Source organism: Protomyctophum parallelum, assembly GCF_964188405.1.
Source record: "Protomyctophum parallelum genome assembly, chromosome: 7".
NCBI lineage: Eukaryota > Metazoa > Chordata > Actinopteri > Myctophiformes > Myctophidae > Protomyctophum > Protomyctophum parallelum.
Window position 1 is genome coordinate 34,801,788 of NC_139705.1, and position 144,179 is coordinate 34,945,966.

At 40.4% G+C, this 144,179-nt stretch overlaps 4 protein-coding genes across 13 annotated transcripts; all 4 read left to right on the top strand.

Annotated features, from left to right (window-relative positions):
* The first annotated feature begins 13,880 nt into the window (after window positions 1-13,880).
* On the top strand, window positions 13,881-30,108 carry bcas2 (BCAS2 pre-mRNA processing factor). The gene is made up of 7 exons (XM_083769052.1): window positions 13,881-14,063; window positions 20,187-20,279; window positions 20,402-20,472; window positions 21,913-22,074; window positions 24,836-24,886; window positions 25,130-25,210; window positions 29,497-30,108. Exons 1-7 carry the CDS (start codon window positions 13,971-13,973, stop codon window positions 29,621-29,623), a joined length of 678 nt encoding a protein of 225 aa, XP_083625178.1. The 5' UTR covers window positions 13,881-13,970; the 3' UTR covers window positions 29,624-30,108.
* Window positions 30,109-38,502: 8,394 nt separating this feature from the next.
* Window positions 38,503-77,664, top strand: trim33 (tripartite motif containing 33; the record flags this gene model as incomplete). 9 transcript variants are annotated; one of them, XM_083769391.1, is made up of 21 exons in its annotated part: window positions 38,503-39,250; window positions 44,165-44,283; window positions 44,459-44,606; window positions 46,899-47,031; window positions 48,076-48,192; window positions 48,982-49,096; window positions 51,875-52,021; window positions 53,949-54,066; window positions 54,720-55,132; window positions 64,030-64,230; window positions 65,055-65,111; window positions 65,263-65,463; window positions 66,691-66,832; window positions 67,754-67,817; window positions 69,515-69,677; window positions 69,984-70,555; window positions 70,729-70,843; window positions 70,940-71,014; window positions 71,662-71,814; window positions 76,025-76,075; window positions 76,524-77,664. In XM_083769391.1, 21 exons carry the CDS (start codon window positions 38,509-38,511, stop codon window positions 76,746-76,748), a joined length of 4,071 nt encoding a protein of 1,356 aa, XP_083625517.1. In that variant the 3' UTR covers window positions 76,749-77,664. The 9 variants fall into 9 exon arrangements, with proteins under 9 accessions (XP_083625517.1, XP_083625516.1, XP_083625511.1 ...); XM_083769390.1 differs by having other exon boundaries at window positions 53,949-54,065; window positions 54,716-55,132; XM_083769385.1 differs by having other exon boundaries at window positions 38,509-39,250; window positions 46,902-47,031.
* Window positions 77,665-80,414: 2,750 nt separating this feature from the next.
* Window positions 80,415-90,306, top strand: slc66a1 (solute carrier family 66 member 1). The gene is made up of 8 exons (XM_083768479.1): window positions 80,415-80,516; window positions 81,544-81,740; window positions 81,837-81,966; window positions 84,370-84,457; window positions 86,489-86,652; window positions 86,760-86,852; window positions 87,479-87,664; window positions 89,105-90,306. Exons 1-8 carry the CDS (start codon window positions 80,490-80,492, stop codon window positions 89,186-89,188), a joined length of 969 nt encoding a protein of 322 aa, XP_083624605.1. The 5' UTR covers window positions 80,415-80,489; the 3' UTR covers window positions 89,189-90,306.
* Window positions 90,307-95,783: 5,477 nt separating this feature from the next.
* On the top strand, window positions 95,784-110,191 carry nr1h5 (nuclear receptor subfamily 1, group H, member 5). Of its 2 annotated transcripts, none has more exons than XM_083770092.1 (10): window positions 95,784-95,994; window positions 100,668-101,078; window positions 101,593-101,733; window positions 102,958-103,094; window positions 103,417-103,512; window positions 104,282-104,381; window positions 104,522-104,638; window positions 105,244-105,333; window positions 105,616-105,729; window positions 109,154-110,191. In XM_083770092.1, the coding sequence occupies exons 1-10, from the start codon at window positions 95,898-95,900 to the stop codon at window positions 109,339-109,341; spliced, it is 1,491 nt and encodes a 496-aa protein (XP_083626218.1). In that variant the 5' UTR covers window positions 95,784-95,897; the 3' UTR covers window positions 109,342-110,191. The 2 variants fall into 2 exon arrangements, with proteins under 2 accessions (XP_083626218.1, XP_083626219.1); XM_083770093.1 differs by having other exon boundaries at window positions 105,247-105,333.
* The last annotated feature ends 33,988 nt before the right edge of the window (window positions 110,192-144,179 follow it).

Genomic DNA, 144,179 nt, shown 5'->3' on the forward strand with positions numbered 1-144,179 from the left:
TGCATGTGTTCAGCATCCCCACAAGCCAGGTCTTTGCGTTGGGTCCCAGGTGCTGTAACATTTCTGCCAGTAGGTCATCAATCCCTGCTGCTTTTCCGGGTTTCAACTTTCCCATTGCAGTTTCAAGTTCTTCTAGGTCGAAGGGTTTGGTTTGAGGGCTGGCTGATTGTGGTTGGTCTGATACCACTGTGCGATGGTATTCTCCTGTGGGTCGGTGGCGGTCTTGGTCACAACTGGTGGCCAACAGTTGTAACCAACACCGCCACCGACCCACATAGAATACCATCGCACAGTGGTATCAGACCAACCACAATCAGCCAGCCCTCAAACCAAACCCTTCGACTTAGAAGAACGTGAAACTGCAATGGGAAAGTTGAAACCCGGAAAAGCAGCAGGGATTGATGGCATACTGGCAGAAATGATACAGCACCTGGGACCTATCGCAAGGACCTGGCTTGTGGGGATGCTGAACACATGCATAGCACAGAAAACCATCCCTTCTGTTTGGAAAAAGGCTGGAGTAGTTGCAATCCCTAAACCTGGCAAAGACCCATTATCCCCGAAGAGCTACCGACCCATTTCCCTCCTCTGCATCACCTACAAGCTCTATGAGAGGCACTACAATTTCTGAACAGACTATATTTACATCAATATGTCTGGGTCCCCACCTACTCACTCAGGGTTGACGTGTCACACCTGCAGTGATGGGAGGGGCACCAAAATGTGGTATTTTGATTGTTTAATGGGGGCACTCCCTTAGTATAAAAGTGTATGTTTTGTGTACACATGACCTGATGAAGATCAAATGGATCGAAACGCTGTCAGTATTTCAACAAAGAACGTCTTTCTTATACCTGTGGTGTGCGGGCTCCATCCAATACCTACACCAGTTGTGATGCAACAGAGTTTGCTGTGACCGTTGTGAATTATGGGTGGTGTGGTTTTTGCCAAGACGGTGGATTGTGGCCCATGCCTTCCTGCTGTTATTTGACATGTTGGTGTTCTCTATATCTTTTCGTCCTGGGCATGACGTTAAACTGTTCCGTTCGAGAGGACCAGCGACCCTCGAATGTAAACGGCCACGAAAGGAAATTATGTGTGTGTGAGGTGTTCTCTATAGGTTGGGTTTCAGGTGGTTGTATTGTAGTAGCTTGACATTTCTTGGAGGGCACTTTCAAGGACAGACTCAATCTTCTGGAAGTCTGCTTGTTGGGTCGTAATGCAGAGGTTGTCGGCGTAGATGAAACGCTGGCATTAGGCATTGGGTAGTGGCTGGTCGTTTGTGTAAATATTGAAAAGGAGGGGGGCGAGCACGCTACCTTGTTGGAGGCCGTTCTTTTGGGCTTTCCATTTACTCCTCTGGTCATTTAACTGGACATAGAAGCGCCTGTTGTTGAGGAGGCTTTTCCTGACCATTGTGCGGTGTTGGACAGTGTCGTAGGCAGCAGAGAGATCTCTGAATGCTGCTCCAGTTATTTGTTTCCCCTCAAACCCATCCTCAATGTGTTGGGTGAGGTTGAGCTCTGTCCAGCACAGGAGCGGCTGGGACGGAAACCAGCTTGGTCTTTAGTCAGCTTGGTATCTATGAGTGGCAACAAGGCGTTGGAGTAGCAGCTTCTCATATAGCCTTGTAGGTGATGCAGAGGGAAATGGGTCGGTAGCTCTTTGTGGATAATGGGTCTATGCCAGGTTTAGGGATTGCAACCACGTTGGCCTTTTCCCAGACAGAAGGGATGGTTTTCTGTGCTATGCATGTGTTCAGCATCCCCACAAGCCAGGTCTTTGCGTTGGGTCCCAGGTGCTGTAACATTTCTGCCAGTAGGTCATCAATCCCTGCTGCTTTTCCGGGTTTCAACTTTCCCATTGCAGTTTCAAGTTCTTCTAGGTCGAAGGGTTTGGTTTGAGGGCTGGCTGATTGTGGTTGGTCTGATACCACTGTGCGATGGTATTCTCCTGTGGGTCGGTGGCGGTCTTGGTCACAACTGGTGGCCAACAGTTGTAACCAACACCGCCACCGACCCACATAGAATACCATCGCACAGTGGTATCAGACCAACCACAATCAGCCAGCCCTCAAACCAAACCCTTCGACTTAGAAGAACGTGAAACTGCAATGGGAAAGTTGAAACCCGGAAAAGCAGCAGGGATTGATGGCATACTGGCAGAAATGATACAGCACCTGGGACCTATCGCAAGGACCTGGCTTGTGGGGATGCTGAACACATGCATAGCACAGAAAACCATCCCTTCTGTTTGGAAAAAGGCTGGAGTAGTTGCAATCCCTAAACCTGGCAAAGACCCATTATCCCCGAAGAGCTACCGACCCATTTCCCTCCTCTGCATCACCTACAAGCTCTATGAGAGGCACTACAATTTCTGAACAGACTATATTTACATCAATATGTCTGGGTCCCCACCTACTCACTCAGGGTTGACGTGTCACACCTGCAGTGATGGGAGGGGCACCAAAATGTGGTATTTTGATTGTTTAATGGGGGCACTCCCTTAGTATAAAAGTGTATGTTTTGTGTACACATGACCTGATGAAGATCAAATGGATCGAAACGCTGTCAGTATTTCAACAAAGAACGTCTTTCTTATACCTGTGGTGTGCGGGCTCCATCCAATACCTACACCAGTTGTGATGCAACAGAGTTTGCTGTGACCGTTGTGAATTATGGGTGGTGTGGTTTTTGCCAAGACGGTGGATTGTGGCCCATGCCTTCCTGCTGTTATTTGACATGTTGGTGTTCTCTATATCTTTTCGTCCTGGGCATGACGTTAAACTGTTCCGTTCGAGAGGACCAGCGACCCTCGAATGTAAACGGCCACGAAAGGAAATTATGTGTGTGTGAGGTGTTCTCTATAGGTTGGGTTTCAGGTGGTTGTATTGTAGTAGCTTGACATTTCTTGGAGGGCACTTTCAAGGACAGACTCAATCTTCTGGAAGTCTGCTTGTTGGGTCGTAATGCAGAGGTTGTCGGCGTAGATGAAACGCTGGCATTAGGCATTGGGTAGTGGCTGGTCGTTTGTGTAAATATTGAAAAGGAGGGGGGCGAGCACGCTACCTTGTTGGAGGCCGTTCTTTTGGGCTTTCCATTTACTCCTCTGGTCATTTAACTGGACATAGAAGCGCCTGTTGTTGAGGAGGCTTTTCCTGACCATTGTGCGGTGTTGGACAGTGTCGTAGGCAGCAGAGAGATCTCTGAATGCTGCTCCAGTTATTTGTTTCCCCTCAAACCCATCCTCAATGTGTTGGGTGAGGTTGAGCTCTGTCCAGCACAGGAGCGGCTGGGACGGAAACCAGCTTGGTCTTTAGTCAGCTTGGTATCTATGAGTGGCAACAAGGCGTTGGAGTAGCAGCTTCTCATATAGCCTTGTAGGTGATGCAGAGGGAAATGGGTCGGTAGCTCTTTGTGGATAATGGGTCTATGCCAGGTTTAGGGATTGCAACCACGTTGGCCTTTTCCCAGACAGAAGGGATGGTTTTCTGTGCTATGCATGTGTTCAGCATCCCCACAAGCCAGGTCTTTGCGTTGGGTCCCAGGTGCTGTAACATTTCTGCCAGTAGGTCATCAATCCCTGCTGCTTTTCCGGGTTTCAACTTTCCCATTGCAGTTTCAAGTTCTTCTAGGTCGAAGGGTTTGGTTTGAGGGCTGGCTGATTGTGGTTGGTCTGATACCACTGTGCGATGGTATTCTCCTGTGGGTCGGTGGCGGTCTTGGTCACAACTGGTGGCCAACAGTTGTAACCAACACCGCCACCGACCCACATAGAATACCATCGCACAGTGGTATCAGACCAACCACAATCAGCCAGCCCTCAAACCAAACCCTTCGACTTAGAAGAACGTGAAACTGCAATGGGAAAGTTGAAACCCGGAAAAGCAGCAGGGATTGATGGCATACTGGCAGAAATGATACAGCACCTGGGACCTATCGCAAGGACCTGGCTTGTGGGGATGCTGAACACATGCATAGCACAGAAAACCATCCCTTCTGTTTGGAAAAAGGCTGGAGTAGTTGCAATCCCTAAACCTGGCAAAGACCCATTATCCCCGAAGAGCTACCGACCCATTTCCCTCCTCTGCATCACCTACAAGCTCTATGAGAGGCACTACAATTTCTGAACAGACTATATTTACATCAATATGTCTGGGTCCCCACCTACTCACTCAGGGTTGACGTGTCACACCTGCAGTGATGGGAGGGGCACCAAAATGTGGTATTTTGATTGTTTAATGGGGGCACTCCCTTAGTATAAAAGTGTATGTTTTGTGTACACATGACCTGATGAAGATCAAATGGATCGAAACGCTGTCAGTATTTCAACAAAGAACGTCTTTCTTATACCTGTGGTGTGCGGGCTCCATCCAATACCTACACCAGTTGTGATGCAACAGAGTTTGCTGTGACCGTTGTGAATTATGGGTGGTGTGGTTTTTGCCAAGACGGTGGATTGTGGCCCATGCCTTCCTGCTGTTATTTGACATGTTGGTGTTCTCTATATCTTTTCGTCCTGGGCATGACGTTAAACTGTTCCGTTCGAGAGGACCAGCGACCCTCGAATGTAAACGGCCACGAAAGGAAATTATGTGTGTGTGAGGTGTTCTCTATAGGTTGGGTTTCAGGTGGTTGTATTGTAGTAGCTTGACATTTCTTGGAGGGCACTTTCAAGGACAGACTCAATCTTCTGGAAGTCTGCTTGTTGGGTCGTAATGCAGAGGTTGTCGGCGTAGATGAAACGCTGGCATTAGGCATTGGGTAGTGGCTGGTCGTTTGTGTAGATATTGAAAAGGAGGGGGGCGAGCACGCTACCTTGTTGGAGGCCGTTCTTTTGGGCTTTCCATTTACTCCTCTGGTCATTTAACTGGACATAGAAGCGCCTGTTGTTGAGGCTTTTCCTGACCATTGTGCTGTGTTGGACAGTGTCGTAGGCAGCAGAGAGATCTCTGAATGCTGCTCCAGTTATTTGTTTCCCCTCAAACCCATCCTCAATGTGTTGGGTGAGGTTGAGCTCTGTCCAGCACAAGAGCGGCTGGGACGGAAACCAGCTTGGTCTTTAGTCAGCTTGGTATCTATGAGTGGCAACAAGGCGTTGGAGTAGCAGCTTCTCATATAGCCTTGTAGGTGATGCAGAGGGAAATGGGTCGGTAGCTCTTTGTGGATAATGGGTCTTTGCCAGGTTTAGGGATTGCAACCACTTTGGCCTTTTCCCAGACAGAAGGGATGGTTTTCTGTGCTATGCATGTGTTCAGCATCCCCACAAGCCAGGTCTTTGCGTTGGGTCCCAGGTGCTGTAACATTTCTGCCAGTAGGTCATCAATCCCTGCTGCTTTTCCGGGTTTCAACTTTCCCATTGCAGTTTCACGTTCTTCTAAGTCGAAGGGTTTGGTTTGAGGGCTGGCTGATTGTGGTTGGTCTGATACCACTGTGCGATGGTATTCTCCTGTGGGTCGGTGGCGGTCTTGGTCACAACTGGTGGCCAACAGTTGTAACCAACACCGCCACCGACCCACATAGAATACCATCGCACAGTGGTATCAGACCAACCACAATCAGCCAGCCCTCAAACCAAACCCTTCGACTTAGAAGAACGTGAAACTGCAATGGGAAAGTTGAAACCCGGAAAAGCAGCAGGGATTGATGGCATACTGGCAGAAATGATACAGCACCTGGGACCTATCCCAAGGACCTGGCTTGTGGGGATGCTGAACACATGCATAGCACAGAAAACCATCCCTTCTGTTTGGAAAAAGGCTGGAGTAGTTGCAATCCCTAAACCTGGCAAAGACCCATTATCCCCGAAGAGCTACCGACCCATTTCCCTCCTCTGCATCACGTCTTTCTTATACCTGTGGTGTGCGGGCTCCATCCAATACCTACACCAGTTGTGATGCAATAGAGTTTGCTGTGACCGTTGTGAATTATGGGTGGTGTGGTCTTTGCCAAGACGGTGGATTGTGGCCCATGCCTTCCTGCTGTTATTTGTCATTATGGTGTTCTCTATATCTTTTCGTCCTGGGGATGACGTTAAACTGTTCCGTTCGAGAGGACCGGCGACCCTCGAATGTAAACGGCCACGAAAGGAAACTGTGTGTGTGAGGTGTTCTCTATCATTTCATTCCAGACTTCACTGTCTATCTCCTGTGTTTTCCATTCATCTTGAGCGTTACACAGTCGTCTGATGTGCGGGGGGAGGTGCCGGCTAGCGCATAAAGGCACGGACGGGACAGGTGTTGTCTTGACCCATCCCGTGATGATGCGACAGGTGTCATTTAGGGCTGTGTCGACCAATTTGGTGTGACGTGATCGGCTCCAGCTTGATCAGGCATACTCTGCTGTAGAGAAAGACAGGGCCATGGCAGTTGCACGGATTGTTTGTGGGTCTGCGCCCCACTTGGGAGTTCACTAGTTTTCACAGGATGTTATTGTGGGTGTTGACCGTGGCTTTTGTGTTCTCCAGGTGTTTTTTTGAAGAAGAGTGTCCTGTCCAGTGTAACTCCAAGATACATGGGGTGGGTATGGTTGGAGAGTTTGTGACCATCCCAAGTGACGCTCAGTTCTTTTCTCGCGTCTCGGTTCCTCAGGTGGAAGCTGCATAGTTGGGTTTGTGTGTCTTTCTTTTTCTGTCTTTCTTTCTTAGGACGGAGATCAAGGTAGACGCCATAGGAAGGCTCAACACTAGCCGATGCCCCTAGAGATCCATCCCAAAGCTTCCCTCAGGGAGCACAGCAAGCCAGCTAGCCAGCAAGCCTGCCCAGTCAGCCAACGCAGCCAGTCAGCTCCGCCAGTCAGCCAGTGTAGAAAGTCAGGCTGCCAAGCCAGAGCATATCAGCCCTTGCAGTCAGCCATTGCAGCCATACCAGCCTTGCTCAGTCAACTCAGCCAGGCCTCTCTTGAGGCCTGGCTCTCTGTCTGCCTGGCCCGGTCTGCCCTGCCCTGCCTTGCAGCAACAGAACCAGCCTTTCTGGAAAGCCAGCCAGCTCAGAATGCGAGCTGAGCAAGCCAGTGCAGCAGCAAGCCCAGACTAGGTTACCGCAGCCTTACTGTGCAGCCACAGCCACTCAGTCTAGACCAGCAGGAGCTGGCCAGGCTCCAACCCTTGCAGCGCAGCCGTAGGCCGGATAGTCCCCCTGCCTGCACTTTGTTGCCTTCCTGGCCTGTCTGCCTGCCTAGGCGCCTCGGTCTTCCTGTCTGTCTGCCTTGGCCTGCCAGTCTGAAACTGGTTTAGACTAACTGCGTGCTTGCCAGCTGCGCTGGCTTGCTGAGCTCGTATTCTGAGCTGGCTGGCTTGCCAGCAAGGCTGGTTCTGTTGCTGCAAGGCAGGGCGGGGCAGACCGGGCCAGGCAGACAGAGAGCCAGGCCTCGAGAGAGGCCTGGCTGAGCTGACTGAGCAAGGCTGGTATGGCTACAATGGTTGACTGCAAGGGCTGATGTGCGCTGGCTTGGCAGCCTGACTTTCTACACTGGCTGACTGGCGGAGCTGGCTGGCTGCGTTGGCTGACTGGGCGGGCTTGCTGGCTAGCTGGCTTGCTGGACTCCCTGAGGGAAGCTTTGGGATGGATCTCTAGGGGCATCGGCTTGTGTTGAGCCTTCCAACGGCGTCTACCTTGATCTTCGTCCTAAGAAAGAAAGACAGAAAAAGAAACACACACACAAACTCAACTATGCAGCTTCCACATGAGGAAGGCAGGCAGGCACGCAGGCAGGCACAAGCTGCCTGCGTGCTTGCTTCGCCCTCCAGTTGCTGCTCCAGTTATTTGTTTTCCCTCAAACCCATCCTCAATGTGTTGGGTGAGGTTGAGCTCTGTCCAGCACAGGACGGGACGGAAACCAGCTTGGTCTTTAGTCAGCTTGGTGTCTATGAGTGGTATGAGGCGTTGGAGTAGCAGCCTCTCTTGTAGGTGATGCAGAGGAGGGAAATGGGTCGGTAGCTCTTTGAGGATGATGGGTCTTTGCCAGGTTTGGGGATTGCAACCACTTTGGCTTTTCTCCAGACAGAAGGGATGGTTTTCTGTGCCATGCATGTGTTCAGCATCCCCACGAGCCAGGTCTTTGCGTTAGGTTCCAGGTGCTGTATAATTTCTGCCAGTATGTCATCAATCCCTGCTGCTTTTCCGGGTTTCAACTTTCCCATTGCAGTTTTGAGTTCTTCTAGGTCGAAGGGTTTGGTTTGAGGGCTGGCTGATTGTGGTTGGTCTGATACCACTGTGCGATGGTATTCTCCTGTGGGTCGTGGCGGTGTTGGTTACGACTGTTGGCCACCAGTTGTGATGCAACAGAGTTCGCTGTGACCGTTGTGAATTATGGGTGGCTCCCTGAGGTCCTTGATCGCCATTGGGTCCAACAGTGGTCATTGAAGCGTGCACACACATGCACACATGCACCTACACACACAGGGGCACATGCGTATGCACACCTGGACCTTTAAATGAACAACAACACAAAAACTACGGCACTGGTGTCGGACTTCTGGTTTACCGGAACGGGGTTCAACTCCCTGCAGTGCCCTGCTCAATGTGTTGTATTTCATTCATTGGTCCATGGTCTCAGGTCATTGAGCGGCGCGCTATTGTATGCGATTCTTCATCATTGTTGAGGATTTAAAAAAAAGGTGAAAATCAAGGAAAAGCAAAAGGCTATAATCCATGGTCACAGACTGCATACTGGTCAAGGTCATTTATACTGGTGAAGATCATTTACTAGTCTTATGAAGGTTATTTATACTGGTCAAGGTCATTTACTAGTCTCATGAAGGTAATTTATACTGGTCAGTCATATACTGGTCACGGTCATTCATACTGGTCAAGGTCATTTGTACTTGTCAAGGTCATTTATACTGGTCAAGGTCATTTACTAGTCTTATTGAAGGTCATTTATACTGCTCAAGGTCATTGATCAATATCAATGACCTTGATGACCCCAAGGTCATTAAGTGGCATGCTATAGTGCGCGATTCTTCATCATTGTTTCATTTTAGGTAAAATTGCGGAAAAGCGAAAGGCTATAGTCCATGGTCACGGAGGGCATACTATAGTATGTTGTCTTTCAAGATTTCGGAGGATTTGAAAAAAAGGTGAAAATCACGGAAAAGCTAAAGGCTATAGTCCATAGTCTCGGAAAGCATACAAAAATGTGTGGTGCTATACAGGCCGTTCTGGAAAATTTGGGACAGAGGTTCATCGTTGGCATCCAGGGAGTGTGTGTGCAAAATTTGGCATCGACCGGGTTAATGGTGCTGGAGATTAGCTGTTAACAAACTGACGGACACACACACACACACACACACACACACACACACACACTCACTCAGAGTGCAAAACATACTCTATCCCCATGGCTTTGGCCTGGTGCCATACCGTTATTAATTATTGCCTACAATGTCAATTGTGAAATTACTTTACCGTTGCAATGCAAAATTTACATTTCAACGAATGGACCTCGTAAAACAAAACAAAAACCAAGGCACTGGTTGTGGTACTTCTGGTTTACCGGAATGGGGTTCAACTCCCTGCAGTGCTCTGCTCAATTTGTTGTATTTACATGGTTCATTTTTATTTTCTGCTCATTGTGTTGCCTTTTCATAGATGATAACCCCCAGGTTCTTTAATGTGTTTGCACTCCCTACAGTTAGGTTACCAAGTCTATTTATTTATTATTTCTGTTCACTAGAACTAGAACCAATTACCAAAGTAGGCTTTCTAATGACACAACTCGCCTTTGTTTTTATGTGTAGCAAAAACGTTCTTTTTATTTACGCCAAAGAGTAGAGGCTGGTCTGCATTCATGCGAGCGGGGAAGTTTAGAGTAACATAGCTCTAAATGAAACGCATTAGAGCTATGGACCAGAGCTAGTAGTCATAGCACTTCATGGTATATGCATAGTTTATATAGTTTCATTATAGATATATTAAACAGAGAGGACTGGAGTCAATTGGGTTATATTATGTTTAACACTAATTTGAAGCTGTCAAAATCTGACAGACTTCTGGCGGCCATGGCCACGCCCACCTTTTGGTAACGCCCACTTTCGGCCAAGCCCACAAAAAGGACCCCCATGTCGTTTGCCAGGCAGGCTCCACTCTCAGACAGATATTTGGCTCCGTCTTATGAGCTAATTTAGAATTTCCTGTCTGAGAGCTAGCTAATTTAAGACATCCGGTTGCCTTCAGAATAAAATAAGGTTATTTAATTCGTTAATTAAATAATTGTCAATGCCCCAAGGCACAGCACTTTTTTGAGCGTTGACCTCAGTAGAAGGTCTGCTGCCATGAATTTTACACCTCTCCCACTTAGCGGAGAGTGGGGTGTGGTACAGGACATCTCCCCGAACGCGTGGGTATACTGCATCTACAAGTAGTACAAGATAAATTGAAACCATTGACACCTACTTCGATGGTTCAGTTGTCATCTATGCCGGGGAATTTAGCAGCTCTCATTCAAGCGTTTTTTCAAAATCCAGGTCACACATTTGATTGCAAAACAATCTGTGGTGTCACTCAACAACTAGTGAATAGCATCTTACTTGGCCTTAGGAATGCACAATGACCCATTAGATTTTATACACAAACTAGTAGTTTGGTTGAGTATGTGTGGTGTCCACACAGTTGTTCAAGCAAAACATACAGACATCTGTACATTCTGTGCCTGGACAGTTGAAAGCAATTAACAGAACAATAACGGAGGACAATTTGGAAGAAGATGATGATGATGTGGTTTTATGCAATGAAAGTCTAAATGACAATATGTGTGAAGCTATACCATTACCAATTCTAACATTTCTACAACAGACATCTGCTATCAAAAAATGTCACACACGGCTTGAAGAAGCAGCAGCGCAGGACTCAACATTTAGACGGAAACTTGATAAATTCAATCTAGCCAACACATCAGTGTCATTAGTGTCTCAGAAATGTTCTAGGACAGAAGAATGCACCATATTAAACAGCTTTGTAGAATACACACTTCGGTCTCCTTTCCTTGGAGATGACCTGCTTTGCCTGAAAGGTCTTAGTCTGTATAGTTGTACTCAATGTGGTGACAAGGCCTTACCATCTACAAAGAACATGTCACAATTCATAGTGCAGCCACTTGACGTGTCACAAAAAGGCATCTTAGACACTATTGCACAAATATTACCTGCTCAATCTGAACAATGTGAAACATGTCAGCAGGAAAAGAGCTTATCAACATATGAAGTAATTAACAGCCCACAGACCTTACTTCTCCTGTTAAGAGCTGGCACAAAAATTCCAAAAACGTTCAATTTATCCTGTCTGTACCACCAAAATGAGTATGCTTTGACCAGTATGTGTGTATTTTTCGACAGGCCACCATATGCGTCATTGTACATCCTTAAAGATCATAAATGGCATATCTGGACAAATGAATCGAATGACACAGCAGGCTATACCTTTGATGCAAAGAACATCCGCTCGACAGCACACAAAGACAGTAGTCACAAGTAGTTTCTATGTCGTGTCATACGAGAAAATAAACAGTCGAGAAATAATCAAGTTTCGTCAGGACAAACAAATGCATAAATGCACAGACAGATGCAATCAACGCACACAAGTGACACCCATTCCAAAGCTAGAGGTAACTCCTTGACCTGACTTAGCTTGCGTAGAGAAAGTGATTTCATGTCAATGCCCCAAGGCACAGCACTTTTTTGAGCGTTGACCCCAGTAGAAGGTCTGCTGCTGTGAATTTTACACCTCTCCCGCTTAGCGGAGAGTGTGGTGTGGTAGAGGACATCTCCCCGAACGCGTGGGTATGTCCAGATAGTTGCCTCGCGGAGGCCTCTTTGTCCAGTGTCCATTCTGGGTCCGGAAACGGTACTTTTTTCAGCGTTGACCACAGTAGAAGGTCTGCTGCTGTGAATTTTACACCTCTCCCGCTTAGCGGAGAGTGGGGTGTGGTACAGGACATCTCCCCGAACGCGTGGGTATGTCCAGATAGTTGCCTCGCGGAGCCGTCTTTTGTCCAGTGTCCATTCTGGGTCCGGAAACGGTACTTTTTGTCAGCCTTGACCCCAGTAGAAGGTCTGCTGCTGTGAATTTTACACCTCTCCCGCTTAGCGGAGAGTGTGGTGTGGTAGAGGACATCTCCCCGAACGTGTGGGTATGTCCAGATAGTTGCCTCGCGGAGGCCTCTTTGTCCAGTGTCCATTCTGGGTCCGGAAACGGTACTTTTTGTCAGCATTGACCCCAGTAGAAGGTCTGCTGCTGTGAATTTTACACCTCTCCCGCTTAGCGGAGAGTGTGGTGTGGTAGAGGACATCTCCCCGAACGTGTGGGTATGTCCAGATAGTTGCCTCGCGGAGGCCTCTTTGTCCAGTGTCCATTCTGGGTCCGGAAACGGTACTTTTTTCAGCGTTGACCACAGTAGAAGGTCTGCTGCTGTGAATTTTACACCTCTCCCGCTTAGCGGAGAGTGGGGTGTGGTACAGGACATCTCCCCGAACGCGTGGGTATGTCCAGATAGTTGCCTCGCGGAGCCGTCTTTTGTCCAGTGTCCATTCTGGGTCCGGAAACGGTACTTTTTGTCAGCCTTGACCCCAGTAGAAGGTCTGCTGCTGTGAATTTTACACCTCTCCCGCTTAGCGGAGAGTGTGGTGTGGTAGAGGACATCTCCCCGAACGTGTGGGTATGTCCAGATAGTTGCCTCGCGGAGGCCTCTTTGTCCAGTGTCCATTCTGGGTCCGGAAACGGTACTTTTTGTCAGCATTGACCCCAGTAGAAGGTCTGCTGCTGTGAATTTTACACCTCTCCCGCTTAGCGGAGAGTGGGGTGTGGTACAGGACATCTCCCCGAACGCGTGGGTATGTCCAGATAGTTGCCTCGCGGAGCCGTCTTTTGTCCAGTGTCCATTCTGGGTCCGGAAACGGTACTTTTTGTCAGCCTTGACCCCAGTAGAAGGTCTGCTGCTGTGAATTTTACACCTCTCCCGCTTAGCGGAGAGTGTGGTGTGGTAGAGGACATCTCCCCGAACGTGTGGGTATGTCCAGATAGTTGCCTCGCGGAGGCCTCTTTGTCCAGTGTCCATTCTGGGTCCGGAAACGGTACTTTTTGTCAGCATTGACCCCAGTAGAAGGTCTGCTGCTGTGAATTCTACACCTCTCCCGCTTAGCGGAGAGTGTGGTGTGGTAGAGGACATCTCCCCGAACGTGTGGGTATGTCCAGATAGTTGCCTCGCGGAGGCCTCTTTGTCCAGTGTCCATTCTGGGTCCGGAAACGGTACTTTTTTCAGCGTTGACCACAGTAGAAGGTCTGCTGCTGTGAATTTTACACCTCTCCCGCTTAGCGGAGAGTGGGGTGTGGTACAGGACATCTCCCCGAACGCGTGGGTATGTCCAGATAGTTGCCTCGCGGAGCCGTCTTTTGTCCAGTGTCCATTCTGGGTCCGGAAACGGTACTTTTTGTCAGCCTTGACCCCAGTAGAAGGTCTGCTGCTGTGAATTTTACACCTCTCCCGCTTAGCGGAGAGTGGGGTGTGGTATAGGACATCTCCCCGAACGCGTGGGTATGTCCAGATAGTTGCCTTGCGGAGCCGTCTTTTGTCCAGTGTCCACTTTATAAAGTCCATGCACTCCAGTGAATAGCATTTATCCATTTAGATAACTTTATTATTATTATTATAAGGATTTAATTACTTATTCTTACACAGAAACATAATGTGTGTCTTATAGCATCATATAGCATCATTTAAATGCTTAATTTGTAGTTTTAATGTGCAAATTAAACTTTTTTTCAATACTCTAGACTAGGGTACTCTTATTTTGAAGAGATCGTCCACCGGAAGTCTTAAATTAGCTCACTAGATTAGCTCACTAGACGCTGCCCTAGATGAGCTCACTAGACGCTGCCCCTTCTTGTTTGATATAAGGCTAGGCCTAGGCTAGCTTGTTGTTGTTGTTGTGCAAAAGTATTAATTTCCCAAACAACGAAACATATTGATTGATTAGAAATGGCCGGAACGGCGTCAGTAGCCGGTGAAGTGTTCGTGGACGCGCTGCCATACTTTGACCAGGGTTACGACGCAGCGGGCGTCAGAGAAGCGGTAAGGAAGTCACTTCATGTGGATGGAGGAGCACTAGCATCATGCTAACGTTAGCTAGTTGCACCATGCCGAGCAGGAGAAGTGTGTGTGATTCATTCATTGACATTTTTATTTCACAGTATGCCGAATGGATACATTTATTTTCAAACGAAAGCACAAGTCAATACAAAAACTGTTACTTTTTTTGGACGATCCATAATTAAGCATTACACTTGTTTACAACAGGGTAACCACCATTTTCAAGAGAATTCACAATGGCCTCAGTAACATGCACAAAATGTATTCAGAATTAATTAATTCATTCCGAACAGAGATTCATGTTTACATGGAACCTGAATACAAGTATTCCTATTCCTCAATTGTTTACATGACCATTGATTCGAGATATAACTTTGTACTACATAGATATATTTATATTATATATTATTTATGTGTCATGCACCCAAGGTGCCCAGCCCACCTTGCAGTGTACAAAAAAAACAGCTATTATCTGATAAAATAAAATAAAAATATATTTTGATGCCAGAACCCAGAACAAAAAAACACAGAATCCAGATACACTGCAATGGCATGGCACTGTAATTCGCCGATGGTTTTGTAAATGGCGCATTTTATTATGGGGGGAAAAAACGGTATATTTGTATTTTTCTAATGGGTAAAATAGCGCATTTCTGCACATAAAATGTCTCCAAATGGCCATCCCTGCTTGGGCATAAAGCACTATAGTCTACTAAGGGCAGACATGTGTAAAATAATGCATGTATTCCAAACTCCCAGTAGCATTCGGAATAAAGTGTTTATATGGTGATCTATACCAATTCAAACGTTATATACCACCCCCCCAGAACGGAATGAAAATTCATTCGGAATGGGATATTCTATTCCAAGTGTTTACATGAGCATTTTTATTCTGATGACTGGAATGAATCCATTCATTCCGAATTAATTTATGCATGTAAATGGGGCCAATGAAAAGCACATCCTGGAGGCCAATCTTTCCGGTGATAAAATGGCCACCAACGTAATCAAAAAAGTCAATCAAAGAACAAGATTCCTTTACAGGATCTCCTCACACACCTTGAAGACCTTAACAGGAGCCCTCGTACAAGGTTTCTTTGACTATGCATGGCATGCACCTCTTGGTACCACAGCACCTCAAAGGCCCTTAAAACAAGGCTCCAGACCTCTCAAAACAAACTGGTCAGGCTCCTACTTGGCCTCACCCCCCGAACCCACCTCACCCCTGCCCACTTTGACAGGCTGGGATGGCTTAGGGTCGACGACAGAGTACAGCATCTTGCAATGGGTCTGGTCCACAAGATTCGATACACCACCAAGTTTAGCAAGTTACCCATGTACCTGTCTAAATACTTCCTTAATGTAAACGAAGTCCACACCCACAACACCAGAGGGAGTGCAACAAACCATGTACAACCCAGATTCGGCACAAACAAGGGACTAAATTATTTTCGCTCCTATGCCACCAAAATGTGGAACGCCCTGTGAATCCCTTGACTCCTTAAAAACCGCTCTCAAAGGGCACCTACGGACGGCTGCAATTCGAAACTGGCCCCCCTAAAATCTGAATCCCCCCCCCCCTTTTTCCCCTCACTGTATATGTTTCTTTTCCCTTTTTGCTTCCTTTATGATGAATTCCTGTTCTGTTCTTTAACTATATAGAAGTGCCTATTTGTACGTCTCTAAATGTTTTGATGAATTGAACATGGTGGACCCTGTTGTAAACAAGTGTAATGCTTAATTGGGTCGTCCACTCACAGTTAACAGTCTTTGTATTTAGTTTGTGTCAATCAATCAACAATGCTGAATTAAAATGACTCCGAAAAATAATAGCCTGCCTGGACACAGACAACAACGCGTCTCGTCGAGCTTGTAAGATCGGCTGTCGCAATATTAACTTTAGTTCAACTTTAGTTCACATACTATGTTGCTGGAGCACTTTCGTTATGATGTGCTGAGCTGAAGAAAAAAAAAACTACACATCATTGTGACCCACATATGTCATACTTTGAATGTGTTGTCTCGTAACCATGAGCCAACTATGCCTTATTGCCTTGTACTATTTAGAATGAGCTCCTCTGTGGAATTTGTGTAAACCTAGTTAGTTATTACACTAAGTTGCATCATCAAGGGTGCTGGTGAAAGAGAGAGAGAGAGAGGGGGGGTGTTTAGCGTGACCCAGACCCAGAACCACACTGCACTCCGATGCATGTCTATCTTTAATATACAACCAAGCCTACCAAGGGTACAATTATTAAAAGCTACAATCACGGACTATCGTTTGAATGAAAGGGTCAGTGGTTCCCGAACTTTTTCATGTCAGGGACCCCCAAATTGACACTAATTAGCCCGTGGACCCCCATTTGAAGATTATACCAGGAATCCCCATAAGAGGCTCTGGTGCCGGGAAGATATGGCTACTTTTACTCTGTAAGCCCCCCCCCCCCCCCCCCCCCCCCCCCTTGCTTGGAATGGATTCAGAATCATGAAAACCCCCGGTCCCCTAGTTTGTCACATGCTACTTAAAGTATGATGAAATGTTGCCTTATATTGGTTGTCTTTGGTGGGGTATACAAAAATATCCATAACTTTTTTATTCACGATATTTCCGGCAGAGCAGACCTCTCATTCTGTGGACCTTAATTTAAGTGAATAGAAAAAACACACATTAAAAGTATGTCATGACATCACAGGTCCTCTCAGATCTTTGGTGCTGGCCCCCCGGCTATTAAATGTTCATATGAAGGACAGGTTTTTTCTTTTCTTTTTTTAGCATCCGGCTGATAAGGGCACAAGCGCTTATGATGATCTTCTATTAATCAATAATGGAGAGTTAGACCATCATTCGGCCCAGGACTAATTGAGGATGAATGAATCATACTGTGTAAAACCTACAAGTGGATGGAGATGTACAAATTGGAAGATGGACAAAAACACTTATATATAACTAATAAGCAAACCACTCGAAACTCAGAAATAGCGACAACTTTGATTGAAACCTTTATTTCAGGGGAATCCATTGAATCTCTTTCGCCCAGTGTACAAAAAGGAACATTCACAAGATGGACAACAAGGTACAAACTTGAAAAGCAACATTATTCTGAAAGCAGAGAGAAGTAGACAGCATTTCTGTCTGTTTTGTTTGTTTGGCGCAGATGGCTGACGTAGACAGCTAATTATATATTTTCTGAGAATATTGACAATAACACAACAGAGTAGAGGATTACTGCTTTATATTCATATGTCAATTAGAAGTCAACGAAGTTGCATTGGTGACAGAGTTTCAAGAGAAAACTTTTGTGGATATAAAACGTAACAACAAAGAGATTGTTGTTGATTGTGGCTTTAGTTATACAGTAGGTCACTGTCTGACAGTGGTACAGACTCTGAGACAAACAATGAAAACCTTTTGGTTTTAATGGAAGTGTCATTACATCTATGAAACATTAACATTTAACGACTAACAAGCTTCGATTATTGGTTATGGTCATTCAAAAAGGACATTCTGTACAACCAAGCATCCAATAATAATTTTGTACATTTATTTTTACATTGGAATATGACATGTGATCCAGGGGCCACAAGAAAGCTTAACCCTTTTACTGCTGCCATTTATTGAGAAATTAGGACCTAATTCATGCCAGCATTCTTTTAATTTGAGCTCTTATTTTGAAAAGCCACATTTTGCCTCAACCGGAAGTGAGCTTATCCCTGCCAGCTTTACGTTGCCAAGACAACCTTTGTTTACATGATCGAATCATGCCGGTACATTTTAGCACTCCACAACGTCGGCTCGTGCCGTCAAAGAAACGCTGTTTTGACCAAAAATGCCATCTGGGACAAGGAATAGGAGATACAGGCGATTGAAAGAAACGGATAGAATGGATTCTTATGGCGACGGTGAATTAATATGAACGATCCACTGCAGTGCTAACAACACTGCTAGCTAACCGGCTAACGTGAGTAGCATTATGGCTTGATCAATCATAAGCACTATAAAAGAGCAATTGCCGAAGGGCTTCGGCAATGGCAGCAAGCGTTAATATCAAATTAATGCTTCAATTGCCGAAGGGCTTCGGCAATGGCAGGAAGACGGTTAACTGGATCCGGAGTTGGCTGCCAGTTTAATATCACTGCCATAAACCCAATTGTATTATTTCCTGACATGCATTGCATTATTTATGTAATTGGTCTTGCACCGCTGGTAAAGTTTATATATTTTAATATTTTATTCAATTAATATATCTGGCTGTCTGTGGCCCCTTTTCCACCAATTCATTTTCAGTGGAAACACTATGAACTGGTTCAATATTGGGCAGGAAAAAGAACAGAACCGGTGCAAAAGGGGCCTGTATGTCTGGCTCTGGCTGTTCTTCGTATATCTCCAGAACTGTTAATCTGATCGACTAAAGTTCTATTGGAGTCAATTGGATTTTTCCAGAAATGGTACGGCTCGTGTTATGAACGGTGGCCATGCCCTGAATGGGCAATGCAATAGTTTTAGGCCTGGGCTATACGACTCTGGGTGTTTTTTCAAACGCACATTTCTATGTGCGTTTGGGCCTTTCAGCCAGACGCAAACGGCGTTTTCGGCCACTCAAACGGAGGTTTTTGGCAACGGATAAATAAGTGGAGATTTTCGAAAAGATCCGGATGGTGGAGCTGTGTAGTCATGCGAAACTGAGTTTTTGAGGAAGGATGACGTCACCTCCCTAGTCGCGCATGTTCGTTGTTGCTTTTAACACTGAGCATGCGCATAAGTTCATGTATTGAAAAACAAACAACTTCCGGGGTGAACGTGAGGTTACCATAGAAACGACAACAAACACGATGGCAGCTAGCGCCACCCGCACGGGCGGATCCTCACCATCTAATATAATCACAAACCCTATTCCTCCAGCAGCCTTGCTAGCCTAGTGGACTACTACGCAGACTAAGAAAATATATCCTTTGCTTCACTTCGCTGGTTCGCGCCCCACTGCCGCAGCATTTTTTTACAACCGCAGACTTTTTAATAGTTTTTGGATTAAGGTTGGTGAAGGATGCGTTGCTCCCCTGCTTGCGGTTATGTATGCAAGCAGGGAAGCAACACATCCTTCACCAACCTTAATCCAGTCTTTTTAATGCAACCTTAATCCAAAAACTATTAAAAAGTCTGCGGTTGTAAAAGCAGTGGCAGCAGTGGGGCGCGAACCAGCGAAGCGAAGCAAAGCATAGATTACAAGTGTGCGTAGTAGTCCACTAGGCTAGCGAGTCAGCTGGGAAAATGGGGTTTGTGTTTATATTAGAAGGTGAGTTCCAAAGTTGCTCACTAGACGGAGTCCTGTCTGCATGCCTTGTTTGTTTTGTTTTTAGTACTACCGGGTTACGTGGGGGGATTTATTGGGAAACCAGCTCACCGCGCATGCTCAGAATTTTTTTCTATTGCGTTACATATTTCTTATCGCCACCTACTGGCCTGGCATGCTTGTTGGAGTCAAAAATGATCGTTTTGGGTTGTATGTGTGGACACAGATATCTTTGTCGTATGGGCCCCTGCCCATACGACAACGGAGTACGAAAATAACCGTTTTATAAAAACCTAGAGACGTATAGCCCAGGCCTTAATTCCACATCAGGCATGTCTCTTCATCCCCTTTCGTTGTACCTTGATGGTGTTGTCTTGGGCAGCTGTGGTTCAGGAAGTAGAGCAGGTCATCCAATGATCTGTGGGTCGATGGTTTGAATTGCAGCCGCCACATGTCGAAGTGTCCTTGGGCAAGCCAAGGACAACTAGGGGACCTTCTAAATCTCTGTTATTACATTAAAACACCTGCGGCTTATAGTCCAGTGCGGCTTGTATATGTACACATTTGTGTTTTTTCCCCTAAATGTAGCTGGTGCCGCGGTGCGGCTTATATTCAGGTGCGCTTTATAGTCCGGAAATTACGGTAATTCTTTAAGGTGGTATATGTTATATGATCACATTTGTCATTCACTATTAAAATCCTTTCATGTTTTCATTGATTAAACTGAACCGCTTGCTGGTGGTGTCGTGGTGACTGCCCTCAAGTATTTTGCTTGTTCCGAATTATCATGTTTCCGCTCGTGGGTTTTTCTTTTCAGGCGGCAGCACTGGTAGAAGAGGAGACCCGTCGATACAGGCCCACCAAGAACTACCTCAGTTACCTGTCCACACCTGACTTCACTACATTTGAGGTGACAAAGACATCAAGTCGTGGAAACCTTGTCCTGTAGATGTTTTCCCAGAGTAACCGATTGCAGAAAGGACCTTTCCCATTTGATGTACCGTATGTTTCTTTTTTACTGTCTATTTTCAGACAGAAATCATGAGGAATGAGTTTGAGAGGCTAGCGGCTCGGCAACCCTTAGAACTTCTCAGCATGAAGAGGTAAATTACATCATATGGCACAACTGTCTTGTTTTGAAATTTACAAGACAAATGACACATATTGAGATATTTGTGTGAACAAAATATTCTGTGGGTTCATCGAGGAATAAACGCATCAAGGAACACAATCTTTCGACGTATTTACATTGTGGTCCTTGGTCTGAGTTTAGACAGATTAGTGTGGAGTTTGCATGTTCTCCCGTGTCCCCTAGGGTAGGTAACCTCACACAAACCATGCAGTAATCCTGGTCTCTAAAACTGCCTCCCCTGGCGCCTGATGGAGGGGAAAGGAACTGGTTGGAATAACGTGTTCCTTCTATGTGCTACTTCCAGCCGGGGGTAACGTTGTCTGCTGTTAACTGTAGTGGGAGGTCATAGGAATAAGGTTAGGTTCAGGCATAGTTTTACTGAGGTTACGTTTAGGAATAAGGTAACGTTAGTTGCTGTTAAAATATGAATGCCACTCCACCAGTATGGTTTCTCAGCATGTTGGCTCCATTACCTTTGTCGTATGACCGTGTTAACTCCTCAAATTACTGTGGTTAAAACAGTGTCTCAAATAACTGCTCAAATTACCACGACTAAGCATTCATCTATGCATAAACATGGTATCAAATTTCAAAGTCTATAGTTGTTCCAATTATTGACAGGACATTATCACTTTTTCTTTTTGTCCGTTCGCCATTTGTAAGCAGATGCAAATAAATTACCACACTTTACTGGTCCAAGCAGGGAGGCCCGATACCGACAGAGGACAGGTTAAGGGGAAAACTGACTGGCTTAACTGACTCTATGTTGGACATATATTTATTTTGAACTAGTGCAATACCCTTTTTTTTTTTTTTTTTAAGATATTTTTTTGCGGCTTACGCCTTTATTGATTTTTTAAGGGATAGAAAGTAGGCTGACAGGAAACGGGAGAGAGATGGGGGGATGACATGCGGTAAAGGCCGTGTCGGGTCCGGGAGTCGAACCCGCGGCACACCGCGACTGGATCACCAGTCCGGTGCCCAGACCGTTACGCTACGGCCTGGGCCTCAATACCCTTTCTTAGAGAGACTAGACCTGTGCCTGTCGGGCATCAGTCTACTGGTGCAAGTTGGGAATGATGCAAATAGAGAATGCCTGCCCTATCCTGGCATGGCCAGACTAATATCACTGCGTAGATATTAGTCTGGAATCTCTGTGTGGAACCTGCATTTACAAGGGACAGATTACAAAAATGCCTCTGGTGACAAACCTGCCCCATATACTGCCCCTGATTGGTCCCTCACTACTAAGGAGGGAGTAAAATCCATTTGTAACCCTCTGTCTGACTCTTTTATGCCCATAATATGGCATAAAAGAGTCACACGTATGGAACCAGACCCTGGAATTTATAGATGGATTGTCCCATTTCTTTCTTCCATACCCCTGTTTTTCTGTCTTTGAACTCTGCAGATATGAGCTCCCAGCACCGTCCTCTGGACAGAAGAACGACATCACAGCGTGGCAGGAGTGTGTGAACAACTCCATGGCCCAACTTGAGCACCAGGCAGTTCGTATTGAAAATCTAGAGCTCATGTCGCAATACGGTACCAACGCATGGAAAGTCTATAATGAGTGAGTCACTCTGACACTTGTCCCAAACGGTCCAATGTTATTTGTCACTAAGATTTGCATTATTTTTTTATTATTTTATGAGTCAAATATAAGAGGGCCAATTGCATACAAGAACAAATCAAGTTTACTTTTTTTATTTACCCAGGGTAGTAGCTGAGCACAAGTGCTCATTTTCAGCAACGCCCTGCACATAGAAACACACACACACATTAAAACCTGGGAGCTGTACTACCACAGTCTTATGCTGTTGGCCACTAAGCATCACCAGGGGGAGCAGTTGGGGGTTCAGTGCCTTGCTCAAGGGCACTTCAGCGGTGATGACAATCACTTCCCCACCCAGATTTTTCCTGCCCGTCCGGGGAATCGAACCGGCAACCTTTCGGCAACAAGGGCGCCCCTCTTACACTTAGGCCACTGCTGCCCCCATGGAGACTTGAATTCATGTTTTTTTGTCGCATTCCTAAGCCAATCATTTGATTACCTGTTGTGTTTCTGGTAGGAGTTGTGTGTTCCTACCGGAACCGCTACTGGCAGTCTAATGCTGCATTCACACGGGGCAGATGCAGAGATACAGTCTACCATGCATTTTCAATGGAAGCCAGCGACATAAAGATACATCCGACAAAGCTACAACAGCTGCCTACAAAGATACAAAATAGGTTGAGCTGGTTTCAACTTTAGCTACAAAGTCAAAGATACAAAGCTACAAATACACTGTTTAGCTTTGTATCTTTTGCATCTGCCAGTGTGAACGCAGCATAAGAGTTAGACCCATTTCTACCCCTGATGTGCCCCCTGTCCAGACCTTGAGATAGAGTGCTGTAATTAGTGCAGCTCAGTGGCCTTGTACATTAGTGCAGCAAGTACCCTTCATCAGAGTACTCGCAGGCCAGTCGGCGATATGAAGTTACTATTATACACAGTGGTGGAAAAAGTACTCAAAGTATCAACACTGCAATCTTGAGTCTGTAATTCAAAATATATTTGAGTACAATTATTCGCCTCAAAATGTACTTAAAGTACCAAAAGTAGTCATTATGCAGAATGTCCCGTTTCAAGTTTTCAAAAGTTTTCTTTTGAAAATATCAGATCTACAATCTCACAATGCGTCGTAATGCATAGAGGGCTTAAGTGGTTAATGTATGTTTTTTAATAATCAAAATCTACAAAGTAATTAGTAACTCAAGTAAAAAAGAGTAAAAGTACAATACTGAGATGTAGTGGAGTAGAAGTACAATTATTGGAAATGAGAAATATTCAAGTAAAGTACAAATACCTAAACATTGTACAGTACTTAAGTAAATGTACTTAGTTACTTTACATCGCTGATTTATACAGGTAGCTCTGACCAAGCAATGCGATTGTTTGAAATAGTCTCTCCACAATTGCACATCCTAACCTTTAAAGTTGAGTTCATGGTAGACTTATTTTCAATGCAGGAGGACAATACCTGGAAAGTGTTAAGAAATGTCCTTTCTATATACTTGCTTGTGTAATCTATTGCCCTCTTTCTTAACTCAGACATCCAAAAAAGAAATAGACCTGCATTTATCATCATAACCCAAAGTAAATTTAACAGGCTCTCTCTGTCACATTTCATTCATTTCTGGCACAACATTTTTGAAGGGCGACAGCCCCTCCTATGTCCAGTTTTGAGTGTTTGTGTTATTTATGGAACCTCTTAGATTTGTTTTTGGGCCTGTGATGTCCCCTTGTTTTACCAGTTAGATTCTTGTATATAATTGGTTGCACCTGTGTTTGTCCCTTGTGATTCCACCTGTTGCCCCAGGTATAGCTTTATGATTGGTTGCATCTGTGTGTTTTTCCCACGGTGCCGACTGGCAGCCGTGGGCGCATAGTTACCAATACCTATCCACTCTGTGGGCCTTGTGGGCGCATAGTTATATATAAACTAGAGGGTGGACTGCACTGCTCCCAGCTATTTATTTCAATGAAAGTTGCTCACTGGTGGTGGAAGCACCAGGAAGAACGCTCTTCTTCCGTAATTTTCTTGATTTGGTGCTCAAATTGTAGTAGAGCTAACTCGCCTGAATGCGTCCGAATCGATTCATGAACGAGCACTCTGTGTTAAACCTCAGTGCACTCTTTTGAGTGCATGTATTTTGTCCACCTGCAGTTGCAGCTTTGGCTAGGTAGGGCAGCTTCACAGTTTCCCAGCCGCTCTCATGGGTCTGCGTGGGCATACAATGCCAAATTTAGGACACTCAATGGACAAACTCAACAGCGTAGCACCTGTACAGTGCAAATTCTCGTAAATGTTAGTGGTTAGCCATGGATGAAGCAAGTGGCTGAATGGTCACACTACTGCACTCTGATTTTGTCACTTTTGACTTTACATACAAGGCATGTATGTCATTGTTGGCAGTGAGCAGCTGAATGGTCACATTACTGCACTGTTGTTTTTTTGGGTTTTTTTTAAGATATTTTTTTACGGCTTACGCCTTTATTGATTTTTTAAGGGATAGAAAGTAGGCTGACAGGAAACGGGAGAGAGATGGGGGGATGACATGCGGTAAAGGCCGTGTCGGGTCCGGGAGTCGAACCCGCGGCACACCGCGACTGGATCACCAGTCCGGTGCCCAGACCGTTACGCTACGGCCTGGGCCTTAAACTTTGTTTATTGTGCCATTATACATAGGACCAGTCACCAGATACACTTGCTTATGGTATTGAGTGTGGTTCTAGCCTCACAGAGATCAAACTGAGTTGCTGACCTGTTAACTTGTCTTTCTCTCTACAGCAATTTGGCTTTTATGATCGAAATGGCTCAAAAGGAACTTCAAAAGTTCAGGTAAGCTCTATCTTCTAAGGATTTGTTAAAACAACATATAGAGTGTGGCAAACTGAGTTTAATGTCGTTTTTATGCAATCAGACTTTTCTGTTTGGATGTGTGGGCTATCAATTGTCATTTTTTGCCACTCAGTAGGAGTTTCCACAAAACGTCCGTGTATGATGATGATGTCACGTGCATACTATACTCTCTTATTACCAGGCAGTAATCCCGATTTAAACTTGATATTTTATTTTTTCCAGGAAGCAAATTCAAGATTTGAATTGGCAGCGCAAGAATGATCAGTTGGCAGGAGGAGGCAAACTCAGAGAGCTGGAGTCAAAGTATGTTTTTGTGTGAATGTCAGATATTTATAGCATTGTGTATAATTTAGCTTTGAGGTTCCAAAATGGTATTGAAAGTCACTAGTGCGCATGGCTGGGTTTTTAAAATGCATGATTTCAGTTTTCTTTTAATTTATCAAAAGGTCTCCATTTTTTACACCAGTTGCTTGCACATGTCAGTAGGGCTGGGTGCAATAACCGCAATACCGCCATACCGCCGGTATGTAACGCATACCGCGGTATCGGGTTCATTACCGCGGTTAAAAACTTTTTTTTTTTTTTTATGAAATTATTATTTTTTTTTTTTTATGAAATGACAAGTGTATCATAATAAACAGTGACACTCAGTCAGTCTAATCATGCCAGCAACACAACACCAGAGGGAGTTAAAAAAACCATGTGCAACCCAGATTCGTCACAAACAAGGATTGATTGATTGATTGATTGATTAAAATATTTATTAACAGTTTGCAGAATTACACTACATTTCAAGCACAACTCAATACAAAGACTGTTAACTGTGAGTGGACACTTGTTTACAAGAGGGTCCACCTAAATTCATTTCACTCCTATGCCACAAAAATGTGGAACGCCCTACCAACTGTCATTAAGATGTAAATCCCACCCACCCCTTTCCCCCCTCACTGTATACGTTTTCCCCCTTTTTACCTCCTTTATGATGATTTCCTGTTTTTGGCTTTATAGAAGTGCATAGTGTACAAAATGATATGATGAATTGAAAATGGTGGACCCTCTTGTAAACAAGTGTAATGCTTTATGGCAGGGGTATTCAATTAGATTAGGCCTCCTATGTGACACAGACCGAGTAGAAAGAAACGTGCCATTTTATCATGACTATTAGTGAGGACCTATTATATGAAGATAGGTTCAAAAGTGGTCCTTTAATGATTACCGTCATTATGGTAATCTCACAATTAATATCGCACACACCATACCTGTAACTTTTATTAGCCCTCTTATTATTATTATTATTTTGGGGGGGGGGGGGGTAATAACCGCCATACCGGCGGTATGGGGGGCGGCAATAACCGCGGTAATAAAAATCCCATACCGCCCCAGCCCTACATGTCAGCATTCTTTGTTCTATGAGTTGGGCTTGGGTTCTAACCGTTCTCCCCCACTTCGGTCTGAGTTTGAACTGTTGCCCTCAGTTCGTCGACTGAGGGTACCCACTACAAAGACTAACCGGTTCAAACTATCCATTGTCCCGGCTGCTATTCAGCTGCTGAACAGTAGATAGCACTTTATTCTTGCCTCTTTGCACATTTTGCCCACTAATGTACTTTTGCTGACTCTGCTACTATTGAATGTCATGATTTCTCTGTCTAGTGCCCTGTTCTTAGGTTTTAGTCTTCTATAATTAGTGTTTTGAATGTTGTTATCTGGCCGCAAACCAATTTCCAGTAAGGGACAATATAGCTAACCTTGACATAATGTGACTTCGGACTATAACAAAGTCTTAGGGCGCTTTCACACCCAAAGTTCGCTTAGAAGGTTTGTAAAGCGTACCAAATATGTAAACAAATGACACGTGGACATGTTAAGCGAACCAAATAGTGAGGGGGAAAAGAACATGAGGGGAAATCACTGTCTACAAATTTTGGGGCAACCTTCAGTCACACAGAGAGAAGAGAACAGCAACATGACAGGCAGCAACAACTTGCTATTGCATTCATTCATATTAATTATTTTATTAGCCAAATAAGAGCAACAGATGAACAGAGGAGTAGGTGTTTGAACAATAATGTGCTTGCTGCGGATGTATACAATTCACGGAGATGTATAGCCTACAACAAGGTATCCCCGATAAAAAGGACTTTTCTTCCATGTACCTTAACCCGATTAGATATATATTTCTGCGCATCAAATCGGCGGGCATTTCCATGTCATCTTATGGTTTAAACTTGAAGGTGGTCAGTTAGTATTGAGCTTCAAGTCAGAACAGCTCTGCTGCAGCTAATTGAGTAATTGAGTTGACCTAGTTTTACGTCTTTTGCTATAGTGATCGTGATGTAATCAATGAATCATTTGGGACCACCTGTGTATAGCCTATTTAACATTAAATATTTCTCTGTCTCTCCCCCTCATGTACACACACACACACATGAAGACTCACATGCTTTGTCATAACTTGCGTGGCGGCGGCACATGCTTAAAATAAAACAGCCTGTCGGAGTGGACCAATAGCAGCCAGCTGCAGCCTGCAGCCTCGCCAAAAGCCAAAAACAACGAAGCCTGTTAGCAGAAAACACCTCCCGAGGCAACAGAACAGAGAAGACAAAAAAATATATATAGTTTGATTCACACCGTCAGCTTGTTCTTTTGTTGTTCTCACTGTCTTTGTCATTGCATCGCTTTGATTACGTTAATGGACTTCTGGTATCGTCGCATTATTATTAGTAGTCTATTTGAGAAAGCCCATTAAGTCAAGGGTTGCCTTTAGTCTTAAAGAAAGAGAATAATGACTGTGCTGGCATTATATAGCCTACTGTATAGCCTAGGCTATACAAGTCAAGCATTATAGCCTAGGCAATACTATTTTGATCAACTCACATCAATAATACCGGGTGAAAGAAATATGTCACATATTGTACAATAGCCTATGAAGTTAATATAGGCTATATTTAATGGTTTGCACTGCAATGACATGACAATGATGATGATCTGAAAAATGAATGAATCTATTGTGCCGTGCCGTCGCCCCGGATCGCACACAAATAAAATAAATTTCCAAGACCACTAACATTTTATTTAGGCATATCTCGCTCATTTCTTATGCGATTTTTAAAATTTAAATATCACCATAATCCTTGGGAACTCTACTTTCAATTGGTGTTGTCAGCCAAGACTGTATTGTCTTCCAATCTAACGATATAGTCACATTACGCACAGGTGCGCACAGGGGCTGCATGCGTCTTCCTGTGCTGTCATTACGAGAGAGAGAGAGAGAGAGAGAGAGCGAGCGCATAGTCTGATATAGGCTATATTAAAGGCCTGTAGATATAATTGCTTGCATGCGCTGAGAGAGAGAGAGAGATGCGCTCCAAATTTACCATACCGTACATACCATTCCGTGTACATCTGTACAACTTGTACATCTGTTATTTTTGCGCATGTGAACCACGCTGCCATTACATTTGCGCTGCGCAGTGCGCCTCGACATATATGCGTCTACTATTAAAATCAGACTGTCAGCTCAATAGTGATCCCCGTAAAAAAGACATGCTTTTATAACTAATTATTAATGCAGCCTCACAACTGCCGACGGCTATTTTGGCTATCGTACTGTATTTGGTCCTCTATAAAGTCCGAATGCGTTCACACCAGTAACGAACCGCACCGTGGTTCGTTTGGAAGCGAACCGAGTCCGGCCTTTTTTAGCGGACCATGGTTCGTTTCTTTGATCCGCACCAGAGTTCGGATGCACGTTCACACCAACCGAACCAAAGGGGTAAGCGGACCATGGTTCGTTTTAAACGAACCAAACATGTCCGGTGTGAAAGCGCCCTAGTCACATACATATGCATCTCATTTAAACGATTTTATGTAACTATCATCATCAATATAAATATCAATGGTCTTTTGTTAGGTGTGCTGTGAACAAAACACAAAAATAACTCGGCCTTATTTCACATTACCAAATGTAGCCGGTTAAACAAATAAAATGGCTTTTTTTTACCCCTTCAGAATGAGACAACAAGGAACCCTGACCAATTGTACTCTGGGAAAAGCCCAGGTTAAAAAGAAACATGTATGTAAATAATTTGGAGTAATACAATTCCGGTATGAAGTCAAGGGTGGTACGAAATCTGTCCCGGGCCGCACTTTGGACACCCCTGGTTTATGGCTAGTTCCTTCACTCTTAAAATATGTAAACAGTCTTGTACCTGTAATCAATTGGTTTATTATTATGGTCACCATTCATCTTGTAGTTGGTTGGCCTGGCTGGAACCAGACAAAAAGTAAAATTTAATGAATTGGAAATTCACTGACTGAATGGGAAATTAGGCAGTTAAAAAAGTAGGACAATGCGCACTCACTGTTGAGCTCTGTAACACTGGAAAATAGCCAACTTGTTTTATTTTTCATTTCCTAAAAGAAATGCTGTTTGATGCCAAGGAAAGGTAGTAGTTGGTGAGATTCTGGGTGTAGTAGACTCTGTCGCCTACTTGGCTCAAAGGTACATTTCATACCGAGCATGACCGTGTGAATGTTTGAATATAATCAGGATATGATATGATAAGCTTTTCTTTGTCTTTCAACAGTTGGGTATCTCTGGTAAGCAAAAACTATGAGATAGAACGTGCCATTGTTCAGCTGGAGAACGAGGTGGCCCAGCTCAGACAGCAACAGGGAGATGAGAACAAGGAGAACATCAGACAAGACTTCTAAAGCCTGAACTCTCGTTCCTACTGCAGCACACATTTGCTACTGGACTACAAAATGATTGACTGCTTCTCGGGTGTGACTATAAATAAAGAGATCCAAGCTGAGGATATGCTCACCAGTTACCTCACCACCCTGAAGAAGTTCCCTCAACACCTTGATGACACAGGATCTCACCGGAGATGGCTACATCACTGACACTGAACCACCAAAACAAAAGAAAAAAAGCTCGGCTCTTTCTTCTTAGAACTGTTAAAACATTTTTAGTTCTTATATTCTGCAAAACAGACAATTCTGGGACACGATGGCGCAGTCCTTGAGTGAAGTCCTCTGTCTTTTCCATACCGACTGACGGTGTACAAACCAGAATTTATTGCAGTTGGAGGAATGCTGTGCTTTTCTATTTGTAAAAAAAAAAGTCCAGCTCCTAAGCATATAAACATGGAATTGTTTTTTTTTTATACCATTGTAATAAAATCTTGGAATCATTATATTTTGTCTTTCATTTGCTTCTTTCTTTGGAATCTTTTACACACCGTTTTCCAAACCAGCTGGTGATACCAAAGTATGGTATAAGTATGCCATTACTACTACTACTTGAGTAGTAGTAGTATAATAGCATAATATTCCTACAGACACGGAAGACCCTGAGCCTATGAATAAAGTGAAGGTGTTGATGGAACGCTTTTCCTATTAAAGTGGAGCCCTAAGTATTTGTAGGAGGTGACCTGCTTGATGATGTGGCCATGTATGGGATGGGAACCGCCACGATATGCTTAGTTTTATGTACATTCATTTGCAGGTGATGCTCATCACACATGGCTTTCCAATTCAGTTGTATGGCTATTGATGTTGGAGTTGCTTGTTGTTAGAAAAAAGTCAAATTCATTTTGAACTTTTTTTCCCCTCCAAAATAACAGTTCACAATACTGTTCATAGTTAGCAGTTAACTAAGTGGGAACACTACAAATTAACCGTGATACATTAACACCATATACTGCATCAATATTAAAGGGGTTGCAACTTGCAAGTGATATTTAGATTTTAAAAGTGTTAAATAGCTGTATATTCTCATAGCAATCATTACTAAAGTGTTCGTTCAGTAACAGGATTTACATTTCCAGGATTTGATCCTGTAACAATTTCATCCAAACAGGAGACGGTCACCTCATACAAGATAAAGCCGGGGAGCCCTTAAGGTTATACATAGATTACGCAGGGAGTCTCCAACTTCTGAGCCTTTTAAATTTTTATAAAGTATTCTGACATAAAGCTGGATGGTAGGCCTATGTTTATTGCGGTCTTGCATCGAATTGTCAAATCTGTTGAATGTTTTTCTCAAACCGTTTCTGCCAGATTCAGTATGTGAATGTTGTGTCTCTGGTTTTCCGGAGTGCTTTGAAAAGTCCAAAGCCATTAGAGGGTAATTGAGAGAGGAAAGATGGTAGAAAGCAGTGGTTCCACAAGTCAATTTCATATCACGATTATCACGCTATCCAGAAATATAAGTTGATCACATGAAAAAGGCACGATTTGGCATTGTAAATGCACCTCAGTCATATGCCATCAGTCTCAGCTTCCCTATATTCTTCAAAACAAATTGTAATTTAAATATTAATAAATAAATAATCAGTATACTATCAACAATTATTTCATAACATGGCAGTCCACCTTCAATGACGACCCCCTACCTAGAGGGTCGCAGACCCCCTGTTGAATAGGCCTACCCATGGGGCCCGATAAAGGAACAAAACAAAGAGGTAGGAGCGCACACCAGTGGGGAGGTGCTGACCGCAGGAGGTAAAACTTGAAAAAAGGGAAAGAGGCCACACAACTCGTAGTCACGATGCAAGATTTTTGAGTGGTGCAACCACTCCAAGGAACAGCAATGTCCGTCCTGACTCCTAAGTCCTAACCTATGTGACTATGAGTACCAGTAGTGGCGCAGTAGTAGCGCTGTTGTGCCAGAAACAGAGAGAGAGATAGTGTTGCACGGTTGCCTGCTAATTACAGAGAGAGAGAGAGAGAGAGAGAGAGAGGCAGGGGGAGAGGGGAGTTGCACCATTCAGTTCACACGGGTGTGATTTTTTTAATTGAACGTCAGTTTCGGCAAACAGGATGCCTTCTTAGGGTATCGTGATTCGTGACTACGAGTTGTGCGGCCTCTTTCCCTTTTTTCAAGCCCGATAAAGGATAAACAAGTGGAATTCGAAGTGACGGTTGCTTCTGTCTGTGTTATTTGAATTTAACACAAAAGACTTTGGATAAAGATGCTATAAAAATGCAGACCATTTGCCAATTAATCTTAATGTCACACAGACCATATGGGTCCTTTATAATAACTAAATAATTCATGATTACATCAACATTAGCTCTTCAAAACAGTCTCATTTATGCAGAACAGTAACTAATCATCCACCAATATCTTAGCAGCTTTTAGACTATCAGTCACTACTGACAAAATAGGCTGTCGTCAATAATTAATGAATCTTAATATGAGAGACTGTAGCTTCCGGAGACCTATAATAACTAACTATGGGCACTTTATAAGTACTAATTAATTATTGATTACAGTACATCATGAACCTAGCCTACAGCCTAGGACGGTCTAGGAGTTTATAACACTATACTGCTCTATTAATGTGTACCTTCATAAAATGTGACATATACCAGAAATGTCCCACATTGATTGATTGATTGCTTGATTGATTGACAATTTTATTCATAGTTTGTAGAATGGGTACACATGGGTTCAAACGAAAACAGTAAAGCACAAGTCAATACAAGAACTGCTACGAGGATAAAACCATAAAAAGCACTAAGACTTGTTTACATCAGGGTCCTCATTTCAATTCATCATGGGTATTGGGTGGAAACTTTGTATGTCCAAAATGTGTGCTTTTCAGAAAATGGAAAACAGAAACTATATGTTCTAATCTGGATCCTGTTGTTACAATAGCTTCCTATAATATAATATAATATAATATAATATAATATAATATAATATAATATAATATAATATAATATAATATAATATAATATAATATAATATAATATAATATAATATAATATAATATAATGTAATAGGAGGGCAAGCCATATAAACAAACCTGATATGCTCATATGTATAGCAGAGCCATTGATGGAACTGGCAGGGCCACGGATGAGACTCAAACATAACATTTTTTATCTCGACCCTGTTAATAAAGTAAGGGCCTAAATTGTCTGAGCTGCTCCAGTGCGTCCTTCTCTCATAACCATAAACAAATCTGATACGCCCATATATGTCACTGACTCAGACATAACCATAAACAGTTAAGTAGGCAACTAGGCATAGCCTATGGAGATCTGGTCGTCTTGAGTCACAGATCTGACCGCTATGTCCATAATAATGGTCACATGCTGCACAAAGTGGCTTCATACTGTACACAGAGGGAAGTAAAGTAAATTGCTAAATAGATGCATGAGATTTGGCTGAAACCATGGCCAAAATGAAGTCTTATATCATATTTCATAGATTACTGGCCATATGAAGTCTGAGACCCTCTCTTGTTTGGCCAAAACATGCTCACCCCCATTTAGTATTACTTCAGGGGTTCCAGGGGTCCCCAGCAATGCCACCCATTGTGAGCTTGTAGATTTGCTATTTTAAAAAACAAATTAAAAAACATTTTCAATGTTTTTTGAAAATAATTTAAACACACAAATCGTGTGTGCGGTCCCTGGCACAAATACATTTCAGATGAGGGTTTGCAGTGAAACACTTAATTTGTCATAAAAAAGTTTGAGAACTCTGGTTCTACATGCACCATTTGGCAACGGTATACCAGCAAAAGATCTCCCCTATATGATTACGAGCCAAAGAGAGTTTTGCATACTATTTAACACCATTTATATAGGCTAGGCCAGGGCACCTCTAATGATTCTATAGCACCATTTGACAAAGGTGCAACAATAACACCATTATGCTATAGAGTATAGACCATTTGACAAAGGTGCTATATGACACCTTCAAAGAGGTGCTACAGCAACAAAATAGTTTCCTCTGCCTATACAAGCAAAAAAGTGCTTTTCAGTGTTGAAATAGCCTCAGTGTGTGTGTGTGTTTATGTGAGGTGGATGAAAGTTTGACAGAAATTAAATGGTACATTGCAATTGGTCACAGCTGTAATCATGTTTTCGTTGTTTTTCTTTTGAAGAGTTTTGTGTGTAAGTCGATATCTATGTAGCCTATCTTTACTGTTGTATTGATCATAAATAGGCCTAGTCAAATGTGTAAACAATGAGAAATATCAAGGCTACATTTACATTTGTGTTTGTTTAGTCCTAGAACTCCATCCTCCATTTCATGCCAGATGTCCTGGTGGCTTCTCTGCCAAGTCAATGAAATTACACCAGCTGAGGTCTGAGGTATAGCCTACTGACATTGTTCAAGGTTCAAGGTTGTAACTTGTACGTTATTGTTTCATCTTGTGTACAGGTATAGTAAAACTTAATTTTGTTTGGCTTCCTTCAGACAATGCAGCAGCATAGATAACATAACATTCAAACAACAAACACAGCAAACAAAGAGATAGAACTAGAAAAAGTGCCCTTCCGGGCACAGGTCTCCACCAGGTTATCCACAGATCCGTGCAGTTAGAGGTAAAAACACTTTTCGGCCAGTTATAGCGCCACCTTGAGGCTGAGTTGAAATTGTTCATGTGGCATTTCGTCCTCGGCCTAGTGGGAATGTGGGTGCACAATTTCACGGAAATCACGCGATGTGTTCATGATTTGCAGCATTTTGTTTGAAACTGAGCACTCCTGTGAACTTTGGAAGCCAATCTTAACCAATCAGGATGGAGTGTGATAAATCTGAAAGACCCGTTTCGTTGAATGGCTCTAGAGAGACTGTGTACCAATTTGCGTGATGTTTGGACAAAATCTGTAGGTGTGCTGTGCAAAAACTTGTTTTGCACAAAGCGGCCTCTTGGTGGCGCTATAACAGGCCGTTGTGGAAAGTTTGGGGCAGAGGTTCATCGTTGGCATCCAGGGAGTGTGTGTGCAAAATTTGGCATCGACCGGGTTAACGGTGAAGTTTTTGCACAAAGCGGCCTCTTGGTGGCGCTATAACAGGCCGTTCTGGAAAGTTTGGGGCAGAGGTTCATCGTTGGCATCCAGGGAGTGTGTGTGCAAAATTTGGCATCGACCGGGTTAACGGTGGCCGAGATTAGCCTGTCACGGACACACGGACGGACGGACACACAAACACACAAACGGACGGACGGAGTGCAAAACATACTCTCCCCACATGCCTTCGGCCTGGTGGAGACAATAAAGAGTGCAAGAAAGAAAAAACGAAGAGTAACAATTTACAATTTACAATTTAGGCATTTAGCAGACGCTCTTAATCCAGAGCGACTTACATTTAAGCAAGAACAAAAGCATGGGAATACATCACATAAAAGTATTTATCATGAAACATGCGTAAGCTAAGAAAGTAACAGTGGAATATCTATATAATGAAACTATACATACACTATACATATAAACTATACATATTTACTACTATGCTATACATATGTACTATGGTGTGCTATGACTATATACAATACAATTATAGTGCTGTCTACATAACATGCTATAAGTCTGTATCAAATGCTATCTAAGCCAACATAAATGCTATCTAAGGGGTTAGGGTAAGTGCTATGGGCCATGATGGAGTCTGAAAAGGTGGGTTTTCAGGCTACAGCGGAAGATTGGGAGTGATGCTGCAGTTCTGACTGCAATGGGTAGTGCATTCCACAGTTTTGGAGCCAGAAGGGAGAAGAGTTTGGGACGTGTGGAGCGTTGTCCCGGCGTTTTTAGTGAGGGTACTTCCAGCTTCCCTGCGTTGGCTGATCTGAGTGCGCGGGAGGGTTTGTAGGGTTCAATCATACTTGTAAGATATGGGGGAGCCATACCTTTGGTTGCTTTGAATGCCAGCATCAGAGTTTTGTATTCTGTGCGGGCAGCGACCGGGAGCCAGTGGAGGGAGCGGAGCAGGGGGGAGACATATGAGAATTTTGGCTGGTTGAAGACCAAGCGAGCAGCTGCATTTTGGATCAGCTGGAGAGGCTTAAGTGCACATGCTGGTAGGCCAGTAAGGAGGGAGTTACAATAGTCGAGTTTTGACAAGACTGTTGTCTGGATTAGGAGCTGGGCTGATTCCTGGGTGAGGAACAGTCTAATTCGTCGTATGTTATAGAGTGTGAACCTACAGGATCGAGTGACAGCTGTGATGTGAGCTTTGAACGAGAGCTGACTGTCCAGGACAACACCAAGATTCCTGGCTGTTGGGACAGACGTTACCAGGGCGTTGTCTACGGAAATAGTTAGCTCCCGCATAGGGCAGGACTTAGCTGGGAAGAAGAGAAGTTCAGTCTTGTCTGGGTTCAGCTTGAGATGGTTGGAGGACATCCACTGTGAGATGTCAGCCAGGCATGCAGTGATGCGCTCTTCCACCTGAGTGGTAGAGGGGGGGAAGGATAGGAACAGTTGTGTGTCATCTGTGTAGCAGTGATAGGATATATTGTGAGCAGAGATGATAGTGCCAAGGGATTTAGTGTACAGTGAGAAAAGGAGGGGACCAAGTACAGATCCCTGTGGGACCCCAGTTTGGAGGGTTCGGGGGGATGATAACAGACCTTTCCAGGAAACCTGGTAGGTCCGGTCGGTGAGGTAGGAGGAGAACCACTTTAGTGCGTTCCACCGATGCCTAGCTCCGCTAGGGTGTCTAGGAGCAGCTGGTGGTTCACTGTGTCAAATGCTGCTGATAGGTCTAGGAGAATCAGTACTGCAGAGTGGGAAGCAGCTTGGGCAGCATGTAGTGCTTCTGTGACTGCCAGCAGGGCAGAGGAGTAACATGTACAATATATACAATTATGCAAACTATTATGTTAAGACATACATAAAGTCAACAAAGAGTTAGAGTGTAAGCACCAAGAGGAGACCATTTGGCCAGAGGCTGAGGTGTGGGCAGCAGTAGCAGCAGTGGTAACAAACCAGTAGTAGTCCGGCAGCCGACAGGCTTCTTTTGTTTAAAGTGGGAAATTTGGTACAGTCTTTTTTATTGGCCTAAAATATTATCTAGTATATTCATGAATCCACTTGCTGACCGGCTGTCAGTATTGAGCAATTTCTTTTATAGGGGTTTCTTCATTAACATCTTATGTAAATAAAAAAATTCAAACTTTCCTTATGCTTTAAGTAGCATGTGACACATGTCAAACATATAGCAAATTCCCCACCCGTCCACCTCGGCTGCCGGACTATAGTATATTAGTGGCATCATTTACAGGTTGAGGTTCCACCAGCACATTGTCAGCACCACGCTGATGCCAGATATCTTTCTGGTCTCAGAGACCAAGAACATCATCATAGATGGAGCTGACCGCTTGGGGGAGGCCCTTGAACACTTATACGAACACTTCATCGTCATCGACTGTTGTACACAGGGCCATGGAAGGCAAGAAGTATGCCCATCGAAGTTGGCAGCAGAGGATTTGTGGGGCACTCACTCCACAAAGCCCTAAGTGCCCTGGGCATCACAGGAACACCAAGGAGCAGAGCCATCAAGAACATTCGAGATGGCTCTGGATCCGGAGAGGAAAACCATGGGGACAAGTGAATGCCACCTGTACAAGCCGTGGCTGGGTCGCCTGGGCGAGGGTGTCTATTGAAAGACATGAAACACCTTACGACCCCAGGTTACATTACTGGTCAGTGGTGATGTGTACAGATGCATCAGAAGATTCTGATGAACAGTAGGCCTACTTACAGTTACATGTATAGTAATAATAGGCTAATAGTAGCAACAGCATACAGTATAGCAGTTATATATCAAGACACTTACAAGTCTCTCATAGTCATCACACTAAAATGTTCAATGGAAGCTAGCCTATAGTTATATATTTTAAGTGTCATCATTTTACATACAAATTTTAAATGCACCAATCACTGACTGGTGTGGGTTGCATTATTAAGAAAAGGCTTATGGCACTCCAGTGTAGTAGAGTCTACTATACATGAAATGCCAAATAAAACCTATACATCAGCTTAGCTCCAGTCAACAGCCTCATCCCTCCAGCCTTCATCCCTCCCTCTCTCCCATTCCTCCCTTCATTATTTGTATTCATTCATCTTTCAATCCTCCTCTCATTCGTCCCTCTATCACTCCACCCCCCCTCGTTTTATCTATAGACCTAGTCAAATCCATAGTCAAGTCAAATCCTGAAATTCATAGTCAAAATATCAAACGGTTTGTATCGTTTGATTGATTGAACATGTTATTAACAGTTTGTAGAATAAGCACAGTTTAAGAGGATTGAAATACGATCACCCATAAAAGTACTATGGCTTGGGGTCCTCCATTTTCAATTCATCAGAACATTATGACATACAGTACGGGGAAAAAATAATATAAAGGAAAAATATGTACAATCGGGGGGGACTTCTTTTGTTTTACTTTTTTGAAGGCGAGTGGGGATTCAAAATGCACATTCCTTTACGACTGTTGGTAGGGCATTCCACATTTTTGGGGATAGCGCTCCTCCTATGGGGTGCGTTCGGAATGGAGGGTGCGCATATCCAAAACGCACCGTGCAATGCAACCAATTCTCTTTTCATGTACCAGATCCGGTCTAGAACGGACACGGAACCGGTCTCTGTGAGTGCATGTATGTGGGCGCGCACATGAGCGGATACAGTAGGCGGGCTATGGGCCTGATTTGAGCACTGATCAGTAAAAGGAAAGCAGGCTCCCGCCTGGTGGTGACGCGGTTAACTTCATAAAACGTTTGCCGATAGCGTCACGACGCTCTTCTCGACACAGTCACGCACGACGTGAATCGGTTCAAAGAGGAAGGAAGATGGCGGACAACAAAGGCGAGGAGGCTATGGATACCTCCAGTAATTCGGATACTACAGTCCCGTCGGCTCAAGAAAACGCGGACCCAGACGCGTCGAAAGACGACAACGCGGTAATAATCATCGAGGCGAACCCGACCAAGGCCGGTGACGAGGAGACCGAGTCCCCGGAGAATGTTGTTCCTCCCCAGGCACAGGCACCTCCGACACCCTCCGCCGCCACCACCACCAGCGGAGGAGGAGAAGGAGGAGGAGACGCTAACGGCGCCGAAGCTAACGGCAACAACAGCGCGAACAGCAGCAGCGATAGCAGCACTGCTAGTCCGCCGACGACGGCGGAGAACAGCACCGCGGAGCCCGCCTCGGTGACCACCCCGTCCCCGGTTCCTTCTGCCGCTGCTGCGGGGGACGTTGCTATTATTGCTTCTGGAAGCAGCGGACTCACCACGGAAATGTCTCCCCCTCCACCCGTGGCGGCTGCTGCTGCTCCAGGGGGGGGCACCACCACGCCAGCAGCAGCCGCCTCCACCACCACCACTACTACCACCCCGCCAGTCCCAGTCCCAGTCCCAGTCAATTTATTGGATACGTGCGCCGTGTGTAAACAAAACCTCCAGAGCCGTGATTGCGAGCCCAAACTGTTGCCTTGCCTGCACTCGTTCTGCCTGAAATGTATTCCCCAGCCCGACCGACAGATCAGCGTCCAGGTGCCTGGGCAACACGGCCAGACAGACACACACATAGGTGAGTCGGTCCTGTATCATGTATTTCAGATTCATCGATTACTTTGAACTCAAGGGGGTGGACACGTTGTCCAATTTGTTTGGCTCTCTCACTCAGAGTTACAAATGGATGCAGCCCAGTGAGCACTGGCATTTCGTAGATTTTATGATCTCTATTCTCCAATATTTACACCCCCTGTGGTCCGTTGTTCTAGTTCTACTGAGCACGAATGCATCCCTCAATCCCTGCAAGGCTACTCGTCCTGCAACCACACCTTCACAAACTGTTGCTGTGTAAAAAAATGAGACCTATACTTATCCGTTTTAGCTTTGTTATAAAGTGTAGGTTACCATTACGAGTAGTTTACTTCAGCCTCCCAACTCCTAAGCCTGACTACATTTTTTTTTAAATATTTGCCAGTGTACATTTTTGATGACTACAGCATGCAATCATTTGCATAATAAAGTTTATATTTATGTAATTTCCATTATAGATGTCTAACAAGATCATGTGTATATGATTGGCATCTAGCTCTTTGTTGAGTTGTGATCATCACTTAACTAAGTTTAGACTATTATTAACCACTAAATATTGACTTCAACTTCATGAATGCTTCACAGATGTGAGCTATAATCTTAAAGTTGACAATGACATACTAATGCTGTTAATGGCTTATTACTAAAATGACAAGTTGAGGACTTATGTTACATAACACTTTAGACATCACACTCAGATTATGTCTTTGATATGTGCAGTGTGCACTCACTAATGCACTACTATAGAGATTATACTGTACACTATTTCTAATCACTGTACTTAGGTCCTGGACTAGCGGTTAATACCTAACTTTATGTCTTTGACTTCAAGTACTAATGACTATGTAGGAACTCAATGTATTGTATACCATAGGTGCGATCGATGTATAGACCTACTGATTGTGCTTCATAGTTCATTATCATCATAACCTGTGTTTTATGGACCTTTTTGTATCCACTACGTGTACATATCTTGGCCACTATTAAATGTTATAGTTGTCAACAAGAGAGTCAACATTTAAGCCTAGATATGAACATGACATTTTTTAGACATCAATATAACATTTATGTATCAGTATATCATAACAGCGGTTCTCAAAGTGAGTTCCTGGGGTCCTTGAGGGGCTTCCAGCCAGGGGGTCCTTCCCTCTAAACTTTAACCCTATATACCAGTACATGGGATATTTGGAAACGGCTGTAGATTGGCTATTTTCTAAAAGCTGTGGATCATTTCATTTGACACATTTTTTTAATATTGCTGAAACATTTTAACAACACAAAGCTTGTATGGGGGGTACCGGGCACAAGTTATTTTCAGATGGCACTCCGCGGCCAAATGCATATTAATTTGGGGGTCCTTGATATAAAAAGGTTTGTGATTGAACCAATGTTATATAAGATATACTGTGTAGATTGACCTTTGGTTGATTTATTGAATACTTTATTAGACATACCGTACACTTGGTCTGACTCTAAAAGGATAACCCCAAAAAGTAATGCAATGACAAGTGCAGTACCCGTTGTCGGAGTACTTGATGTCTAGTCTAAGTCTATGACGTGACATCACGTCAGTAGTACTATATGACAGCACAAGAGACATACAGTAACAGATTCATAGAATTACAGATGGATAAGATAAACCTTTGATTGGGGTAAATTCAGGTGTCAACAAAAGTAACAGAAGTGAAAATGAAATAAGTGCAACTATTCATTTGGATATTAAAGATGTCTTGCCAGCAGTTTTGTCCATCACTGTCTATCATCTTTTCATTACCCATTAATCCTAATATGTAGTGTATTGCGTCCAATGATACAATACACTACTACCATCAACACAAGGTCATGAATACTGTTGTTTTGTTACTATTAGCTCTACAACCGAGTATCTAACTAACATGGTGTTATTATTTGGTTGTCAGATGTCAAGTTTGGCTTTGAACCCTGCAGTTCAAATATACACAGTGTTGTTGTGGACCTGCCACTGTAATTGGAACACATGACCATGTAAGCTAATTGTCTCAGTATGAGCTGCGGGGCCCACTACCTTAATTATTGTTTAGTGCCACAGCAACTTCTATATTAAACCGTAGGCCCAATTGTGGACTCGGTGTTTGTCACCATATATCTTAAGCTGTGATTAACCAGAAAATTATACAAAAGTCCTATAATGAAGTGACAAGTCCTATTTCTTACTAGAGGTTCTCTGTACAATCACAGAATCTTGTTTTTCATAACAATGTGAAACACATATTCACGTTGAAAAGAATACTTGTTTTAAAAACGCCATTAACAATGACGGGAACATTTATGTCATCTTGTCCCTAACAAACATTAAATGCCATTAACAATAAGGATAATTTATTTGTTTTGGCACCGTTTGTTTAATGTTTTACATCACCTAATCAACATGAGTTAGACTTTAATATATTAGCGCCCCTCACTTCACACGGGTGTGATTTTTCAACCTTATCTCCATGTCTTAAGTGGTAGGAAACATGGTGCCAAGACTGTCAACTCTCTCATATGACTGAGTCAGCCAATCAAAGCAACCCAGATGGTCTGTGTGCTGTCGTAGTCATGCAGACTACTCCCCACTGGGGGCAATGGCTCCTAGCGAGACCTGCTCCAGAAACGAGCCTTAACAGTAAGATGGCAAAGCTCCATGTTCAGAATTCGATGTAGAAATGACACTTTCTCACCTGCTATTTCCATTGAATCAAAATTTAGGGGTTGCTCGCTGAACACAGTCAAGCTCACAAATTAACTAAACATCCACAAAATTGGCTGTGGAGAACTCCTCTTAATTCCACCCAAGACAATGGAAGTACAGTGTTTATCCTACGACTGAGTTGTCGGAGCGGACCACCCTGCTTGCACCATCAAATAGCCTAAATTAATAGGCCTCTGTTTCATTGCAGACTAACATGATCTTAATCCGCTCTGTCTTGCACAAAATCTCCTTGGTATTGGCTTTAATTGAATTTAATGCCTTGGAATTTATGGTCTACTCTAAATTCTATTTTAGTGTCCAGTAAAAAAAAGGAAGAATAAAAATAAGGAAATAATATGGTGTGTAGAGTTTTAAATTAAAATAGCGGTTGATTAAAGGCTCCTAGTATCATCATCATTGTAAATTATTTTCAGATTCAGACTATGGTCTGTTGCATCCATACTCAGTGCAGAGTGGCACATTAACCAAAGCAGGATATTTCTTACTGACTCCTTTACTATTGAATACTGCAAAATCGTTTTGTTCATTGACTAGATAGATTATTGCCAGACACAAGGGTTAAAACGGTTACCTTGGCTACTCATTGATATCTTTAAAAGAGGTCTCTGTGATCAGTCAAGTTAGATGTAAGGTGGTTGTCCATAATAAATAACCACAAAAAAACCTGTGGTAAGAATGGTCAAGTGTCAAGCTTCACTTAGATACTTTTTTATCCCCAGAGGAAAACTGAATTAAATGAGGAAATGGAAAAGGAAGCACTGTCCCGAGACTTAAGTCTTATGACACGGAGCAGCTTAACTGTCATCACTTTCTCTGCAGCAAGTAGCCCATGAAGCTAGTTTTAATAAAGGCTGACATTTGAATGACCCCCATCCCATACACAACCTCTGTAATAATGTCCTTTTATATCCAGAAGGTCAGTTGACACTATTGATAGTACTCCAGACACTGGTCCATGTGATGCCTCAGTGAGGCCACTGTTAACCTGCACATTACTACTAGATGCTCCATGAGAGACAACAGCCACTTTTCACACAGGGAGGGAAACACAGCATGACTGGAATCACTGGATAGGTGGATGATGGATAGGCTACACAGATCAAAAGTATTTTGGATTCCCATAATGTTGTAATTCTTTGTTCCTCATTGCAAAAAAAGAGAAGAAAATCCCGCCACTATACATACACAAGGGGTGTCTGTGTGTGTGCGTGAGTGTGCACTTGCATGCATGCACGATTGCATGCACGTGAGGGCTTGCATTTTAACAGACTCTCCTAGCCCTACATGTTTATATTCAGATATGTCCGTCCAGTTCACTGACATCTGTGTGTGTGTGTGTGTGTGTGTGTGTGTGTGGGGGGGGGGGGGGGGGCTCTACACAATCCGGCTCCAGCTGCTTTCACAACTGATCACTCACAGCTTTGTGCAGCTGGAGCTTACACAAACCGGCTGTGTGCTGCTCAAGCCAGTTTAGACCGGCTCAAACCGGATTACACCGGTTTCCACTGCAGCCAGCTGGTGAGGGGGAGTTAAGTTTGTGGGTGCAGGGGGGAAAAAAAGCCTTAAGGCATATAGGACCCCTACTTATGCCTTAAGGCTTTTCAATGTAAAACATTTATGAGAAGTTTTATATTGCGCATAACATTATACCTAATAGTCACAAAGCATTTCAATGCCTTAAGCTAATTAGTCTTTGGGGGAGTAAGATTGAAACTCAATTTTGCCAGCTAATTTAATGAACTATGCAAAATTATCAGATTTAGAGAAATGGTTCTTATTGTTTTGTAATTTGATTTAATATTTTAATAAAAATGTCTAGGATGATGTGATTGAATTTCCTTCAACGCACACTAAATTAATTAGCCCCGTGCCATGAATAGGCATTGGGGTGCCCTAGTTCCAGGAATGTTCAATAATGTCAGGAATGATCCTAAATTATGGAAATTAATTTAAAGTTTTCTGAAAACCTTTTACTAATGCATCTCTACTTTATTACCCATTATTACTTAGAATTCATAATAATGTTATGAATCTCAATGAATTGAACAGGCAGGTAAAGATAATGACAGGCCTCTGAATCACATTTTCAAATATTTCAGTGTTTATACTGTGCATCTTTAATGGGCAAGCTGTCCGCCTGCTGACCTGTATTCTGTCTCCTCTTCCCAGTGAATGTGATGCGCTGCTCAGTATGTCACCAGGATTACAAACAGAGTGACATAATCGACAACTACTTTGTCAAAGACAACTCGGAGGCTACCAGCTCGTCGGGTGAAAAGGCAGCACAGGTACTTGTGGCAACAATGTATGAAATGTGTAAAAATCCAACCTAGCCCTGATGCTCTGCCATGCTGGCAAGCTTCAGTGGACACTGGGCATTGACACTGGGTTTACTTTGAGAGGTTCAGGAGGCTACTGGTACGGAGAGATTGTTTACGTGCTCACTGCTCTCGTCTTCCCAAGGTATGTACCAGCTGCGAAGACAACGACATAGGCATAGGCTTCTGCGTGGAGTGCGGCGAGTGGCTGTGTAAGACGTGCGTGGAGGCTCACCAGAGGGTAAAAATAACCAAGGACCACAAGATCCGCACAATGGGGGATGGCGATTCTGGTAAGCTGCCCCCATCATCGTAACACACGGGGTCACGTCTACACTGTGAATGAATGACGGGAGATCTGACGAGGCAGGTTGTGCATGAAGCACAGTTAAAACTATCCCCTCACTATGTACACTACAGTGAGAGTGCAGTCCTGCTGGAGATGCACTGCCGATAGGCGGTTGCTATGGTGATAGTGCTGCAGAGTCTGATTGCGTTAGATTATACATTTCACCGGCCTAGTCATAGGTAACAGTAATAGTCTAGGTAACGAGACCTTTCCAGGGGCTCTTTATTTAACAACCCCCCTTTCCTGTCTTGTATTTCAACCACAATAAACATCATATTCATAGTGATCTGTTGAAAAAGAATCACACTTGTGTGAAGTGAGGGGCGCTCTTATCGTCATCCATCATCACATTCCCGCCATTCACAATTGGTGTCTTCACTTTTCTCTGCCCTCACTTTTTATCCTCATTATGTATGTACTTTGCTCAGCCAATCAAATCATCACTACGGGGTGACCAGCCAATCAAATCATCGCTATGATTCACACAAACACACAAAGCTGGTCATAGGAGGGGCCCTCAAAAAAGCAATTGAATTGTGTATTGTGAAATTTGCATACCAGAACAACAGTTTTTGAACAACAAAACACTAATGTTTAGTTAACTACTAATTATATATTATTCATGTGTATATTATTAACACCCTGAGCGCACAGGACGGAGTTCTCCGCCCTATCAATTAGTAACGCCCAGCGCTCAAGACGGAGATTGATCAAAAGGACGGAGATTGTTGATATAAAAACCGATTGCATCGCTCCACACAGCTCCACGTCCCACTGTTGTGCAACATCGAACGTTGTGCAACAGTGGGACGTCATCGAAAATGTTCCCCCCCTGTTTAGCCGACGAGATGGAGAATCTTAAAACGTGAATAACTTAATGTTTTATTTGTGGCTTTCGCCTTTTATATTTTATATTACAAGACATTCAGTAGGCTCACAGGAAATGGGGGAGAGAGATGGGGGAGTGACATGCAGTAAATCGGGAGTCGAACCCGCAGCACACTGCCAGACTCGGACTACCGTCCAAGGTGCCTGGACCGCTGAGCCACGGCCCAGGCCCATTCCGTCCAATTCTAAGAAAAGATTATGTGTTAGACGGCCCACCACGGTCCTGTCGCTAGTTGCGATAGAATTAATCATACCTCAAGAGTGTTTTGGCTAGCTACTTCAGCCACATCTGGGATAACATCCGGTCCGTCGGTTTATGATTTAATGGATTAAATAACCCCGGGTTTAACAATTGTTGGCTGAGATTATTATTATTATTATTATTTTTGCATGAAAACAAACTAAACCGCTGTGTTTGAGAGTACAATAAAGAGAACAATAAAACACAGCGGCACACAGTGAGCACTGCAGCAGGTTTTAGTTTTCTTTGAAATTCTTTCATTTTCTCTGTTGGAAACAATTGCATTGTTGTCCCAGATCTGCATGAGGCATATTGGGGCTGGATGATGTAATATTCATATAATAATTCATATTGATTGTCACCCGGATATTCTGCGTTGCCTGAGGTTATGCAAACGAGGGCTGGCATATCATTCTGAGCTGTAGTGAGGACTGTAGCAGCCAGGCCTGAAGTTGGTTACCAGCGGGTAGGGTGAATGCCCAGGTGATTATCACACAAGCCTTGGGAACCCACAGTTCCCGAGCCATATGGCACATAGGTCAGGAGCCTGTCTCCTATTTCCTTAGAGTGAGGCAGCTTGACATACAAGTATACCCCTGTGGACATGATGCTAGTATATCACAGGGACCCAATCCAACCCTTGATGTTGAATGCCAAGCAGGGAGGCAATGGGTACCATTTGTATTGTCTTTGGTGTGTGACACAGCCATTGATTGAAGCCCGACCTCCCAGTCTCGGCCTGGGCGGACACTCTTAACCACAAGTTTATTATCACATACCTACAGGCTTATTTAGTCACAAAGACGACAAGAAGTTAGCATTTGATAAACGCAGCAACCGTGGAGTCCATGTTTCACATGTTGAGTTACATGTTGAGTTAGGCGACCAACAGTGTTCTTGAGCTTGGTTTGGCAGCCGTTGCCATATCGGATATACAGTAGCACCCTCTCTTTGACATATGACCCCTCTGTGCTCTTATCACTATCTTCACCCATGCTATCATAAATAAAGGCTGGGTATATGATAATACCAGATGGTATATCGCCAATCCACACAGTCACAATCCTTATTGGGCACCTATGTGACTCAGCTTGTGGTTTGTCTCAGCAGAAGCAGTGAGTCCGGGGCAGAGGCCTGTCTTCTGTCCTGTCCACAAACAGGAACCCCTGAAACTCTACTGTGAGACCTGTGACACGCTAACCTGCAGGGACTGCCAGCTGCTCGAACACAAAGAACATAGGTAACGGTAACCGTGAATTAAGTTGATTTTGTTTAGCTGTGCTATGCAGTACTGAGAATGTATTATACGACTAGTCGTGCAATCAATACCTGTTGTCTGCGTGTACGACGTCAGTGCAGCCCTGTACTCGCGTGCATAATTTGCATGTCATTCACAGACGATTTCTGTAATTCTTCTTTACATTGACTTTGCATGTAACTGGCGCATGGCAGCTGACCGACTTCACACTCAACACTGAACTCCCTTGGCGTCTACTCGCGCTAAATGAGGAAGTGATTGTTTGGGTGTTTTTTGAGATATGCGTCCTACACATACACACACACACACACACACACACACACACACACACACACACACACACACACACACACACACACAGATTTGTGGGATTTATAGATGAACAACATACAAATTCAACATACAATTGACCAATGAGTAAGAGTAGCAACTTTGGGCGGTTTATAATGTGACACACAAATCTCAGAAACTTTCAGAAGAAGACACATTCTCTTGCCTGCCCACTTGTCTCCTACTTTGTGTTGCCAATCATGACCTTCAGTATGCTTGTTCAAGCATGCAGGCTCAGTGTGTCCCTAGTTATCATGGCCGTACTATAGTTTGGAAACAAACCTTTTTTTGTCCACCAGCCACAGTAGCTGCTGGATTATTTATCCAGCTATGTCATTGTGCCATTCAATAGTTGGGTTATCTGACATCATGCCCGGTGAGAACTATTGTTGTCTTGTCATTCAACAGTATAGGGAAAAAAAGAGCCACCATAGCTCTTTATCTGTCCATTTCCTTCTAGTTCATTTCCTATTTTTATCAAAAATGTTAAACATCTGTCAAACTTCTCAAAATGTCTTTTAAAATAGACCTACACGCGCACAACCCGTTGTATAGCCAAACTATAAGGGCTTTTTTTGAAGGTTTTGTTTTATCGAATATACTTGGCAATATGTATAATATACAGATGTTTTGTCCAGTATAGATCACACAAGCTAATTAAATGTAGTCCTCACAACTTTCCTCACTGCACTTCAGGTACCAGTTCTTAGAGGAGGCCTTTCAGAACCAGAAGGGCATCATTGAGACCCACATGACCAAGCTACAGGAGAAGAAGAACTATGTGCACTACTCTGTCTCTCAGGTGCAAAGCAGGTAAGAAACGAAAATTCCATACAGAACTGGGTCAAGTCTTTCCTTGCTGGAGATCATATGGAAAAAGTATGAAATCGGAAGCTGTTCAAGTGCAACAAAATACGTATTTTGTATACACACAGTTAAAACTGTACTCGTACAGTACAGAAATCATACAGGATAAACAATTGAAATTGGAAGTGATGAAACGATAAATGAGGAGACAAAAGTGGAACTGGAAAACAACATTGAAGCTGATAAATGGTTTTCTATCTCCTGATGAAATTGTTGCAATTCAGGGTTCAGTGTCTTGCTCAAGGACACTTTGACACTAGCCTCGATACCCAGGCTTTCATTTCGTCTGCGCGAAAGATGAAAGCCTGGAAAAAGCCGTGGGCTGAACCAGTCTAAAAGTGGGAGTCAACCCTTCTGCGTAGGAATCGCTCTAAATGATGTGACGTAGCGCTGCACTAGGGGGGAGAGGAGGGGCCGGGGGTGACGGACAGATCGATGAGATCCATTCAGGGTGCGCGTTTTTCTGAGCCGCGGCCCTCCCATCTAGGCCAGAAATGTCTCTGCTTAGGTCGGGCTACTTTGACACTAACTGTGGGGGAGCCTGGGATCAAACTGGGAAGTCGTCGTACATACAAATTGTACATATTGAGTAGCATCTAGAATCTCCAAATATAATCACTTCTTTAGTTTGCTTTTTTATTCAGGGATTCTTTTGTTATTTTAATGTGAAGCACTTTGGGCTGCATTTTATGCATGAAAGGTGCTATACAAACAAAGTTATGTTCTTCTGTCCAGGATAAAGGAGCTCAACGAGACGCACAGGAAGGTGGAACACGAGATCAAGATTGCCGTATTCACACTCATCAATGAGATCAACAAGAAGGGCAAGGCCTTGCTGCAGCAGTTGGAGGTAAGTGAACTGCAACCAGTGGTACAAAGTAACTCGGTACATTTCCTCAAGTACTCTATTTAACTAAACACGGGTATATTTTACGGTACCCAATGTAAAATATTTCATGAAAAATAATTAGAATGAATGGGGTTGTCCGGGGAGAGATAATTAGAAGTATAGTAGCCATGGCTCCATGAACTATCGCTGCGCAATTTATTTTTTGATTAATTCAAAACATGCATTAAATGGTAAATGGTGCATTTTTTAATTTAGAAAATATTACATTTTTTTAATTTGTTACTATATTTTGATGCCATTTGATTGAATTTGAATTATACAACGCATAGGTCAAATCACATAATCTGATTGCTTTATGGCTGTGGTATAATGACCATAATGGCACGGCTATAAAAGTATTTAGACGGGTACATGGGTATCATGGTGGTGTAGCGAATCTTGTGGACCAGACGCATTGCAAGATGCTGTACTCTGTCGTCAAGACGTCAACCCTAAGCCATTCCAGCCTGTCAAAGTGGGCAGGGCTGAGGTGGGTTCAGGGAGTGAGGCCAAGTCGTAGCCTGACCAGTTCTCCTTGGCGATTTGCTCCTTAAAACTCATTCCCTGCCAAGTATGTGTTTTGACACGTTTTTTCCAAATCCCAAATTGCCATGAAATTCAGTGGTGATAGTAGTACCACCGTTATGAACACAGGACAGATACAGAAAAAAAGATACAGCTAGAATAAGTATTTAAAAAATAATATTGACTACTATACATGTAGTTAATTAACTGTGGTATAACAGGTATAACTAGAAAGGTTGTCTGTCATGGGGTGAAGCTGACAGGACACAAGACAGCTGCGGGGAAAATAGTTTTCATGACAGAGGGTGCACGGTGCAAATGTTTGTTTGTGCCTTTGTGGCAGTCCCTTTGGGCAGAAGTGATTGTCAGATATACCTTGATCACACGGCCACAGAGATGATGTGTACCAACTACCAATCTTAGAGAGGTTTCAACAAGATCTGTAGGAGTAGTAGCAGATGCCAGCATGAGGTTAAAATGTTTTAGGTGGAGCCTAAAACTTTCTCCTACTGGAAGTGTGCATGCAAATTTCACACGATTGGTCTAGTGGTGCCCGGGATTAGCTGTTCACAGACGGACTGACGGACGGACAGACTTGCAGGAGTGAAAACTTGCAGTAATGATAATCCCTTTGGCCATCTCGGCCTGGCGGGCATAGTCAGTGGGTACATAGATAAATGGATATCCAGAAGTGTGTGAACATATGAACAGTAAATCAACAACAGTGATATATACTATACAATCTATACCTGATAAGGTATTGGTCAACTTCCTGGTAGGAAGTTTGTAGAAACGTCCTGGTAGGAAGTTGCCCAACGTTGGGCAAGACAAACCTCAAATGTATTTAAGTGGTGCAACCACTTCCTTAAGTGACTATGTGTGTGTGGGTGGGTGGGTGTGTCTGAGCACGAAAACATCATGGTTGTTTTTCACCACCTTGTGCAACCTAACACAAACACGCACATATTAACTGTATATATGGTGATTTCGGGTGTTCCAGTACAGTACAGTGACAGTACAGTACAGTAGAGGGACCCCCACACGGTAACTCTGTCATTTCTCAACCGTTTCAGACACAGAGTTGCACCACTTACTCATATGGGTGTGATTTTTTTTTGTAAACGTCAATTAACTTTTGTTCTTGGTTACTTACAACTGCTGTTTATTTCATTCCTAATTCCAGTTTGATTTTGATTGATACTTTATAGCTGAACCAACTTAACCAACCAGCAATAACCGACTTCAACTTGCTCATTTAGGTCAATTAAATATTTGAGAAGCACTTTTTTTTTTAAATCTTTTTAAATTGGTGGCCTACAAAAATTAGTAGTTAGTAGTTTTTACAGAGAATTAACTAATGTTATTAATAGTACTAGTCTGCTGGGGATCCGCTGCAGCTGCTAGCTGTTGTGTTGCTGGCAAAGTCAATTTGACTTGGTGTACCAGGAGATGTTTAATCATATTAGGTGTGCTACTACCTTTGCATGTTATCATGCTGTTGCATGTCATGCACTTGGCACAGCCTTTGCCCTGCTTACTGAAGTACAACCACACTTATTTTGTCTGTTAGCCATGCTCTCTTCTCTTGACACTTTTTCTGTGAGATCCATGTGCGTTTTCGCATACTGCTTCACTCTAGACACCCAATGCAGGTGACCTCAGTCACTTGCTCACAGAATGCAAAAATCTTTTAAGAGTGACAAAAAGGCTTTGCAAAACATGCAAATGCGCGTTTGCACATTTCCACACTGTGAAAACACGCAAATGCGCATTTCCGCACTGTGAAAACATGCAAATGCACGTTTGCGCATTTCCGCACTGTGAAAACATGCAAATGCTAATTTGCATGTTTTGCAAGGCAAATTGGGAATCGTTAGGGCGAATCGTTATGTGTTTCAGTCGGTTCTTTATCCTCAATGCAACTGGTTCCCAACCATAACTATGACAAGCGGCAGGTACTTGTTCTGCATGTACCCCCAGTACCATGGCACCTCAAACCTTCCACGGTCAGTCTTTCACGACAAATTTGGCGTTCACAGATTTCCGGGGGGTGACTGCTCAGTAAGTTGTGCAACATAACAGATGGCTCTCATTTATATTTCCATGCGACTAAATGGGAACATGTTTGCATAATAGGCAAGCTAGTTTGTCCTTAGGTCATCTGTCCAGTTAGCCTAAATCCAAACTTTACCTCTGTGTGTTTTTCTTTTACAGAGTGTGACCAAAGAGCGCAGCATGAGACTTGTGACCCAACACAAGGACACTGCCCATTTGGCCCACCAGATCAACCACGTCCTCAACTTCTGCCACTGGGCCATCACCAGCGGTAGTAGCACGGCACTGCTCTACAGCAAGAGGCTGGTAGGCATCAACTTTTTTTTTTTTTTTTAACATACGTCATACAAACAAAAGCGACAAGAAAAACAAAGAAATTAAATAGAACAAATGAATGAATAGAGCACCGAAGTCCTGACGTCACTCGCTCGTCCCCTCGATTCCCCTGGTTCACGGAAGTAATATCTCTATGGAGAATAACATGGGCTCATCTTAAAATCGTTTCATATATATCTGCGTTATTGTCAGGGAGGTGTCTGTGTATCGTTTGCGACAGTCCGTCACTCATATATGATAGTCTGTTTCTAGCGAAAACTTTACTAATTCAGTAGCAGTAACAATAGTTTTCTCTCAGTCAGTTGATTCTTCATATCCATATGAAGCGGCCTGGATGATTTGTTAGATTTTTCAAACAGTTATTATATGAGGCGATCTAAAATCCTCCTATGGGGTTTACAATGCAAATAAAAAGTACATGAACCCGTGGATTTGCGCCCTCTACCGATATTGATGTCAGACTTCGGTGCTCTATGGGGGGGAAAAAACACTGTAGGTCAATTACAAGTCACAATCCATCAGCACCATCTATAGTTTGTTCCATGTGATGTAGAAGTCGTATAGAACATAGCCAAACATACGAGCCATGACACGCTAATACGGTACAAAGAGGACAGAACACCTGCAGACAAGAACACTTGGATACCTTAAGACGGTATAGACGAATCCACGAGGGGATGCCACGGGTGTGGCCATAGCTGCAGTGTACCATCAGTTTTACACCGATTAGTTACACCTGGCCTACAGGTCACCGCTCCATGGATTCGTCTATACATAGAGAGCACTCCAATAATGCTACAGAATGCGAAACCACAGTCACCATTCCCACAGCCACACTCTGAGTCAGTCTACACAGAGGAAGGTTTCCAATTAAAAGGGCATTGACCTTTCAGAAGGAGCCAGGAGAGTTTAATGGGGAGGTGGTCTAAGGCTGAGCCTTACACCGGGGCTCCACCGGGCGTGTCAGCGTCGCGTCTCCGTCACCGTCACAGAATGTTCCCTTTGTAATCAAGGAAGGGTGGTTCCACTGCCCGCGTTGCGTCGCGTCTCCGTCACCATTAAAATTGCCCCGGTTCGTTTTTTGACGCACGCGACGGAGACGCAACGCGCCCGGTGGAGCCCTGGCGTTAGGCATTCAACTGTTTGAGATATTAATGCCGGATTTGTACTTGCGACACGCTGTGAGCTTGTAGATGGGCTATTTCCGGTGCACGACATGGCGCACAACCAAGTATAAATCGCCTCTGATCTGTCTCTTGCGTTATCCCAGGTGCTCCCCGTGTACATGCAAAGCATGTGGGTCTTCACACTTAAGCTCAAACAAGGGACCCATCTTGATTCTGGATTGAACTGTTGATTAGAACCAGCAGTTGAGCTTCCATAATCATTCCCAGATGAAAGTGCCGGACACTCAACTGTTCTATAAGTGCCAAGATGGAGGAAATGTGCTTGGCCACGATGAACAGTGTGATTTACATGCTGTTCACAAATGGCTCCTTTGGAGACGTTACTTATATTACTTTACTATATTACGTTACTATATTATTGTTGTTGTTCTCAGTCAGAAACCTTTAAATTATCTACCCATTTCATCTCAAGTTAATGCCTTATGTTGTCGTATGACAGTATTGCGCAAATATTGTCGATATACAAGCTCACAACGTGTTGCTGCTATGCAATCACAACATGATGTGACAAGTTGTGAGCTCATAGATCAGCTATTTTTTGGAAAAGTAATGCCCAACTGTGGTGATATATTGCCAGGTTTTATATGTGAGTTTATTGGTGTGTTGGTCACCAGAGGCCATTGTTCATGCATGCTTGTGACTGATGCGTTGCTGCCATGTCATTGGGCTTTGTAGCAATTAAACTGTGTGTGTGTGTTTTGTGTGTGTAGATCCTGTTCCAGCTCCGTCATGTTTTGAAGGCCAGGATGGAGCCAGCACCTCAGGCCAACGGAGCTGTGCGCTTTTTTTGCGATCCCACCTTTTGGGCCAAGAACGTGGTAAATTTAGGTGAGAGGTGCTCATTATTAACACAAATATTTCCATATGTTTTATTAATCGCACACAAACTAATCAGAGTTCCAGGCTCTAATTTGAATATAATTTGAATAATAATGATGTAACATATTTTCTATTCTATGAGACTAATCCCACTCATTTAAATCATACATTTGCATAGCAAATCATTGTTAATATTTAAATTTGTTGCAGCAGCCAACAATAATTCACCTGGAGACAAATCAGAAGCACAAACATAACACAGGAATGAATTAAGTTATATTTATTTGTTAAAATAAGTGTTTGTTCAGTAACAGGGGGGTTTCCATCTCTCCACCTCATAACAATTCATCTAAACGGGAGAGAAGAACCAGATGCAAGGTTAACAAGTGAAATTGGAAGTAATGAAGCAACAAAAATAAGCAGATAAAATTGGAACTGGAACTATACATTTTTAGCTGATACATTTGTCCTGATTGGATAAAGGTGGTATCCCGACCTGAAAATGTATTTATCTGTTGGGTTCGAATGAATCGCACGGAAACGATGCCCCCGGCCTGCGAGGACCTTTAGCGTTCTAAAGATGAGAGGAGAAGAATATGGCAGCCAGCCTCGGAGGAGCTGATATTTACCAACCCACTTCCCCCATCTTCTCCCAACTGTAGGCAACCTGGTGATCGAGAAACCCCCTCAGCCGCCCTCGGCGCATCCTCCCAACATGATGGCGGGCCCCCCCATCTCGCCGGGCCAGGTGCACCCGGGCAAACATCCTCCGCAGATCAACCTGGCCCAGCTGCGGCTGCAGCACATGCAGCAGGCTGCCTACGCCCAGCAGAAACAGCAGCAGCATCATCAACAGCAGCACCAACAGCAGCAGCAGCACCAACAGCAGCAGCAGCAGCACCAACAGCAGCAGCTCCAACAGCAACAGCAGCAACAACAACAACAGCACCAACAGCAGCAACAGCACCAACAGCAGCAGCAGCACCAACAGCAGATCCAGCAACAGATGCGCATCGCCTCCCAGTTGTCTCAGCAGCACCCCCGACAAGCCGCTCCGCAGATGGTACAGCAGCAGGTGAGCAGGGCGGCAGGCGGTCTAGCCCTTTTATCAGGGGAATTCAAAAACTAGTACTCTAGAGAGTCTAAGCTGGCAGTCCTACCAGTTTTATCTGTGGAATTCAAAAACTTTACTAGTGCACTAAGCTGGCTGTGAGTGACGATGACAAGTAAAAGTTCTGAAATGTCACCCCATGTCTTCCACACTGATGAAGGCTGGATAGCCGAAACGTCTGTCATTCCATCATGAAAAACTAAAAACGCAGTCTTGGTGTCTTGAGGCCCATTACCTTTTATTTGTGATTTCAATGGGTATCGCGCCATAGGTTAGAGCACAGGTGGTCACAAGAAAAGTTACCCTGTGTCTTTCAACACAAACTTCAAAATTTTCTTCAGATAAATATTTACCTCTTCAGGGTTAGGGTTATTTTTTGCATTGACCGAATGAACCCTGTAGCATCGTGTTTCAGTAATAATAAACATTCCTTTCCATTGCAATGGTTTGATATTGTACTGTCACATGCATGTTGTTGACCAGATGCAGGGTGTGTTCTGCCACATACATGTTGTTGACCAGATGCAGGGTGTGTTCTGACACATGCATGTTGTTGACCAGATGCAGGGTGTGTTCTGCTACATGCATGTTGTTGACCAGATGCAGGGTGTGTTCTGCCACATGCATGTTGTGGACCAGATGCAGGGTGTGTTCTGACACATACATGTTGTTGACCAGATGCAGGGTGTGTTCTGCTACATACATGTTGTTGACCAGATGCAGGGTGTGTTCTGACACATGCATGATGTTGACCAGATGCAGGGTGTGTTCTGACACATACATGTTGTTGACCAGATGCAGGGTGTGTTCTGACACATGCATGTTGTTGACCAGATGCAGGGTGTGTTCTGACACATACATGTTGTTGACCAGATGCAGGGTGTGTTCTGCTACATGCATGTTGTTGACCAGATGCAGGGTGTGTTCTGCTACATACATGTTGTTGACCAGATGCAGGGTGTGTTCTGACACATACATGTTGTTGACCAGATGCAGGGTGTGTTCTGACACATGCATGTTGTTGACCAGATGCAGGGTGTGTTCTGCTACATGCATGTTGTTGACCAGATGCAGGGTGTGTTCTGCTACATACATGTTGTTGACCAGATGCAGGGTGTGTTCTGACAGACTGACACATACATGTTGTTGACCAGATGCAGGGTGTGTTCTGACACATGCATGTTGTTGACCAGATGCAGGGTGTGTTCTGACACATACATGTTGTTGACCAGATGCAGGGTGTGTTCTGCCACATGCATGTTGTTGACCAGATGCAGGGTGTGTTCCGACACATGCATGTTGTTGACCAGATGCAGGGTGTGTTCTGACACATACATGTTGTTGACCAGATGCAGGGTGTGTTCTGCCACATACATGTTGTTGACCAGATGCAGGGTGTGTTCCGACACATGCATGTTGTTGACCAGATGCAGGGTGTGTTCTGCTACATGCATGTTGTTGACCAGATGCAGGGTGTGTTCTGACACATGCATGTTGTTGACCAGATGCAGGGTGTGTTCTGACACATACATGTTGTTGACCAGATGCAGGGTGTGTTCTGACACATGCATGTTGTTGACCAGATGCAGGGTGTGTTCTGCCACATGCATGTTGTTGACCAGATGCAGGGTGTGTTCTGCTACATACATGTTGTTGACCAGATGCAGGGTGTGTTCTGCCACATGCATGTTGTTGACCAGATGCAGGGTGTGTTCTAACACATGCATGTTGTTGACCAGATGCAGGGTGTGTTCCGACACATGCATGTTGTTGACCAGATGCAGGGTGTGTTCTGCTACATGCATGTTGTTGACCAGATGCAGGGTGTGTTCTGACAGACTGACACATGCATGTTGTTGACCAGATGCAGGGTGTGTTCTGACACATGCATGTTGTTGACCAGATGCAGGGTGTGTTCTGACACATGCATGTTGTTGACCAGATGCAGGGTGTGTTCTGCTACATGCATGTTGTTGACCAGATGCAGGGTGTGTTCCGACACATGCATGTTGTTGACCAGATGCAGGGTGTGTTCCGACACATGCATGTTGTTGACCAGATGCAGGGTGTGTTCTGACACATGCATGTTGTTGACCAGATGCAGGGTGTGTTCTGCCACATGCATGTTGTTGACCAGATGCAGGGTGTGTTCCGACACATGCATGTTGTTGACCAGATGCAGGGTGTGTTCTGACACATACATGTTGTTGACCAGATGCAGGGTGTGTTCTGCCACATACATGTTGTTGACCAGATGCAGGGTGTGTTCCGACACATGCATGTTGTTGACCAGATGCAGGGTGTGTTCTGCTACATGCATGTTGTTGACCAGATGCAGGGTGTGTTCTGACACATGCATGTTGTTGACCAGATGCAGGGTGTGTTCTGACACATACATGTTGTTGACCAGATGCAGGGTGTGTTCTGACACATGCATGTTGTTGACCAGATGCAGGGTGTGTTCTGCCACATGCATGTTGTTGACCAGATGCAGGGTGTGTTCTGCTACATACATGTTGTTGACCAGATGCAGGGTGTGTTCTGCCACATGCATGTTGTTGACCAGATGCAGGGTGTGTTCTAACACATGCATGTTGTTGACCAGATGCAGGGTGTGTTCCGACACATGCATGTTGTTGACCAGATGCAGGGTGTGTTCTGCTACATGCATGTTGTTGACCAGATGCAGGGTGTGTTCTGACAGACTGACACATGCATGTTGTTGACCAGATGCAGGGTGTGTTCTGACACATGCATGTTGTTGACCAGATGCAGGGTGTGTTCTGACACATGCATGTTGTTGACCAGATGCAGGGTGTGTTCTGCTACATGCATGTTGTTGACCAGATGCAGGGTGTGTTCCGACACATGCATGTTGTTGACCAGATGCAGGGTGTGTTCCGACACATGCATGTTGTTGACCAGATGCAGGGTGTGTTCTGACACATGCATGTTGTTGACCAGATGCAGGGTGTGTTCTGACACATACATGTTGTTGACCAGATGCAGGGTGTGTTCTGACACATGCATGTTGTTGACCAGATGCAGGGTGTGTTCTGACACATACATGTTGTTGACCAGATGCAGGGTGTGTTCTGACACATACATGTTGTTGACCAGATGCAGGGTGTGTTCTGACACATGCATGTTGTTGACCAGATGCAGGGTGTGTTCTGACACATGCATGTTGTTGACCAGATGTTGGGTGTTCCGCAAGTCCTAGTCGCCATCTGGATAGTTGTACAAGTGTACAATAAAGCCTTTCCAGTCAGCTCCTTTTTCTTGTGAGTTCCTGACTCTGATTGTACTTTTTAAACTAAAGAGCCTTGCGTACAATAGAGCATCAAGCCTTGTAGCAGATCTACCATCTCACACCGTTTCACAGTGCGACGTGTTGTGAGTTTGTTTGTTTGCTTCCGGTTGTTTTTAGGATTGTTTTTATTATTCTTTTACTTGTTTATAAAGCTCTCAATGGTCTCGCACCTTCCAGTTCCAACCTACATGGCTGCCTGCCTAAATATGTCCCAAACCACCAACTAAAAAACACAGTGAAGCAGCTTTCTGCTTATATATTTAAAAAATATATAAGAAAGCAGATCTACAAGCTCACAATGGCACTCTCAGCGACTCCTGAGGCTACTTTACTTTACATGGTTCAGTCAGTTTAAATCGACACATTACAGTATGCACTATGCAGGTAATGTGTTGACTTAACCTGACTGAACTGTTTGCTTGCTTATAGCAGCTTTAATCATGTTACCAAGATTGCCTTTTTCACCTTAGAAATATTGCACAAATGTTTTTTCTGCAATTACTTCAATGGGCTTTTTTCTGGACTTCCAAAGAAAACAACTGACCGATTACAATTTGAGAGAACATATTACTCCAGTTTTAGCTTCACTGCATTGGCTTCCGGTTGTTTTTAGGATTGATTTTATAATTATTTTACTTGTTACTTGCACAAGCAGAGCGTGCAAGTAATGTTATCAGTCAGGTGCTACGATGCGTATGTCCGGGGCCAGTATATGTTATGACGTCATATGCTGGCACGAAGCTGACCGTGCAGGTATGTTTTCCGTCATGCTACGAAGCATATGTCCCATGACGTGAACGTGATGAAGATATGTACCAATGTCCCTTAGAATGCATATGATATGATGTCATATGCTGGCCCCGGACATACGGAAGCAGACCGTGCAGGTATGTTTTCCGCGGATGTCCCATGACGTGATGAAGATTATGTACCAATGCCAGGGTATAATTGGTTTACAATGGTGACGTAATGATGATATGTTTCAGTGTTGGGGACATACGCATCAAACCACCCGAGTAACCACATTATACCACTAATCACTCCGAAATTACATAGACAACGGTATCATGCAAAATAGTAGATCTACAAGCTCTGCTCACAATGTGTCGATGCGATTCATTGTGAGCTTGTACATGCTGTTTCTTATATATTATATATAATCTAGAATCTACATGCTCACAATGGCACTCTCAGCGACTCCTGAGGCTACTTTACTTTACATGGTTCAGTCAGTTTAAATCAACATATTACAGTATGCAGGTAATGTGTTGACTTAACCTGACTGAACTTACATTATTATATTAAGTAAAGCAGCCTCAGGTAGTCTGAGAATCTCGTCAGTGTTTTAACATAGTCAACTCAATAGTGCATAACATCAAAGAAACACCAATGTAAAAATGTCTTAAACAGTGGCTCAATTTCAGCTTTATTATTGTGCTGCAAACAGAATTATTTCTGCCTGGTGCAAATATGGTGCAAGCGGTCTCTACTGTGATGGCTTTCTGCCTGGTGCAAATATGGTGCCAGTGGTCTCTACTGTGATGGCTTTCTGTCTGGTGCAAATATGGTGCCAGTGGTCTCTACTGTGATGGCTTTCTGTCTGGTGCAAATATGGTGCCAGTGGTCTCTACTGTGATGGCTTTCTGTCTGGTGCAAATATGGTGCAAGCGGTCTCTACTGTGATGGCTTTCTGTCTGGTGCAAATATGGTGCAAGCGGTCTCTACTGTGATGGCTTTCTGTCTGGTGCAAATATGGTGCAAGCGGTCTCTACTGTGATGGCTTTCTGTCTGGTGCAAATATGGTGCCAGTGGTCTCTACTGTGATGGCTTTCTGTCTGGTGCAAATATGGTGCCAGCGGTCTCTACTGTGAGCCTGTGATGGCTTTCTGTCTGGTGCAAATATGGTGCAAGCGGTCTCTACTGTGATGGCTTTCTGTCAGGTGCAAATATGGTGCAAGCGGTCTCTACTGTGATGGCTTTCTGTCTGGTGCAAATATGGTGCCAGTGGTCTCTACTGTGATGGCTTTCTGTCTGGTGCAAATATGGTGCAAGCGGTCTGTCTCTACTGTGATGGTTTTCTGTCTGGTGCAAATATGGTGCCAGTGGTCTCTATTGTGATGGCTTTCTGTCTGGTGCAAATATGGTGCAAGCGGTCTCTACTGTGATGGCTTTCTGTCTGGTGCAAATATGGTGCAAGCGGTCTCTACTGTGATGGCTTTCTGCCTGGTGCAAATATGGTGCAAGCGGTCTCTACTGTGATGGCTTTCTGTCTGGTGCAAATATGGTGCCAGCGGTCTCTACTGTGATGGCTGCAGTCACTTGGCTTCAGATTGAACAGGCTCACGAGTCAGACACGCTTCCCTGTTTTTTCCTACCCGATTTCGCACCAGTGAGGGGAGGGAGGGGCGCTAGTTTATACAGTTGGTTGAATCGTCGAAACTCCTGCATTTGATCATCCATTTATTCCATTAGATGTCACCATAGACCATTTTATGATTTTAATCTGTATTCTTCTTGGGAAAAATATAAAAACCCATTCACTTTCCCCCGTAGAAGTTTCCAAAAGTATTTATTTAAAGGCATTTAAGCCTCGGGCCAGGCCAACAGCCCAGTTGACAAATCATGACGATAAAGAAAAGTGTTGTACCCTGCTCTTTTTTTCTTCTTTCTAATTAGTTGTTCGTAGACGTAGAGTTGCTGGCCGGCTCCATATATGCAGGTCTAGGTGATGATCCAGTCTTCTCCATGTATGGTTATCCAGGGTTGGATGAGGTCAGTGTCGTGATCTTCATATATGGAGATGGTCATATATGGTGGCGAGGCATGTCACGAGGGGTGATGTCATGAGGTGTGACCATATATGGAGGCGTGATGTCACGAGGCGTGACCATATATGGAGGTGTGATGTCACAAGGCGTGACCCCATATGGAGGCATGGGGTTGACTAATTGACGAACGGGAGATGCAGGTTTTCAAAGTAAATGTATCTGTCACATTTTTAAGATTCCATTCCGATTGGATAGGATTGGCTTTCAAACGTTGCGGGAGGAGCCCGTTTTGCACAAAATTCCAGTCATAAATCATAAATTCAGTGTCACAAGACTCCCAAGTATGCCAAAGAAGAACCTCCTCCACCGCATATTCTTAGAATAGGCCTCATGCGTGGTGGCCCTACAACATCCCACGTCATGTTTGGCCTAGAACTCCTGAACCATAGGTCGTAAAGTCATTCTCTTGGATTCCTTTGGACCATGCCACAAGTTCTCATACAGGCACTGCTCATTTTTGCCAGGCTAGATTTTCCGCCATTTCGAGTTTTTCCTGACACTCATTTTGTTACTACTCTTACAAATTACTATTTAAAATAAATAATACAATAAGAAAGAAACAGGCCTGGGCTGTGGCTCAGCGGTCCAGGCACCTTGGCTGATAATCAAGTCTGGCAGTGTGCCACGGGTTTGACTCCCGATCAGGGCTCGACGCTTAGCATTTTTCCAAGTAGCATGTGTGCGCCTAAGTTGAAAAATCTAGTAGCACACAAATTATTTTAGGAGCACGATGAAAAATGATGTATTTTTAAGGGGCGCTAGCCCCTCCTATATACAGCCTTTGTCCCCACACATCTCAAAATGAGCCATTGACAATCAACAGAGAAATTACGTCAATTCTGCTAAATATGACATAAATTAAACGCCATTGACATTTAAGGGAAAATGTATGTCATGTAAACGAGCAAATCAGCTAACCAATCACAGGCAACAGGCATTCTGATTGGCCAGTATGAGATGATATCTGATGATGTATGATGACAAGAGCACCCCTCACTTAACATGGGTGTGATTTTTCTTTAATTAAGTGATATGAGGTAGGGGTGGAAAATAATATGCTGAAAAGATAGTGATATAATATTTTGACAATTATCACAAAATAGTGATATTTGCGAACGCAGTGAGCACTAACTATGAGACCCTGCAGATCATGTCTGTGTGTGTGTATGTCTGTCTGTCCCGCTGTGACACCACCCGCCCGCCACCAGAGGGCGCAGCTGTAGCACACACACACACACACACACACCCACACACACACACACACCAGAGGGCGCAGCTGTAGCACACACACACACACACACACACACACACACACACACACACACACACACACACAACCACACACACACACACACACACACTGCGTTCGCTTCCCGCGTTTGCGCGTCTTACTTGTCATCATGATATCATTGTTATGTTTGTTTTCATATAATCTATATAATCAATTTGTTTTATGCTAATACTTTGTAGATAGATCGATAGTAGCTCTGTTCCATACCTCTAATACGTGCAACACATTAGAGCTATGGACCAGAGCTAGATAGATAATATGTTGCTCATGGATTGATAGACAGGCTATCCGTTTTTATCCTGCTGTTCTGTCATGTTAGTGTGACATTCAGACAGTGCAGAGGCTGCTCGATGATGAATTAGTATTGTAACATTCTCTTTGGCTTTGACTGACTGACTGACTATTAATACGGTAATCCAGCCAGTTCGGTCATTCGCATTATCATTTATGCTGGGCACACGCTTTTGTAAGCAAACGCTAAGCAAGGGTTGTTTTTGATAAACATCAATCCGTCCACTCCGTGTGTGTGTGCGCGCGTGCGTGCACGGCTGTACGCTGTTTCACCCGCGTTTGGTTAAAAGTAAGTTACGTTTGAACTTTGAACATTACAAACAAACTTTGCAAATAACGTTTCGGGGTCCAAGCAATTCCCTCTGAATCTGTGCTATCATGCTAATGCTATCCTGCTGAGTTCGCTCCGTCTTCGCTGCTGACAGTCAGCAAGCAGTGACGGGGAAGAGAACGGAGAACACAGTGAGGGGAGGGGCGGTGGGAGCAAAGGGGACATATCTTCAAATGAACACCGCATTGAGCCTCGACACGTTGTTAGCTTGTAGCTCTGCTCTTTTTGGCGAACGACACCGCCGTTCAGAAATATACATTTAGGTATAGAACCGCGACTATAGAATGTGCACTTGCTGTAGACAGAGACTTGTCTTTATCACGATTGAATCGCACGGTGATATTTTTTGTCGCAAATGCGAGTACCTAGTCGCACTGTCGAGCCCTGCTCCCGATCCCGACGGCCTTTACTGCATGTCACCCACCCATCTCTCTCCCCATTTCCTGTCAGCCTACCTCTATAAAAAATATAAAATTAAGGCGAAAGCCACAAAAAAACAAAAGAAACAAAAGACAAAAGAAACAAACAAAACATGTAACAATTGTCGTACAATCCAATAAATGTCTGTTACTACAAAATACTCTTACTGGTATAGATGTACTAGTACCTACCACCTGCACTGGTGAATACTGCTATGGATGTAGTGTACTGGTGCAATCACAGATAAAAATAAATGACAATAGAGCATTTGATGTTTATAATATAAGGTCCCATTCTCACTTATGAGAATTCGTTCACTTATTTGAATGCCATTTGTGTAAAGATTTGCAAGTGAACAATTGTGGGTTTGTGTGCGTCCCTCCCCAGCCCCCACGGCTCATCAGCATGCAGCAGCTCCCGAGGGGCCCCGGGGGTATGAACGGCGGGCCGCCTGGGCCCCACATGTACTCCTCGTCCCATCACATGCGTCTGCCGGGGCTGCCCCCTCCGGGCCGCATGCCCACGGCCCAGCCGCGCCACAATGGCCAGCAGTACCCAAGCATGATGCAGCCGCAGCTGCAGAGACAGGTCAGTGCACACATGTCCCCCCCCCCCCCCCCCTCTCAAACGCACACTAACGAGAAATAGGCTTTTTCGTTTTTACCTGTGGTGTCTTTCTCTCTTGCAAACATACTCACTGCAGCTACTGTTTGATTTAACAAATGATTTACGATCATTGCAATTGTATAACTGCCATAAATGCTGTTGTGTTATCTCAGCTGTGGTTGATACATGTGGCGAGGCAGGGTAGAGTTGGGTGCTGTATAGAATGAATTGGTGTCATTTCATGATTGTTAGATGATATCCAAATGAACAGCTCAACTTCATTTATTTATCTCTTTAATAATTGTTTACACAAGCAGCAGTGTTTATCAGGTTGACAACCTAAGCTAATTTGACTGCCATTGTTGAATACTGAGCTTGAGTGATAAAGACCCCAAACAAGGTTTTCAAGCTAAAGTGCTATTTCATATGAATGCCAGTGTTGCTTGTTTTGTGCCTGTGAAATATATACGTGTGTTGTTTCTGGCCCCAAAAGACTTGGAGGTTTTGTAACCTTGTTAGCTGTCCTTTTGATTTTAACAATCCAATAGAAGCACAGTTGATTTGGCAGATGTAATTGACTCTGAATTAGATTTGGCAGGAGCTCTCTTGACAGTACACTGTCAACATCTTCTACCCTCCTTAACTCAGCCTCACCTACATGTATCCACACATTGAAAGCTGCTTTTCTTTGGGATTTATTTGCTCGTGTTAAGAGAAATCTATGTCTCTAAACATCGATGCTATGCATGCATGGCCACGGTAATAGCGACCTGCACTATATCCGGACAATCTTTCTTTGTGTCCAGATGTCTATAGAATCAGAGATGAGCCACCAAAGGTTTCGTTTCTTACTGCAATCAGGGGTTTGGCACTTTTTTTCCTACTTTGATATTTGTGTGTCTTGTGCAGCATGCATGTGTCCTTCTCACCGTCAATGCATGCACCCTTTTTCACAACACATACATTGATACAATCCAACAAGTTACCCGGCTAATTCCGCGTTGTCGTTTTCAGCATTCTAACCCGGGGCACGCGGGGCCTTTCCCAGTGGCGTCGCTCCACAACGCCAACCCCACCAGCCCCACCAGCGCCAGCATGGCTAGCGCCCATGCCCACCGGGGTCCTGCAAGCCCCATCCTAGGTCCCATCGAGCTCATCCCGTCCGTCACCAACCCCGAGAACCTCCCTTGCTTACCCGAGATCCCACCCATTCAGGTAATTAACCCCTGGCCCTGCGTTTGTTCTCTGGTTTCCTGTGGGATGCACCTTCCCTTTTTAATTTGGTCACAAGTCTGTGTCTGGTACAGCCTAGGTGTTGCACAACGAAATTATGGTGCGCGGTGTACGGGCACTGTGGGCCAGTCGGTAGCACTGTCACCTCAAAGCTAGAACGTCCTGGATTCAATTCACGCCGGGGACGCTGTGGGCGTGTTCTGTCCTCTGCGTCCTCAGTGCCCATACCCTAGGTGGGGTTGGCAAAATGGCCGTGTGGAGTTTGCATGTTCTCCCCGTGTCCCCTAGGGTAGGTACCCTCACAAAATACATGCAGTAATCCTGAACTCTATACTGCCTCTCTCTGGCCAGCCGGGGCACCTGATGGAGGGGAAAGGAATTGGTTGGAATAACGTGTTCCTTCCACACGCGACGTCCAACCGGGGGAACCCCCCCCCCCTGTCAGGTGAAAAGAAGTAGCTTGGACTCCTCATGCATTGAAGGAAGCATGAGGTCAGTCTGTTGCTCTCCCCAGGTTGGCAGAGGAAGTGTAGCGCACAGGATTACATTAGACAATTGAAACTGGGTGAAAAAAATGGTTTATGAAAAATAGTGCGATAAAATATATATATATATATATATATATATATACAGTATATAAATTACTTAAATAAATAAAATAATTTGCCTATGATGACATGCTCAAAGTGGCATTTTAACCAGGTTGATGGTTAAAATACATTTGTTTTGGCTGAGAGATGGAGTGAGTTGTTATGCGCACAAACAATACACATGACTTTGCACAAGCATGAGGAATATGTTGGTAGATGTATTGAAGCACCGAATTAAAGAAGTTGGAATGAGCACTGATGAATGAGGATGTCATACTAAATTTGTCTAGAATCAATCATCGATATCTGCAGGTTTCTAATATACGCTAGGCTAGATTACACATACAGAATTGTATCCAAACATGAATGCCCAAATGGCTAAAACAAGAAAATCAATCTGCTCTAGGCTGGGGGCTCTCAGTAAAAAATATCCATCTGCATACAATTGACAAAACACTCTGCCTCTGAAACATCCAGTCTTGAATCTGGTTTCTCTCTTTATCATTTGTGCGTCCGTGTGTGTGTGTGTGTGTGTGTGTGTGTGTGTGTGTGTGTGTGTGTGTGTGTGTGTGTGTGTGTGTGTGTCTGTCTTACCACTGTGTTCTTTTGGCACCACCAGTTGGAGGACGCGGGCTCCAGCAACCTGGGCCACATTCTTAATCGCTACCTCGCAGCCAGCACACATTCCCTGCTGGGGGGTCTGGGAGGTCTGGACATGAATCTCTCTCCTCTACCCGTCACACACTCTCCAGGCTCATCAGGTAGAAACACCTTCTACAGTCAGTCAGACAGACAGACACGATGCTTCATTGTTGTCGGACACATGGTTACCAAAAATGGGTTCCTATCTTGAAGGGTAACAAAAAATGATGACATAGTCACAATGTGTCAGGTGAAACAGGCGCTGTCTCTGTTGTCCCCCTTGTCTTTGTTTTCCCTCATATTATTATTGTTATTATTTTAGTGTATGTGTGTTTACACTCAGAGTTAAATGAAATTGAACACTGGCTTTTGGCCATGTAGACTGGGGTCCCAGTCCAGATATGAAAACCATAATGAAATGGCCTAGGCTAATTTCTATCAATTTAATTTGGGGGTCCTTGAAATTAAAATGGCTAAGAATCAATGGGTTAAACTGTAGACTATAGTTAATTCACAGATTAATACGATAACATAGCACATACGGTAACCATTTTTGAAACAAGGCTTGGTTTAGAAAAGCCTATATTTCACGCTAAAGTAATATATTAATAACATATAAATGTAGGTTTTAAGGCTAGAATGGCATTGTAAAGAAGTCGACTAGTGACCGATGAGATTGTCTCTCCTTCATTGCGGGACTGCAGGACTCTGGAGATAGATAGTTAGTTGTGAATGATCAGCTTCAGTCAGTTTTTTATATGACAGTGTTGCATGCGTGCTCAAGCGAGGTGATCAAGCAAACTCAAAACTACCGGTAGATTACTCAATTTAAAAGACAATGCATGTTTAAATGAATATACTGATTTGATCGTCACATTTTTTGTATTAATGATAAACTGTCTTGTGATGAATAGTTTAAAAATCCCTAATCTTCGGTACAGTTCAACTTTGGCTTTCACCAGCTTCCGATCTCTGCTCCACTTCAACCCGGTGTCTCTCTCTCTCTCTCTCTCTCTCTGTCACTCTCTCTACATGCATAGGTCTGTCCAACAACCACACTCCAGCACGTCCTTCCAGCACGTCCAGCACAGGCAGCAGGGGCAGGTAAGAAACAGGCCCCAAAACACACAACAGACGCAAACAATCTGGACAGATTCTCCAAGGGAACCAGGCGGAGTTGTTCTGGTCCCTGAGGAAGGCCAGGTCACTGCCTATGTCCCTCTACTCAGTAGATGAACCGTTTGCCCTCATTGCGGGCAGAGGCAGGAGCATAGCAAGGGGTGGTCACTTCCATGGTTGGTGGTGATGAGCTCAAGGTTGTTGGCAAAGCACTATAACATCTGTGAGTGACCAGTGGCACTGTTTGTGTAACTGCCGTTACACATCCTTTAAAGTTTCCCTAGAAAAATATCTGATTTTCTGAAAATCCCTGTGAGGAGAGCAAGTCTAGTGTCAACAAACTGTTGTGAACAAGGCACTGATAATCTTGAAATCTTGAAAGCTTGCATCGCCAGAAATGGTGTAAAGCTTCTCAACAGTGTAGTTACTACAGGGCAGTTTTCACTCACACAGAGATCTATAGTTTATTTGAAAGCAGATTTGAAAGTTTTGTCTGTAGCTGTGGTCTTTTTTTGCCACCATTTCATACTCTTAAAGTAATACTTGACACATTATTCGTCATAGGTTGCATGTCTGTAACATCCACATTTCTTGCCAATGAAACCGCAACACACCCAGTGACATCACCCAGTGACATCAGAATGTGTCACTGGGTTGACACACAGTGACACATTCTGACATCACTGGGTCACCACCCAGTAAGGTACTTTAGTGTGATATGTTGTGTGACATCACTGGGTGACATATGTGTGCATTCTGGTAATACTTCCAATAATGATTACACATTTATGAAGTGAGTGAGAGCACACCTTATCCGCATAGCTTTTAAACAGCATCTCCATTGCAGATTCAGAGTTCAGATGAAACAATCTCCATAACTAACTGGCAATTCAGATGCGCAGTAAAGAGATAATTATTGTTCTATCTATGAACACACATGACTATTAATTGTCAAGTAAACGGGTACCGTAATCTGACGTTAATATATCCAATAACGAGTGGTAGCATAAGCACACCTAAGGAATGCCACGTGTCCACACTAACTCTACGATCCTCGTTTCCTTTCTGCTTTATTCAGGAAGGTGGGGGCTTAAGGCTTATGTTATGAGCACAGTGCTCACTTGCATTAGCTCAGACCCCTTATTATGAGCACAGTGCTCACTTGCATTAGCTCAGACCCCTTATTATGAGCACAGTGCTCACTTGCATTAGCTCAGACCCCTTAGCTATCATTACAACCAGTTACATTTGCTCAGCGATGCAGTACAAACTCACAAATGATTTACGATAGTCTGGTGCACGGCGGCTCACGGCGGCTACATATAAAGCCGTTTTGCTTCAATTCCCCATCACTGGAGATAACACGGAAGCTGCAAAGCATTTTGTGGTGAAAATAAAATGAATATTTTATATTTTATGTTTTAATATGCGTCTTCCCGCTAAAACCTTTTATGGACACAGTTGAGCAATGCTTTGTCTTTATTAACTGAAATCATTCCTGTGAATTTAGATAGAGAGGAGGTGATTATCAATTATAATTCTCCTCTTTTATTCTTGAAGGATCCATTTAAAAGGAGATTTTTTCAGTACCTTGACTTTGATGTCCTCTGCTGGTTGGAAATGTGAACTGCACAAATGAAAACCGATTGTACTATATTCATTGATTGTCTTGTGTGTGTTAGCTGTAGCTCAGCGGGCAGGTTGGTGCCCGCCACCAGTGCTCCAACAGAGCAGGTGAGGGTGAAACAGGAGCCTGGGGCCGAGGACTACAGCTGCCAAAACACCGGCACCTCCTCCAATGTGAAGATGGAGCGAGAGAAGGATGCTGGGAGGAGCGCCTGCATGGTATATGATACATAGACACTCATTTTTAGCATAGATCACGAGTCCTAGCAAACTCGGGACACCCTATTTTTACCTTGTAAGTCAAAGATGATGTATTTTCAACTGACATTTCTGGGCATTGTAAACGGATGAAAAAGTAAATACCCCTTTTTCCCGTATAACGCGGTTTCAATGTCTTTGAATTAGTATACCCATCTTCTATCAATCAAGTATAGAGTTTTTCTCGTTGAAAAGCGTTGTTCATGTTCATCATATGGCAAATCTATCCTGTCTCATTTCTGCTTGTGTAAACCTCTCCCTCCCCAGATGAGCAGTCCTGAGAGCATGAGTCCTCTGGCGGTGCCGGGCGTGCCGTCCTCAGGCCTGGACGTCCACCAGACCCAAGGGGAGCGCATCAAGACAGAGCCTGGCACTGAGACGTCCTGCGCGGGCGTCCCCTCCACTTGGTCATCCACCACGACGTCCACGGGCGTCCCCTCCACTTGGTCATCCACCACGACGTCCATGGGCGTCCCCTCCACTTGGTCATCCACCACGACGTCCACGGGCGTCCCCTCCACTTGGTCATCCACCACGACGTCCACGGGCGTCCCCTCCACCTGGACATCCACCACAACGTTCGCGACATCTTTCCTGAACAACGTTGCCGCCGCGGACATGCCGCTGACAAACGGCAACTCCTCGGACAAAGGGACGGCGGAGAACGCGGGGGGAGTGTCCGCGGCCGACGCCACCACCAATTCCGGCGTGAAGGAGGACGACCCCAACGAGGACTGGTGCGCCGTGTGCGTCAACGGCGGTGACCTGCTGTGCTGCGACCGCTGTCCCAAAGTGTTCCACATGAAGTGTCATGTCCCGACCATCAAAATCTTCCCCAGGTAGGTGGTCTGTGTGTGATTACTGATTAGCTCACTAAGCTCAGTACCCTTTAACAACTTATGCCCTATTTTATACTTGGTTGTGTGAGCTTACAGATCTGCTATTTTCGGTCCACAACACTTGTCGTACGATGGAGCACAAATTGAGCATTACCCTCTCCCCCGCCTCTCAGGGGTGACTTCCTCTGTACGTTCTGTCGGAACCTGACCAATCCGGAGATCGAGTACACCGATGACACGAAGAAAGCCAAGGCGGCTGACCATGCTCTGGGACATGAGGACCGGCGGGTCAGTAACACTGCCACACAGACAGTACAACACACAGCCGTGAGTCTCTGTGACACCATGAACCATCAATACTAACGTGTCTCTCTGTGTTCCCAGAAATGTGAGCGGCTCCTGCTGTACATTTTCTGCCATGAGCTCAGTGGGGGTTTTAGGGATCCTGTTGCCAGTTCTGTAAGTTTATCTCCCTCACTCGACTCTCTCTCTCGCACGCACGCACGCATGCACGCACACACACATTCAGTACTACACTCCTTGGATCCTCCTGGGATTTGGGACAAAGGAACGTCGGAAACTAACCCAAACGACGGCCGGGAGGTTGTGACAAAAAAGAAAAAAGATAATAAAAAGGGGGACAGATGCACAACGGAGACAGCACTTGTTACACCTGGCAGTCAATGATACTCGTGTCATTCTTGTTTTTACATAGTAGTAGCACAAGAGGCTACTTGTTGAAGGTCTCATTAGTTGAATAGAAGGATGTCCTCTACCTTAATAGACAATAATAGTAATAATACATGTTTGTTTGTAAACCAATTTCTAGGGACCCATGACATGATTTTCTGAGTAATAAATTAGGCTTTCAGGGGTGTCCCGATAGAATGGTTACAGGGTGGCAATGCTCCGATCAGCGAGTCCCTGTTCCATTTCCGGCCAGCCGGACCATTTGCTGAATATCATCCCCCCTACATTTCATTTCACTCTCCACTGTCACAAAGTTAACCCACCCTCAAATATCTATCAAAAGTACAAATTGACCTTTCATTTTATTATTTGATTGTATTCATGACACTGTTGTGGCCTGCTCATTTCCAACTCAGGTGCCAAACTACTACAAGATCATCAAGCACCCCATGGACCTGAAGAAGGTGAAGAAGAAGCTTCAGCTGAGAAGCTCCCAGTATTACAAGACACTTCAGGGCTTTGTCAGCGACGTGCGTCTCGTCTTCAACAATTGCGCCAAGTACAACGAGGTGAGTGGCATGAGTTCCTCAGCCTGCTTTTGTGTCTTTTGTATGTGGGGACGAAGACAGGGGTTGGGGTGTTTCGAGCTGGGGAAGGGTGGCATGGGCACCCGCATGCGTACGTTCGTGCATATGGACCAGACGATATGCTATATGATTTATACTCTATTGTGTCGCACACTGAAAATGGCCAATCTACAAGCTCTTGTGCACTGTGAGCTTGTAGATTGGCTGTCGGTGCACAACACTCAATTGAGCAATTGAGTATATCTCAGGCTTACGGTGTTGCTAAAGCAGCAACATATGGCACATCTCTTCTATATGGTGCAGCCATACTTACTGTTTGCATGGAGGTGTGCTGACTTAACATTGGCTGCAGTGCTGTGGAGTGGTGTGGCGTCGCTGGGTGCTCACTTCATCTGTGACTATGGGAACATTGGCTGAATATCACTAACGCAGCATCTGGACCGTAACACTGACTCTTGTACACGTCTGTGGTCAATTCAGCTTGAATTATCTTTTTTTTCTTCTCAAAGCTAGCTTTTTAAATGTATTATTTTTTAAATGTGGTCTTTAAATATTGTGGTTTTATTTTCCTGAAGAGAAAAGAAAAATCTTCCAGTGAGATTTTTCTTGATAAATGTGTGTGGAGAATGTACATCTGTCTCCCTCCTTTTCACCATTCTTGTTAACTGGCTGCTACATCCACTTTTCCATCCCGCCGTGGGTGCGTTTTGAAATAGAACCAGACCGATATCAGATGCAACTTTATCGCCATATATTGTCGTATCGGCCAGAGTGCGGGTCTGCGGGAGTCTATTCCCGTTTCACAATGCGTTAGACCCCTGGGAGATCAATTGCTGAGGTGGAGCGCAACACCTACCATCAGCTCCCAGTACTTGGCGGATGACTTGCCACACCCAAGCCATGTTACTGCTATGAGTTGTCAGGGCCTGGGATTCAACATTGGTCGAAAGGCGAGTACTCTACCGACTGAGCTATGCTACACGGACACAAAGCAGATAATGAGCTTATAGTTATTATAATGCATCAAATTTTGACTCATGAGCTTGTAAGTGGGTTATTTCTAGTAATTAATTAAACTAAAGTTTGGTTTATGTGTATTTTATATTTACTTGCTTGTTCATTGTATAATTTAAGACATTCTGAAATGTTTTTTCACACTTTCACGCATAATTGGCAGTTATCAATAGATCCCCACGATTGGAAATAATTATTTTTTCTAATTTCAAAATAATGTTATGACTTGCTGTCAAACAAAAACCTAATGCCTGATTACATTGGCAGTAGCTATTAAACCAATTTCAACCAGCAATGTGATAAAGTACCACTAGAGGGAACTGTTCCTCTATTAAAATATGTATGGCAGATGCAGCCTCTACTAATGGACACAGCTCAACAAACAAATAATACTTGTATACCCCACTTGGAGTTGCAGTAACATACATTAAAAAAAAAATATATATATATATATATATATATATATATATTGTGTATATTTTTAAGCCAAAGTCTGTAAAAGTCAATCAAAAACATTGTACTTAAAAGTACAGTGATATATTTTTGGTTAAAACAAAAGGTTGTTTGTTGAAATCACTATATTCTGATAGTTATCATTGCTATAGAGTGTTTTTTCAGTAACGGAGGTCTCCGTCTCTCCAGCTCTTTCATAAACGGAAAATACATGTTCAGGTAGGTGACAAAATTTCAGACAATCAGGGGAGAGTAGCCACTTATCAGCTTAATTTTTATAGTGTTCCAATTCCAATTTTGTCTGCTCATTTGATTTATTTGCGTCATCACTTACAATTCCACTTTAATCTGTTTAATCTGTATCTTGACTGCATTCTCTGTCCTGATTGAATAGAATTGCTATCCCGACCTGAAAATGCATTTTCTGTTTAATAAAAAGCTGGAGAGACATGGAGACTCCTGTTACTGAACACTCTATACTAGCAAATTATGAGTACTATCATAATATATTGCTTTTTGACACTAACTTTTAAGCAAAGAAAATCACTTGCCCTACCTTTTTAATTACATCAGCAAACATGCCCCTATAAATAATCATGATTTCATTCACCTGTGTGATTCCCATTCCCATAGCTCAATGTCCCTCCACATGCAGCGGACTTTCATGATCGAGACGCTACAGCTGCTACTTTGTTCTTAATCTTATACAATGTGGCAGCTGGACGGTGCAATACCAACGTTCTCGTTTTAAACTTGAACAATACACTAAAATATGTAACTGAGCACATTTGCAGCGAGAAATGGCCTGCCTCTCTGCCCCGGGATGCACAGGTGCCGACACGAGGCCAGAGGGGACTGGGAAAGTCTACTGAGAATGTGATTGGCTGAGACACAACCAGCTTCTGTACTACTAAGAAATGTAACAATAAAGGTCACAAAAAAACAAATTGCAGCCAGACCTTAAATTTTCATTTCATTATTGAAGTTAAATGTTCTCAAATAGAAACTTCAATCAAATCTGAGTTTTTATTTATTTATTTTATCTTTTATGAGAACCATCAGGCAATAACGAACGGTAGCACAGTTGGTAGTGCTGTCGTCTCACAGCTTGAAGGTCCTGGGTTCGATTCCCGCTGGGGACGCTGTGGGTGCTGGGGGCATATTCTCTCCTCCACGTCATTAGTGTCAGAGCCATACCAGAGGTGGGGTTGGCGAAAGGGCCTTTCTGTGTAGAGTTTACATGTTCTCCCCTTGTCCCCTAGTATAGGTACCCTCACAAAAAACATGCAGTAATCCTGGTCTTTAAACTGCCTCTCCCTGGCCAGCTGGGGCACCTGATGGAAGGTAAAGGAACTGGTTGGAATAACGTGTTCCTTCCACACTGTCAGGTGAAAAGAAGCAGCTTGGACTCCTCATGCATTGAAGGAAGCATGAGGTCAGTCCGTTACTCTCCCCAGGTTGGCAGAGGGAGTGTAGCGCCCAGGATTACATTAAATAATTGACACTGGGTGAAAGAAATGGGTTACAAAATCGTGGGATAAAAATTATAGAAAAAGAAAAACTATCGGTCAAAACGTCTGTAATTGATGGGCTAGGACAAATGGGTTCGGCATTGGATCCAAAAATCTGATTTCAGTTGGGCTCTGGTTTGAAGCCTACTCGTTTTGTAAGTTGACTTGTAATGTAATCAAACTTATTGTAGTGTCGAGCCTGGGTTATATCCAGTCTGTTGCTGTCTGAGTTTGTGAGAATCCTTTTGTGTGTCCTAATTTTAAGGGTCTATATACGATATGTCTGTGTGGAGATCTCTCTTCTTACTACAAATAAGTGGTTAGTGTCAGCTACATTTTGATCATTGAAAGTGCAAAACAAAGTTTGAATCAAAACATATTGGTTGTTTTCCTGTACATGTTAAAAACCACAAGTGTAAATAAAATAAAAATGCCTCATTCATTGCAGAGTCACTGCCACTATACACGAGACATGAATGCAGTGTGTTGTTGTATAAAACTAAATCAGTCACAAGCTGTATTTATATTGGCCACATGACGTCTCACGTCGTCAATGTTTGTTTAACCTCACCCTAAACAAACATTAAAAGTCTATAGACTTGGATGCCATATGACCTAATTTCAAAAGCCAGGCATCCTCAAAAACATGGCACGCTGACCTTATAGTATGCAGCGATGTAAGAAACACAGCTGCAGATAATACAATTAATAATGGGTGTTAGCTGTAGGTGTAACAATGTAGCAAAGCATCGACGGTAGTCCATTATAATTGTATTAGCTGCGTTGCTTTGCTTACATCATGGTGTGCTATAAGGTCTGCCTGCCATGTTTTTATCCTTCTATACTATAGTTTTTAAGCTGTACAGGAAAACAAACTATAAAAATTGGCCTTGGGTTTTATGCCTGTTTAATTCAATTCAAACTGTCTTCCTGTCTGCCACTCATTGAGAATTGACGACGCCAAGCAGATCATTTCCCTCACCAGTCAGAGGCAGGTGACTCTGAATAGAGCATGTGACGCTGCAGCATCAGCAATTGGGAAGTGAGATGCTTTGTAGAATGACACCACCGATTGAGACTTCACTAGCTAAGAGGTATAGTCTAGGACTTGCAGCGCAGACTGGGTTGTTGGCTAACCTGCCTGTGCTGTAAAGCTCTGCTCCTGCCTCCCTGCTGCTTTTCTTGTCTTTACTGTTATCGCCCCTTTTTTTTAGATGTCTCGCATAATCCAAGTATATGATGAGGAGAAACAGATTAATAACCAGGTAAGCCGTTTCAAATGCACACGGGTGTCCTGCCCCCCGCCGAGGCTCCACAACCATTAATTCGGAATTATGATTTCACAAGGAACACGTGAAAGATCTAAAAGTCTACCAGCAGATGCAGGGATCTGCAGTTTTTACCTGGTGTTAAAAAAGGAGGGGGAAGCAAAGCCATACAAATATTTATACAATCTTTTTGTAGTTTGAATCTACTGGTAGATTGTTGGATCATTGCATTGTGCAGAATGACTCAACAAAATAAGAAATTGTAAAGAAAGGCAGTCAGGGGCGGTGGTGGAGGCAAGATACCCTATGCTCTGTCTCTCTACAGCAAGGTTGAACTGGGACCGACCTGCCACAAAGAGTCCTAACCAGCTCTAATTTTCTCCCAACCCCTCCCTTCCTACCTCCTTTCTCCTCTCCCGGCGACACTCCCCGCCCCCTTCGCTAGGTGAGCTCGGAGATGGCAATATCAGGCAAGGCGATGAGCATCATCTTTGAGGAGAAGCTCCTGGAGATGTACCCCGACCAGAGCTTCCCTGAGACACCGGAAGACGAGTCAGTAGTTGAGGAGGAGGTGGAGGAGAAGGAGGCCACAGACGACTCTGGAGACGACTTTGTACAGCCCAGGCGCAAGCGGTTAAAATTGGATGAAAAGGTTATGCACATCAAGTGAGATTCGAGACTCATCTCTGAATTTGGAGGACAAGAGAAGCGGAGGAACAGCCGTCTTCTTCATCCGCGCCGCGCTACTCTGTTTTTCTTTTCAAGGCGACATGTCAAAAGACAAGATTGATCGTTTATCTCATGCATTGCCTCTGAACGATCTGTCACAATGCGTAATGAGATCTGCCTTTGTCTGGACGTTTTTAAGACAGAACGATTGAAGATCTGCAATCCTTCATCATCCTCAGTTCGTGGACACGCAAGAACTCTATTGTACAGACTTGAAAATATTTTGTTTTGCGGTAATTAATTTAATGAACGGTCCACTTATTTTTTTTCTATTACCATGTTTGTAGATTTGTTGTGACAGTTGCTTTACAAAACATTTGAAACTCTCATTCCCAGGTCTTAATGTATAATATATATACTTTGACATGAAACCTATCAAGTATTTGTATGACTTTGTGGAAGCATTGTGTAAATAAGAGAATCTAACCCAATGAAAGTATTCCTATAGATGTTTGGGTGAGTCATCAATAAAAATCTGTTCTTGAAATATATCCTAGTGTCTAAAGTGGTGGGTAAGGTTGGGATGGTCAGTTAGGATGTTGATTAGCCTTAGTATAATTAGACCACAAGTTTTAAGGTTTTACTATTACATTAAGTAGGCTATTTGATAATTCCACACTGTTTTATACTGTAAATAACTTGTATATGTATTATATGTATTTTCTTTATATCACTAGAAAGTTGGGGGAGGGGGGGGGGGGGGCAACGGACAGTTTTCAGGCCTTCGAGTTGAACCATTATTAGACTGGATTTCTTTCTTGAACATTGTAATATATAAATAGTTCATTTTCAAGGGCTTTTGGGTTTTGGTGGCACTTATTTATTGTAATTCCAAGGCTTGTCAATCATGTGCATTTACATTGACACAAACTGATACTTGGGTGTCATTTTCGTCACCGCTAAACCCCTTATGCCTAAACGTCTTTGCCCTTTTTTTTACTATTTCGCTAAACATTTTTGAATAGTTGAAATGGCCATTCTACAATGTTTTTCAAAATAGTAAAAAATTTAGCTGGGTTTAGAGGTGAAATTTAGAGGTGACGAAAATGGAGCCCTATATCTTTGACCCAGTCACTCAAATGTCACTTAAATGGTAAATAAATGGTAAATGGTGCATTTATATAGCGCCTTTATCCAAGGCGCTTTACAGAGATTGTGCATTACATTCACCCATTCACACACACATTCATACACCGATGGCAGCGGAAACCATGCAAGCCACCAACTAGCACATCGGGAGCAATTAGGGGTTCAGTGTCTTGCTCAAGGACACTTCGACAGTAACTCTGGGGGAGCCCGGGTTCGAACTGGCAACCTTACGGTTACCATCCAGGCACTCTACCCCTGAGCCACCACCGCCCACTTAAAAAAACATTGTTTCTCAATGTAAGATCCGGAGACCCCCATGGATCTTTAGTGGTTCCCCAGATACATTATTGTTTGTTTGTCAGCTTGCTGCTTTAGTTACCAGTTACTTTGTAGATTTAGACAAACATTCACTGATAGGCATTCCCAGCAGCACAGTCATAAAATCAGCCCCACTTTTACCAGCTCCAAGTTATTAATGGGGTCTCCCCATCTTTCCAGCTTTTCATGTCTGGATACCAATTTCATAATTGGGGAAATAGTAGGCCTACTCTTACAGGCTACACTGCTACAGGATAAACGTGTTTAAATTGGATGTGATGAAACAAAAAATATGAGCAGACAAATTTGGTATCAAACTATAGCTGATAAATGAGGTCTCTCTCCTGATTGGATGAAATTGGTGACCCACCTGAAATTGTATTTTCTGTTCATTAAAGAGCTGCATGGATGCAGGGAGACTCCAATTATTGAACAAATACTCTAGCATAATTACTTACTGTCAATATAGAGCTTTGTTTTAACAAATCACATGTGACTATCACCCTTTTAAATGAACAGTCCAATAATATGATTATAATTGATTATATTATAATTATTTTGCATAATTAGTAGGCTACATGTACATGTAGGCCAAGGCTACTTGTGAACGTGAAATGTTAAAAGGAGGTATTTTAGTCTCAGTATTTCTATATTGTGGTATTACTACTTTTACAGGCAACTAAAACACTAATCACTGCTTCTTCCAGTCAGCAAAATGCCAGAATTGCCAGGTAGAAGTTAGCTCTGTGGTCCATAGCCTCACTGATCGCATTAGAGCTATGGACCAGAGCTGGTTAGAAGTGACTTTTTTCCTTTGTTTTTTTTTATTATTATTTTTACATTCAGCAAATTGTTTATATATAAAAAGACTGTTGTCTCCAGGAGGAGCTGACACCAGTGCTTAGTCAGCATTGGGACCAGTCAGCTGATTGAATGTACTTTGTCGGAAGTCACGGAAGTCACTGACACTCACTGCATTTCCAGCACATCCAAGTGGCCTCTTCTCTCGGCGCTATAACGAGCCTTATCTGCAGGTAAAGACAACTTTCTAATTATTGATTAGTTCGCTTGATCTGTAGGTCTTGACTTCCGTTGGAGCGTCGAATCCACATGTGGATAATAATGGGCACATTTACATACAGGACACATGGAGGGAATGGAATGTCTGCGCTGCAGTCCGTGGTGACACGTGAAGAGCCATCAGCTGAGAGAGAATCTAATCTAAACTACCGCGCATAAAAGCATTTCATTACCAGACGATAAGGCATGAATAGGACGTAGGCTAGTGTGTGTTAATTGACATAATTAAAGTAGCCTACACATTTGTAATGCGTTTGAAGAATTAGGCTAGGCTATATACCTCTCCAGCTGCTGGAAGCGGAGGTGTTTTAGAAAAACAAGATAAAACACATGATAGAGCTAGAGCATGTCGTAGGCATAGCGATAAGGAAATAAACCAGTTAAGATCAAATAAACAGGATGTCAAATTAGAACAAATAGCCTTTAGTTCTACTGAGTAGCCTATATATACATTAGGATTAAACTGTTGATAAAAAGTTGATTGTGTGATTGTTTGTTACATCAGTGAGTTTCAATGGATCTTCACATCATCTTGTGAGAATGCAGAGTTCGTAGAATTGGAGGCCCTTTAATATGGGCGCAGCCGCAGAGTGTGCAGGCTAATGAGCGAATAATAAGCTTAACAAGCCTTGTTGATATGTGAGCTGAATGTGTGAAATGTTCACAGTACAATCCCCGGTGTTGTAACTTGTAACTCAACTTGTAACAAATTGACTCCTTCGTCCTACACAAAAAGCACAATGTCAATGTCATGGAGGCAGGATGAAATAAAATAAAAACATCTTGGACCCATGGAATTCAACAGGTTGAGAGAATCAAACTATACCAGTGTTTTTAGATCTAGTCTTTTTGCGAATAACGTAGCTTTCTTTTCTTTTCCTCTTTCTTTCTAAAAAAAGTGAACGTGTGTAAATGTACTGTTCTTTATATATACATATACTTATTCTTTTGTAATAATGACATTATTATTATTACCACATACTTTCTTGTTTTGCTCCAGCTAGTCACAGATCATTGGCCCCGTTTCTGTGACGTTGCATGCACGAGCACCAATCAGCTCGATGGAAACCAAATTGTTTACAGTAGCAGACTAGCAGTCTGTCTGACTGTTGTTTTTCCTCACTGCACTAGCACTGCAGTCAGAAGTGTGAATCTGCCATCTGGAAGGCTCTTGTGGGACTAGTGCAAATGTGCAATGCAGTCTACATCTACATTAATACAGGTAAGATTCATGGTTGACTAAGTATCTTCTTTAGATTTGATCTCATGTAGGCGTTGAGGTTTGCTGTTGATGTAACGCCGCAGGCTGAACCGATCAGAGGTATTATTGTTACCTGTGTCTACTACTCTACTCTACTGGCTAGCTAATGTTACCCCGGCTGGCTAGCTGGGTCTTTGTGTTGACTTTTTCCATCGATTGTGCAGAATGTCCTCAAAAAACACGGACGGAAGCTCTTCTTTGTTGGCTTGCTATGCTGTCAAAACAAACAAACAGTTGTATCACAGCGGAATATCACGACACACATCCATCAGTAAATAAATGTCAGACATATTGAAAGGTGTGATACAACGTTGGGAAATAGGTTACAAAAGTTGCCGCAGCCAGTTTCGGAGGTTCCGCAGTAGAAACCTACCTGGGTTTCTAGAGTAACTTCAAAGTAGACCATAATCAACCCGATATGTAAATGCCCTGCTTTGTTTTCTCTGTCTCGCCAGTAATTAAAACTGAAAGTCGGAAACCGAAACGCAAATGACAATAGCCCGCTTTATTTAACGATATTTCTTTGCCAAACTATATTATTGATGTCCTCACAATCAGGACAATGGGATTGAGGTGTTACCTTTGACCCTCCCTAGTGAATCAAGAGGGGATATTTGTCACTCACTCATTTTAGGCAAAGAGCCATGTTCTGCTAGACTAACAGCAATATAATAAACAAGATAATAATAATAGTATTATAATGAAAAACAAGATGCATGAATGATGTTCAAAGTAGAGAAGAGGATAGTTCGAGCTGAGGTAATGTATATCCATCAAGTACACTTATCTATGTAATACAAAACAAGTATGGTTGGTTATGGAAATTTTTTCTTGTTTTTTTTGGTTTGACATCAAATGTGTTTTCATTGCTGAGTGTATAATTTAGTTGCGTCAGATGTGGTCCACTGTGTGCAAGGCTGCCTCCTTGTTATAGTGTTATGTTATTTATTGCACTATAACTTTACTAAGGATTATTTTCTTTCTCTAGATGAATACGTGGACAGATGGTGTTCTCACGAGAGGTTCTTTTGGAGGCAGCGGCGAAGGAAACATGTCCACCCTGTGTCCTAATGGGACAAAATGGGTTTGGGATGGGCTTGGAGAATGTGCCGTGGACAGCAGAGATATGGCCAGTGTCTACCTAGGTCTTTTCTCCATTCTCTGCTTCATAATGTCCACAATGCCGTAAGTGTTTTGTTTTGGGACAAGTATCTAAGGTTGTTATAATAACGTTTTTATACCTGGCTGGCGTCATTAATTGCGTTGTGCCTTTGTTTGCAGACAGTACTACAGTTCATGCAAAACTGGGAACATGGACAGTGCTCTGTCCATTTGGTTTCTTCTGCTGTGGCTGGGAGGTGACAGCTGTAATCTGGTCGGGTCCTTCCTAGCGGACCAACTTCCACTGCAAGTGAGTTTTGATTGATTGATTGATGAATTTATTAACAGACTGGAGAATGACAGTACATTTCAAGCACAAAACAAAACTGTTAACTGTGGACGACACCATAAAGCATTACACTTGTTTACAATAGGGGCCCACCATGTTCAATTCATCACAACAATTAGTATTTAGCCAGGTACATGGGTATCTTTGTGCTGTATCGAATGAGTAGTACCTAAATATCTAAAATGATTGGTGGGTGTTAACCTGGGGAAGGTTAACACCCACCCAGGTTAATCTTCAGGTTGTTTTTCATTTTAAAACCCATTTCTAAAAGTAATCATTTTTATAATTCATTGTTCAATATCAATATGTATATATTATATATATATATATACACCGGTGTGTGTGTGTGTGTGTATATATATATATATATATATATATATACACAGCAGATTAATTTCCCCTACACGATGGGTCCTAGAACACAAGCTGGTGTGTCAAGAATACACAATACTATGGGACAGAATAGACAGGCAGGATTTTCACAATTTCTCAGCTCAAAATAGATCTTTGGAAAAGATCATTTAAGTTTGGTGTGATATCAACAGCTGCCCTCTATTCTGTAGAGAGATTACATCATCATATTAACTCACCAGCTACTGTTTAGCCGAGTCATTCACTCATCCAGAATCAAATCCAGTTATTCAAATTCAGTTGAGTGCACCAAACCAAACATCAGTGCTTCTTTGTTTTTGGCAAATTGCTTTGTCACACGCTTATGGACCGATTCCGTAACGGGTCTCATGGTCGCAGCCTACGTATTTCCTGTAGGTGGAGACGACACATCTCTGCGGTTCCCCCACACCCAAAAAAGTGACTGATGTTAGTCTGTGCTGTGCTGTGCTGTACTGTACAAGCCCTCCTCCCTGACCTGTGTGTCTGTGTGTTAGGCTGTGCAACAGTGAACAAACGCTATATAACGCTATTTTCGTGCTCGGACAGACCCAGCCAGGGACAGACCCAGGGACACACATGGCTATCTATAGGAGTGGTTGCACCACTAAAAAAATGCATATTCAGTATTTGGTTTGGTTGATTTTAGAGCCGAAACCGAACAGTCAAAGAACCGGGGTTACCTTTCGTATAACCTACTCTTATATAGACCTATTCATTATTAACATACAATATATATATATTACATTGTATTCTCTTTACTTGCATCTTTTCAGTACAGTACAAAATAATTATCCATTTACCTTGAAGAGCTCTGTAAATTCAGTTAATTCATAAATACATCAGCCACTGCCTGTTAACTAAAGTAACATAAATATTCATACTGCTTCAGAAAATCTGAAAACTATGCCTCCTTTAAAAAAACACCCTATAATACTTAACAGGTCACACACTGGCCAATTAGTCATTGTTATGCAGCCAGGCTCATTCCTATGTTAATTTGTGCTACTGTCACTCACTCGGCAGCTTTTGTCAGACGGTGTGAATGGTTTGTGATCAACGTTTGGTCAGGGATGCCATATTAGTCACACAGGCATATGCGTTTGTGTCAGGTATGTGTTATTGTTAGAAGTAAATTGACCACACGTGCACTGCATGTGCATGTGCGTGTGTGCTGGCGGGTGTGGGCACATAGTCCAAACAGCTGTGGCTGCACTGCTTCCACACGCTTTTGTGGATGCACCTAATAAGTATATAGAATATACAGAGAAAAAATGAACGTATGATGATAGTGCATATCATACTACTCGTTAAGACTTAGTAGTGCCCACTATGCAAAAGTGTTTAGTTCTGTATTCAGGTTATTAACACTTTTTATCTGATATAATTATTAAAAATGATCTAATGACGTCTCCAGATGTCCTGTGCCTCCTATGGGTGTAATTATAAAGACGTGTGGGGACGTTCTGGGCATAATAAGTGTTAAAGGGACTGTGACATTAAAAAAAAGGTTTTGGAATTGTTCTTATTTTTTTTAGGTTTTCTAATCTCAATTGCACCCAAAAAACATGAACTTTTAACATTCAGTAGATTTTCTGTGATCTGGGGTTTTCTGGCTCAAACAGGTGCTCTGATTTTCCTGCTGTTTGTGATGTCAGATCCTGCAAATCCCATATATGTCAATGGGATTTGCCAGCAGATGTCACTGTTTTCACTGTGTTGCCTGTTTTCATTGTAGCTCAAAAGGCTTCCAAACCCCAAAGAAAACTTCAGACCACAGAAAATCCACTGAATGTTCAAAGTTCAGGTTTTTTGGGTGTAATTGAGGTCATAAAACCTAAAATAAAAAATATAAATGAAAATGAATGTCATAAAACCTTTAACATTATAACATATCCAAACAGTGTTGTCATTTTTGTCACTTTCCACTGCTTAACTACTGACTGACATGTCTCTCTTTCTCTCTCTTTTCAGACATACACAGCAGTGTATTATGTTCTGGCTGACGTGTTGATGCTAGCAATGTACTGTTACTACAAAACGAGGAACATGGACCACAGCAGTGAGTTGTTTTTCACCCTCTAATTGTTTTCCTGCTTGAGCACTCAAATGGGCACAATATCTGTCTGTCAAAACCACTGTCAGTAGCCTCTGTATGCATTGAAGATTTCATCTGTAGGGTCGTTTTGAATACCTTTAAGAGTTTAAGTCAAGATAAACCTTTTATTGGTTTCCAGAGGGAAATTCAGGTATCATAGCAACATGGTTGAAATGCTGGCAGGGCAGAAAGGAAAGGTACAATAAACAAAAAGTAAGTACATAAGTAGTATCATGGGTGAATGAATACAGAAGGACAACAGCAGGCAGCATGGTAATTATACCAGTGATAGCATGTGAGCAGTGATACTAGTCAAGTTTAGTTGTATTCTGCACATTTTCAGAGAAAATGTCTGTATTTTTTTCAAAGAATGCAATGTTAACAAAAAAGAAATCCAGTTTACATTTTTGTAGTAAGTGCGTTAAGCCATATGTTGAGGGCCAGTTACATCGTAAACAAATGTTTTCGCTCTTCTGAGAAACTTAGTTACACAGACATTTCCTTTTGTCCTTTTGTACTTGTATGTGAAGTATTTTTTGAAGATCGCTAGGCTATGTCACATCATAGACAAGACAAGAGTCTTGTCTATGCATGCGCTTTTGGGGTGTCTGTGGCTCAGGAGGTAGAGCAGGTCGTCCAATTATCCATCGGTCAGTGGTTCGAATCCCGGCTCCTCCTGTCCACATGTCGAAGTGTCCTTGGGCAAGACACTGAACCCTACATTGCCTCCAATGAGTCAGTTGGTGTGAGCTTGCCACCATTGGTGTGTGAATGAATGTGGATCACCTACCAATATATGAATGAATGAACCATTGTAAAGTGCTTTGAGCACTTGGAAAAGCGTTATCAAAATGCCAGCCATTGTGAAGTCCTTTTGTACTTGTATGTGAAGTATTTTTTTTAAATCGCTAGGCTATGTCAAATTAGAGACAAGCCTACTGTAAACGTGCCACTGCAAATGGCACTAGTAGTGATCTTTATAAATGCTTCACAAGAACAAGAACAACAACAGTGTGTGTGTGTGTGTGTGTGTGTGTGTGTGTGTGTGTGTGTGTGTGTGTGTGTTGCATGCATAGTTTAACTATACACAGCAATGGCGTCTTAATGACGAAATTAAATAATTATTAAGAGGGTCGGGTGTGAATCTTGTTTAGTTAGTGTTCATGAAAGTCAACATGACAAATACCAGACCCAGACAGTCATTCTCACAAGTTCTAAGAAAAAACACCCACATGTGGCCGATTAACAAAATTATTTATGCTCCACATCAGCTCCGGGGGAAAACAATAAACAATTTAGGGATGCTAGGTTGACACAATTTGACGGTGGTTAACATGAACACTTGACATGTCCACCTAGCATTTAATTCAAATGTTAATTCTGTTCCTTGGACACTGCTGGCAGTTAAGACTCAGAAATGTGTTCATGATCACACAAAATCCACAAACCAGTACATTTTTATATCCATACCGGAGGATCATGTCATAGTCCAGCAACCTTCAGGGCAACGTGATTTACGCACAATATCTTTCTTTTTGCAATGTGTCTGTGCTGAGCTCCCCTAGATCAATATTATAACCCTGAACCCTCTAACAACGTGGTGCATGTTGTTATTGTTATTGTGCTCCTTATTTGCTTATTGATGATCTTTCCTTCCTGGAGGAATTTGCTCGGCCATGTCGCCCAGTATTGACAGCAAACCCAATTTAAAATTTAGGCATTTAGCAGACGCTCTTATCCAGAGCGTGTCACAAAGTGCAAAATCGAAGTAAATAATGGCCTTAGAGTAAATCAGGGATGTCAAACCTGCAGTCCACGGGCCACAAGGGTTTATAGGAGTTATATAGCAGGAACAGTATTCTACATTTCTGTCTGCTTATGTTCAATTAAAAATGTTTGAATAATTGAAAGGTTGGGGCTCCCAACTCATGCTAAATAATATCATTAGCATTTGTGGTCTATATCTAAATGACCCTCTTCTGCTCTGCTCTCCAGGTAGGATTCTGAATGGGGTGGCTGTGGTATGTGTGCTGGGCTTCAGCGCCAACCTTGCAGTCTTCCCCGGACCACTACACCTACAGGATGAAACATCCTCCGCGTTCAAAGGTCGTGCCCTGCTATCAGTCTCTGACAGCTCAGTGTTCAGTTTTCAAGTAAAAGTGAGTGTCTCTTTAGTTAAATTAACCAGGCAGTGGCTAAAATGAATTGATTCGATTAGCGTCGTTGTTTGTGTTGAACTCGTGCATCTTTCACCCTCATTCTCCAGGCTTTCACCACCAGGGAGATCATAGGCTTCTCTATTGGCTCTGTGTCTTCGGTGCTCTACCTCTGCTCCAGACTGCCCCAAATGTACACTAATGTAAGTATTGACACAGGAGAGAACACAGAATGGGATTAGTATACAAGAAGAAGGGGAAAAATTCCCGAATAAATCACAGGGAATCTTAAAAAATATACACAATACAAAATGTTTCTATAGAAATTATGTAATTACCATATTAATGTGAACAATAATTTCTTGTTGGTAGCTTTCTTTTTATGGCTTTTTTGCCTTTATTTGATAGGGTACTGTAATCATTTACAGTGTAATGTGACAAGAAAGGGGGAGAGAGATGGAGGGGGGGGGAAGACATGCGGCAAAGGCCGACGGCTCGGGACTCGAGCCCGAGGCACACCGTCAGGCTGGATTACCGGCCTAGGTGCCTGAATTGGTGCAATCCTGGTCGTATGAAAAATAGCACAAATCAGTTCTACAAGCTCACACACAACATGTTGTTAATATGCCTAGTGAGCTTGTAGAGCTGCTATATTCACTGTTTAAAAAATGAAATAAAAGGTTGGACATTTAAAAACAAGATATTATATATATTTTGAAAATGTGCTCAAAATAGTGATGTCAGAGTTAATTTAATAAAAACTAAAAGGAAAATAAAAATAAACACTGGCACTAACCTAACCAAAGTGTCCTTGGCGCTCTGCCTGCAGTACAAAAGGAGGTCAACAGAAGGGGTGTCTTACTTCCTGTTCGCCCTGGTCATCGTGGGCAACACCACGTATGGCCTGAGTGTGCTGATGAAGGAACCTGACGACGGCCTGGGCGAAGGCAGCTACATCATTCACCACCTGCCATGGCTCATAGGCAGTCTGGGCACGCTCACTCTGGATGTCATGGTACGTTTACTTAAACCATTCTGGGCGGGAATCCCTTTCGGTGTTTTACCCCTTCCGGACGGGAACCCCGTTTGGGTTTGTACAGTATATTGGCAGCATAACATTTTTGTAATTTTTTAATTAATACTTCGGCGTTTTTAGAATCAGAATAGTCCTAAAAGGGTTAAGTACTGTAATTAAGTACAATTTTGAGGTACTTTTCTTGAGTATTACAAAATCTCAATATTTTTACTTCACTACATCTCAGAGGCAAATATTGTACTTTTACTCCACTACAATTATTTGAAAACTTCAGTTACTAGTTACTTTGTAGATTTGTATTACAAAACATACGAACCAATTCAGCACTGTATATATTTTGGCTATTTGAAAGTCGCAGATCTGCAAGCTCACAATGCGCCATATTTTGTATACATTTTGAACTTGTGGAATGGGACATTCTGCACAAAGAGTATTTTACTCTTGGTATACTTTTAGTATATTTTGAAGCAGATACTTCTGTACTTTTACTCAAGTAAATTTTGAATTCCGGACTTTTACTTGAAACAGAGTATTTCTATATTGCAGTATTGATAATTTTATAAATAAAGTACTTTTTCCACCACTGGTTTTGACAGTGGCTGCTGGGTTCTCCCCACTAGCACCACCTACTGGTTATGCTTCATGCTGCGCTGATCTCTCACAGGCAGATGGGCTTATTGGGCTGCAACTAAAGACTTCTAAAATACATTACTGTTTTTGATTAAACAAGTAAATCAGAAACACATTTTTATATTAACCCGAAAAATGTGAGTAGATTTTTTCCCGAACTGTGTTGTGCAAAATAGCTCAAGATAGTGACAGTATTTCTCAGGTCTTTGATTTAGAAACCGCTCGTATCCAGCAGCTGGTAGTTAGGTTTTCAACATGGGATGTTTTCAGTGTGTAGTTTCTCAGTGGTAAAGTATGTCGTTTCTTAGTGGTACAGTATATATTGTATTAGTGGTACAGTGTGTAGTTTCTTAGTGGTGCAATATGTATTTTATTAGTGTTAGGATACAATATGTCGTTTCTTAGTGGTATAAATGAAATCCAGCATGGCAGCACATCCCCATTCAAACCAACTTATTATTAATTTCTTCATTTTAAATCTGTGTACCTTGCTGGCATCTTCCTGCATGTTTAGTTAACCCATTTTGAGCAGGAACCCCTTTTGGTGGTTATACACATTATGTTATAATTTAGCTATTGAAAAATAGCAGATCTACAAGCTCATAGCACGCCACCGAGTGGCGCGCTATGAACTTGTAGGTCTGCTATTTTTTTTAATCGTTAAAATGCGCCTCAAATCTTTCAGAAAATTGTCATGATTTAGTTTTTTCTTTTAATTTATTTCGACGTCAGGCCTGAAGTGATAGTCTACCAGGTTTCCTAAAACATTGACTCTACTCCCTGGTTCAGATCTCCTTCCAGTTCTTGATGTACCGCAAACGCCCGGTGCAAGAGTATGGCACCTACAACGAGACCTCTGCTCTGCTGGGCTGATGGACCGCCAGAACCAACGCCCCACACACACTCACAATCCCAACTGACCCCTCCAAATCATTCCTTATAATCACAGACAGAGACACATGGGAAAAGATATTTTAGTGCAATTGTATAGATTTATTTATTCTTTTTAAAACGTTCCTGATCTGTTTCTATTTTGTAATGGAAAGCATTTGGATAATTCCAGATTATTCTTTTGTTGTCACGGCGGTGCGAGGGATGCTGTGATGTACACAGCAAAGGCGTCACCATACTGTTTTTAATTGCTCTTAATTTGCTTTTGTTTTAAAGGGTCTTTTCCCTCCTGTCAGGTAACTGACTGTTCTCTATTGGTTTTTTAGGTCATAACCTATTTTAAAAAAGTGAAGGAAGATATAAGATATAACCTGTTGGGCAACCTGGCTGCCCAACTGTTAGACTGTACCCAGTTTTCTGGAATATCATTCCAGTGTTTGTAAAGTTGCCAAATATTATGACAATGATGATGACACTAGCCACTGCACAGACCTTTTGTGATGGAGAACTGACTTGTTTACAGGAGTTGAGAATAATGTCTACTGTGAATCACCATGACAGTATGTATAATTGTATTTTAGCTTCATATGTTAACGCAGTCATGTGGCTGATCTTGAAATGTATAAAAAAGGTTTGCAAAATGCTTCTGTGTAAATCTATATCAAATATGTTAACGGTATGTTCAAGTACTGTTTTAATTGACTGATTACACAGACAGCCTTAATCCGTTTGTATTATTTTTCTTTGTTTTTAAGATTATTATATTTGTCAACCTTTTTGTGCTTTATTTTGATATCGACAGTGAGTAGAGAGACGGGAGGGAAAGAGAGAGATGCATCAAAGAGCATCGGGTCGGATTCGAACCCGGCCAGGTGCGGTAAGGACTTAGCCATGACATGGTATACTGTACCATGCACCTCCAATTTTTAGATATTTTTCAAATGTAGATATTTTTTATTTTGTTATTCTGTTATAGATTTTGACATTGAAACAGTTGTTCATTTGAATGGGAGTTAACGGTCACATGCTCATTGCTCACTGTACTGCAAAATTGTGTGAATTGCATGCAGTATCTGAGGTAATAAACCACCACATATGAAGTTTTATTTTCTCGTCACTTTATTCAGCACTAAAATCTGTTTGGTATTTTGTGCTAAATGTTGAATCTCTTCATTGGGTCAGTTGCAATCTACCAGAAATCAACTGAACTGTTTCAGGTGTTTCACTCCATTCCTTCTGTTTTAACCCATTTTTGACCAATTTTTGCTATATACTGTAGATGGCAACCCAAAAGTGGTTCCCGTTCTGAATGGGTTAAACAAGCCATTGGGATAAAACCCTGTACCAGTGTCATTTGAGGCAAGCTCAAGCTGTGATTTTAAAAGCATGGCGTCAGATGTAACCCAGGGCTCAAGCATTGGACTTCTCTGTCGGAAAAGGGGATACGCCTTCTTTGTGCACTCCACTTTAATTTTTCAAATTGACCCCCGACCTTTAGGCCCTGCCTTGGTGCACGAGGCCTGTGCTGGACCTCCTTATTGACCCGTTCCTGGAAAGGCCCTGACACAACCACGTTCTTCTTCATTAGTGCATTTGCTTTTCTTGCTGTCGCTGGGAATCCCTCCCTTTTTCCACATGCACACACACACACACACACACTCTCATCCCCTCACACTTAAACATGTACACACACACATGCACATAAGAGACATTAAGGGCCCACCCAGTGAGGAAACGAGGTCAGAAGAAGAATTATCATGCAAGGTTCAACGAGGAGATCTGTGTGTATGGAGTGTACCGTTGAGAAACAGTGGCAGAGGGCTTGTTAAGCGGAGCAGGGGGTGAGCAGAGCAGGAAGAGACACTGATAGGGAGCAGCCATCCATCAAGGGGATGAACAAGAGGCTGTTTATAAACATACAATACTGGGAATGTCTTAATGAGACGGCTTCAGCAAACCCCTAGGCTCTCTTAACATGCCTGTCGTCGTGCTGAGGACGTCTCGGCTAGTCATCACGTATCCCAGTAAACTCACCGAGTCACTGTACATATCAAATCGCTGCCTTTCAGCTGATGCTCTCTTTGATATACGGTGACTGAGAGGACGAGATGATATACTGTACATCTCGACACCACAAGCAAGAAGTACACAGAATAATCCTAAGTGTTGTAAAGATTCAAGATTTGATTGTATGCGACCTGTCTCCTGTCGACCACACACAAGCTGTATTTCATTTTTGTTAATATTCGTTTAAAAATACTTTAAATGAACAGAAAATCTTACAATTTTTAAGTAGGAACTGCATTAACGTCACAAATCATAGTAACATACAGTACTCACTATAATGGAAAATATCAGGCCAGTGTTAATACAAAATTCAGATAGAGAGCTATTTTGTCTTACGCAAGTGTAGACATACGTGGAATCACGTACTGTAATATGCGCACAGTTTCATTCTGAGTAATTGTCTTGTTTGAAAGGGATGCTCTGTTGACTGTGTGTGTGTGTGTGTGCGCACGTGAGTGAGTGAGTGTGCGTGTGTGTTTGGACATACATGTCTGTATGTGTACACATTTTGCAAGTTCAGTGTGTGAGGCTGGAGGCTGGACTGCAGTCAATAGTACAAAATCTGAGGGGAGGGTTGAGCCCAAAACTATATCAAGACACGGAGCAGGCGAGACAGACCACCAGCAACACTGGTAAGTCCATATCAGTGCATAGACTTCAACATAGATTTTTATTAAAGTGATCCTTTGAGATGCAAGTGGATGTCAGAATGATGTGCTGTATGTCTTCTGTCCTAACTGAGGTCTCACTCGATAAAGTCCCGTGTTCGTTCGTTTAACTGTGTATTTGTACTCAGAGTAAAATGTGACTCGGGGAAATAAGGACGAAATGGATAAATTAACTGAGGATGTCAACGTGTCTACAGTAACTGGTAGTTTAAGTGTAGATTAAAACTTGGAATGTATAATTGTACTGTATCTGGTTGGTGGGATCCTGCAGAGTATATAAAAAAACATGGGGATGCTACCTGGGATATTGTTACTTCATCTTGTGTCCAAAATAAATGAAGATAGCTCATGTCACTGGAGGAGTATACAGTTCTAGTTTACTCATGTGGGCTGTTGTGACGCCCTTGCTTTACATTCCACAAGTAGACTAAACTGTAGGTTTGATTTGTGCTTTGTGGGATGTTGTTTTGTTGGTAATTGAGTGTATTTGATCATTGGCATTCGAGTGAGCATCTTTGGATTCTAATAACAATTAAACGTTGCATTTGACAACTTTAGTTTTCAAATATTTTACTGTGTAAATATTTTGGCCCTTTGTTATACAAATTCCCTTATAGGGAATACTGTACTAAATATACTGTACTAAATAAATATACTTATTTTAGAAATTGCATTGCCTTCCTCATAATTTGCATAGCTAACATCATTATTGATAGCTTAACTTGCTCCCACCCAAATTCTCTCTCTCTCTCTCTCTCTCTCTCTCTCACAGACACAGACACACACACACACACACACACACACACACACACACACACACACGCATGCTTAGACAATAGCCATGGACTTTAACCGCAAAATCCTTTGCAGCAAGGCCACTCTAATCTAAGCGCCTGCTTCCTGTTACCATCAGTAAACAGTACAGCCCAGGCCGCTGTGAGGCTGTGGCATCCAGCAAACAGCTCTCTGATAAAGAGACACAAGCTGGACATTATGTATAAGATACCTCGCCTAAAGGATTTATGGCATGCTTACATCTCAAAAGTGAATCAGGGCTAAAGAGGTTTTAAGAGGTTTAAGTCCGCTCTTAGACCCCTTCCTCCCCAACACCCCCATCTCTTCTCCCTCCTCTTCTTCCTCCTGTCCTCAGTGTCCTGTTGTGACAGCGCTCTCCCGTTCCCGTGGGACGAGCCCAGGCGTTCAGGCCACTGTCCAACAACAATGTGACACCTCCGCCACAGCACAAGATCCATGGTGACATTTGTGCCCTCCTAAATACTGTCCCCATCTATCAGTGTCAGATGTTTAATAGTTGAACACCACAAGCTGGCCTGTCAGCTCAGCAAGCTCATCATTGGTGCTCAGTTGCTTTCTTTCTCAGCCCCCCACGCCCACCCCATTTCTTTTTTCCTCAGAGGTCAAGGCCAGTTTGAGGGATGGCGGAGGGGACACATTAGGACGTGACACATGGCTGTGTACGGGAAAGTTACCACCTCTTGTTCATGAGTTGAGTCAGTAACAACTAATTTGTCACAGTGAGAATGCGTTTGTGAGTCAGAAATGTCTAAAAGCTAAATGTGTTGATGTCAACTCAGAGTTCCTCTATTCAGTCTACACCCGTGTGAAGTGAGGGGCGCTCTTATCATTATACATCATCATACATCATCCCATGAACAACTGAATTTATGTGAGTGGTTAGCCGATTTGCTCGTCTACACATGACGTAGATTTTCCCTTCATTGTCAATGGCATTTAATGTTTGTGTTGCCACAAATGTATGTCATATATTTGAGGCTTATATGACCTAATTTCTCCTTTCATTGTCAATGGCAAATATGAGACGTATGGGGACAAAAGCTGTATATAGGAGGGGCTAGCTAGCGCCCCTCAAAAACCCATTCAATATCCATTCAATATGTAAAAGTTTATGTGATTGGTTAGCCGATTTTCCCGTCTACATATGACGTAAATGTTCCCTTCATTGTCCCTTCATTGACGTGTGGGGACAAAACTACAAAAGCTGTATGTAGGAGGGGCTATCGGCTAGTGCCCCTCAAAAATCACACTTGTAAAAAGTGAGGGGCTTGTGTAAAGTTCACTGCCACTATATATGTTACGAGACATGAATGCAGTGTTATTGTATAAAAAGAAACAAGTTCAGAGACTTGGCTGGCAAACGTTTTTTGTTAAAAGTGCTCTAAACAAACATTACTCCATATATTGGCTGCCATATAAATATCACAGTCTGTCTGATGAAATAGCAACTGTTTCTGCATTTACAACAATGGAGAGTACCGGTAACAATCACCTGTCTCAGTAAAGTCTCAGTAGACGTGTCGTCAAATTATAGCCCTGTTTACTACGTTGCTCATTAGACTGTGTAGCCTATTTTACCACCAGGGATGCAAATTCCTCTACAGGCAGACTCAGGGGAACTGACCATATCATATGATCACATGTCTGTAGTCAAGCTTGACTTTAACCTGGTGGACTTGAAACTGATCCTGGTCATATCTCAGATAAATAAATCATGCCTCTTCTCCCAAGACAAGATTTAACACATAATTTCTACTGAAACAGCTCCTACACAGCACTAAATGAGAGTTATTTGGCTCTAGTTTGGGTGCAAACTTACTTTCTTTCTGTTTAACGGTAGTTTTTGGGTTGTAACTTTGGAGGCTGAAGGTGTTTCTCTTTTTCTTCCATAGACATATATCTTCTAAAGACATACCTTGTTGTTACAACTAAATTCACCATTGAGAGAGTGTCTGTCTTCATGAGCCAGTGCTATCTAGTCTTAAGCCTTGCTTTGGCATAATGAACCAGAGAAGCAGGGAGTGTGATGTGCTTCGGGTGGGAGGGCACCATTAATCCTGGGTAAGCACTAAGCACGCTGTGTGTCAAACACACCCCCCCTCCATGATGAGAGATACGGACCATTGTTAGGGTCACTGTCCAGGCCCCCTGCGCCTTCACTCTGACCCGCAGGCGAGCACATAGTTCCCTCATCATCTCCCCAAATCTTCCTGACCACTGTCCAATATTAACCGCAACACAAATAGAAACAGTGGCAAACAAGAGGCAGGGTAAACATACTCCCAGGGTTCACAGGACAAACACAGTCTCACTCACATGGCCACGTACACTTGCTCAAGCGCATATATTGTCAAATGTTAATTCCACCCTAAATTGATAAGTTTGGAGAAGGGCAGGGGTGAGGTTACTGCATGCAGTGGATGATGGAGAAAAATGTCATCAAGCCACAGTCAACACACACACACACACATACACACACACACACACACGCCCGCGCAGACGCGCACACACGCACGTGTCACAGGAGACCAGAGTCTCATCCCTGTAGGGAGCACGTTCTCTCCTTCCCTATCCACATCCATCCATCCCATCATCCTTCCATCCCACATTCGGGTCTGTGAAGTTCCAGCCAGGACCAGCTGCTTGGACCGAGACCCGTCCCTCTCTCATCTTCTCACACTCATCCTGGCCTTCTCTCTCTCTCTCTCTCTCTCTCTCTCTCTCTCTCTCTCTGGGGGATGGCAGGACCTCTCTCCATCTCATGAGCCCCTCCAAAGCTCAGCTGCATGCGTGCGCTCTTCTACTCTCCTCTGGTCCTTGGACTTCTTGAGCCTCGGCATTGCGGGGGCAGTGTTTGTAAAAATAGCCAGTGATATCAGGAAAGACGGCACAGAGACTTGCATGTATCAGTATTTCGTCTCAGAGCATCCCAGATCGCTTGTAACCAACCCTCCGAATTCTGTGTGTGCGCTGTGCGAGTGCACGTGTGTGTGTGTGTGTGTGTGTGTGTGTGTGTGTGTGTGTGTGTGTGTGTGTGTGTGTGTGTGTGTGTGTGTGTGTGTGTGTGTGTGTGTGTGTGTGTGTGTGTGTGTGTGTGTGTTTGTAGTATTACTAGCCAGGGTGAGAGAGGATCCGTCCAGATGAGAGAGTGGACTGACTTGGACACGAGCATGTCAGCCGGAGGGTACCTTTCGTCCTCAGATGGCTACTGTCCCACAGAACAGCTCCAGTACTATGGTGAGAGCAGCACTTCACCTTCTACTGCACAAGGTCACGTGCACTTTTTTAGATGCAGCCATGTATATATTCAAGGATTACAGTACCATCTGTTTACCGAGATAAATATTGAAATTGGACTGAAACGAAGTTGAAAATCATTGCTATTGACTAGTTTACTACTTGTTGCTGGTATTGTCATTCAGTCAACTTGTCAATTAGTTCTTGCAAAAATATAACAACATACTGTGGTAAATATTATGTACCGGTATTTGCTGCACTACATTGTATTTTGGGAAGTTATTATTATTGTTATTTAAAAAATGTTGAAAGGTTCGAACTGCAGTTCACAGTTGATGGAGCGAAGTAAAATATTGATGTCTAAGTGTCACAATAGAGACCTGAAAACTAAAAAAGAAACACACCCGAGTGAAGTGAGGGGCGCTCTTATCAATCATATATACAAGATATATGAAATGTAAGATGACAACTGAATGTATGTGATATATATATAAGCCCTGAGCTGAATTAAAAGAGTTGCACAAAAGAAAAAGGCAAAAAATTGCAGATCTACAAAAAGTAATAGGAAAAGAAATCACACCCGTGTGATGTGAGGGGCGCTAATATATTAAAGTCTAACTCATGTTGATTAAATTATGTAATGTTGATGTAAAACAAACGGTGCCAACACAAACATTAAACGCCATTAACAATAAAGAGATGATGTAAATGACACATTATGACGTACATTTTCCCTTCATTGTCAATGCGTTTACTAGACAAACTTTGAACTAAAAACAAACATTAAACCTGTGTATAGGAGGGGCTAGCGGCCCTCAAAAAGCTGAAAATTGCAGATCTGAGCAATGTAAAAAAGAATCACACCCGTGTGAAGTGAGGGGCGCTCTTATTATACATCATCATACATCATCACCTTCCGGCTAATAACTTTTGTCCTCAGTTTTCCATCCTCATTTTCAATCCGGCCAATCACTTTTGGCGTCCTCACTTTTCTGTCCTCACTTTTTATCTTCAATTCCGTGGCTCAGCCAATTAAATCATCGCTATGGAGTACACACACACCTCATATGCACACCCCTTTTTTGAGGAGCCCCTCAAAAGAGGCTGAAAATCACAGACCTACAAGCGCACAACTCATCGTGAAGCAACACGTTATATATCGTCTATTTTTTTTAACAGAGTAGCCAAGTAGTATTTAAGCCAATCAGGATATGAACGTTGCTGCTATAGTCAGGCTTCTGTCCGTGTGCGCTGCATCGTCGCGTTCGCCCTCAACATTGATGAATGAACGCTATGGCTTTTTATTTACTGCTTGAGTACTCAACTTTACTCGATGACATGGAAACATTCCTCCGAGGAAGTTTGGCCGGCTTTCCGTCCCACAAGGGAGGTTGAGAGTGTGTTTTTTGGATAGGCTATTTATAATGGAGAGTTGAGACCCTGTGTAAAAAAAACAAAAAACAAAAAGCTCCCTCCCCACTGTGGGGGGTGAGCGCGGCCCGAGCACCGCTGGGGGTCTGCTAGTTAAGAGTTGTTATAGCGTAGCGTGCGTGGGACAGATGGGAGGTTGAGGAGTGTTTACACAGTGCTGCAGCGGTTTACAAACACTGCTCCTCCACGGCTCTGTCACACCACTGAGAACCACATAGGACACACACACACACACACACACACACATGCACGCACACACGCAAGCTCGCGCACACACACACACACACACACACACACACACACACACACACACACACACACACACACACACACACACACACACACACACACACACACACACACACACACACACACACACACACACACACACACACACACTAGTTGGGACAGGAAACATCTGGAAAAGGAGAGAGAGAAGAGACAGCGAGAGACAGCGAGAAGAGAAATGATGAAACTCCATCAACTCAGTGATTATCACTTGATGCATACGTGTTGCAATGTGTTTGTCCGCACACACGCAAGCATGCACGCACACACACACACACTCAAGTGCAAATTATCTGCTATTTTGAGGGGACCGGTGCGTAGTGTAACCAGGTGGACCTCTTCACTACTAGGGCAGCATCAGCCAGGTGCTTGGTTTCTATTTAAGGCTGGGATTTGGCACAGGGTATAAAAGGGCTGTAAAGATGGCATACCACCTTAAGGCCTATATCATAGTCCAGTTTTCGGTGACCAAAACGGTGGTTAGTAAAAACAGAGAGATGTGTTGTGTGAGTCGGTGACCACCGCAGGGTGACATCATGTTGTAGTTTTCGGTGGTCACCTCTTCACCGAAAACTGGACTATGAATAGGCCTTTAGGAGGACAAAAGTTTAAAGTTATGTTTTTTTTTAATTATGTATCGGCATGAGGCTTGCCTGGTGATTTAGTAAGTATGGTAAAGTATGCCCTCATTCCATGCTGGTGTGTCCCCCGTCTCCTTCTCTGTTATGCCAGCCCACTCCCGTTCATTCAAGACCGTGTCCTCACTCAGTATGGGGAGATGGTTTGTCAGAAGCTTATGTGCTTCGGGCAGCACATAAGCTGCAGGTGTCCTACTCGACACCGGGCAGGGTCTAAAAGTACCCATTCTGTACACTGCATATGCGACGGTGCGAGTTATATATTGTAGCCTATTAACATATATGCTACATACAGATTGGATAAAATAACATTGTATTCATTCAAATAATGTTGCAGCTTTAAGACAATTCTTCAACCCTCAAGGCCTCAAATGACATGCTTTCATGCTTCCTATGGAATTGGAGTTCATGTTTCGGTCTCGCCATTGGCAATGATACAATATTCCCGTCTCCAAACCATGCTGGCATTTGGACAGGCGCTCCCTTTAATCAGGGACACTTTCCGGATCAACCCGACCCTCCTGGTTCAGCTGTGATTTGCCCACATGAACCCCAGGGTCCAGATTCTGTGGCAAACTAAAGCAACACGCGTTCTGTGCTGTTATATTGGCTGATTTTGGCAAAGAGATTTGGTGTAGAGGGAATTTCATGGAAATGAGCAGCAGACCAAGTACAGAGCCCTGGGGGAACCTATAGTCAACTAAGTATATAGGGTTTAGGTGATTAACCCATTAAGACCTGAGGCCCATTCCACAAATGTCTTCAAATATGCTAGTTAACAGTTTTCTGAAGAACCTATTGAAAACATATGTTTTTATATCAGTGGTGCTCAAACCTTTTTATGTCAAGGACCCCCACATTTATATGTACTGTATTTGGCCACAGACCAACCATATTAAAGTATTTAGTTCCAGGGAGCCCCAGAAGCAAAGATTTGCACAAACATACCGGTATGTCACAAGTTTTCAAAAGAATTGCAGATCTACAAGCTCATAGTGCGTCACTTCATGCTGAGCTATGAGCTTGTAGATCTGCTATTTCTTTTTTTAATTGATCCACAGATAAAGCTAAAATCTACAATGACACAGATGCAATTTGATTGGTTAAGAATACACTAGTGGACACACACGTTCCCTCTGCAGAGCAACATGCACACAACACTGTGAGCATTTCCGCCAGGCACCGCATGACAAAATTCATAACCATAAAAGACAATGTGCAACTATCAAACGCACATGAACGGCGGTGGAATGGAACCTCTCAGCTGCATCCTGTTCATGGGGTTCAAACTAGTTGACGAGGTCTCACACTTTTATTATGTTCCCAAGGACCAATAAAAAGCACGAGGTCACAGATGAATCACGTCAGATGGCGAACAAGGATCACATTCCTCCAGTGCACTTTGTCTTTCTACAGCAACGTGACCATAGAATGTTCATTCACTTTCTCTTTTGTCATAAGTGCGCAAGTGGATTCCCCTATAGGCCAGGCCAGTCTATCTTAATGTATTCGTCTATTTATTAGTCTATTGCACAACAGTGTCGCTTGTCGAAAAAGAACAGTTCCTTTTCGGTAAGCTACACCACTGTGCAGACTCGTGCAACAGAGTCTCTGCAGGACCAAGGCAAGGACAGGAACTGACTAATATTTTAATTAAAGTCCTAGTTATAATTACTTAACAAGTCAACTTGTGCTCTAATGCGTACAAGGGTGCTTCTAGTCCTAGGTGAAATGCCAAGTAAAAAGTAAATAAAAATAATGGAGAGCACTCACTTGATTGCAGTCTTGATTGCATGTGTCACACATATACGGTACACAGAGGTAGGCCAAAACATGGTGCATGATCTGACTGTTTGTGGTGTTTAGATGATTACATAATAATCAAGACTGCAATCAAGTGTTCTCATTTTTTATTATTGTCTCTTTCGAAGGCTGACTATGTTTTCGCTTTTGTCCTTCCGTCCGTTCATTCATCCGTTGGTCTGTCCATGTGTCCATCTGTAAACAGCACCATTGGAAGGGTTAGGGTTAGGGTCTAACCCTCACACAGATTGTATTCCATTCCAACCATGTGATGTATATGTGATGTATCACGCAGATTGTATTCCATTCCAATTGGATATGACTGAAGTTGCCCTATAACATGTTTGAAGTTCCACATGACATTTTCCAGTCCTTGCATCAGCAGTTGGACTGCTTGATCTCAAAATAATCAGCGGCAGTTGCACAGTCTTTAACAAGGAATTGTGAATGGTAGTGAAATAACACAAACAATTGTTTTAAATTTTAAATTTTCATCCCACCCATCCCATCCAGACATGCTGGGCGACCCTCTGGGCTTCCCCTTCCAGGACCCTGACCTCCAGGCGCTCCCTTACAGCCAGCAGCAGTACAGCTCCATCAACGTCCCCTTCTCCCTCTATGGCTCCCCGTCGTCCTCCTCCACCTCCTCCTCCACCTCCTCCTCCTCCCAACCCTACCACCCCTCCTACTCCTACAGTCCTCACTGCCTGGAGGCTCCCTGCGACCCCAGCCCCGAGCCCCAGTGTGTGGGCCCGGGCCTGGCCGGCCTAGGCTGGCCGCTTGGGATGGGAGGCCTGCCCCTGGGCCGGAGGAACCGCCTGGGGCCTGGGGGGAGGGTGAAGGTGCAGGACGAGCTGTGTGTGGTGTGTGGGGACAGAGCGTCTGGGTATCACTACAATGCTCTCACCTGCGAGGGATGCAAAGGTAAGCCAGGGATGTAGTCTGTAGGTGGGTCATATACATAACATAACTGGTATGACATTTATTTGGCATTAATCCCTTTGAAAAGCTGACTCTTGATTTTATAATTTGATGTAAAACAGGTAACAAATCATCATTAATTGTTTTGTCCAGCTTGTTGTTAAAAGTTAAAGCTTTATATTCTGATGGTATATCTCCAGCCCTATAGTAAACATTAAAATACATTTTCAGACATCCCCCCACAAAGCGTTATCAGCGTTTATTCTGAGTTCACGTACGCATGCACACGCACGCACGCACGCACGCACGCACGCACGCACGCACGCACGCACGCACGCACGCACGCACACACACACACACACACACACACACACACACACACACACACACACACACACACACACACACACACACACACACACACACACACACACACACACACACACACACACACACACAAAACACAACAACATTAACTACAATGGTGGTTTTCGAACCCTCAACATGGTTGTTTCAGGTTTCTTCAGGCGGAGTGTGACTAAAAAGGCGGTGTACCGCTGTAAGAGTGGCGGCAGCTGTGAGATGGACATGTACATGAGGAGGAAGTGCCAAGACTGTCGCCTGAGGAAATGTCGAGCTGTGGGCATGCTGGCTGAATGTAAGGACCCAGCCGCTGTCTCTGACGACCTCACAGTGAACACCGTCCAGTAACGTCCAGTCAAATCAGGTGTAATCGAATAGCGGAGGATGATCAAGTTCATTTATTTCACTGTGGCTGGGAGTGTCCTGCTGAGAGCAAGGAGCCCTGCTAGTAAAAGTCAAATAATTCACAGATTCACAAGACAGTTAACTAGAAAGACTGGTGCACCGACAACCAGTTGCCATTTACATCCATGTCTGTACAGACTCGTATAGTAGGCAATATGTGATTGAAGAAGGAATTAATTTAATAACATATGTGTGAGGTCACAGTGAGCTTTAATGCGTTCATTCATCCTTGAGTCCAAGCGGACATTTGTGCCAAATCTTATGAAATTCCATCAAGTCTATATTGTTATAGCCGATGGGGGCATAACCGCCATACAAACATAATTTAGGGATAGCTCAGGTTTAGTTTGATCCCAAACTAAACCTATAGACATCCCAAGGCTCTTGTCAAATAGTCGATCACCCATTTTAAATCTACGGTTACAGAGAAATATCTACTGGAAGCTTGTTAGCAATTTGCATTCAGTCAGTATTGCCAAATTCACTGGTAATGGCCCGGTTTCCCAAAGGACACCTCTTTGCACATGTTCAGTTGCCCTCTAGGCTGCACATGAAGGCTGTGAACATAGACATTCCGTGCATAGATGTGCAATGCAATGGTAGGCCTCAGGCTTGAGGCCTTGTATGGTAGGCCTCAGGCCATGAGGCCTGGTATGGTAGGCCTCAGGCCTCAGGTCTACCATTTTGAAATTTAATTTAATAATATTTGGACTGCTGGACAGCTGACAGTAGGCTCTCTCCACTCTTAAAAAAAATGTAACTCAATTTAATTTCTTTGATGCTGAAGTAGTTTTTATATTTAAACTCGCACGACACATTTCTCTGCGAATGGTTTTAATACTGCCACATGTCGACAGCTTTAGGGAAACAGGTTTGTGTATTCAAGCAGGAGGCCTTACGTGCGCAATGAGGACAGGTATGGCTGTGCTCTAGTCAAGGTTGTGTATTTCTATGTTGTTGTGCACACAGGCTTCATGTGCGGCCTAGAGGGCAACTGAGCATGTGCAACACGTAAGAGGTGTCCTTTGGGAAACCGGGCCAAGAACAACTTGGTTAGTAGTGCAGCGTGCTCCTAGCAGGGACTTGAATGAGTGGTGCATGCATGTGTTCCCAGGTCTACTGACAGAAGTGCAGTGTCAGTCCAAGAGGCTGAGGAAGGGAACCAAAGCCAGGGGAGTAGGTCTACAGGAAGAGGAGGACAACACAGACAGCAGCCGCAGGGTCAGCTCCGCCAGCAGACTGCAAGGACAGGTAGACCTCTACACTGAGCTGAGCAGAGCAGAGCTTTTACTTTAGTTTGTTCTTACCTCTTCTCTTCTCTTCTCTTCTCTTCTCTTCTCTTCTCTTCTCTTCTCTTCTCTTCTCTTCTCTTCTCTTCTCTTCTCTTCTCTTCTCTTCTCTTCTCTTCTCTTCTCTTCTCTTCTCTTCTCTTCTCTTCTCTTCTCTTCGCTTCGCTTCTCTTCTCTTCACAACATTTACACCCTGTAACAAAGCAGAATATTACATAACCGCTTGTAATTGTAATTCTGTCCTGTTATGCATTATTGTGCATGTGCGTGCGTGTCCACTGTAGGTACTATCGGCCAATTTATCCAGGGAACAGAAGCTGGTGTTGGACAGAATGGTGGAGGCTCATCGGCAGTACAGGACACAGAACACACACAACAGGGTGGGTCACCAATTCACCCCCACTATCCAGTGACAATGGCAGTTTGTGTTAAAGGTGCTGTGATATTTCTTGGTTAAAACAATTATTTTAGCTAAAAGGTTAAAGCTATAGTAACCTCTCATATAATTTCTATAGTGTTTGTTCAGTAACAGGGGTCTCCCTGTCTCTGGTAATTCAGTACCCCATAATTGATGGAAACTTTTCATAATCACTTTTATATTGCTCAATGGTTTGATTACATGTGGTTTATGTGTGCTATACATAAAGTAATGACATGCTGAAGGTGTAGGCAGAAACCTTGTGGGTTGCATAAATTGAATGCTATTTCCCTTTGATTTTAGCACCCAATGACTTATAGTGACATACTGTAAAATCATTCTAGTAGGTTTTTACATTAAACAACATAGTGTGTAGGGCATTTCTAATGGCTTTTACATTGGACGACATAGTGTAGCAGGGCTTTTATTTAATTTTGTTTACATTGGACAACGTAGTGTTGAAATTACCGTAGGTAGGCCTACATGATATGGCAGTCAAGTCTAATATAATAATTATTTTGGATTTCGCCTCGTTTAACTGGAGGAAATTCTGAGCCATCCAACGCCCCTTAATGTCTGAGAGGCAATCGTGTATCCTATACAAGTGGTCTCTTCTGACTGGATAAACAAAAGTTGAGACCCCTGAGACACACTGAACACTATCGTATAAAAAATGAATGTAGAGCTGAGCTATAAATGCCACCTTTAAGCTGCTATGTGTGTTTCTACAGATGTTCGATTGGCCGTGTGACGATGATGATGAAGACGGACTGTCTGAATTAATGCCACCACACTTAGAGAAACTGCTGCAGTTCTCCAGAACAGTGCCGGGTAAGAAGGGACCGGATCAACGCTTTCATGAACCACAGAATGTTTTGTGGTCAGCGTTTGCTGCCCAATTTTCCTCAATTTATCATAATCACAACGATTTGAATCCAGCAAGCAGATGATGTCTGCTATCTGCCTTGCAGGCTTTGACCTCCTGGACGTTTCGGACCAGAGCACCCTCCTGTCCAGCTGCTCACTAGAGGTCATGTTCCTCATGTCAGCGCAGCAGTTCTCCCACAATCCCACAGCACCCATCCCAGGTAAAGCTGCAAGTCCTTGTGATCTTGTAGATATGATTTTCTATATTTTTAAACTTTTTCCCCAAATGGGGGCGATGTTAACCCATTTAGGCCATTTTTTAAAATGTCTTCTAAATCCTGACAGTTATCTGAAATACCTAAGTTTCTATATCAGTGGTGTTCAATATTTCATGTCAAGGACCCCAGAAATTATATGGAATTGACCGTCGACCCCCATCTGAAAATATGTTATTCCAGGAACCAGGAGTTAAAAACGTTAATTCGGAAAGAATATAATTATATTCAAAGATTTGCGCCACATTTTCACAATAAAAAAATAGCAGACCTACAGAGGGAGGGCAGAATCCTTTCCGGACGGCACCTACAAGCTAATGAGCTTGTAGATCTGCTATTTTTCAATACCTAAAGTGTAACATAATGCTTAAAAACACCAAAAGGTGTTCCCGTTCTGAATGTGTTAATGTGGTTCAAGGTTGTACTTGTATGTATTTTTACAGGTCTTGTGTACACTACAGGTACATAAGAGTAAAACAACAGTAGGTGTTTGGAGTCTTATTATACCAAGTTTATTTGGGAAGGCATTTCAGTAATGTGTTTCCTATTAGCAGCCTTGCAGCCTTTCAGTATCTCAACGCACGACTGGCCGAGGAGCCTGGAGACCACGGAGAAGCATAGTGGCATGTCCTTCAGTTCAGGTGAGAGACGCACACATTTACACACATGTATTGTCTCAGACTGAAGAAGATTAGAAGTCTATCTCCTAGCTCCCTCTCAAGCTTTCCTACTTTCTGTCTTAATACAAAATAATAAAATATACATTCTTTGTAAAAGTTATTTTCTCATTGTCTTTCTTGTCTAGATGTCAATGAAAGATACATTCTTTGTAAAAGTTATTTTCTCATTGTCTTTCTTGTCTAGAAGTCAATGAAAGATACATTCTTTGTAAAAGTTATTTTCTCGTTGTCTTTCTTGTCTAGATGTCAACGAAGATTTTCTAGGGCCGGTGTTTAACTTTTTCCACAGCATGAGGGCGCTGCGAGTGACTGAGGCCGAATATGTCCTGCTAACTGCTACAGCGTTGCTTTGCTCAGGTCAGAGTCGGTCAAGTCTGTCATTCTCAGTCTATGCTGTGAGCATTAATCACTTAAGTTCTATATATTGTACAACAGCAACAGCAAGAATAGCCAATCTAAATGTAGATAATCACTATAAATAAATACCAAAAAGATTTTCACCTATAATGGGATTCCCCAAATATGGATGCTAGGGTCCCATTTGGGCAAATAATTACTAAGAATGTCCCTTTAGTTCAGATACAGTGATGCCCAAATGATTCTTATACACAATGATTAACTCAAGCCTATCTCAGCCGTCCTTTATGGAATAGCTGTGGTTATAGATTTCTGCTCTTTGCAAGGACATTGGATCTATTTCAGTGATAATACTGGTCTGTGCTCAGATGTCACAGTTCTGCAAGGCTGAAAGTACAGTAACACAAAGTCACAGTCAGGTCACATGTACAGTTTGTTTTATTAAAAACCTTTATTTAACTAGGTACAACAAATATTATTAGCCCCCTAGACTAGCTCTGGTCCATAGCTGTCTACTGCATCGATTCTGCCCTGCAGTAAGGCTATGTGACTTTCCGTTTTAAATCTCAAATCGAAATCAGACCAGCCTCTCCTCTTTTGTGGAAATTTCACGAACGTTTGACCTACTCACCAATATTAAGACGGGTTGTGTCAATAGAAAGCCTACTTTCCTCCGGTGAAAAGAAATCCCTTTCTGGCCAAAAAGTACCGTTTATACGTGTGGTGGGGGACTCAGAGTGCGTCCACTAAGGAAAGTAGGCTTTCTTTTGACACAACCCATCTTAATATTGGTGAGTAGGTCAAACGTTCGTGAGATTTCCACCAAAGAGGAGAGGCTGGTCTGATTTCGATTTGAGATTTAAAACGGAAAGTCACATAGCCTTTACTGCAGGGCAGAAACGAAGCAGTAGAAGGCTATGGACCAGAGCTACCCCTAGACCAGAGTCTGTACTCCAGACCCTTCAGCCAATTTCAAATGTTCAGTTGGCAGAAGGGTGGCACTGAAGAAAAAACATGGGATTACCTAAATCAGTAGGGTTCATCCTGGAATCTGCATATAAGATTGTGAGATACTGTATATTGAGTGAAACATTTATATTTTGGTCTGAGGGTGGCACTAGGGCAAAGGTCATAGGGTTCAGCTAGTTTCATGGTGCTAGGCTAGAGTATCTTTCTCAACGGGATGTTTTTTGTTAGTTTTTTGTTTTAACTTAGCAGTCAAATTAGACATTTCTGAATTGTGTGTAGTTCAGGTGTACATGTGGAACAATGTCTGGAAAGGCTGCTAAAGCCTAATTTCTAATGTTAATTTCTAATGTTTCTAATGTTACCGTGTTACCACGGTACATGATAACATATTACCATGACCTCTCACAGAACTGTGTGACAGATGTCATTCATGGCACTGGACTGGTCATTGTGTCTCCATATCATGGTCATTATCCAATCCAATCCAACTTTATTTATAGAGCACATTTATCACTCGCTCTAGATCCTTAAAAGATAAAACTTGTGATAAAAGCCTCAAATGATAAAAACTAGATCTAACCACAGCATTTATTTGTGTATCAAGTTTAAAAGCATTATCCATTTTAACTCCTAAATTGGAGACCATGGGAACCACAAAGTTAGGCCTGTCTGGTACGGCCCTGTCCTGGTTTTCCTCCTACCTATCAAACAGAAGTTACTTTGTCAATCTAGCCGAGTTTGACTCAGACAAACATGACATCAGTTCTGGTATTCCACAGGGCTCGATTCTTGGCCCTCTGCTTTTCTCCTTGTACATACTGCCATTGGGCGAACTCATTACCAATCACGGAGTCAATTTTCATTTCTATGCTGATGATACCCAACTATATCTTTCTGTGGCTCCAGATGATCCCTGTGCTTTAGACCGGCTGTTGACCTGCCTGTCTAGCATCAAATGTTGGATGAGTGAGAACTTTCTCAAGCTAAATGAGGATAAGACAGAAGTTCTCATAATCGGTTCTAGTGAGCAGAAAGAATCAATAATAAACAGACTTGGCAACCTAACTGTAGAAACTAACAGTACAGTAAAGAACCTGGGGGTTATTATTGATTCTGAATTGAACTTTAATTCACACATTAATCATGTCACCAAGATTGCCTTTTTTCACCTTAGAAATATTGCACGAATCAGAGCCTATTTGTCCTTGGACGATGCAAAAACGCTAATCCACGCCTTTGTTTTTTCTCGGCTTGATTACTGCAATGCACTTTTTTCAGGACTGCCTAAGAAAACAACTGACAGATTACAACTTGTCCAAAATGCAGCAGCCAGAGTTTTAACTAGAACTAAGATGAGACTCCAGTTTTGGCATCACTGCACTGGCTTCCGGTTGTTTTTAGGATTGATTTTTAAATTCTTTTACTTGTCTATAAAGCTCTCAATGGTCTCGCACCTTCCTACCTACATGACTGCCTGCCTAAATATGTCCCAAACCGCCCCCTAAGGTCTTCCACCGCCGGCCTGCTCGCTTTGCCCAAAGAAATGGCAACAAAAAAATACGGGGAAGCAGCTTTTTGCTTCTACAGGCCGTCGGCATGGAACAAGCTCCCACTGTACCTTCGTCAGGCAGCCTCTGTAGACATTTTTAAAGCTCAGCTCAAGACCCACTTCTACAACATTGCCTTTAATTGATCTTTTATTTTTTATTTTTCATGTCCTCACTGTACTGCATTACTGCTTGTTTTTTAATGTCGTTGCCTTGCTTTTCTTTTATTCTCCATTGTTCTGTAAAGCACTTTGAGCTGCATTTCATGTCATGAAAGGTGCTATACAAATAAAGTTTTATTATTATTATTATTATTATTATTAAAGTTGAAGGTGGGCCGAGGTCTAAGGGGGGAGCATTACTAATGACACTTGGTCCAAACATTATTACTTCAGTTTCCATCATGGTCATTATTATATCAGTGTCATGGTCAGTCATGTCAGCACCATGGTCAATATAATGTGACATGAAATGGTAGGGCTGTCATGAAATGGCCATGACAGCCCTGCCATTCAGTGCTGTGAGAGGGGCCTGGTGTGACAAGGCCCTACCATGGTCAATATGATGGTCAGTAGTATCATGTCAGTATCATGGTCAGTATCGTGGTCAGGTCAGTATCGTGTCAGTATCATATCAGTATGATGGTCAGTATCGTGTCAGTATCATGGTCACATTGGTCAGTATGTCGGTGTCATGGTCAGTATCATGTCAGTATCATGGTCAGTGTCATGTCAGTATCAAGGTCAGTATATCTGGTAACGCGGTCAAGTCTTTAAATTCACCAAGAGATATTGGTTCCGTAATTTTTGTGTGACATAGAATAGTGTGGTTGGTGTCGCCAGGGATTATGCGGTTATTAATCTCCCCCCCCCCCCCCCCCCCCCCCCTCTGTCTCTCTGTGAAAGTAGACCGAGCACCACTGCATGTCACCAGCTGTGTGGAGAGCATGCAGGAAGTGGTCCTGGAGCTGTTGTCCAGGGTGTGTGGCCCGCAGGGTGGAGGGGGACCCCAGCGCTTTGGCCGCCTGCTGGGGAGATTGACGGAGCTCCGGACACTACGCCACAACCACCTCCTCCTGCTTCAACAGCAGCCTTGACGCAGACCCCTGATGGAGGGGGAGAATAGAAAAGTTGGGTCCCTTGTGAATTTAAAGTCTCCATTCCTCAGGAAGGACATTTGACTGGATTGAGGATAGGAAACATTGATGGAGAATCGATCCCTACCCTCCGCATTGGTCGTGCCAGGAACTTCCATCTGTCGGAATGTACTACCAGAATTCTGGGACTATCAGGGGGAAAACCATGCCTCTGCTTTTGATATTTGTTCATTCATTCACTCAATTTTATTGCGTCTGGTCTGGTCTGAATTTCAGTGAATACCTGATACATTGATATTTATGTAGGAAGGCACTGGAGCAACTCGGACTCTGTTGAATAAAAAGGCTTAAACTATCCGAGTTGCTCCCGTGCCTTCCTTCTACCATGCTACCAGTCCTGCTTCTGAGATGCACCGGAACAGCCTACCACAGGCTTGAGGCGCGGTGGAACCCCCGTGTGCTTAACATTGATATTTATGTTTGATCGAATCACAATTTAACAATTACATGAAAAAGTATGTTAAACACATTAACCCCGGTACGTGTCTCTATGTTGGGCAAATTTTCAACTTGTTTGATCTACAAGCACACCACACATTGCGATGCAATGAATTGTGAGCTTGTAGATCAGCTATTTTTTAAGTATATAAGGCTTAAGTGGTGTTTTTTTTGTTTCTCCTTACAAAGAACATATACAGCAACATCGGAGTGTTAATTTAACTGGACCCTTAAGGGAACTATTTAACTCTCAGAATTTAATTACCGCTCTGGATTTTTCTGTGCAACAATTAATTGGTGCACAAAACAATCCTATTACTGTAATAGTTATCCCAACAGAACTGAGATTAAACTTTGGTTTGGGTTCCTATTTTTATTTTGAGAGGCCAATGTAATTTTATAGGTCATTTTATATGAGTTACAAGTTTATAAGAAAGACATATGGCCTTTGGTATTACTCTGTATGTCAAAGATGTAAAAACATAATAATAAATAAATACATACAATGCTGAGCAAAAGATTGTGTGCTTATTAGAATTGTGTTGACAGCAGATGTTGACAGCAAATCCCATAATTTTGGAGGACGCGTCGGCCCTGTCAGATATCACATACTAATATACACAGTGTGCCAAAATTACTTTTGTATGTCCGAAGTGAAACTACCGTATACTGCTTATTAGGCTGAACATAGAATGCTGTGCAGTATGTGGTTTCGGAGGAAACCATGGTCTTCTTGCAAAACATACAAAATGTCTCTTTGAATTGTGGTTGAACCATACACCACCTTGACAATTCAGTTAGTTGAGTTGACTAACTGAATTGTCAAGTCAACACAGTTGACTTGACAACTGTGTTTCTTTTTTTTTCTTCTTTTTTTTCAAATCCTCAAAAATGATGAAAAACGGCGTGCTACAGTATGCCGTACGATATGGGCTATTAGACGAGGGTCTAAAAATGGGATAAAAAACGTCTAAAAATAGACGTCTAAAACACGTCTATTTTTAGACGTTTTGTAGACATCTATTTTTAGAAGTTTTTTATCCCATTTTTAGACGCACGTCTAATAGCCGACTATTGCTCAGTGGGATGGTCAAAAATGATGAAAAACGAGGATAACAAAAAACGATGGGCTATAACCCATGTTTTTTTTTTTTTTTTTTTTTATCCTCAAAAATGATGAAAAACGGCGTGCTATAGTATGCCGTACGGTATGGGCTATAGCCCATGGTCAAAAAGGATGAAAAACAAGGTTAATTCTTTTTTTCAAAAATTCAAAAAACGATGGGCTATAACCCATGTTTATTTTTTTTTTCATTTTTTTTCCCATTTCTTTATAATCCTCAAAAATGATGAAAAACTGCGTGCTATAGTATGCCGTACGGTAGCCCATGGTCAAAAATTCAAAAAACGATGGGCTAAAACCCATAGTTTTTTTAATTTTAGATTTTTTTTCAAATCCTCAAAAACGGCGTGCTACAGTATGCCGTACGATATGGGCTATTAGACGAGCGTCTAAAAAGGGGATAAAAAACGTCAAAAAATAGACGTCTAAAACATGTCTAAAAATAGACGTGTTTTACACGTCTATTTTTATTATTTTAGTTTTTTATCCCATTTTTAGACGCACGTCTAATAGCCGGCTATTGCTCAGTGGGATGGTCAAAAATTATGAAAAACGAGGAAAAAAATCAAAAATTAAAAAAACGATGGGCTATAACCCATTTTTTTCTCAAATCCTCAAAAATGATGAAAAACGGCATGCTATAGTATGCCGTACGGTATAGGCTATAGCCCATGGTCAAAAATGATGAAAAACGAGGATATTTTCTTTTTCAAAATTTCAAAAAACGATGGGCTATAACCCATGTTTTTTTTGTTTTTTTTTCAAATCCTCAAAAATGATGAAAAACGGCGTGCTATAGTATGCCGTATGGTATGGGCTATAGCCCATGGTCAAAAATGATGAACAACTAGGTAATTTCTTTTTTTTCTAAAATTCAAAAAACGATGGGCTATAACCCATGTTTTGTTTTGTTTTTTCATTTTTTTCAAATCCTCAAAAATGATGAAAAACGGCGTGCTATAGTATGCCGTACGGTATGGGCTATAGCCCATGGTCAAAAATGATGAAAAACGAGGATAAAAAAACAAATCTAAAATTCAAAAAACGATGGGCTATAACCCATGTTTTGTTTTGTTTTTTCGTTTTTTTCAAATCCTCAAAAATGATGAAAAACGGCGTGCTATAGTATGCCGTACGGTATGGGCTATAGCCCATGGTCAAAAATGATGAAAAATGAGGATAAAAAAATAAATATAAAATTAAAAAAACGATGGGCTATAACCCATGTTTTTTATTTTTTTCAAATCCTCAAAAATGATGATAAACGGGATGCTATAGTATGCCGTACGGTATGGGCTAAAGCCCATGGTCGAAAATGATGAAAAACGAGGTAATTTCTTTTTTCAAAAATGCAAAAAACGATGGGCTATAACCCATCGTTTTTTGAATTTTTGAATTTTTTTCAAATCCTCAAAAATGATGAAAAACGGCGTGCTATAGTATGACGTACGGTATGGGCTATAGCCCATGGTCAAGAATTATGAAAAACAAGGTCATTTCTTTCAAAAATTCAAAAAACGATGGGCTATAACCCATGTTTTTTTGTTTTTTTTTTAATCCTCAAAAATGATGAAAAACGGCGTGTTATAGTATGCCGTACGGTATGGGCTATAGCCCATGGTAGAAATTATGAAAAACGAGGTCATTTCTTTCAAAAATTCAAAAAACGATGGGCTATAACCCATGTTTTTTTTATTTATTTTTAATCCTCAAAAATGATGAAAAACGGCGTGCTATAGTATGCCGTACGGTATGGGCTATAGCCCATGGTCAAAAATGATGAAAAACGAGGATAAAAAAACAAATCTAAAATTCAAAAAACGATGGGCTATAACCCATGTTTTGTTTTGTTTTTTCGTTTTTTTCAAATCCTCAAAAATGATGAAAAACGGCGTGCTATAGTATGCCGTACGGTATGGGCTATAGCCCATGGTCAAAAATGATGAAAAATGAGGATAAAAAAATAAATATAAAATTAAAAAAACGATGGGCTATAACCCATGTTTTTTATTTTTTTCAAATCCTCAAAAATGATGATAAACGGGATGCTATAGTATGCCGTACGGTATGGGCTAAAGCCCATGGTCGAAAATGATGAAAAACGAGGTAATTTCTTTTTTCAAAAATGCAAAAAACGATGGGCTATAACCCATCGTTTTTTGAATTTTTGAATTTTTTTCAAATCCTCAAAAATGATGAAAAACGGCGTGCTATAGTATGACGTACGGTATGGGCTATAGCCCATGGTCAAGAATTATGAAAAACAAGGTCATTTCTTTCAAAAATTCAAAAAACGATGGGCTATAACCCATGTTTTTTTGTTTTTTTTTTAATCCTCAAAAATGATGAAAAACGGCGTGTTATAGTATGCCGTACGGTATGGGCTATAGCCCATGGTAGAAATTATGAAAAACGAGGTCATTTCTTTCAAAAATTCAAAAAACGATGGGCTATAACCCATGTTTTTTTTATTTATTTTTAATCCTCAAAAATGATGAAAAACGGCGTGCTATAGTATGCCGTACGGTATGGGCTATAGCCCATGGTCAAAAATGATGAAAAACGAGGATAAAAAAACAAATCTAAAATTCAAAAAACGATGGGCTATAACCCATGTTTTGTTTTGTTTTTTCGTTTTTTTCAAATCCTCAAAAATGATGAAAAACGGCGTGCTATAGTATGCCGTACGGTATGGGCTATAGCCCATGGTCAAAAATGATGAAAAATGAGGATAAAAAAATAAATATAAAATTAAAAAAACGATGGGCTATAACCCATGTTTTTTATTTTTTTCAAATCCTCAAAAATGATGATAAACGGGATGCTATAGTATGCCGTACGGTATGGGCTAAAGCCCATGGTCGAAAATGATGAAAAACGAGGTAATTTCTTTTTTCAAAAATGCAAAAAACGATGGGCTATAACCCATCGTTTTTTGAATTTTTGAATTTTTTTCAAATCCTCAAAAATGATGAAAAACGGCGTGCTATAGTATGACGTACGGTATGGGCTATAGCCCATGGTCAAGAATTATGAAAAACAAGGTCATTTCTTTCAAAAATTCAAAAAACGATGGGCTATAACCCATGTTTTTTTGTTTTTTTTTTAATCCTCAAAAATGATGAAAAACGGCGTGTTATAGTATGCCGTACGGTATGGGCTATAGCCCATGGTAGAAATTATGAAAAACGAGGTCATTTCTTTCAAAAATTCAAAAAACGATGGGCTATAACCCATGTTTTTTTTATTTATTTTTAATCCTCAAAAATGATGAAAAACGGCGTGCTATAGTATGCCGTACGGTATGGGCTATAGCCCATGGTCAAAAATGATGAAAAACGAGGATAAAAAAACAAATCTAAAATTAAAAAAACGATGGGCTATAACCCATGTTTTTTTTTTTTTTCAAATCCTCAAAAATGATGATAAACGGGATGCTATAGCATCGTTTTTTGAATTTTTTAGCCCATGGTCAAAAATGATGAAAAATTAGGATAAAAAAATAAATCTAAAATTAAAAAAACGATGGGCTATAACCCATGTTTTTTATTTTTTTCAAATCCTCAAAAATGATGATAAACGGGATGCTATAGCATCGTTTTTTGAATTTTTGAATTTTTTTCAAATCCTCAAAAATGATGAAAAACGGCGTGCTATAGTATGACGTACGGTATGGGCTATAGCCCATGGTCAAGAATTATGAAAAACGAGGTCATTTATGTCAAAAATTCAAAAACCGATGGGCTATAACCCATGTTTTTTTGTTTTTTTTTTAATCCTCAAAAATGATGAAAAACGGCGTGTTATAGTATGCCGTACGGTATGGGCTATAGCCCATGGTAGAAATTATGAAAAACGAGGTCATTTCTTTCAAAAATTCAAAAAACGATGGGCTATAACCCATGTTTTATTTTTCTTTATTTTTTTTTTCAAATCCTCAAAAATGATGAAAAACGGCGTGCTATAGTATGCCGTACGGTATGGGCTATAGCCCATGGTCAAAAATGGGATAAAAAACGTCTAAAAAACGTCTAAAACACGTCTATTTTTAGACGTGTTTTAGACGTCTATTTTTTGACGTTTTTATCCCATTTTTAGACTAATAGCCCATACCATACGGCATACTATAGCACGCAGTTTTTCATCATTTTTGAGGATTTGAAAAAAATGGAAAAAGAAATAACGATGGGTTATAGCCCATCGTTTTATTTATTGTATTTTATTTTAGCACGCCGTTTTTCATCATTTTTGAGGAATTGAAAAAAAATCAAAATTTCAAAAAGTTGGGTTATATCCCATCGTTTTTGGAATTTTGGAATTTATTTTTTATCCTCCTTTTTCATCATTTTTGACCATGGGCTATAGCCCATATCGTATGGCATACTATAGCACGCCGTTTTTCATCATTTTTGCGGATTTGAAAAAAAAACAAAATTTCAAAAAGTTGGGTTATAGCCCATCGTTTTTTTTATTTTTGATTTTTTTTTTCATCCTCGTTTTTCATCATTTTTGACCATGGGTTATAGCCCATATCGTATGGCATACTATAGCACGCCGTTTTTCATCGTTTTTGAGGAATTTAAAAAAAATCAAAATTTCAAAAAGTTGGGTTATAGCCCATAGTTTTTTGAATTTTTGATTCTTTTTTTTCATCCTCGTTTTTCATCATTTTTGACCATGGGCTATAGCCCATATCGTATGGCATACTATAGCACGCCGTTTTTCATCATTTTTGAGGATTTGAAAAAAATTCAAAATTTCAAAAAGTTGGGTTATAGCCCATCGTTTTTTGAATTTTTGATTTTTTTTTTTATCCTCGTTTTTCATCATTTTTGACCATGGGCTATAGCCCATATCGTATGGCATACTATAACACGCCGTTTTTCATCATTCTTGAGGAATTTGAAAAAAATTCAAAATTTCAAAAAGTTGGGTTATAGCCCATCGTTTTTTTGAATTTTTGAATTTATTTTTTATCCTCGTTTTTCATCATTTTTGACCATGGGCTATAGCCCATATCGTATGGCATACTATAGCACGCCGTTTTTCATCATTTTTGAGGAATTGAAAAAAAACAAAATTTCAAAAAGTTGGGTTATAGCCCATCGTTTTTTTTATTTTTGATTTTTTTTTTCATCCTCGTTTTTCATCATTTTTGACCATGGGTTATAGCCCATATCGTATGGCATACTATAGCACGCCGTTTTTCATCGTTTTTGAGGAATTTAAAAAAAATCAAAATTTAAAAAAGTTGGGTTATAGCCCATAGTTTTTTGAATTTTTGATTCTTTTTTTTCATCCTCGTTTTTCATCATTTTTGACCATGGGCTATAGCCCATATCGTATGGCATACTATAGCACGCCGTTTTTCATCATTTTTGAGGATTTGAAAAAAATTCAAAATTTCAAAAAGTTGGGTTATAGCCCATCGTTTTTTGAATTTTTGATTATTTTTTTTATCCTCGTTTTTCATCATTTTTGACCATGGGCTATAGCCCATATCGTATGGCATACTATAACACGCCGTTTTTCATCATTCTTGAGGAATTTGAAAAAAATTCAAAATTTCAAAAAGTTGGGTTATAGCCCATCGTTTTTTTGAATTTTTGAATTTATTTTTTATCCTCGTTTTTCATCATTTTTGACCATGGGCTATAGCCCATATCGTATGGCATACTATAACACGCCGTTTTTCATCATTCTTGAGGAATTTGAAAAAAATTCAAAATTTCAAAAAGTTGGGTTATAGCCCATCGTTTTTTTGAATTTTTGAATTTATTTTTTATCCTCGTTTTTCATCATTTTTGACCATGGGCTATAGCCCATATCGTATGGCATACTATAGCACGCCGTTTTTCATCATTTTTGAGGAATTGAAAAAAAACAAAATTTCAAAAAGTTGGGTTATAGCCCATCGTTTTTTTTATTTTTGATTTTTTTTTTCATCCTCGTTTTTCATCATTTTTGACCATGGGTTATAGCCCATATCGTATGGCATACTATAGCACGCCGTTTTTCATCGTTTTTGAGGAATTAAAAAAAAATCAAAATTTCAAAAAGTTGGGTTATAGCCCATAGTTTTTTGAATTTTTGATTCTTTTTTTTCATCCTCGTTTTTCATCATTTTTGACCATGGGCTATAGCCCATATCGTATGGCATACTATAGCACGCCGTTTTTCATCATTTTTGAGGATTTGAAAAAAATTCAAAATTTCAAAAAGTTGGGTTATAGCCCATCGTTTTTTGAATTTTTGATTATTTTTTTTATCCTCGTTTTTCATCATTTTTGACCATGGGCTATAGCCCATATCGTATGGCATACTATAACACGCCGTTTTTCATCATTCTTGAGGAATTTGAAAAAAAATCAAAATTTCAAAAAGTTGGGTTATAGCCCATCGTTTTTTTGAATTTTTGAATTTATTTTTTATCCTCGTTTTTCATCATTTTTGACCATGGGCTATAGCCCATATCGTATGGCATACTATAGCACGCCGTTTTTCATCATTTTTGAGGAATTGAAAAAAAATCAAAATTTCAAAAAGTTGGGTTATAGCCCATCGTTTTTTGAATTTTTGAATTTATTTTTTATCCTCGTTTTTCATCATTTTTGACCATGGGCTATAGCCCATATCGTATGGCATACTATAGCACGCCGTTTTTCATCATTTTTGAGGAATTGAAAAAAAATCAAAATTTCAAAAAGTTGGGTTATAGCCCATCGTTTTTTGAATTTTTGAATTTATTTTTTATCCTCGTTTTTCATCATTTTTGACCATGGGCTATAGCCCATATCGTATGGCATACTATAGCACGCCGTTTTTCATCATTTTTGCGGATTTGAAAAAAAATCAAAAATTCAAAAAGTTGGGTTATAGCCCATCGTTTTTTTAATTTTTGATTTTTTTTTTCATCCTCGTTTTTCATCATTTTTGACCATGGGCTATAGCCCATATCGTATGGCATACTATAACACGCCGTTTTTCATCGTTTTTGAGGAATTGAAAAAAAGTTCAAAATTTCAAAAAGTTGGGTTATAGCCCATCGTTTTTTGAAATTTTGAAATTTATTTTTTATCCTCGTTTTTCATCATTTTTGACCATGGGCTATAGCCCATATCGTATGGCATACTATAGCACGCCGTTTTTCATCGTTTTTGAGGAATTGAAAAAAAATCAAAATTTCAAAAAGTTGGGTTATAGCCCATCGTTTTTTGAATTTATTTTTTATCCTCGTTTTTCATCATTTTTGACCATGGGCTATAGCCCATATCGTATGGCATACTATAGCACGCCGTTTTTCATCATTTTTGAGGATTTGAACAAAAATCAAAATTTCAAAAAGTTGGGTTATAGCCCATCGTTTTTTGAATTTATTTTTTATCCTCGTTTTTCATCATTTTTGACCATGGGCTATAGCCCATATCGTATGGCATACTATAACACGCCGTTTTTCATCATTCTTGAGGAATTGAAAAATATATAAAAATTTCAAAAAGTTGGGTTATAGCCCATCGTTTTTTTTTTTTTATCATCGTTTTTCATCATTTTTGACCATGGGCTATAGCCCATATCGTATGGCATACTATAGCACGCCGTTTTCCATCATTTTTGAGGATTTGAACAAAAATCAAAATTTCAAAAAGTTGGGTTATAGCCCATCGTTTTTTTAATTTTTGATTTTTTTTTCATCCTCGTTTTTCATCATTTTTTACCATGGGCTATAGCCCATATCGTATGGCATACTATAACACGCCGTTTTTCATCGTTTTTGAGGAATTGAAAAAAAGTTCAAAATTTCTAAAAGTTGGGTTATATCCCATCGTTTTTTTTAATTTTTTTTTTTTTTTTATCCTCGTTTTTTATCATTTTTGACCATGGGCTATAGCCCATATCGTATGGCATACTATAGCACGCCGTTTTTCATCGTTTTTGAGGAATTGAAAAAAAATCAAAATTTCAAAAAGTTGGGTTATAGCCCATCGTTTTTTGAATTTATTTTTTATCCTCGTTTTTCATCATTTTTGACCATGGGCTATAGCCCATATCGTATGGCATACTATAGCACGCCGTTTTTCATCATTTTTGAGGATTTGAACAAAAATCAAAATTTCAAAAAGTTGGGTTATAGCCCATCGTTTTTTGAATTTCTTTTTTATCCTCGTTTTTCATCATTTTTGACCATGGGCTATAGCCCATATCGTATGGCATACTATAGCACGCCGTTTTCCATCATTTTTGAGGATTTGAACAAAAATCAAAATTTCAAAAAGTTGGGTTATAGCCCATCGTTTTTTTAATTTTTGATTTTTTTTTCATCCTCGTTTTTCATCATTTTTTACCATGGGCTATAGCCCATATCGTATGGCATACTATAGCACGCCGTTTTTCATCGTTTTTGAGGAATTGAAAAAAAATCAAAATTTCAAAAAGTTGGGTTATAGCCCATCGTTTTTTGAATTTATTTTTTATCCTCGTTTTTCATCATTTTTGACCATGGGCTATAGCCCATATCGTATGGCATACTATAGCACGCCGTTTTCCATCATTTTTGAGGATTTGAACAAAAATCAAAATTTCAAAAAGTTGGGTTATAGCCCATCGTTTTTTTTATTTTTGATTTTTTTTTCATCCTCGTTTTTCATCATTTTTTACCATGGGCTATAGCCCATATCGTATGGCATACTATAGCACGCCGTTTTTCATCGTTTTTGAGGAATTGAAAAAAAATCAAAATTTCAAAAAGTTGGGTTATAGCCCATCGTTTTTTGAATTTATTTTTTATCCTCGTTTTTCATCATTTTTGACCATGGGCTATAGCCCATATCGTATGGCATACTATAGCACGCCGTTTTTCATCATTTTTGAGGATTTGAACAAAAATCAAAATTTCAAAAAGTTGGGTTATAGCCCATAGTTTTTTGAATTTATTTTTTATCCTCGTTTTTCATCATTTTTGACCATGGGCTATAGCCCATATCGTATGGCATACTATAACACGCCGTTTTTCATCATTCTTGAGGAATTGAAAAAAATATAAAAATTTCAAAAAGTTGGGTTATAGCCCATCGTTTTTTTTTTTTTTTTTTTTTTTTTATCATCGTTTTTCATCATTTTTGACCATGGGCTATAGCCCATATCGTATGGCATACTATAGCACGCCGTTTTTCATCGTTTTTGAGGAATTGAACAAAAATCAAAATTTCAAAAAGTTGGGTTATAGCCCATCGTTTTTTAAATTTTTGATTTTTTTTTCATCCTCGTTTTTCATCATTTTTTACCATGGGCTATAGCCCATATCGTATGGCATACTATAACACGCCGTTTTTCATCGTTTTTGAGGAATTGAAAAAAAGTTCAAAATTTCTAAAAGTTGGGTTATATCCCATCGTTTTTTTAATTTATTTTTATTTTTTTTATCCTCGTTTTTCATCATTTTTGACCATGGGCTATAGCCCATATCGTATGGCATACTATAGCACGCCGTTTTTCATCGTTTTTGAGGATTTGAAAAAAATTCAAAAATTCAAAAAGTTGGGTTATAGCCCATCGTTCTTTGAATTTTTGAAAAAAAAAAAGTATCCTCGTTTTTCATCATTTTTGACCATGGGCTATATAGCCCATATCGTATGGCATACTATAGCACGCCATTTTTCATCGTTTTTGAGGAATTGAAAAAAAATCTAAATTTCAAAAAGTTGGGTTATAGCCCATCGTTTTTTGAATTTTTGAATTTATTTTTTATCCTCGTTTTTCATCATTTTTGACCATGGGCTATAGCCCATATCGTATGGCATACTATAGCACGCCGTTTTTCATCATTTTTGAGGATTTGAAAAAAAATCTAAATTTCAAAAAGTTGGGTTATAGCCCATCGTTTTTTTTTAATTTTTGATTTTCTTTTTTTCGTTTTTCATCATTTTTGACCATGGGCTATAGCCCATATCGTATGGCATACTATAACACGCCGTTTTTCATCGTTTTTGAGGAATTGAAAAAAAGTTAAAAATTTCAAAAAGTTGGGTTATAACCCATCGTTTTTTTAATTTTTTAATTTATTTTTTATCCTAATTTTTCATCATTTTTGACCATGGGCTATAGCCCATATCGTATAGCATACTATAGCACGCCGTTTTTCATCGTTTTTGAGGAATTGAAAAAAAATCTAAATTTCAAAAAGTTGGGTTATAGCCCATCGTTTTTTGAATTTATTTTTTATCCTCGTTTTTCATCATTTTTGACCATGGGCTATAGCCCATATCGTATGGCATACTATAGCACGCCGTTTTTCATCGTTTTTGAGGATTTGAAAAAAATTCAAAAATTCAAAAAGTTGGGTTATAGCCCATCGTTTTTTGAATTTTTGAATTTATTTTTTATCCTCGTTTTTCATCATTTTTGACCATGGGCTATAGCCCATATCGTATGGCATACTATAGCACGCCGTTTTTCATCATTTTTGAGGATTTGAAAAAAAAATCAAATTTTCAAAAAGTTGGGTTATAGCCCATCGTTTTTTTTAATTTTTGATTTTTTTTTTTTCGTTTTTCATCATTTTTGACCATGGGATATAGCCCATATCGTATGGCATACTATAGCACGCCGTTTTTCATCGTTTTTGAGGAATTGAAAAAAAATCTAAATTTAAAAAAGTTGGGTTATAGCCCATCGTTTTTTGAATTTATTTTTTATCCTCGTTTTTCATCATTTTTGACCATGGGCTATAGCCCATATCGTATGGCATACTATAGCACGCCGTTTTTCATCATTTTTGAGGATTTGAACAAAAATCAAAATTTCAAAAAGTTGGGTTATAGCCCATCGTTTTTTTAATTTTTTAATTTATTTTTTATCCTCGTTTTTCATCATTTTTTACCATGGGCTATAGCCCATATCGTATGGCATACTATAGCACGCCGTTTTTCATCATTTTTGAGGATTTGAAAAAAAATCAAAATTTCAAAAAGTTGGGTTATAGCCCATCGTTTTTTTTTAATTTTAGATTTTTTTTCTTTTCGTTTTTCATCATTTTTGACCATGGGCTATAGCCCATATCGTATGGCATACTATAACACGCCGTTTTTCATCGTTTTTGAGGAATTGAAAAAAAGTTCAAAATTTCTAAAAGTTGGGTTATATCCCATCGTTTTATTTTTGTTTTTTTTATTTTTTTTATCCTCGTTTTTTATCATTTTTGACCATGGGCTATAGCCCATATCGTATGGCATACTATAGCACGCCGTTTTTCATCGTTTTTGAGGAATTGAAAAAAAATCAAAATTTCAAAAAGTTGGGTTATAGCCCATCGTTTTTTGAATTTATTTTTTATCCTCGTTTTTCATCATTTTTGACCATGGGCTATAGCCCATATCGTATGGCATACTATAGCACGCCGTTTTCCATCATTTTTGAGGATTTGAACAAAAATCAAAATTTCAAAAAGTTGGGTTATAGCCCATCGTTTTTTTAATTTTTGATTTTTTTTTCATCCTCGTTTTTCATCATTTTTTACCATGGGCTATAGCCCATATCGTATGGCATACTATAGCACGCCGTTTTTCATCGTTTTTGAGGAATTGAAAAAAAATCAAAATTTCAAAAAGTTGGGTTATAGCCCATCGTTTTTTGAATTTATTTTTTATCCTCGTTTTTCATCATTTTTGACCATGGGCTATAGCCCATATCGTATGGCATACTATAGCACGCCGTTTTTCATCATTTTTGAGGATTTGAACAAAAATCAAAATTTCAAAAAGTTGGGTTATAGCCCATCGTTTTTTGAATTTATTTTTTATCCTCGTTTTTCATCATTTTTGACCATGGGCTATAGCCCATATCGTATGGCATACTATAACACGCCGTTTTTCATCATTCTTGAGGAATTGAAAAAAATATAAAACTTTCAAAAAGTTGGGTTATAGCCCATCGTTTTTTTTTTTTTTTTTTTTTTTTTATCATCGTTTTTCATCATTTTTGACCATGGGCTATAGCCCATATCGTATGGCATACTATAGCACGCCGTTTTTCATCGTTTTTGAGGAATTGAACAAAAATCAAAATTTCAAAAAGTTGGGTTATAGCCCATCGTTTTTTAAATTTTTGATTTTTTTTTCATCCTCGTTTTTCATCATTTTTTACCATGGGCTATAGCCCATATCGTATGGCATACTATAACACGCCGTTTTTCATCGTTTTTGAGGAATTGAAAAAAAGTTCAAAATTTCTAAAAGTTGGGTTATATCCCATCGTTTTTTTAATTTCTTTTTATTTTTTTTATCCTCGTTTTTCATCATTTTTGACCATGGGCTATAGCCCATATCGTATGGCATACTATAGCACGCCGTTTTTCATCGTTTTTGAGGATTTGAAAAAAATTCAAAAATTCAAAAAGTTGGGTTATAGCCCATCGTTCTTTGAATTTTTGAAAAAAAAAATGTATCCTCGTTTTTCATCATTTTTGACCATGGGCTATATAGCCCATATCGTATGGCATACTATAGCACGCCATTTTTCATCGTTTTTGAGGAATTGAAAAAAAATCTAAATTTCAAAAAGTTGGGTTATAGCCCATCGTTTTTTGAATTTATTTTTTATCCTCGTTTTTCATCATTTTTGACCATGGGCTATAGCCCATATCGTATGGCATACTATAGCACGCCGTTTTTCATCATTTTTGAGGATTTGAAAAAAAATCAAAATTTCAAAAAGATGGGTTATAGCCCATCGTTTTTTAAAATTTAAAATTTATTTTTTATCCTCATTTTTCATCATTTTTGACCATGGGCTATAGCCCATATCATATAGCATACTATAGCACGCCGTTTTTCATCGTTTTTGAGGATTTGAAAAAAATTCAAAATTTAAAAAAATGTTGGGTTATAGCCCATCGTTTTTTGATTTTTTTTTTTTTTTTTATCCTCGTTTTTTATCATTTTTGACCATGGGCTATAGCCCATATCGTATGGCATACTATAGCACGCCGTTTTTCATCGTTTTTGAGGAATTGAAAAAAAATCAAAATTTCAAAAAGTTGGGTTATAGCCCATCGTTTTTTGAATTTATTTTTTATCCTCGTTTTTCATCATTTTTGACCATGGGCTATAGCCCATATCGTATGGCATACTATAGCACGCCGTTTTTCATCGTTTTTGAGGATTTGAAAAAAATTCAAAAATTCAAAAAGTTGGGTTATAGCCCATCGTTTTTTGAATTTTTGAATTTATTTTTTATCCTCGTTTTTCATCATTTTTGACCATGGGCTATAGCCCATATCGTATGGCATACTATAGCACGCCGTTTTTCATCATTTTTGAGGATTTGAAAAAAAAATCTAAATTTAAAAAAGTTGGGTTATAGCCCATCGTTTTTTGAATTTATTTTTTATCCTCGTTTTTCATCATTTTTGACCATGGGCTATAGCCCATATCGTATGGCATACTATAGCACGCCGTTTTTCATCATTTTTGAGGATTTGAACAAAAATCAAAATTTCAAAAAGTTGGGTTATAGCCCATCGTTTTTTTAATTTTTGATTTTTTTTTCATCCTCGTTTTTCATCATTTTTTACCATGGGCTATAGCCCATATCGTATGGCATACTATAGCACGCCGTTTTTCATCGTTTTTGAGGAATTGAAAAAAAGTTCAAAATTTCAAAAAGTTGGGTTATAGCCCATCGTTTTTTGAATTTTTGAATTTATTTTTTATCCTCGTTTTTCATCATTTTTGACCATGGGCTATATCCCATATCGTATGGCATACTATAGCACGCCGTTTTTCATCATTTTTGAGGATTTGAAAAAAAAATCAAAATTTCAAAAAGTTGGGTTATAGCCCATCGTTCTTTGAATTTTTGAAAAAAAAAAGTGTATCCTCGTTTTTCATCATTTTTGACCATGGGCTATATAGCCCATATCGTATGGCATACTATAGCACGCCGTTTTTCATCGTTTTTGAGGAATTGAAAAAAAATCTAAATTTCAAAAAGTTGGGTTATAGCCCATCGTTTTTTGAATTTTTGAATTTATTTTTTATCCTCGTTTTTCATCATTTTTGACCATGGGCTATAGCCCATATCGTATGGCATACTATAGCACGCCGTTTTTCATCATTTTTGAGGATTTGAAAAAAAATCAAAATTTCAAAAAGTTGGGTTATAGCCCATCGTTTTTTTTTAATTTTTGATTTTTTTTTTTTCGTTTTTCATCATTTTTGACCATGGGCTATAGCCCATATCGTATGGCATACTATAACACGCCGTTTTTCATCGTTTTTGAGGAATTGAAAAAAAGTTCAAAATTTCAAAAAGTTGGGTTATAACCCATCGTTTTTTTAATTTTTTAATTTATTTTTTATCCTAATTTTTCATCATTTTTGACCATGGGCTATAGCCCATATCGTATAGCATACTATAGCACGCCGTTTTTCATCGTTTTTGAGGATTTGAAAAAAATTCAAAATTTCAAAAAGTTGGGTTATAGCCCATCGTTTTTTGAATTTTTGAATTTTTTTTTTATCCTCGTTTTTCATCATTTTTGACCATGGGATATAGCCCATATCGTATGGCATACTATAGCACGCCGTTTTTCATCGTTTTTGAGGAATTGAAAAAAAATCTAAATTTCAAAAAGTTGGGTTATAGCCCATCGTTTTTTGAATTTATTTTTTATCCTCGTTTTTCATCATTTTTGACCATGGGCTATAGCCCATATCGTATGGCATACTATAGCACGCCGTTTTTCATCATTTTTGAGGATTTGAAAAAAAATCAAAATTTCAAAAAGATGGGTTATAGCCCATCGTTTTTTAAAATTTAAAATTTATTTTTTATCCTCATTTTTCATCATTTTTGACCATGGGCTATAGCCCATATCATATAGCATACTATAGCACGCCGTTTTTCATCGTTTTTGAGGATTTGAAAAAAATTCAAAATTTAAAAAAATGTTGGGTTATAGCCCATCGTTTTTTGATTTTTTTTTTTTTTTTTTATCCTCGTTTTTTATCATTTTTGACCATGGGCTATAGCCCATATCGTATGGCATACTATAGCACGCCGTTTTTCATCGTTTTTGAGGAATTGAAAAAAAATCAAAATTTCAAAAAGTTGGGTTATAGCCCATCGTTTTTTGAATTTATTTTTTATCCTCGTTTTTCATCATTTTTGACCATGGGCTATAGCCCATATCGTATGGCATACTATAGCACGCCGTTTTTCATCGTTTTTGAGGATTTGAAAAAATTTCAAAATTTCAAAAAGTTGGGTTATAGCCCATCGTTTTTTGAATTTTTGAATTTATTTTTTATCCTCGTTTTTCATCATTTTTGACCATGGGCTATAGCCCATATCGTATGGCATACTATAGCACGCCGTTTTTCATCATTTTTGAGGATTTGAAAAAAAATCTAAATTTCAAAAAGTTGGGTTATAGCCCATCGTTCTTTGAATTTTTGAAAAAAAAAATGTATCCTCGTTTTTCATCATTTTTGACCATGGGCTATATAGCCCATATCGTATGGCATACTATAGCACGCCGTTTTTCATCGTTTTTGAGGATTTGAAAAAATTTCAAAATTTCAAAAAGTTGGGTTATAGCCCATCGTTTTTTGAATTTTTGAATTTATTTTTTATCCTCGTTTTTCATCATTTTTGACCATGGGCTATAGCCCATATCGTATGGCATACTATAGCACGCCGTTTTTCATCGTTTTTGAGGAATTGAAAAAAAATCTAAATTTCAAAAAGTTGGGTTATAGCCCATCGTTTTTTGAATTTTTGAATTTATTTTTTATCCTCGTTTTTCATCATTTTTACCATGGGCTATAGCCCATATCGTATGGCATACTATAGCACGCCGTTTTTCATCATTTTTGAGGATTTGAAAAAAAATCAAAATTTCAAAAAGTTGGGTTATAGCCCATCGTTTTTTTTATATTTTTGATTATTTTTTTTTTCGTTTTTCATCATTTTTGACCATGGGCTATAGCCCATATCGTATGGCATACTATAACACGCCGTTTTTCATCGTTTTTGAGGAATTGAAAAAAAGTTCAAAATTTCAAAAAGTTGGGTTATAACCCATCGTTTTTTTAATTTTTTAATTTATTTTTTATCCTAATTTTTCATCATTTTTGACCATGGGCTATAGCCCATATCGTATAGCATACTATAGCACGCCGTTTTTCATCGTTTTTGAGGATTTGAAAAAAATTCAAAATTTCAAAAAGTTGGGTTATAGCCCATCGTTTTTTGAATTTTTGAATTTTTTTTTTATCCTCGTTTTTCATCATTTTTGACCATGGGATATAGCCCATATCGTATGGCATACTATAGCACGCCGTTTTTCATCGTTTTTGAGGAATTGAAAAAAAATCAAAATTTCAAAAAGTTGGGTTATAGCCCATCGTTTTTTGAATTTATTTTTTATCCTCGTTTTTCATCATTTTTGACCATGGGCTATAGCCCATATCGTATGGCATACTATAGCACGCCGTTTTTCATCATTTTTGAGGATTTGAAAAAAAATCAAAATTTCAAAAAGATGGGTTATAGCCCATCGTTTTTTAAATTTTTAAATTTATTTTTTATCCTCATTTTTCATCATTTTTGACCATGGGCTATAGCCCATATCGTATAGCATACTATAGCACGCCGTTTTTCATCGTTTTTGAGGATTTGAAAAAAATTCAAAATTTCAAAAAGTTGGGTTATAGCCCATCGTTTTTTGAATTTTTGAATTTTTTTTTTATCCTCGTTTTTCATCATTTTTGACCATGGGATATAGCCCATATCGTATGGCATACTATAGCACGCCGTTTTTCATCGTTTTTGAGGAATTGAAAAAAAATCTAAATTTCAAAAAGTTGGGTTATAGCCCATCGTTTTTTGAATTTATTTTTTATCCTCGTTTTTCATCATTTTTGACCATGGGCTATAGCCCATATCGTATGGCATACTATAGCACGCCGTTTTTCATCATTTTTGAGGATTTGAAAAAAAATCAAAATTTCAAAAAGATGGGTTATAGCCCATCGTTTTTTAAAATTTAAAATTTATTTTTTATCCTCATTTTTCATCATTTTTGACCATGGGCTATAGCCCATATCATATAGCATACTATAGCACGCCGTTTTTCATCGTTTTTGAGGATTTGAAAAAAAATCTAAATTTCAAAAAGTTGGGTTATAGCCCATCGTTCTTTGAATTTTTGAAAAAAAAAATGTATCCTCGTTTTTCATCATTTTTGACCATGGGCTATATAGCCCATATCGTATGGCATACTATAGCACGCCGTTTTTCATCGTTTTTGAGGAATTGAAAAAAAATCTAAATTTCAAAAAGTTGGGTTATAGCCCATCGTTTTTTGAATTTTTGAATTTATTTTTTATCCTCGTTTTTCATCATTTTTACCATGGGCTATAGCCCATATCGTATGGCATACTATAGCACGCCGTTTTTCATCATTTTTGAGGATTTGAAAAAAAATCAAAATTTCAAAAAGTTGGGTTATAGCCCATCGTTTTTTTTTAATTTTTGATTATTTTTTTTCCTAATTTTTCATCATTTTTGACCATGGGCTATAGCCCATATCGTATAGCATACTATAGCACGCCGTTTTTCATCGTTTTTGAGGATTTGAAAAAAATTCAAAATTTCAAAAAGTTGGGTTATAGCCCATCGTTTTTTGAATTTTTGAATTTTTTTTTTATCCTCGTTTTTCATCATTTTTGACCATGGGATATAGCCCATATCGTATGGCATACTATAGCACGCCGTTTTTCATCGTTTTTGAGGATTTGAAAAAAAATCAAAATTTCAAAAAGTTGGGTTATAGCCCATCGTTTTTTGAATTTATTTTTTATCCTCGTTTTTCATCATTTTTGACCATGGGCTATAGCCCATATCGTATAGCATACTATAGCACGCCGTTTTTCATCGTTTTTGAGGATTTGAAAAAAATTCTAAATTTCAAAAAGTTGGGTTATAGCCCATCGTTTTTTGAATTTTTGAATTTTTTTTTTATCCTCGTTTTTCATCATTTTTGACCATGGGATATAGCCCATATCGTATGGCATACTATAGCACGCCGTTTTTCATCGTTTTTGAGGAATTGAAAAAAAATCAAAATTTCAAAAAGTTGGGTTATAGCCCATCGTTTTTTGAATTTATTTTTTATCCTCGTTTTTCATCATTTTTGACCATGGGCTATAGCCCATATCGTATGGCATACTATAGCACGCCGTTTTTCATCATTTTTGAGGATTTGAAAAAAAATCAAAATTTCAAAAAGTTGGGTTATAGCCCATCGTTTTTTGAATTTTTGAATTTTTTTTTTATCCTCGTTTTTCATCATTTTTGACCATGGGATATAGCCCATATCGTATGGCATACTATAGCACGCCGTTTTTCATCGTTTTTGAGGAATTGAAAAAAAATCTAAATTTCAAAAAGTTGGGTTATAGCCCATCGTTTTTTGAATTTATTTTTTATCCTCGTTTTTCATCATTTTTGACCATGGGCTATAGCCCATATCGTATGGCATACTATAGCACGCCGTTTTTCATCATTTTTGAGGATTTGAAAAAAAATCAAAATTTCAAAAAGATGGGTTATAGCCCATCGTTTTTTAAAATTTAAAATTTATTTTTTATCCTCATTTTTCATCATTTTTGACCATGGGCTATAGCCCATATCATATAGCATACTATAGCACGCCGTTTTTCATCGTTTTTGAGGATTTGAAAAAAATTCTAAATTTAAAAAAATGTTGGGTTATAGCCCATCGTTTTTTGATTTTTTTTTTTTTTTTTTTATCCTCGTTTTTTTATCATTTTTGACCATGGGCTATAGCCCATATCGTATGGCATACTATAGCACGCCGTTTTTCATCGTTTTTGAGGAATTGAAAAAAAATCAAAATTTCAAAAAGTTGGGTTATAGCCCATCGTTTTTTGAATTTATTTTTTATCCTCGTTTTTCATCATTTTTGACCATGGGCTATAGCCCATATCGTATGGCATACTATAGCACGCCGTTTTTCATCATTTTTGAGGATTTGAAAAAAAATCAAAATTTCAAAAAGATGGGTTATAGCCCATCGTTTTTAAAAATTAAAAATTAATTTTTTATCCTCATTTTTCATCATTTTTGACCATGGGCTATAGCCCATATCATATAGCATACTATAGCACGCCGTTTTTCATCGTTTTTGAGGATTTGAAAAAAATTCAAAATTTAAAAAAATGTTGGGTTATAGCCCATCGTTTTTTGATTTTTTTTTTTTTTTTTTTATCCTCGTTTTTTATCATTTTTGACCATGGGCTATAGCCCATATCGTATGGCATACTATAGCACGCCGTTTTTCATCGTTTTTGAGGAATTGAAAAAAAATCAAAATTTCAAAAAGTTGGGTTATAGCCCATCGTTTTTTGAATTTTTTTTTTATCCTCGTTTTTCATCATTTTTGACCATGGGCTATAGCCCATATCGTATGGCATACTATAGCACGCCGTTTTTCATCGTTTTTGAGGATTTGAAAAAATTTCAAAATTTCAAAAAGATGGGTTATAGCCCATCGTTTTTTGAATTTTTGAATTTATTTTTTATCCTCGTTTTTCATCATTTTTGACCATGGGCTATAGCCCATATCGTATGGCATACTATAGCACGCCGTTTTTCATCATTTTTGAGGATTTGAAAAAAAATCTAAATTTCAAAAAGTTGGGTTATAGCCCATCGTTCTTTGAATTTTTGAAAAAAAAAATGTATCCTCGTTTTTCATCATTTTTGACCATGGGCTATATAGCCCATATCGTATGGCATACTATAGCACGCAGTTTTTCATCGTTTTTGAGGAATTGAAAAAAAATCAAAATTTCAAAAAGTTGGGTTATAGCCCATCGTTTTTTGAATTTATTTTTTATCCTCGTTTTTCATCATTTTTGACCATGGGCTATAGCCCATATCGTATGGCATACTATAGCACGCCGTTTTTCATCATTTTTGAGGATTTGAAAAAAAATCAAAATTTCAAAAAGATGGGTTATAGCCCATCGTTTTTAAAAATTAAAAATTTATTTTTTATCCTCATTTTTCATCATTTTTGACCATGGGCTATAGCCCATATCATATAGCATACTATAGCACGCCGTTTTTCATCGTTTTTGAGGATTTGAAAAAAATTCAAAATTTAAAAAAATGTTGGGTTATAGCCCATCGTTTTTTGATTTTTTTTTTTTTTTTTTTATCCTCGTTTTTTATCATTTTTGACCATGGGCTATAGCCCATATCGTATGGCATACTATAGCACGCCGTTTTTCATCGTTTTTGAGGAATTGAAAAAAAATCAAAATTTCAAAAAGTTGGGTTATAGCCCATCGTTTTTTGAATTTATTTTTTATCCTCGTTTTTCATCATTTTTGACCATGGGCTATAGCCCATATCGTATGGCATACTATAGCACGCCGTTTTTCATCGTTTTTGAGGATTTGAAAAAATTTCAAAATTTCAAAAAGTTGGGTTATAGCCCATCGTTTTTTGAATTTTTGAATTTATTTTTTATCCTCGTTTTTCATCATTTTTGACCATGGGCTATAGCCCATATCGTATGGCATACTATAGCACGCCGTTTTTCATCATTTTTGAGGATTTGAAAAAAAATCTAAATTTCAAAAAGTTGGGTTATAGCCCATCGTTCTTTGAATTTTTGAAAAAAAAAATGTATCCTCGTTTTTCATCATTTTTGACCATGGGCTATATAGCCCATATCGTATGGCATACTATAGCACGCCGTTTTTCATCGTTTTTGAGGAATTGAAAAAAAATCTAAATTTCAAAAAGTTGGGTTATAGCCCATCGTTTTTTGAATTTTTGAATTTATTTTTTATCCTCGTTTTTCATCATTTTTTACCATGGGCTATAGCCCATATCGTATGGCATACTATAGCACGCCGTTTTTCATCATATTTGAGGATTTGAAAAAAAGTCAAAATTTCAAAAAGTTGGGTTATAGCCCATCGTTTTTTTTTAATTTTTGATTATTTTTTTTTCCGTTTTTCATCATTTTTGACCATGGGCTATAGCCCATATCGTATGGCATACTATAACACGCCGTTTTTCATCGTTTTTGAGGAATTGAAAAAAAGTTCAAAATTTCAAAAAGTTGGGTTATAACCCATCGTTTCTTAAAATTTTTAATTTTTTTTTTATCCTAATTTTTCATCATTTTTGACCATGGGCTATAGCCCATATCGTATAGCATACTATAGCACGCCGTTTTTCATCGTTTTTGAGGATTTGAAAAAAATTCAAAATTTCAAAAAGTTGGGTTATAGCCCATCGTTTTTTGAATTTATTTTTTATCCTCGTTTTTCATCATTTTTGACCATGGGCTATAGCCCATATCGTATGGCATACTATAGCACGCCGTTTTTCATCATTTTTGAGGATTTGAAAAAAAATCAAAATTCCAAAAAGATGGGTTATAGCCCATCGTTTTTTAAATTTTTAAATTTATTTTTTATCCTCATTTTTCATCATTTTTGACCATGGGCTATAGCCCATATCATATAGCATACTATAGCACGCCGTTTTTCATCGTTTTTGAGGATTTGAAAAAAATTCAAAATTTAAAAAAATGTTGGGTTATAGCCCATCGTTTTTTGATTTTTTTTTTTTTTTTTTTATCCTCGTTTTTTATCATTTTTGACCATGGGCTATAGCCCATATCGTATGGCATACTATAGCACGCCGTTTTTCATCGTTTTTGAGGAATTGAAAAAAAATCAAAATTTCAAAAAGTTGGGTTATAGCCCATCGTTTTTTGAATTTATTTTTTATCCTCGTTTTTCATCATTTTTGACCATGGGCTATAGCCCATATCGTATGGCATACTATAGCACGCCGTTTTTCATCGTTTTTGAGGATTTGAAAAAATTTCAACATTTCAAAAAGTTGGGTTATAGCCCATCGTTTTTTGAATTTTTGAATTTATTTTTTATCCTCGTTTTTCATCATTTTTGACCATGGGCTATAGCCCATATCGTATGGCATACTATAGCACGCCGTTTTTCATCATTTTTGAGGATTTGAAAAAAAATCTAAATTTCAAAAAGTTGGGTTATAGCCCATCGTTCTTTGAATTTTTGAAAAAAAAAATGTATCCTCGTTTTTCATCATTTTTGACCATGGGCTATATAGCCCATATCGTATGGCATACTATAGCACGCCGTTTTTCATCGTTTTTGAGGAATTGAAAAAAAATCTAAATTTCAAAAAGTTGGGTTATAGCCCATCGTTTTTTGAATTTATTTTTTATCCTCGTTTTTCATCATTTTTGACCATGGGCTATAGCCCATATCGTATGGCATACTATAGCACGCCGTTTTTCATCGTTTTTGAGGATTTGAAAAAATTTCAACATTTCAAAAAGTTGGGTTATAGCCCATCGTTTTTTGAATTTTTGAATTAATTTTTTATCCTCGTTTTTCATCATTTTTGACCATGGGCTATAGCCCATATCGTATGGCATACTATAGCACGCCGTTTTTCATCATTTTTGAGGATTTGAAAAAAAATCTAAATTTCAAAAAGTTGGGTTATAGCCCATCGTTCTTTGAATTTTTGAAAAAAAAAATGTATCCTCGTTTTTCATCATTTTTGACCATGGGCTATATAGCCCATATCGTATGGCATACTATAGCACGCCGTTTTTCATCGTTTTTGAGGAATTGAAAAAAAATCTAAATTTCAAAAAGTTGGGTTATAGCCCATCGTTTTTTGAATTTTTGAATTTATTTTTTATCCTCGTTTTTCATCATTTTTGACCATGGGCTATAGCCCATATCGTATGGCATACTATAGCACGCCGTTTTTCATCATTTTTGAGGATTTGAAAAAAAATCAAAATTTCAAAAAGTTGGGTTATAGCCCATCGTTTTTTTTAATTTTTGATTTTTTTTTTTTCCGTTTTTCATCATTTTTGACCATGGGCTATAGCCCATATCGTATGGCATACTATAACACGCCGTTTTTCATCGTTTTTGAGGAATTGAAAAAAAGTTCAAAATTTCAAAAAGTTGGGTTATAACCCATCGTTTTTTTAATTTTTTAATTTATTTTTTATCCTAATTTTTCATCATTTTTGACCATGGGCTATAGCCCATATCGTATAGCATACTATAGCACGCTGTTTTTCATCGTTTTTGAGGATTTGAAAAAAATTCAAAATTTCAAAAAGTTGGGTTATAGCCCATCGTTTTTTGAAATTTTGATTTTTTTTTTATCCTCGTTTTTCATCATTTTTGACCATGGGATATAGCCCATATCGTATGGCATACTATAGCACGCCGTTTTTCATCGTTTTTGAGGAATTGAAAAAAAATCTAAATTTCAAAAAGTTGGGTTATAGCCCATCGTTTTTTGAATTTATTTTTTATCCTCGTTTTTCATCATTTTTGACCATGGGCTATAGCCCATATCGTATGGCATACTATAGCACGCCGTTTTTCATCATTTTTGAGGATTTGAAAAAAAATCAAAATTTCAAAAAGATGGGTTATAGCCCATCGTTTTTTTAAATTTAAAATGTATTTTTTATCCTCATTTTTCATCATTTTTGACCATGGGCTATAGCCCATATCATATAGCATACTATAGCACGCCGTTTTTCATCGTTTTTGAGGATTTGAAAAAAATTCAAAATTTAAAAAAATGTTGGGTTATAGCCCATCGTTTTTTGATTATTATTTTTTTTTTTTTATCCTCGTTTTTTATCATTTTTGACCATGGGCTATAGCCCATATCGTATGGCATACTATAGCACGCCGTTTTTCATCGTTTTTGAGGAATTGAAAAAAAATCAAAATTTCAAAAAGTTGGGTTATAGCCCATCGTTTTTTTAAATTTTTGATTTTTTTTTTTTCGTTTTTCATCATTTTTGACCATGGGCTATAGCCCATATCGTATGGCATACTATAACACGCCGTTTTTCATCGTTTTTGAGGAATTGAAAAAAAGTTCAAAATTTCAAAAAGTTGGGTTATAACCCATCGTTTTTTAAATTTTTAAATTTATTTTTTATCCTAATTTTTCATCATTTTTGACCATGGGCTATAGCCCATATCGTATAGCATACTATAGCACGCCGTTTTTCATCGTTTTTGAGGATTTGAAAAAAATTCAAAATTTCAAATAGTTGGGTTATAGCCCATCGTTTTTTGAATTTTTGAATTTTTTTTTTATCCTCGTTTTTCATCATTCTTGACCATGGGATATAGCCCATATCGTATGGCATACTATAGCACGCCGTTTTTCATCGTTTTTGAGGAATTGAAAAAAAATCAAAATTTCAAAAAGTTGGGTTATAGCCCATCGTTTTTTGAATTTATTTTTTATCCTCGTTTTTCATCATTTTTGACCATGGGCTATAGCCCATATCGTATGGCATACTATAGCACGCCGTTTTTCATCGTTTTTGAGGATTTGAAAAAAAATCTAAATTTCAAAAAGTTGGGTTATAGCCCATCGTTCTTTGAATTTTTGAAAAAAAAAATGTATCCTCGTTTTTCATCATTTTTGACCATGGGCTATATAGCCCATATCGTATGGCATACTATAGCACGCCGTTTTTCATCGTTTTTGAGGAATTGAAAAAAAATCTAAATTTCAAAAAGTTGGGTTATAGCCCATCGTTTTTTGAATTTTTGAATGTATTTTTTATCCTCGTTTTTCATCATTTTTGACCATGGGCTATAGCCCATATCGTATGGCATACTATAGCACGCCGTTTTTCATCATTTTTGAGGATTTGAAAAAAAATCAAAATTTCAAAAAGTTGGGTTATAGCCCATCGGTTTTTTTAATTTTTGATTTTCTTTCCTTCGTTTTTCATCATTTTTGACCATGGGCTATAGCCCATATCGTATGGCATACTATAACACGCCGTTTTTCATCGTTTTTGAGGAATTGAAAAAAATTCAAAATTTCAAAAAGTTGGGTTATAGCCCATCGTTTTTTGAATTTTTGAATTTTTTTTTATCCTCGTTTTTCATCATTTTTGACCATGGGATATAGCCCATATCGTATGGCATACTATAGCACGCAGTTTTTCATCGTTTTTGAGGAATTGAAAAAAAATCTAAATTTCAAAAAGTTGGGTTATAGCCCATCGTTTTTTGATTATTATTATTTTTTTTTTATCCTCGTTTTTTATCATTTTTGACCATGGGCTATAGCCCATATCGTATGGCATACTATAGCACGCCGTTTTTCATCGTTTTTGAGGAATTGAAAAAAAATCAAAATTTCAAAAAGTTGGGTTATAGCCCATCGTTTTTTGAATTTATTTTTTATCCTCGTTTTTCATCATTTTTGACCATGGGCTATAGCCCATATCGTATGGCATACTATAGCACGCCGTTTTTCATCGTTTTTGAGGATTTGAAAAAATTTCAAATTTTCAAAAAGTTGGGTTATAGCCCATCGTTTTTTGAATTTTTGAAAAAAAAAATTCATCCTCGTTTTTCATCATTTTTGACCATGGGCTATAGCCCATATCGTATGGCATACTATAGCACGCCGTTTTTCATCGTTTTTGAGGAATTGAAAAAAATTCAAAATTTCAAAAAGTTGGGTTATAGCCCATCGTTTTTTGAATTTTTGAATTTATTTTTTATCCTCGTTTTTCATCATTTTTGACCATGGGCTATAGCCCATATCGTATGGCATACTATAGCACGCCGTTTTTCATCGTTTTTGAGGATTTGAAAAAAATTCAAAATTTAAAAAAATGTTGGGTTATAGCCCATCGTTTTTTGAATTTTTTAATTTTTTTTTTCATCCTCGTTTTTCATCATTTTTGACCATGGGCTATAGCCCATATCGTATGGCATACTATAGCACGCCGTTTTTCATCGTTTTTGAGGAATTGAAAAAAATTCAAAATTTCAAAAAGTTGGGTTATAGCCCATCGTTTTTTGAATTTATTTTTTATCCTCGTTTTTCATCATTTTTGACCATGGGCTATAGCCCATATCGTATGGCATACTATAGCACGCCGTTTTTCATCGTTTTTGAGGATTTGAAAAAATTTCAACATTTCAAAAAGTTGGGTTATAGCCCATCGTTTTCTGAATTTTTGAATTTATTTTTTATCCTCGTTTTTCATCATTTTTGACCATGGGCTATAGCCCATATCGTATGGCATACTATAGCACGCCGTTTTTCATCATTTTTGAGGATTTGAAAAAAAATCTAAATTTCAAAAAGTTGGGTTATAGCCCATCGTTCTTTGAATTTTTGAAAAAAAAAATGTATCCTCGTTTTTCATCATTTCTGACCATGGGCTATATAGCCCATATCGTATGGCATACTATAGCACGCCGTTTTTCATCGTTTTTGAGGAATTGAAAAAAAATCTAAATTTCAAAAAGTTGGGTTATAGCCCATCGTTTTTTGAATTTTTGAATTTATTTTTTATCCTCGTTTTTCATCATTTTTGACCATGGGCTATAGCCCATATCGTATGGCATACTATAGCACGCCGTTTTTCATCATTTTTGAGGATTTGAAAAAAAAACAAAATTTCAAAAAGTTGGGTTATAGCCCATCGGTTTTTTTAATTTTTGATTTTTTTTCCTTCGTTTTTCATCATTTTTGACCATGGGCTATAGCCCATATCGTATGGCATACTATAACACGCCGTTTTTCATCGTTTTTGAGGAATTGAAAAAAATTCAAAATTTCAAAAAGTTGGGTTATAGCCCATCGTTTTTTGAATTTTTGAATTTTTTTTTATCCTCGTTTTTCATCATTTTTGACCATGGGATATAGCCCATATCGTATGGCATACTATAGCACGCAGTTTTTCATCGTTTTTGAGGAATTGAAAAAAAATCTAAATTTCAAAAAGTTGGGTTATAGCCCATCGTTTTTTGATTATTATTAAAATTTTTTTATCCTCGTTTTTTATCATTTTTGACCATGGGCTATAGCCCATATCGTATGGCATACTATAGCACGCCGTTTTTCATCGTTTTTGAGGAATTGAAAAAAAATCAAAATTTCAAAAAGTTGGGTTATAGCCCATCGTTTTTTGAATTTATTTTTTATCCTCGTTTTTCATCATTTTTGACCATGGGCTATAGCCCATATCGTATGGCATACTATAGCACGCCGTTTTTCATCGTTTTTGAGGATTTGAAAAAAATTCAAATTTTCAAAAAGTTGGGTTATAGCCCATCGTTTTTTGAATTTTTGAAAAAAGAAAATTCATCCTCGTTTTTCATCATTTTTGACCATGGGCTATAGCCCATATCGTATGGCATACTATAGCACGCCGTTTTTCATCGTTTTTGAGGAATTGAAAAAAATTCAAAATTTCAAAAAGTTGGGTTATAGCCCATCGTTTTTTGAATTTTTGAATTTATTTTTTATCCTCGTTTTTCATCATTTTTGACCATGGGCTATAGCCCATATCGTATGGCATACTATAGCACGCCGTTTTTCATCGTTTTTGAGGATTTGAAAAAAATTCAAAATTTAAAAAAATGTTGGGTTATAGCCCATCGTTTTTTGAATTTTTGAATTTTTTTTTTCATCCTCGTTTTTCATCATTTTTGACCATGGGCTATAGCCCATATCGTATGGCATACTATAGCACGCCGTTTTTCATCGTTTTTGAGGAATTGAAAAAAATTCAAAATTTCAAAAAGTTGGGTTATAGCCCATCGTTTTTTGAATTTATTTTTTATCCTCGTTTTTCATCATTTTTGACCATGGGCTATAGCCCATATCGTATGGCATACTATAGCACGCCGTTTTTCATCGTTTTTGAGGATTTGAAAAAATTTCAACATTTCAAAAAGTTGGGTTATAGCCCATCGTTTTCTGAATTTTTGAATTTATTTTTTATCCTCGTTTTTCATCATTTTTGACCATGGGCTATAGCCCATATCGTATGGCATACTATAGCACGCCGTTTTTCATCATTTTTGAGGATTTGAAAAAAAATCTAAATTTCAAAAAGTTGGGTTATAGCCCATCGTTCTTTGAATTTTTGAAAAAAAAAATGTATCCTCGTTTTTCATCATTTTTGACCATGGGCTATATAGCCCATATCGTATGGCATACTATAGCACGCCGTTTTTCATCGTTTTTGAGGAATTGAAAAAAAATCTAAATTTCAAAAAGTTGGGTTATAGCCCATCGTTTTTTGAATTTTTGAATTTATTTTTTATCCTCGTTTTTCATCATTTTTGACCATGGGCTATAGCCCATATCGTATGGCATACTATAGCACGCCGTTTTTCATCATTTTTGAGGATTTGAAAAAAAATCAAAATTTCAAAAAGTTGGGTTATAGCCCATCGTTTTTTTTAATTTTTGATTTTTTTTCCTTCGTTTTTCATCATTTTTGACCATGGGCTATAGCCCATATCGTATGGCATACTATAACACGCCGTTTTTCATCGTTTTTGAGGAATTGAAAAAAATTCAAAATTTCAAAAAGTTGGGTTATAGCCCATCGTTTTTTGAATTTTTGAATTTTTTTTTATCCTCGTTTTTCATCATTTTTGACCATGGGATATAGCCCATATCGTATGGCATACTATAGCACGCAGTTTTTCATCGTTTTTGAGGAATTGAAAAAAAATCTAAATTTCAAAAAGTTGGGTTATAGCCCATCGTTTTTTAAAATTTAAAATTTATTTTTTATCCTCATTTTTCATCATTTTTGACCATGGGCTATAGCCCATATCATATAGCATACTATAGCACGCCGTTTTTCATCGTTTTTGAGGATTTGAAAAAAATTCAAAATTTAAAAAAATGTTGGGTTATAGCCCATCGTTTTTTGATTTTTTTTTTTTTTTTTTATCCTCGTTTTTTATCATTTTTGACCATGGGCTATAGCCCATATCGTATGGCATACTATAGCACGCCGTTTTTCATCGTTTTTGAGGAATTGAAAAAAAATCAAAATTTCAAAAAGTTGGGTTATAGCCCATCGTTTTTTTTTTTTTTTGATTTTTTTTTTTTTCGTTTTTCATCATTTTTGACCATGGGCTATAGCCCATATCGTATGGCATACTATAACACGCCGTTTTTCATCGTTTTTGAGGAATTGAAAAAAAGTTCAAAATTTCAAAAAGTTGGGTTATAACCCATCGTTTTTTAAATTTTTAAATTTATTTTTTATCCTAATTTTTCATCATTTTTGACCATGGGCTATAGCCCATATCGTATAGCATACTATAGCACGCCGTTTTTCATCGTTTTTGAGGATTTGAAAAAAATTCAAAATTTCAAATAGTTGGGTTATAGCCCATCGTTTTTTGAATTTTTGAATTTTTTTTTTATCCTCGTTTTTCATCATTCTTGACCATGGGATATAGCCCATATCGTATGGCATACTATAGCACGCCGTTTTTCATCGTTTTTGAGGAATTGAAAAAAAATCAAAATTTCAAAAAGTTGGGTTATAGCCCATCGTTTTTTGAATTTATTTTTTATCCTCGTTTTTCATCATTTTTGACCATGGGCTATAGCCCATATCGTATGGCATACTATAGCACGCCGTTTTTCATCGTTTTTGAGGATTTGAAAAAAATTCAACATTTCAAAAAGTTGGGTTATAGCCCATCGTTTTCTGAATTTTTGAATTTATTTTTTATCCTCGTTTTTCATCATTTTTGACCATGGGCTATAGCCCATATCGTATGGCATACTATAGCACGCCGTTTTTCATCATTTTTGAGGATTTGAAAAAAAATCTAAATTTCAAAAAGTTGGGTTATAGCCCATCGTTCTTTGAATTTTTGAAAAAAAAAATGTATCCTCGTTTTTCATCATTTTTGACCATGGGCTATATAGCCCATATCGTATGGCATACTATAGCACGCCGTTTTTCATCGTTTTTGAGGAATTGAAAAAAAATCTAAATTTCAAAAAGTTGGGTTATAGCCCATCGTTTTTTGAATTTTTGAATTTATTTTTTATCCTCGTTTTTCATCATTTTTGACCATGGGCTATAGCCCATATCGTATGGCATACTATAGCACGCCGTTTTTCATCATTTTTGAGGATTTGAAAAAAAATCAAAATTTCAAAAAGTTGGGTTATAGCCCATCGGTTTTTTTAATTTTTGATTTTTTTTCCTTCGTTTTTCATCATTTTTGACCATGGGCTATAGCCCATATCGTATGGCATACTATAACACGCCGTTTTTCATCGTTTTTGAGGAATTGAAAAAAATTCAAAATTTCAAAAAGTTGGGTTATAGCCCATCGTTTTTTGAATTTTTGAATTTTTTTTTATCCTCGTTTTTCATCATTTTTGACCATGGGATATAGCCCATATCGTATGGCATACTATAGCACGCCGTTTTTCATCGTTTTTGAGGAATTGAAAAAAAATCAAAATTTCAAAAAGTTGGGTTATAGCCCATCGTTTTTTGAATTTATTTTTTATCCTCGTTTTTCATCATTTTTGACCATGGGCTATAGCCCATATCGTATGGCATACTATAGCACGCCGTTTTTCATCGTTTTTGAGGATTTGAAAAAATTTCAACATTTCAAAAAGTTGGGTTATAGCCCATCGTTTTCTGAATTTTTGAATTTATTTTTTATCCTCGTTTTTCATCATTTTTGACCATGGGCTATAGCCCATATCGTATGGCATACTATAGCACGCCGTTTTTCATCATTTTTGAGGATTTGAAAAAAAATCTAAATTTCAAAAAGTTGGGTTATAGCCCATCGTTCTTTGAATTTTTGAAAAAAAAAATGTATCCTCGTTTTTCATCATTTTTGACCATGGGCTATATAGCCCATATCGTATGGCATACTATAGCACGCCGTTTTTCATCGTTTTTGAGGAATTGAAAAAAAATCTAAATTTCAAAAAGTTGGGTTATAGCCCATCGTTTTTTGAATTTTTGAATTTATTTTTTATCCTCGTTTTTCATCATTTTTGACCATGGGCTATAGCCCATATCGTATGGCATACTATAGCACGCCGTTTTTCATCATTTTTGAGGATTTGAAAAAAAATCAAAATTTCAAAAAGTTGGGTTATAGCCCATCGGTTTTTTTAATTTTTGATTTTTTTTCCTTCGTTTTTCATCATTTTTGACCATGGGCTATAGCCCATATCGTATGGCATACTATAACACGCCGTTTTTCATCGTTTTTGAGGAATTGAAAAAAATTCAAAATTTCAAAAAGTTGGGTTATAGCCCATCGTTTTTTGAATTTTTGAATTTTTTTTTTTCCTCGTTTTTCATCATTTTTGACCATGGGATATAGCCCATATCGTATGGCATACTATAGCACGCAGTTTTTCATCGTTTTTGAGGAATTGAAAAAAAATCTAAATTTCAAAAAGTTGGGTTATAGCCCATCGTTTTTTGATTATTATTATTTTTTTTTTATCCTCGTTTTTTATCATTTTTGACCATGGGCTATAGCCCATATCGTATGGCATACTATAGCACGCCGTTTTTCATCGTTTTTGAGGAATTGAAAAAAAATCAAAATTTCAAAAAGTTGGGTTATAGCCCATCGTTTTTTGAATTTATTTTTTATCCTCGTTTTTCATCATTTTTGACCATGGGCTATAGCCCATATCGTATGGCATACTATAGCACGCCGTTTTTCATCGTTTTTGAGGATTTGAAAAAATTTCAAAATTTCAAAAAGTTGGGTTATAGCCCATCGTTTTTTGAATTTTTGAAAAAAAAATTTCATCCTCGTTTTTCATCATTTTTGACCATGGGCTATAGCCCATATCGTATGGCATACTATAGCACGCCGTTTTTCATCGTTTTTGAGGAATTGAAAAAAATTCAAAATTTCAAAAAGTTGGGTTATAGCCCATCGTTTTTTGAATTTTTGAATTTATTTTTTATCCTCGTTTTTCATCATTTTTGACCATGGGCTATAGCCCATATCGTATGGCATACTATAGCACGCCGTTTTTCATCGTTTTTGAGGATTTGAAAAAAATTCAAAATTTAAAAAAATGTTGGGTTATAGCCCATCGTTTTTTGAATTTTTGAATTTTTTTTTTCATCCTCGTTTTTCATCATTTTTGACCATGGGCTATAGCCCATATCGTATGGCATACTATAGCACGCCGTTTTTCATCGTTTTTGAGGAATTGAAAAAAATTCAAAATTTCAAAAAGTTGGGTTATAGCCCATCGTTTTTTGAATTTATTTTTTATCCTCGTTTTTCATCATTTTTGACCATGGGCTATAGCCCATATCGTATGGCATACTATAGCACGCCGTTTTTCATCGTTTTTGAGGATTTGAAAAAATTTCAACATTTCAAAAAGTTGGGTTATAGCCCATCGTTTTCTGAATTTTTGAATTTATTTTTTATCCTCGTTTTTCATCATTTTTGACCATGGGCTATAGCCCATATCGTATGGCATACTATAGCACGCCGTTTTTCATCATTTTTGAGGATTTGAAAAAAAATCTAAATTTCAAAAAGTTGGGTTATAGCCCATCGTTCTTTGAATTTTTGAAAAAAAAAATGTATCCTCGTTTTTCATCATTTTTGACCATGGGCTATATAGCCCATATCGTATGGCATACTATAGCACGCCGTTTTTCATCGTTTTTGAGGAATTGAAAAAAAATCTAAATTTCAAAAAGTTGGGTTATAGCCCATCGTTTTTTGAATTTTTGAATTTATTTTTTATCCTCGTTTTTCATCATTTTTGACCATGGGCTATAGCCCATATCGTATGGCATACTATAGCACGCCGTTTTTCATCATTTTTGAGGATTTGAAAAAAAATCAAAATTTCAAAAAGTTGGGTTATAGCCCATCGGTTTTTTTAATTTTTGATTTTTTTTCCTTCGTTTTTCATCATTTTTGACCATGGGCTATAGCCCATATCGTATGGCATACTATAACACGCCGTTTTTCATCGTTTTTGAGGAATTGAAAAAAATTCAAAATTTCAAAAAGTTGGGTTATAGCCCATCGTTTTTTGAATTTTTGAATTTTTTTTTATCCTCGTTTTTCATCATTTTTGACCATGGGATATAGCCCATATCGTATGGCATACTATAGCACGCAGTTTTTCATCGTTTTTGAGGAATTGAAAAAAAATCTAAATTTCAAAAAGTTGGGTTATAGCCCATCGTTTTTTGATTTTTTTTTTTTTTTTTTTATCCTCGTTTTTTATCATTTTTGACCAT

What these genes read in the sequence shown, in the direction of transcription:
- slc66a1 (XM_083768479.1), top strand. Translation starts at nt 80,490, where the DNA reads ATGCAGTCTACATCTACATTAATACAG. An exon ending in TTCATAATGTCCACAATGCC is followed by an intron (nt 81,741 to 81,836) that starts GTAAGTGTTTTG and finishes CTTTGTTTGCAG; the next exon opens with ACAGTACTACAGTTCATGCA. An exon ending in GAGGAACATGGACCACAGCA is followed by an intron (nt 84,458 to 86,488) that starts GTGAGTTGTTTT and finishes TCTGCTCTCCAG; the next exon opens with GTAGGATTCTGAATGGGGTG.
- nr1h5 (XM_083770092.1), top strand. Translation starts at nt 95,898, where the DNA reads ATGAGAGAGTGGACTGACTTGGACACGAGCATGTCAGCCGGAGGGTAC. An exon ending in CACCTGCGAGGGATGCAAAG is followed by an intron (nt 101,079 to 101,592) that starts GTAAGCCAGGGA and finishes TGGTTGTTTCAG; the next exon opens with GTTTCTTCAGGCGGAGTGTG. An exon ending in CCAGCAGACTGCAAGGACAG is followed by an intron (nt 103,095 to 103,416) that starts GTAGACCTCTAC and finishes TGTCCACTGTAG; the next exon opens with GTACTATCGGCCAATTTATC.
- bcas2 (XM_083769052.1), top strand. Translation starts at nt 13,971, where the DNA reads ATGGCCGGAACGGCGTCAGTAGCCGGTGAAGTGTTCGTGGACGCGCTG. An exon ending in CTGACTTCACTACATTTGAG is followed by an intron (nt 20,280 to 20,401) that starts GTGACAAAGACA and finishes GTCTATTTTCAG; the next exon opens with ACAGAAATCATGAGGAATGA. An exon ending in GAACTTCTCAGCATGAAGAG is followed by an intron (nt 20,473 to 21,912) that starts GTAAATTACATC and finishes TGAACTCTGCAG; the next exon opens with ATATGAGCTCCCAGCACCGT.